This window comes from Pinus tabuliformis, chromosome 9 (assembly GCF_031772625.1).
Source record: "Pinus tabuliformis cultivar Carrire ecotype Pingquan chromosome 9, CPIR1, whole genome shotgun sequence".
Lineage (NCBI taxonomy): Eukaryota > Viridiplantae > Streptophyta > Pinopsida > Pinales > Pinaceae > Pinus > Pinus tabuliformis.
This window is the reverse complement of record NC_142307.1, coordinates 1,505,039,425-1,505,183,603: the sequence shown is the minus strand read 5'-3', so window position 1 is coordinate 1,505,183,603 and position 144,179 is coordinate 1,505,039,425. Positions and strand designations below refer to the sequence as shown.

The following is a 144,179-nucleotide window of genomic DNA, read 5'->3' as shown; positions in this document are numbered from 1 at the left end:
TTACTCATTTTAAATGTTAATGAGTAGTGCATACAAACATTCCATGTACCTCGATATATGTGAAAAATACATTGAAACTAGTATGTTTGAAAAATGGGGAATGTTATCTCTAAAAATATCATAAATAATGAAATAAATTTACATAAATTAAATACTAGTTTTATTACAAGAAAATTTTTGAATTAAAAGCTACATCAAAGAAAATGACAATAAAATCAATGTGCATAAGGCAAATAAAGTAGAAGTATATTTTTAGAAAAAATAAATTATTTTATCATTAAGAAATAACAAACGACAAACCAAACTATTGTAATGGAAAACCATTAAAAACACTATTCTAATTGAAAATCATAACGAAAGGGAAATAAAGGAGATATAAGAAAATAAACACAACACTATTTTTAGCAATAAACTTCAAAGAAAACTTTGTATTACTTCGAAATTTGAATTTACAAAAGTAATGGTGATTCAATCTTCTAGAGGAGACTTCATGTTCTATTTGAAAAAAAAATAATCCTATTTAATTTTTACTAATCCCTTGATTGGAAATTTGTCCCAAATTATCCTAAAATCATGCATCCAATTTTGTGAGATTACTCTAGTCTTCCATAAATGACGCAGGTAGAGAATCCCTTAAAAACCTAGACAATCTTGAAGTTTGTCTCGAATAATGATTGACAGAAATCAATGTTGTTTTCTTAATTGATTTATTTTACTTGACACTTGGATATCATATTAATCTTCATATATATATATATATATAACATATACAATAATAAAATTTATAAATCACACTAAGAGCAAGAATATGCCACATTTCAACTTAAATTAAATGGATTATATATAATTGGGAAACCATAAGTCATATTGGTCATAAAAAAAATTATTATTTCTTAAAGGTTATGACCATTTTTTCTTAAAAATTATGACCAATAATGTACTTAATGTAGATATAGAATGGAGCATAAAATTAGACAATTTGGAGACCCATCATGAATTTTGTACATTCGTCTACAAAAAAATAATTTTTGCAAAACTGATGTTGACCAAGCTCAATCCTTTTGTAATCTTAGCCTTCGGTTTTGATTATTTGCAGACGTTGGAGTTCAGACACACTAGAAGGAAAAAGCACATTGGTGAGGGGTGAAAAATTTCACCATAAGCTCATTAGTGACGGTCAAAAGAGCCTTCATCACCAAAAACTGAGCCAAAAGTATAGGTGTTGTAGTGACATTCAAAGTCCGTCACCAATAATGATTTATAATGACGGATAGTGACCGTCACCATTTCATATGAGAAATGGCGATGAACCATAACCTTCGTCACCAAAAGGTGGCATCACCAAAAGTATATGTGTTGTAGTGAAATTCAAAGTTCATCACCAATAATGATTTATAATGACAGATAGTGACCATCACCATTTCATGAGCAATGGTGATGGACCATAGCCTCCGTCACCAAAAACTGAACATCACCAAAGGCGGCGTCCCCAAAAGTATAGTTGTTATGTTGACATTCAAGGTCCATCACAAATATTGATTATAATGACGAATAGTGACCATCACCATTTCATATAAACACCAACAATTTATTGTGATGGATCTTTCATGGTCGTCACTATTGGTGCATATATATGGTGACGTTCATTGATCATCACCAAAAGCTGAATTACCAGAAGTATAGGTGTTGTGGTGACATTCAAGGTCCATCACGAATAATGACTATAATGACAGACATCGATTGTTACCATTTCATATCAAGAACATCAATTTATGGTTATAGACCTTTGAGGGTTGTCACTATTGATGCATATATATGGTGGCGTTCGTTGACTGTCACCATTTCATATTTTTGTGAGGGTAGAAAAATGTCACCGAAGCTCATTGTTGATGGTCAAAATAGCCTCTATCACCAAAATTTGACGGTCGCCATTGCATATGGATGTTAGGGCACGATGGAATCGAACCACCAACCTCCTGCTTGTAAAGCAGGTGCTCTTCCATTAGCTAGCACCCTTTAAAGAATTAGACTTAAAGTCTCGGAAATATTTTACTAAACAAGCAAAGCAACATCGAATGTGCAAGTCCCTACCTAATGGTTATAGAAGTTATGAAAAGTGGGTGGAGGGAAAAATAATTATGTATAAGAGAATCAATATGTTCAGCTGAATACTCAATTAGAAGTGAAACTCTGAAGACATTTATAATCTATAAATGACCTATAACTAGCAAATGCACCAAATATTGCAAAGGAAATGTCATAAGTCGATAGCATATGGAAGAAGAATATTGATGAAGACCGATGCAATATGTTGTAAGTTTAGTGAAAGAAAATTCTCAATGTTGTTGTTTGGTGTTTAGATATCTGAATGATATCTAAACTTCTGTGCAAATGTAGCATGGATCTCCCGAAACCATGAATGACATATGTTAAAAAAATATATATATATATATATATATATATATATATATATATATATATATCCCCTTTACATAAACCAACATGCAAATTGGAATTTCACAAGTCCGCACTCAAAACATGACAACAACCAACAAATAAAAGAAATTAACTTGGACAGAAAGCAATAGCTTCACCTTCATTCTTGATTTTACTCTGTTTATTTGAATTTGACTTCTGAAATTCTCTATCTGACAAGGAATCAAAATCATCACTAGTATTAAATTCATCCAACGCGGACTTTGGAGATCCCACTGACATCTGCGTTTTTGTTGCCATGCCTAAAAACCATGGAGATCCATGTCGATAGTAGAATAAGATGTGTCTTTGCTACTCAAGGACCCATTCCTTATTAACCATTGTTACCTAATAGAAACCAAAGAGACAACACAATATCAGTGTACATGAAATCCCCTACTGAAATATAATCATAACGTAGCTAAGAAGTATAAAAGATGTTCTTAATTAATAAACTTTGTATTTGGAAATTTTGTTTCCTTATATTTAAAAAAGACTATGTTGTACAACACTTCTGCTTATTTATCCATGCAATTATATCATAGCATATGTCACATGGTAGCAATCTACAATACCTAAAGTAAAAAGACAAATTTGCTCAAATATATTTAGAAAAGAGCTTTGAAAACTATAAGTTTGTCATCAAAGTTTTAATTAGTTTAACAACAAACTAGTTGGAGTTTGAAAACCAAAACCATTCATAGGAAACGAACAGGACAATGGCCAAAGTCGCTTTCATACAAATAAAGCTAGAGTCACTATTGTCATTGCAGATAATTGAAATTTGGGCAGTGGTCTAACAGTTAGAGCTTATTTGCAAGGAAGAATCGTCAATACCATCATTTTTTTTCCATGGTCTATTGTGTCTCTATATCCAGATCAGATAGCTTGTTATTCTCAAGTTCTACCTTTCAAGTGTTGATTTCTGTCTCACCCTTTAAAACTCAATTCTACCACTCCATTTGATTTTGTTTTGTCAAGAGAATTGGTGGGACCTTCCCATCGTCTGTTTTACATCAATCAATAACCATCCATCAATGATATAAATAATAACATATACACAACAAAGGCCAAAGATGCACTTGTTGTATACCTATGTTCTAGGAATCATCTAACCTTACTGGTGCAAAGAGCTCACCCTGAGAAAATAGCATCCACATGGAATTTACAAAACCAATCAAAATATGAACATCCTTTTAATTAATAAAATCTCTGACTTAAAATAAAAGAGGCCTAGAATTGAATGTTATATCAACCATGTCAAATAACTAACATCAGGTGAGAAATATAGGCCATGCATATTGGATTCATGAAATAATTGATGTGATAATGCTCAGAATCAAACAAATGACTGACAGCTAGGAAACACAAATATATGACTTACAACTAATACATGAGGTTTCCTTTTCAACCCTGTCATTAAATAACTCTTCTTTATGTCACAGACCATTAAACTTTTTCTGATACCAGGTGGAAGTGGTATTGTAACATTAACCTCTGATAGAGTCTATGTCCACCACTAGTTCTCAATATCCGCTCCATTACCAACATTTGGGGCTAGATAAGATACATGAAAAACCCTTCAACATGAAAATGAAATCTACATCCTTGTCAAAAAATTGGAGGAAAAAAAAATCCACAAATTGAAACAAACTGTAGGATAACTCATTCCTACAACATGATTATCTTGTCATGAACAATAAAAAAGGAAATCAAGAGAAATATAATTTTTTCCACATTTTTACAATCATTTCCCTTTGCATATTCTATGAGGAATTGATGAAAAAAGTCAGCTAAATCTTGTCAACATCAAGATTATAGTAAAACATAAAGGAACTACTCCAACACATATAATCCTAAACATAAGTATCTATACATATAAGTGTTTATTGAGGACATTGCATTTTTTGAAAATATGGAATTCAAATCTTTGAAATAACACAATTTATCGTACCACTACCTTACGAAGTCCATTCACTCGAGTATTTACGAAGTCCATTCAAGAATTTCTTCGAAGTTCAAAGTCCAAACAATAAACATGTAGCCTAAAAAAACTCAAATTTGAAAAAGAGATAACCCAAAGATGTAGAGTATATATCTCATATTTATATATCCTAATTTCCAGACATTGAAATGACACTTTTTAGCATACTATTGTGAATTCAACCCAAAATGCTAGAAAAAAATATTGATGGTTATTTTTGTTAAAAATGGAAACTAGGTCCAAATTCCACTTTTAATAGCTCCTTTGGGGAATATAATTGTGGCATTTAATTCCTCCTTTTGAGAGGACCAAAATTGATTTAAAGATAGTCAAATTTGGACAAGTAGAAGTGGAATTTTGAATTCATGTTTCTCTCATGTAAATTATTTAGGTCAGCCTCAACTATATGTCAGCTTAAGAAGATCAAAATTCATGTCCCCTCAACTCCACAAAATTTTATATACATAGGATAATTCTCTCTCATTTGGGACACATCAATCAAAAGAAAAAGATATCTTTGTGGCAATGAAGATTAAGGAGGATAAGTTCTGGTTATTGTTGGGACTGTTTTGGTTAGGGGTTTTTTCATAACAGGTATGAATTTATAAGCACTGCTTCACTATCATTAAGGAAAATCTTATATATGGGTTGTGACTTGTTTCGTATGGTACTTCTTCCTGTAGTTTGGCCGCATCTAGAAGATATTCTCACAGCTTGACCGCAGGCCTTGAATCACTTGCCCAGGAAGCTGAAATACAATAGAAATTCATTGACCTTATATGATAGTATTCATGTGCTTGTTGAGGATGACATGGGAACTTAAAAATAGGCTAGGACTACTACAAAAATAGAGCCCTTTTAAGAAGAAAAGGGTTGCACTATTTACAGAATTCAAGGGTTGCAGCAGCATGCTTCAGAAGCCCTAATCTAGAACCACAAAGATAATATCAATGGGGACCTTAATGTAGTCATAAGCCAACTCCTTAAGCCAGTGAAAGGGAGCATCATGTGGAATAAGGAAGGTCGCAATAGAAAGGAGGATTTTTGGATTAGTCAACATAGAAAGTAGTGGATTGTTGTTACCCTAACCAGACCGATCTTGTACAACAATATGATTTGTCCTCTATGAACAAACTTCCTACATTACATGATTGAATGGGTCTAAGAGAAGTGATGCCTAATATTCATATTGGCAAGTTATTTTATATCATTTTACTCTCTCTCTTTCTCTACTAAACATTTGATGATAATAATAAGAAGGTTTGATCAAGGGTTTTCACCATCTTGGGGGTTTTCCCCAGCTTGAGCCATATTCTCATGTCTTTCTGTCTTGGCTTGTCTTCTCCATCTATCATTTATGTTATTCCATCAATTACGGTTATATAATGTCTAATGTGATTGGTAAATGGATTAATGGGCATATGGTTGAATGAATTATCTAACCTAAGCAAAGAACATGTTAACTGAAAATTAACATGGTATTAGAACTCGGGTGAGGACAAGCTCAAGCTTAAAGAGATTGCAATCACTAAATAATTTCATTGATGCCTCTAGCTCTCTGTGGTAAATCAAGTCATATTTCAAATCTGGGTTATTTCTTAAGGCCTTCTTCAAGCCCTAATCAGTAAACATGGGCACCAATCCTAGATATATTCAACTATCACGAGAAGAAGTTGGAAGACAACAAGGTATATTCTGTACTTTATAACAGTCCTACTCATCAAGCTTAAGAATGTATCATCATCATAAGCTTATTGAAATATAGTTTCCATGGTCCCTGGAGGTAAGGTCAATCCTCTACAAATATTTGTTTGAAATACTATTCTCATCTCTAAAGGACTAATCAAATGTAGGATATATCTATCTAAGATATATCGAATACCTTAGATAACAAGTATAGGCTTGCATTCATTCTATCATTACTTTTGAAGCTGATATTCTTTCCTAAGAAGTTACAGTCCTAGACACCGACCAAGAGTACCAAATCCTAGACAAAATCATATTTTAGAAGGGTCACAGAATCTAAAATTCCTCCATCAAATTTTGAGCATGATCACCATGATCATTGATTAGTATCAAGTGTTCAGAACATATTCTCCCTATTAGTGCCTCTGGTGTTGGAAGGATATTTCACTTTGAAGATAGAACTTTTTTGGGATAGGGTCAAGTCACTATGATTCCTTGCTTGAAGGATCGAATCATCTAACTTGTTGCAGGAATAAGGCCAAGGGACTGTGTAAGGGAAAAATTAAATAAGGATCATATCGATCTCAATAGACATATTATGGTTATGTTGGAGGTATCTCTGAAACAAGGATATCGATAATCTGAGAACAGAAAGGATCGATTAGTCAACACTGGGAACTCGATGGTCATTTTACACAATATCTCAGCCTCCTTGAAGGTCATTGTTGCAATGAAATTATAGTATATTCATGTTGGTGAAAGCTACAGTGACTATGCAGACTTGGTTATTATTATTTGGAAGGCTCATATTTGAACCCTGTGGCATATTGAACTTGCTCGCTGACTGAAGCATGATAACCTTGTCATTAACATAACTCTGTGGCCTCCTTGAGAGAGAACTGATTCATTATACCATCCTACAACTCGAAATTTGATTGGATATTAAATTTATATATATGTGAGCATGAAATTTTAAGTAAGTCATCTTTGTCAAGATTCTTACAAAGGTCAACTGTAGCAGCAAGACTAAGATGATCTGATGGAAAACAATAACACAAATGAGACTAAATGAACACAGTGCACATAAAAATGGTTTTAAACTTTTATTGTTGAATATCTTACAATTGTGATAATTATCATCAACACATGTATCTATTTTCCTTTGATAAAACTACAGTTTGATAACTTAAAAGCAATACAGTTGAAACACAAACAAAAAATTTACTACATGTAGAATTTCTTGCCAAGAGTCTCGTCAGATTTGTAGTCATGTGTTTGTGCTTTATTGTTGTGACACTCACTATTTCCAAACTAAGGAAAACATGGAAAAATATAAAAATAACTTGGTGAAGTTGAAGGCTCTATTTTCCTTATTAACATCTTCTTTGACAAGGATATTGGCCATCTATAAGTATTTGGGCACTCAGCACTGGATGTTAATCAGATGAATGCACAAGATTATATTCAAGATACTTCCTTATATCCCTTAGCTACTCAGATGACAAAGCTCTCTAGGTAGTTCCAGATGATCATAACCTCTCATGTGTTGAGAGAACATAATAGCACAACATATACTCTCTCAAAGGAAGGACTGCGGTTGTAGGAAAACTAAGTTCTGGAGAAGGAATTCATTGATGGTCATTTACCTTATTTAAGAGAAAATCATAATAGGTTCCACAACATGGATACCTTCCTTTAGAGCATTCATATCAAACTACAGTTGTTTAACATTTTTAATTTGCAGTAAGTAGAGAAAGGTAATTTTATTGATGTCCAACAAATAACAAAAAAAAATCCAATGAGACTAGAATGTACCATCAGCAATTACCAATATGTAGGGGTGTCCTGGGCTACCCTCAAAGAATAAAGAGAAACTTTTTTAGGTTTTTTAGAGTGCACTTGTGCCAAATTTTTAATTCTAAACTTGGTTTCTCTTTACAGACAACTTCCACACAAATCTCCTTGAGATCCCACTTTTATCAATAAATGATACCCACATTTAGTGCAAAAACCACTAGTGGAGTTTTAAGGCATCCTAGCCATTAGGGAAGTTGATTATTAGGATTACTTGTGACATCCTATGTATTTTTCAAATGCCAATACACCATATATAATTCTTACGTATTCTAGAAACTCCAATAAAAAATCAATATTACTAGGAGTGATCAAATATATCTTCAACCATATACATAGTGAAGACATACTTGTTTAATAGTGATGAGATGATATAACATAATATGCTTTGGTACAAGTATTTGTTGGTACAAGTGTCTATATGCTGGAAGAAATAGGCCTATAATGCTGTAGTTGAAAACACCACTGGAAAATGTGCCTAGACTAGTTATATTATGCTTCAATCGATTGGGAATGGGAGATCTATTGCATAATTGCCCTTAAACAATAAATTTGTTCCATGATTATCCCTAAGGTTGCAATGAAACCCTGAAATCACATGTGACATGGTACAAAAATCCCCTAAAGTAATTAGAAACAGTTGTGGCCAAGGTCAATCTCTAAGTTATCTCTGCACAGAACAATTTTTTTGAATAATTGAATAATTTTGTTTAACAATAGTAATATATCCTCTGTACCAAATGCATTAGTTTTCCCTAATGACTTTCTTATTGAAAGGTATTCTGGGGCTTTCTGCTCCAATCCAAAGTATCCCACGATGGCTTCAAAATGTTCATGCAGTAAAAAGTTTGTTGCTTTGACATCACAATGAATTATTTTGGGGTCACATTGATCATGCACATATAAATAATAAAAGTCCCCTTGCTACTCCAAGTGTGATCTATTTGGGAGTATACCTATCGAGATCTACTTTCCCCACCAATATGATCACTTAGATGATAGGTCACTCTTGTAATTCATCTCTACTCTGTTAAGAAAAATCACATAATTCCAAAATAGAATGAAAGAAACACAATCTTATTATCCTTGCTTCATAAATATCAGAATGTTATTGTACCTCCTTCTACGTTTGTTTAGTATTTCCATCATCAAGTGACCTTAGATGCTACCTTAATACCTCTAGCAATAAGCATTAGTAGAGGGTAGAAATGCTCTCGCATGAATCAAAGTTCCCTGAATGCATATGAAAAGTCTTAGCTGATTTCCCCTTTGCTTCTATATTTAATGCATTTATGAGTGCAATGCCTTTGCTCACTGCTCTCTAGCTATAAAGTGAGGCTATTTTGTTTGTTATCTTGGGAATGCCAAGACAAATGTCAGTAGTGGGAATACACAATTTGCTCAAATTTCAATAGACTCCTTTTCCAACTTAATATTAAATTGAAAGTAATTTCTTCAAAGATGAACAAAGATGAGACATCATCATTGCTCTATGGGATATCAATTTGAATTCTCGTGGTTAGATACCATTGTTGTTTATAACAGAAGCTTTATAAAATATTCCCAGGATTAACAAATATATATATATATATATATATATATATATATATATATATATATATATATATATATATATATATGCAACTTGAAGAATTGAGGAAATCCCTCACATACTCTTATACTCCTCACGTAGTTTAGCGTGCATTGTCATATACAAGTTATATATGGTGTGTACTACAAATATGTATGCTAGAGCATAATTCCATCATTTCAATGATTACAATGTATGGTAGAGGTGTCAATTGGATGTATATAGAATCTAGATTAGGAACTGCAACATGATTTTAAGGAATGGCTGACTGCAATATGAAATAGCGATGTAGCAATCATATGTCAAACGAGCTCTCCTTGGAAGGATTTAGCAGGAGATGGTGTAAGGCTTGAGTCTTGACATAGCATTACTTATCAGTTGTGATGGCACGACTATGCATATTTGGAATGTAGGAGGCTCTTGCATGTTGGTGTCTCCTTCCTATACAGATCATCTTCTAGCTAAGTTTGAATATAGCGACTGTTGGGTAGTTGTAGTTGTTTGTTTTCTCACAAGATTTAGGGCAAAGCTAAAAATGACATATTTTTTTATCATGATTTTGTTGGTGTTAATCTTATGATGCTTATTGAATTGCACCTGTAGAATAGGTAATATTATGTTAAAAGTTTAGGTGGCACCTTGGCCATCTTTAGAATTTTCTTGTTTAAATGATATTAATTTAATAATTTGTGCAAAATCTGGGAAGGAGAATCACGGTTCCTTCACTAAATGTATATGTAAGATGCATTCTACTCACATCCAATTATATTCTTCTAAGAAATAACTTGTAGGTTATTTAAGGATAATTTAAGAGGTATTGTCCAAATCATGTAGGTTAATTGTGTGTGCAAGGGTTGTAAAATTTAAATATACCTGGCTCTAGTGTGCAATGCTCTATTTAAACTTTCCTAAAGGCAGAGAGCATCATGTACCTCATGTGGAGTGCTCTGTTTACTTTGTCCTAAAAGAAGATAACATTGACTAGAAGTAGAGAGGTATACTCATCTGGATAATTGAAAAAAGCTATTTTGTTCACTGTCATGTCCTGAGGCTCCACTTCTCAACATACCACAAACACTTGAAATAGTGTTGGTGGAAAGGCATGACACCATGGAAAAGGTTGTACCACACCTGTCAATGAACTTGTATGAGCTTGAAGCTTCTATAATTCCTGTAAACTGTTTTTATTGATGTTATTTCTTAACCTTCCCTTTCTTCTTAGAACACTAAGAAGCATAGTGGCCATCCATACTCGAATCTTCTACAATTCTTGAAAAATATTTTACAGTTATTTTTTCTTACCCTTCCCCTACTTCTCAAGATACCGAGAAGCATATTGGCCATGCTTATTGCACTTGATATGGCTCAAATTATTCTTCTGCTAGTTAGAAGAGATTGAATCTTCCTTCTTCTTCTAACCCTTCACAAATCCTATTTTATTTGCTCCTTTCCTCACCCTCCCAATGAGGGATAGCTCTGGTACATCCTCATCATTGGCTAAAACCATCTCCAATCTCATTTCCTCCTTGATAAATGCATCCCACAAACTTTCGATTTGAGGGTAGCTTCTCACAAGCACATACAAACTGTACAAAATGGTGCCAAGATGGACCAAAGCCATTCAAACTCATCCAAATTAGTCCATTCTCTTCCACCTTGTGATCAAGTGTAGCTCATTGATCTCTCAACTCTTGATCTTTTTTAGATAGATAGCTATTTTAGTAGTGTTGCTCATGCAAGTAATTGACGATTTCTTCATTAAGAGCATTCTCCTAGATGAGATCAAATCTTGATCTTTATCAGATAGATAAATATTGTAGTAGTGTTTCTCATGCAAGTAATGGACAATTTATTCATTAAGATTATTCTCCTAGACATGTTCTCACTCCAATACAATGTAATCAAGTTAATATGCATTTCCCTATCAATCTTTTTCTCTACAATGAAAGGGGTTAGATGATTCTTCACCAAATAAAAAAATGTTCATTCCAGTTTGACCAATTTTTAATCATGCTCAGACAACTCGTTGGTATTTGTTGAAAGTAAAAACCCCTTCTCCACGAGGTACCACAATTCAACCTTTTCCAAGAGATGTTGCATCCTTAACTATAATAGAGTTGGAAGTTCTCTCCAGCATGTGACAATCCTAAAGACCCTAGCTACTTGTGACATTTTGGGCAAATTATTGACGATAATACCTTCTTCAAAATCATAGTTATGAACAAGTCATGACCATGGGTAGTATGGTGCCATTTGTATCTCTCTGTTGATCTACCGATGGGTTGATTCAATAGCCCAAACAGGCTGAGTGAGTTTCCCAAGCAATCAAGTCCTAGAGCTGCCTGTGGAGGATTCATTCTGAAAACAAGATGCAGCCCAAAATTCAATGACAATTGGACACTTGGATATTTAGACCATGCTTAAGCATGACTGATAATGACAAACATTAATTTGGCAGCAATATTCATGTGTATAGAAAACACATATATGTCATCAGTAATCCAAGATACCTCTGCCTAGATATGATCTAGTAATTTGAAATAGAAGTAAGACAGAGATGTGCCCTGGTCCCTTCTTCTAAAGAATATTTTAAATCATTCCAACGCCAAGCATTCCTCTAAATATATATATATATATATATATATATATACATATACTATTACAGATCTCAAGCAGAAACACACTTTAAGACATTATCTTTGTGGTCTGAGTTTACAAGGCTTTATGAATGTGGCTGACTGAGGAAACTGGTATGAAAGAATTTAGGGAATGAATGGCATTCAACTCTTCACCTGAAAGAAGCTACATGTTACAGATCCTATCAACTTTTATTATGTTATTCAACAAACCTTGTGTCGAGGTCATTTCAATCATTCTTCCAAAGACAACAAGCAACAAGATTGATTTATCATTATTAGTGATGATAACATATTTTGATGGTTTTTAAAGAGATATATTGTGAGTGAATTGATCTGAAAGAAGTTATAAATGCATCACTTATAGAGATATAAACCATTGAATTGGGTGCCAGAGTATGGGACGATTTGATTATATATAGACTTAGATTGAACTTAACGCAGCGATTGGATTGACATTGGATCACATCAATCACAACTACAAGAGTAAAGGCTGCTTGCACCCATTCCAGGAGTGTATGTTGCACTACTTCAATCAAAGTTATATCACATCCACTAAAACGAAGGAGATCGCATCAATTTAGGCGAGCGTTGTTTGGCTTTCCATGAAACAGACCTAAGGTTGCAATGAGTATACTCCATATCCTCAAGTGAAGCAACTCACAACTATGTCCACAGATGATTGTATCCATTTCTAATAAAAGTTACTTGCAACAATTTCCAACAATATTTTCTCTCGCACGTTAAAGCTAAAGAAATATCAGTCCTCCAGTGAAAATGGGAAGCCCTAGTGAGAGGTTTGAATACCTATTGAAATTTTGTGTGGAAACATATTTGCTGGCACATCAATATTGGCATCATCATTTATACACACAGTCAGCATAAGAGGAAGTATTGAAATGACCCTCATCCAGTTGAAGGTAGTTGTGACATTTTGGGAAAATTATTGACAATAATACCTTGTTCACAATCAAAGTTGTGAATAAGTCATGACCATGGCTAGTACGGTGCCATTTGTATCTCTCTGTTGATCTACCAAGGGGTTGATTCAATAGCTTGAACAGGCTGAGTTAGTTTCCCAAGGAATCAAGTCCTAGAGCCGCATGTGGAGGATTCATTACAAAACCAAAGATGTAGCCAAAAATTCAATGACAATTAGGCACTTCGATATTTAGATCATGCTTAAGCATGACTGATCATGAAAAAATTTAATTTGGCAGCACTATTCATGTGTATATCCAACACATATATGTCATAAGTAATCCAAGATACCTCTACCTAGATATGATCCAGTACTTTGAAATAGAAGCATGACAGAGATGTGCCCTGGTCCCTTCTTCTAAAGAATATTTTAAATCATGTCAATGTCAAGAATTCCTTTGAGTCCTTGAGTCATTTGCATTAAAGGAATGAAATTTGAAAACTTCAATAAATCTCTTCATTCTCACCTAAAGTTTGATCTTTCTACAGTGGCATGTTTAGTGCTTTGATATTCTACCTTGAATGACTAGTTATATCTACAGCCATGTGTTGCTTTCACCCAACCTATTTAAGTTGAAGAAGAAAAAAGGAATAAGAATTAAGATCTTATCATTTTCACAGTAGTCGTGTTGTCCATCAGTCTCTCTATACAATATCTTTGTTGTCATAGAACAACAAGCTTCAAGGTTTCATCACTATTACCCCTCAGTTGTTGCTCAGATCTGCCACTATACATCTTGTGAAAAATTCCCAATGATAAATACTCATGTGAACCTATTCAATATATACGTGCAGTGAGGAACCTCAGAAGATCATTCAGCACATCATTAGCTAGCATGATATTATCATTATCTTAAATGAATGGTTTGTTGGCTAGAGGCTCCACTAAGAGTGTGCAGGAGGAGTGGAAAGGCATCAATTATGGTCATGGTGGTAGCATATGCTGTAGTGAATTGTAGCAATAATTACAGGAGCAATAATGATATATGGAAGCATCCATTTATATATACGTCTAGTAGCTAGAGTAATGAAATTTTATGCGCACCTTATGATTGACACCATTAGATACCCTTGGATATTTATGCATGGCACTTTGGAGAAATTTCTTGTAATGACCCTTACAAGCATGAAATTAGAGGTGAATTGTAGAAAATGCATACCAGATCATATGCCTCAACAAGCACAATGAGAAAAGGAAATTGTGAGGATCCCAATTAGGTCATTGGGCTCTTTAATGTGTTGAGCCTAAAGAATGTCTGATGAATATGAATGCCTGAATAAGGAAGATCCATCCTCATCACGGAAGGGATAACTTAATGCATTGGTCACAATCATCTAGTAAAGGACGATAATGCAAATTTTTTAGGGACAATGTCATGGTGCTCTATGAAAAGTCTTTCACATAAGAAGCTCATGAAACAAGGCTTCAGAGGGAGCCATAAAATCCCTGACAGTATGACCAAATGATTTGATGTTTGTTGATAAAGGAAGTCTTGGAACATGATTATGATTGATGATGGCTCCGTGATAATCCTAATTTTGAACATCTGCTAGTGGAAATAATGAATGTGATCAGAAAGTGGCACACAAAGAACTACTTTTCTCACTATTATTTGGTCTCTTTATGTTGTTGAAGTCATCTAAAGATAAGTTGATGTGACATTATGCTCAATGCCTCATTTAATACTCAAATTTAAAAGTTGGCATTGTGTTCACTATTGGAATCCTGCATGTGAATACATTGTGCCATCTCCAATGATATCTATGCTCTAAAAGCAATTCATATTCTCACATAATACCTTATTCTTCAGATTTATTAGCACTGTTAATGAAGGTATGATTGTCTGCAAAGGCTAGTGATTTTGTATATGTCTAGACTAAAATTTTTTTGGGTAGCATTTCTGCACTCAATACAACTTAAATATTTCCTTTAATGAAACAATGTGATGACTCTTTGAACGCTATGATATCACGATGGCATGTTACATTTGGTTATAAGTTTATCCTGAGGGTCTAACTTTGGTAAAATTGTAGAATTAATGATCTATTTCCTGATCTGAATTATTCATATTTAATACAGGACTATAAATACAGATGTTCTGGGCATAACACAATCATAACTAAGAAAACATTGTATTGTCTAATGTGTAAAGTGTGAATTTGTGCCAGCACTTTGAATATTTGATTCATATGACAGCTTTAGATCTATGCTTGGCTAGAAATTTGTGGACAATAGTTTAACATAAGCTTGGATCACTTGTGAACATTAACTTGAATGACATCTGGATGATATATACATTAACTATGGTATTTTCATGACATCTCTGAGAATTACAAATGCCTAAGTTCATGATCTTAATAATGCACTAGCTATTACATTTTCACCTTATTTTATAACACTCTGGTGTTGTTTAAGACGCTGACAATTTGAGTTTGGTTTTGTACACTTTACACTTGATACACAAATGGGATAAAACCATGGTAATTGGCACTCAAACATCTTAATAATAAATGTTCTAATACTGCTATATTTTGGCTTTCATTGATGCATAAGAAATATCTCTAGAATGCTCTAAACGGTATTGCCATCTTTGTTGTAATACTATTGAGCATTGTGTTTTCTAAGCACTGCTAGAACATTTATATTTCCTCCATAGTATCGAACTCATGGTCAGATTGGTTGCTCACTATTTCTTCTATTACACTTCTGCTCTGTGACAGAATTTCTGCGCCTAGTAACACTGTTTAACATACTTTGATGCTTGAACTAAATCATCATTATAAGGATTGTGGAATGGTCTAGCTTATCTCTAAATTCTGCCATCATAAATTTCATTCAGCATTAAGTTCGTTTGTGGTGATGATGAAGGGATGACCTATGGCTTTTCATGCACTGATTAAACATATAACCTACCTTGTTTTGTCATGAGTTGATGTTTCTTCATGGCGTAATTGAATATATTATTGTGGGAATTATTAAGAGATCACAATTTACAAATTCATGGAGATATGATTGATGAACTGGTTCAAATTGTTCATACATATATACTGATCCTTATACAAGGCCTCGATCTAGATGAGGCTAACTATCTATCGAGATATTATCCATCCACAAATAATAAAGTAAAATAGCTCAATTTTTCCAAGGAAAAGAATGCAAATGCAACATTCCAACACGCAATTGTAATCTTGATTGGTCAAGATGGAGAGACAGTAATACAATAGTGGAAAAATGGAGCGATTTGGAATTGGACACCTTTCAGGATATTTAACTCAAAGGTTGAGGACACAACAATCTTATTGAGTCATATAGCATAGATGTAATATGGGAAATACAATGATTGTGTAGAGCGTGGGAAATACCTTCTTGTTTATGAATATCTCAACAATGGAACTCTCCATGATATGTTACAATTTGCAAATGATAGTGGTAAGAGATTGACCTAGAACTCTTGTGTGAGGGTTACACTAGCCATTGTTTAGGCTGTAATTTTCCTCCATATATATCCTAAGAACATAACAATAGAAAGAATCTCACAAAATTTATTGTACAAAAAAAAGGAGGTGTTCTAGGAGCTATAAGATTCTACACCATGTGTAATACTCAATTATGGAAGTGTCAGTCTTAGCATTACTCTTAAAATTAGGGTATTGTTGGCCCAAATGTGAAGTTTCGGGCAAGCATTTAAAATACTATTAGAGGCTGCAACATATAAGCTTAGTTTGGATCAATAGAGGAAGTGTAGAGGATGGTTATATGCCTCCAAAGAAGTGATCTGCATCCACTATAACATTCATGTCAAATAAGCCAAATAACCTGACTTTCCTCTTGGCAAATTTTGAAGCTATAGGAGTTAGAATTAATCTAATTGCTACCTTTGATGTGTTCATGTTTGACCCTTGGTTTAATATTCCATGAAAGAAAAAGAAATGAATTGAATGCACAGAGTTTAGGGTCTGCCACATCTTCATATGTTAATTCTTATTATTGTGATATACAATAGCCATTTATATGTCTAGTGTAAGATTTCTCTAGAGATTTTTATCCAACAAAAACATCTCTGTGGCAAAAGGTGTACTGTAAAAGGTTTCTCTGTAAAAAAATAACAACCAAAAGGGACCTTACTATGCACACATATGAAGACTTAAGAAGATTGCTATCTATGAGTGCTGATGTGGAGGTATAGGAAAAAATTACATAGGCAGCGAACCTTTTTGTTCAACCAATCAAGATCTAAAAAGGAAAATGTGTAATTATATATACATGTGTGATAGTATTTGGAGAAATGCCAACCTAACCCAAAAATTTGTTGACATTTTGTTGGAGCTGACCTATAATTGTTCGTGAAGTTAATAAACAGGTAAAATAGGAATGACCTTTCAATACAAAATATGAATTGATAGGAACAGGACGAAATTGTGAAAGTGTAAAAATTGGTATGGTTTAAAGGGACCAATCCCTTTGAAAAGTCTTAAATGTGGAAATGAAGGTTGAGCCTCATTCTAGAACCCCTTGGGGCATCCATCTTAGGAATTGGTGTAGGATGCAACACTTCAGAATAATTTTGGTAGCAGTCATGTCAACACTTGTATGGTGACATGGGGTTGGAGTTGGCCTGTCAAAGCCATACTTCCTATGAGTAGGATGCATGATGTTCAATAACTTGATCACTTGCGATCAAGTCCAATTAGGTTTTGGGCCAGGATATGGAATACATACTCATTCTTCTTCCATAAAGCCACCCTAAAATGTCAAGGTCATTTCATCTAATAAATTTATATATTATAGTCAAAACAATGTGTATCATTAAGATCTATTAAAACTCCATTTAGTCCAGCTTCGAGCTAGCTAGATCTCAACTTCATGCAGAAAACTCCAGCTGATTGGTAAGATACCAGTAATACAAAAAAATGGAATTTAAATAAAGGAATAACACATTTATCCTAGGTCCCAAAATGCTTTGAGTCTAATATGTCTGGAACTATAAAAGAGAAGAGGGTCAAACTGCTACTTGTATTGACATCAAATACCTAGAACAAATTACAAGTAGAAATGAGAATGAAGCCCTGTGATCAAACCTACTTATCCATATCTAAAGACTAATTAAATAGATGTACCATCCTTTTAAGTAATGTCCTGTCACCACTCAAATTCTCACTACATTGAAAATTCTAAAGATGCCATAATCATATGATCCTGGACGCAACTACTAGGCAAGCCACCTGCTTTGACCTTATAAGCCTCACCTAGAAGTTTCCTCTATGCTCTAACATTTGTGGTTTAGACTTCTAAACATGTTGAGAGTTTGAGCAATAACAAAGCCCCACTCTTCACCAACAATAGGCACGCATGCTCACTCTAACTAAACCTTGAACATAAATCTTAAGCAAGACATAATAATATATGTTTAGGTGGATAACACTATATGCAAGGCACACTTAATTGTAACTAGATAGATAAGATTAAGTTTGAAATAAACTACATGTATCCACCTTGACAAGTGTACTATCTTGGGCATGAGAATTCCTTTACCATAAATAATTTCCAACCAACTATAACCCTTCAAGTATGATGCCATGTAATGCTGATTTGATTTCTAACTTATTGTACATTTAGATTTTGCACCAATAAATGTAAATTCCAAGTTTCTCATGAGAAATTTTGTTCCCACAAGGAGGTTGGACTTGGTAAAATTGAAAATTGTTAAAATTGGCAACTAGGGCCAAACTCCATGTGGGTCATCTTATTTATGGCAGCCAATATTTTTCATTGATTCCTCTCATTGCGAGGTGTAGGATTGATCTAAAGATCATCTGATTCCGATAAGTATTCATGGAGATATGAATTTATTTGTCTTATGGGACAATTCGTCAAGGTCAGTCGGCAACTAAACTGCGCCTACTTGTGCTCCACATTTTAGTATAAATACAAGTGCCTTGCAAGTCATTTGTGCACACAAATCCCTTAGGATCTCTTCTTCTCCACTTTTTTTTGGTTTTAGTTGAAAGAAGAATCTCTAAGGGAAAAACGTAGGTCTAGAAGGAGACCCTATAAGCAGCAAAAGGAGGATGCCCTAGTCGCTGTCATAATGAAGCCTCGCCACACGTCTTGTGAAGGTTTGGCCACAGTTCAAAGGGAGATCTAGCATGGTGAAGGAGGCCTAATAGCTAATCCTAAATGCAGTCCCATCATACCTTATATGCCCTAATCTATACGTTGTTTTGGAAGGGTTTGAGACAACCCTTAAACGTAGCAAAAGGGATACCCTAACTATAGTAATGAGGCTCCCATACACTGCCCTAACTTGGCTGTCTAAAGGATGCATAAAAACAGTTATGGAGATGCCTTAAATACGCAGCCATGGAAATGAAGGCAGGAACCCTTGCCGTAGGACTAAGGGAGAGGAGATTCCCTAAGCTTAGTTGCTACGTTGTCTAATGGAGATGCCACGCAAACATTGCCCTAGAAGAGTGCTCTACAAAAGGTATACCCTCATTTTCATGGAAGGAATGATCTCACACTTAAATGCTGAGATAAAGAAGCCATGCCTTCAGCTATCCTTAACATTGTTCTAAGTAAGGATGTTCTAACTGTTGTTTTGATTGAAACACAATCATGAATTATAGATTCAATCATTATCTTAACGAAACACTATTGATGTCACTCTAACGTTGTCATAAAGGAGAAGAAATTGGCATTGTTATGTGCTAGGCCATAGGCCATAGCACTATAGCTAGCCATCTTGGTCTTATGATGAATGTTGTAACATTATAGGCATCATAGTATATGACGGTAGGATTCATAGTGCACATAGTAGCATCGATGGGTACAAGATACATAGTGTAACATAGTGCACACAGTAGCAACGATGGGTACAAGATGCATAGTGCACACAGTAGCAGTGATGGGTATAGGATGCATAGTGCACACAGTAGTAGCGATGGATACAAGATGTATGGTGCAACATGGTGTATCTCAGTGATGTTGGACATAGTGATCGTGCATCATGGTGTAGCTCAGTGATGTTGGACATAGTGATGGTGCATCATGGAATAGCTCAGTGATGTTGAACATAGTGATGGTGCAACATGGTGTAGCTTAGTGATGCTAGACATGGTATGATGGTGCAACACAATGATGGAGTCACCTTGGAGAATCAGTTGAAGCAACATGTCTTCAAATGAGTCCAGCTACCTCATGTATCATCTTCTTAGAGATGATCTCTGCTCTTATTTAGATAAGTGAAAGTGTTAATTTTTGTTGAGGCAACTAAGACTTTTATTATTGAGGCTACTAACCAAAATGCCTATTGGCAAGCCCACTCTTAGGTGTTTTTATTCACTCTTGATGTGCTTCTATTTCATATATTAATGTTATTTCTCCTTACCATAAAACATTCTCTATTTTACTACTACAATCCTTTTTGTGTTCTATTTATTTTATGTATTTTATGTTGACTATCTTAAACTAATGACATCTACAATCATCAAATATTGTACTCTAACCCTGATTCATAATGAAAATCATAGAAACAAAGACATGAATTAAAAGTTAGCTGACATGGACATCATTAGGAAACCCTAACCACCATCGGCACATTATATTTATGGAAAAAAGGGCATCAGAGAAGATGGGTCTAGGTGGAGTTCAAACATTCAAGTTCAGGTGAAGGAAGGGGTCCAATCTAGCTCAACACCCTAAATTCAAGACTCTGAAAACTCATTGGAAGAAAGGACCATTGTTAGACTAGCGAATCTCCTCTTGGGTTTAATTATTCATGTGAACAGAAAATATTGATTTGTGAGCTGCTAAGAATGAAAACTAGAGTATTTTTCACCCCAAGAAAATTTGTGTCCAATTTTAAAACATCTATTTCTAATTTATCGTGTGAATTTATTATTAATTGTTTCATTCACTGCGTAGGGTTTGTATATTGTAACTGTTAGATGCTTGTTGTAGCAGAGTATTTTGCATAAAACAGAGGGGTAGAAGCAATTTAACTATTTTTCTTAATTATTTTAAGTTGTTGCTCATTCTATTCTTTATTTATTTTAATTTCTCCCAAAAACCTCTATTGAATCCAGCAAGGGTGAGCTTTGAAAGCAAAGCCATATTGCAACAATTTAGGAGTGATTTAGTCACTGTATTTTTCAAAAGTCTCATTTTTCTCGAGAATTCCAAATCAAACCCAAAGACGTGAAAAAAAAACCTTTAAAAAAACCAATTGACCATAAATAAATGAAATACATGCCAGGAAAACAAAATAGTTAATGAAATGTATGTGTTTTTATCATGGAAACACGGGTATTTTGAGCATGCCCTCATTTGCAAAGCATATAGAGGTGTGGACAAAAGAAGTATCCAAACTTTTATTATAATATTTAACCTTAGATGTATAAATCTTATTAATAGGTAGCAGATTGAATACCTAAATTTCAGAATGATAACTCTCGAGAAAAAATTATCTATCCACCTCTGCACAATGATGTTTCACATATTGAGAAAATGGGCTAACGTGCAGATTTCCTTCAAATTAAAACTCTAGGAATGCATACGATTCATCAAACAGTTGATCATGTAAGGAAGGAAGTACTGAATTTATGAAATGAGTGGTCATAGAGTAGTTTGTAAAGGAAAAAGATCTGATGTAGTATCGATTCCCAAAAACCATCAGATCAGGTTCCCTTAATCTCAGCAAACTACCCTGACAAAACAGATAAACAAGGGCACAAAGGGATGTTTCTCCCCAAAATTGGCCAATTGCAAAGGAGGGTCATCAACGAAAACAAACAAAAAAAAACACTAAGATCAGTAGGTCACTACTTAGTTTATTTCAGGGCATATAGCATTCATTTGGTTCTCCCTAAATAGTAAAGATCAAAATCTTGATTTAATATGACATTAGTTAAGATTCATTTTCAAATAGTAGCAAAGAGAAATCATTGCAATTTCATATACCCTAAAAACTCGAATTACATTTTCATTGTGGAGGATTTAGAGAAAGTGTGTACATACTTGATCGAACTTTAAGGTAAAAAGAGCGATGTCTAAGGACAGGCCAAAAGTAAAAGCAATGGAGGAACCAGATCCATGGAAGAAGAAAGAATACCCCATAGAAGAAATTGTGAACCCTCTTCACACAATCATCCAGCTGGGTGACTCTGAGGGTGCCATCAATAGTCGGCCACTATCTCATGACCATGTAATGACTCTACTATTGGCATTATGATACATTTATGACACAGGTGTTGTCCATGATGGCAACTCTATCAGATGAAAGATCACAGTAAAGTAGGTAAACAACAGAGAATGAAGAAAGAAAGGTATACGTAGGTTCGCCATTGACCAAGCTGCGTATACACACAGGTTCACTGTATAGAAAGTCACGTATACGAAAAGGTATATGCAGGTTCACAATATAACAAGTCACATATACATGCAGGTTCACTATATACAAAGGTGCGTATAACGTACACACACACTTTCACTGAACGAAAGGCACGTACATGTTGGAAAACTAAGTTTTGGTCCATGGTATTTGGACCATGGTATTTTGGTATTGGTCCACGATATTTGGTCTGAGGTATTGAGCCCCGGTATTGGGTCCAAGGTATCGGTCCTAGGTTTTTTTGGACCATGGTATTGAGAGAGGCATAAACCTATATAAGGAGAAGAAGATCATTAGGCCAAATGGAAAGTGTGTAAGTGATGAATACCCGAGGAAGTGTGAGATCTAGTATGCAGGTTATGGGTATGTGATGCTTTGTTAAGGATGCACCTATGTAGCGAATGAAGCTTGATGGACCGGGATCATGAAGACTGAAATGCATTATCATTATATGGTATGATCATGAATAGCTCAGATCTGAATATTGACGCATGTCTTATCCTTTATATCTGATGATCTAGGTATATTTGAAGTAGAAAATTGCAGCAAGGGTATAAGTAATTATTTTTAGATCTGTACGCTAGTTCCCTTTGGTGAAAGGGTGTATACACACTGGTTTGACATAGCCAAGTAGCATATACATTATGAGATTTGATATTTGAGTCTGTTGTTGGTTCTAATGGTTGTTGCAGGGTTCTGGGTTCTGCTCTGTCTTCTGGTAACTATGTTTTGATGACAGGGTTTTAGTGAATCAGTAGTTGGGTGATTCAGACGTTGATGATGCAGACATAGTTGATGGTCGTATTGCAGTGGTGATTGATTTTGTATTGATGGATCTAGTCTGAAAATTTATGAAACATGGTCCCTGGAAGAAAAGATAACGTTGTAGCCTTCTATAGGTTGGTGCCTACGTACTAGTAAATATATCGGCTAGTACAAGAGCTAGGGGGTTTTAGCTCCCTTCCAGTAGAAGCTGGAGAATGAGAGAAGGTTGTAGCCTTCTGCAGGTGGGTGCCTGCATATTAGTATGATTCTGCACTATTACAAGATTATAAATAGGGTTTTTCTTATCTTAAAGAAAACAGAAGCAGGTGGTTTTTGTCCCGCATTGGGTTTCCACCTTATATCATGGTGTTCAAGTGTCTGTCTTATGCATGATGAGATGTTCTATTTTCGCTGCACCTAGTTATTATTTATATGGTTAATGAAGTTTTGATGCACTAATTAAAGATCAACATATGATGAATTAACTGAATCATAAGTTTGCTGAATATACGCTAGTTGCATTAAACATAGTTGCATGTACACGCGGGTTCCCTTAACTGAAGTAGCGTATATGAATCTAATTATGGAAACGAAAAAGCTATTGATTTTCTAATACTGATTCACCGACCCCTCTTAGTATTATTTCCAACAATTGGTATTAGAGCAAGTCCTTCAGAAGAAGCTTGATCGCTTGAAGGAAGATCCATCATCATGAGTAATCAAGAAAGAGAGGGATCCATCAGGCCACCAATCTTCGATGGGAGAAATTTTGATTACTGGAAGATAAGAACCACAACCTATCTACATGTTGGGACTCAGAATTGACCTATTTTTGACATTATCTTTTTGCCGTATTATTATCCTTTTGCAGTGATAGGTTGAAAGCTTTTATTTTATAATGACATAATGACCTCAAGGTACGAAGTAACCTCCCGCATATCTATGTTTAATTGTTCATTGCATATTTGTGAATATCTTTATATTTATCCTTGGAAACGCTGACTAAACTGTCAAGTAATTGCCTTAAGCTTGCAGGAATTATAATGTATAGTTGCTGTAACACCAAAAACAGCAACTACGCAGTTGCTGCAACACCAGAAGCAGCAACTCCGTAGTTGCTACAGTCAGCAACAACAATCACCTATAGCAAGCGATTTTGTAACAACCGCAAATAACAGATGGCAACTATTTAAAGAACGCTGACGTGGCATAATCAAGCAGAGGTCTAAAGCAAGAAGAACACAGTCAGCATGGCCTAAATCAGGAATAGCATGGGGAAATGGCAAAGGAATATGAAGATCCCGAGAAGACGGTCGAAGTCAGTTACCAGCTGTGTAACAGCGAGAACTCAAGAAAGAACATATTATCATATTGTTGTAACAGCGTTCTGAATTGCTTATTTTTGATAAGATGGGTTAACTGAATGGGCTGTAATACTTTATTATAATAGATGTCCCCTCTATAAAGAGGAGACATCTACATGAAAAGGGGATTAGTCAGTGTCTATGGTCAGTTTGTAAGAAGAGATCTTGAGAACATCAGCAAGTCTGAACTTTATTGTATTCAAATCTTTTTGGTAGATGAATATAAAACTGTTTTGAGAACTTAATCCAGTCTTCGTTTTCCTGGGGAATCTTGTGAGAGGGACTGGGCCCACCTTCGTCACAAGATTCACCCATTTTCTTTCTTGTCAAGTGTGTAAGTGTGCAATAGTTTCTTTCTAGTACTCTGTTTTGCTAGTACTCTGTTTCATTAATCACTTGAGTTTGTTTCTCACCGGTGAATGAGAGTGCAGTGTGCATTAGTAATCTGATTACAGGGGCAGGTGCTGAACGTCCCCACCTGGAGGATAGGGTCCTGATCCTCTCCCAACGTAGCATCCATCATTTCGCTTTCCAGATTTGTAGTTTTAATTAATTGCTTTTATTTTAACAAGTACTGTAATGACATAGCGTAAGAATCACGTATACTACAGCTTTTCAATGCTTTTAGATTTTGAGTACATATAGTACGCAGTAGCCTTTGGAATAAAAAGACTTTCCCTGGTTGACAATTAATGTGGTACTTGAATGTTTAATTCATAAACAATTCAAGTAGCCAACACTACAATCACCTGGAATAGATATTTAGGAAATCGTGGAAGGAGGATATACATTTCCATCAGCAATTCCTACAGATACATCAGGTAGAAATCAATATGGAATTAATGCCAAAGTTGTTACTATCTTATTGGCAAGTTTGTCAAAATCAGAGTTTGTCAAGGTCATGCAGCTCAAATCAGCGAAAGAAATATGGGACAAAATCATTCTAAGCTACGAAGGAGACACTCAGGTAAAACATGCTAAGCTTCAAACTCTCAGAATTCAATATCAAAGTCTTAAGATGCAGAGTGATGAAAGCATAGCTAATTACTTCCTACGTATAGATGAGATTGTCAATTGTATGAAGAATCTGGCTGAAGAAATTAAGGAAGTTGTCTTAGTTGAGAAAGTTTTGAGATCCTTGTATGATAAATTTGAACCCAAAGTGTCTCCCATAGAAGAAAACCAGGAACTGCAGAATATCACTATGACGCAGCTTCACGGAATCTTAACTTCTTTTGAAATGAGAAAAGGAGGACCATTAGATATGAGAGAAGCCACATTTAAAGTATCAACAAAGGGAAAAGAAAAACTCAATGATTCAAGATACATTTCAGAAAAAGAATATCAGGTAAATTATTTCAAGAAGCTTCAACAGGGATCTGGAAGGTTGAAAGGTAAGCTACCTTTCAAATGTTTTTCTTGTGGTAGAGTTGGCCATTACGCTGCTAGATGCCCTCATAACAAAGGAACGATGTCTGAAGAAGGTAATAGAAGTTATTATACTCATGATAATAGTGATGATGAAGATAATCAAGAAATTAAACTTCTCATGGCATATGAAAATAATGACGTAGAAAAGAAGAAGTTACCAGATTAAAAGTTCAGTTGGAGACAGTAACCAAAGTAAGGGAGAAACTGCAGGATGTAGTAAAAGTTCAGAGTATAACAATCCAGAGACTTGAATCTAAGATCCTCTCTCTAAAAGAAGATCTTGGAGAATCAAAGTAGAATGAAGAAGCTCTTGAAGAACAAGAACATGAAGTGCTCGAATTAAGGCAACAAGTGGAAAAAGGAAGAAAAGCTTAAGAAAACATAAAGAAGCAATATCTGGAAAAGGAAGAACAACATCAGGTTGAGGTAAATATCTTAAAAGGTAAATTAGAAGAAAATGATAAACTGTTATGATTTCAAGACAGTGCTAAGATTTTGGATGATATTATTAGTAGTGAAAGATCCCCTGCAATCAAAACTAGTCTTGGTTTTTATAAAACTGTTGAAGGCGAATCTAGCTCACAGGGCGAGGCAAGGAACTCTAATGCAAAACCCGAAATTCTCAACAAGGAGATAAGAGGTCAACCCCAGCCACAACCAAGGAAAGAAATTCTTCAAAGAAAATCTTTTTCTCCTAACTGTGGAAGTGATAGATGGTTATTTCCTCCGATGAATAATGTTGAATGTTATGAATGTCATAATCTTGGACATGTTGCAGCCACATGTAGAAGTAGAATGGCTCAAGACCATCACACAGAAAGATCATCACGTTCTAGGTACTTTAAGGGATATTGTTTTGCTTGCAATATGTTTGGTCGCAAAGCTATTGATTGCAATAAAAGGAATATGAAACATGTAAGAAGTTATGCATGTAATAAGTTTGGACATAAAGTAAAGGAATGCAAGAGAAAAATTTGGACACCAAAGCAAAAGGAGCATACATCATCTCAATCCCAGGTATTAAAGAAGACAGAATTAGTGTCAGAAAGATGTGGCATAACTCAGTTAGTAGACATAACAGACCTATGGGAAGCTCAAAGCATAAACCTTCAATATTCCAATTTGCATACACAGCTATTATGAAGATAAGTCACATATATACATGATTTAAAGGTTGTAGAGTCGCGTATATGGAGCTTTGAAGAAAATGCAACAGAACAAATTTAGGAAAAGAAGTCTAATATGGTTCGGTCATGGTATATGTTGGTTGGCACAGGTTCAGGGGGAGCATATGCTTTGAATAATGCATTTTTGGAATTATTGTTAGAATTCTTTGGTGATGATTCCTATGTGGCTAAATAATACATCTTGCTACTTATTGTTGGTTGGCCAAGAGAAAGGTATTGCAGGTTATAGGTCTGGATGTTGGTGACATATGCTTATGGTGCAGATCATATATGGTGTACGATAGTTGTTGATGACAATCATGGTCTTGTTTAGATTGTTGTTCTTTGTTATAAAAGTCATGATTATCATTTGGTGTAAAGGTCTTGCAAAGACCTAATTTGTACCCCACTATGCATTGGAAGGATGACGTAATAATTTCTATTTTCAGTCATGTATAAACAATTGGTATACCCCCACTTGGTTGGGTGGATGAGTCAAAGTGGTGTATCCCCACTTAGTTGGGACATTAATGTATGTATGATTCATTGGTGATAGGAAGGTCATACTCACTTAGTTGAGTTGTAGAGTCATGTTATTCTTTTGAAAGATATTTTTGCAAACTCAGCATGTGCTCAGGAGGAGCATGGATGAATTGATACATATTAGCATGTACAAAGGCGGAGCTCAATCAGAGATTTCAGCATGTACTCATGGGGAGTATGGACATTAGAATGTATGTCAAGGGAGAGAATATCTTGGTCCACACTTTGCCCTTGATGTCAAAGGGGGAGAGTGACTTGGTCTAGTTATTGCCATCAAGTCCAAAGGAGGAGATTGTTGGCATTATGATACAGGTATGACACAAGTATTGTCCTTGATGGAAACTCTCTCAGATGAAAGATCGCAATATAGTAGGTAAACAATAAAGAATGAAGAAAGAAAGGTATATGCAGGTTCACCATTGACCAAGCTGCGTATACACACAGGTTCACTATATACAAAGTCGCATATATGAAAAGGTATACGTAGGTTCACTATATACCAAGTCACATATACACGCAAGTTCAATATATACAAAGGCGCATATAACGTACACACGTACTTTCACAGATGGAAAGGCACGTACATGTTGGAAAACTATTTTTTGCTCTGTGGTATTTGGACCATGGTATTTTGGTATTGGTCCATGGTATTTGGTCTGAGGTATTGATCACAGGTATTGGGTCCAAGGTATCGGTCCTACATGGTTTTGGACCATGGTATTGAGAGAGGCCTAAACCTATATAAGGAGAAGAAGATCATTAGGCCAAAGGGCAAGTGTGCAAGTGATGAATACATGATGAAGTGTGAGATCTAGTATGCAGGTTATGTGTATGTGATGCTTTGTTAAGGATGCACCTATGTGGCGAATGAAGGTTGATGGACCGGGATCATGAAGACTAAAATGTATTATCATTATATGGTATGATCATGAATAGTTCAGATCTGAATACTGATGTATGTCTTATACTTTATATCTGATGATCTATGTATATCTGAAGTAGAAAATTTTAGCGAAGGCATAAGTAATTATTTTCAAATATGTACGCTGGTTTCCTTTGGTGAAAGGGCGTATACACGCTGGTTCGAAACAGCCAAGTAGCGTATATATTATGAGATTTGATATTTGAGGTTGTTTTTGGTTCTAGTGGTGGTTGCAGGGTCTTGGGTTCTGCTCTATGTTATGGTGACTGTGTTTTGATGACAAGGTTTCAGTGATTCAGTAGTTGGGTGATTCAGAGATTGATGATGAAGTTATATTTGATGGTCATTTGCAGTGGTGATTGATTTTGTATTGAAGGATCCAGTCTAAAAATTTATGAAACGTGGTCCCTGGAAGAAAAGAGAAGGTCGTAGCCTTCTGTAGGTCGGTGCCTATGTACTAGTAAATATATTGGCTAGTACAAGAGCTAGGGGGTTGTAGCTCCCTTCCAGTAGAAGCTAGAGAATGAGAGAAGGTTGTAGCCTTCTGTAGGTGGGTGCCTATGTATTGTTATGAGTCTGTGCCAGTACAAGATTGTAAACAATTTTTTTCTTATCTTAAAGAAAACAGTAGCAGGTGATTTTTGTCCCGCATTGGGTTTCCACCTTATATCATGGTGTTCATGTGTGTGTCTTAGGTGTGATGATTTGTTTTGTTTTTACTGCACCTGGTTACTGTCTATATGGTTAATGAAGTTCTGATGCACTGATAAAAGATCAACATATGATGAATTAATTGAATCATAAGTTTGTTGAATATACGCTAGTTGCATTAAACACAGTTGCGTGTACATGTGGGTTCCCTTAACTGAAGTAGCGTATATGAATCTAATTATGGTAATGAAAAAGCTATTGATTTTCTAATACTGATTCACCCCCCCCCCCCTCTTAGTATTATTTCCAACATCTACTTGCCAAGTGATTCATCATACATGTAATTTATTTTTCTTGCCATTCGATGTTCGGGTGTTAAGCTTGTGTAGACAAGCAGCTTAATATAATGAAGTTCGTTCAATGAACTTGCACAACCAATATCTTTGAGATAAAAACCCCGACATGAAAGCGCCATGATAAAACCAAAAATGGAGTGGATTAAGCTTGGGCAGATGAAGATCATAATATAATGAAGCTTGTTCAACGAACTTGCATAACTGATATCATTGAGATCAAAATCTCGACATGAAATCATGTCGATAAAACTGAAAATGGAGTGGTTTACAGACTAAGTTTTATGGATAAAATTATTGATTTCTTTCTAGTGGGAATCATATCGCAGGACATGATGATGAAAAACAATGAATACTCTATGGAATCAGGTGGCATGACTTTTGACCAAGAGAGGTAAGGGTATACTAAGATACAATGCGTAGTACTTACTGAAATCACAATGTACATATTCAAGCCATCTATATCAAACATTTATGTGAATAAGATTATGAAACATTATGGAGCCACTCACTTTATAATTTATAGCCAAAGAATTTAAGAGTTACAATAGAGTTTTTAAGTGATCAAAATAAAAATAATACATATTAGAGATATTATATACACATGGATTATAGATATCAAGCTAAATGTGGTTGCTAAAGCAACATTTTCCTATGCCTAGTGTCTTAGATGGCCAAGGCAAGGTGTCGTTAAATTAGTTATACATCCATCTATATACCTCAGTTGGAAAATGAGTAATGTCACAAGAATCATAGGGGTTGAGATGTCAATCAAAATTTAAAACTATCCTCTAAAAACTCATATTGAAAGTGGGGTATCAAGTCCTATGACATCCAAGCTGCAATTTGCAATGGGAAATCCTCAAAAGTCTCTTTGAAGAAATAATGTCCGATTGAGGTGTTCAAGAAGATGTATGACGCCCCACCAATTTGATGGTTGAAGAAGTTTTAATATGGGTTTGTCAATTTTGGCCCTAAGTAGGCAAGGCAACATGGAAGGAGGTGACCCCCTTAGAAGAGTTCAAAAGGGAAGGCCACATAAGGTCTTATATAAAGATCTAAATCCAAGGACCTCCATCATAGAAAGAGTTAGACATGTATTGAAAGAAAGTACACAACGACCCATATAAATCTTGATGATAAAAAAATAGAACATCCCTTGAATCCCATAATTAATGGAGCATCTACAAATGAGGTGATCCTCTAACTCAATCTCGTGTATATGGCAAAGCTAGAAGATGTTATTGGCAAGAGGATTGTCATGATGATTAGTTTCAACTAGATGCTAATGTAAACCCACTTTAAACCCACCAAGGGGATCTGAAGAGAAACATCTAGTTTTCTTTTGTGTATGAGTTAAACAATAAGTCCCCCTCTCATTTGCATGAAGTGTTCCTAGTACAAATCTGTCTTAGAGTCAAGGCCATGAAAAGATAAAATCCAAGTACACTTAATTTTTTGTCTATAAATAACCTCTTTAAAAACTTGACCCAAACATATAATTATGTCATTTACATTGGAGGTGTATGTCACTTGAGTTGTGTTACAAGTTTAATCGCTCCCCCAAAAAATGTGCCAGTCTCCCTTGTGATGATGCATCAACACTAACGGAGAATAATCTCATTATGTAAAAGGAATTTAAACATGATGTAACTTTAATAGTGCCCTACTCACCCCTGGCTCACCACTCATGGAAAATGTGAGCATATTTCAAGCATTGATGTCGATGATATCATTTAATTTTCTCTTATGTGTAGTATTCTACATTGACACGATTGTGAATTTTAGCAAACAAAATATTTGTATCAAGGGTTAACTCCTTGTGCATTAGGGCTGAAGAGGTCATGTCATTATGAGTGATCTATTCATTGCCAACTCCTCATGTGGGAGAACACTACAAGCTCCATGTCAACATGAAGTGTAGATATTGTCAGCAATTATGATTGAGGTTTTGCAGATTATCCAGTTGTTCTACATTAGGTATACATGGTAATAAGGGCATTACACACAAACACACGCCCTTGAGACCTGTACCTAGTTCTCTAAAAATCAAATGGTCCAAATATTCTTAGTTAGAGCTGAAGGAGTTTCCTAAGAGGTTAGTTTGTTGGTTTGAGGCATTGTCTTTGGGCTTGGATACTAAGTGGTTAAGGGCTTCAGAGGTTAAGAGTTAAGAGCCAATGGCTTGGGGACCACGGGATTGGGGTCGAAGGGCTTAAGAGTTAGGGGATTTAGGTGTTTGGGTTTAAGGGGTTAGGTTTTAAGGTATTTAGGGGTTAGGGGTTAAGGTTTAAGGGTCATGGGTTAAGAGAATAAGGGGTTATTGCTTAGGGGTTCATGGCTTCTAAGTTAGCAATTAATGGCTTAAGGTTTAATGGGCTAAGGGGTTGATGGGTTATGAGTTATGAGCGTAGTGGTTAATGGATTATGGCTTGGGGTTTCAGGGGATAGGGAGTTTTGTGGTTATGGGTTAATGTCTTATGGGTTCTGATAATGGGGCCCCTAATCCCCTTATCACTGCTATCAAGGGTTCCCCTTTCAATTTCTCTCGTTGCCTTCCCTCTAGGCCCCCTAATCCCATTATCACCACTATCGAGGGTTCCCCTTTCAATTTCTCTTGTTGCCTTCCCTCTAGGCCGCCTATCCCCTGTGACACTAGTTCCTAAGCCCCTTTATCATTCACTAATGCTAGGATTATAGATATTAATAAACCATGCTTGGAAATCCCACTTCTTCCCATCTATGCTACTCTTGTGTCCCCTAGTCCTGTTCAATACACCACAAAATACTCCTCCCACCTTTTTAGTCATATCATTCAACTCATCTGAACGTTATGAACCAAAAATTTGGCCCCAATGGCCCTACAACTACACCCTTGGGCCACCGTGACTAACAACTTAAATGTAGTAGGGCTAATGAGTTGTGATAAGGGGGGCCATAATACCCTTATCACAACTATTGGGGGTTTCCCTATCAACTACAGTTACTTCATAAAGAAGGGAAATGGAGAGAAACAGACAAGTGCTAAGGCATTCTAAGGTGTGTCAAGTGCCAGGGTGTGGCGCCAATGCATGCTAGGGAGTGTTAGGGCCAAGTGTCAGGGAAACAGAAGGCAGAACTAGTTTCAAATGCATGGAAACAAATGAATATGAGTGCGTAACAGGGAGTGTCAATGATGTCCATGTTTGCTAAGGAGGGAGTGACAAGGCATGCTAGAAAGTGCTAAGGCATGTTAGAGTCTTAGGGAAACATGCCATGATGTGCCAAGTGTCAAGGTGTGTCAATGCTTGATAAGGAGTGTTAGTGAATGCTAGGGAAACACAAGGGAGCAATAGGTCAAAATGCATGGAAATGAATGAATAAGAGTGTGTGATAAGAAGTGTTAGTGAGTTTCAGGTGTGCTAAGGAGGGAGTGAGAAGGTTATATGCTAGGTAGTGCTAAGGCATGCTAGAGTGCTAGGTCATGTCAAGGAGTGCCAAAGAATGCCAAGAAATGCAAGGGGTGTTAACACGTGCCACATGGTGCCAAGTGATTTTTAGACGTGTAAGGTGTTATTCCATGCCAATATGTAAACTATGTTGCTTAGTTGTCTTATGGCCATGCTTTGACGTGAGCCTTGACTTCCTAAATGGTAACTTGTTAAGTGGGATAAGTTGAAATTGGAAATGAGTAGCCTAATATGAGTTATAATCAGTTCTTAGGTGAACAAGGCATATTATAGTTGGAGTAGTCGTAACTTGGCCAAGATGTTGTAGTCGAGGGAGGACTTGGTTGGGTTCCCAAGTCCCAAAGAACATAAGGGTAGTTGTGAGTGCATGATGGCTAAGGAGTGTTAGGGCATGCCAAGGAATGAAAATGCATGCTAATTCATGCCAGACAGTGTCAATGCATACTAAGGAGTGCTAGGGAGTGCTAGGGCTATTGAGAAATCTAGGGCACAATAATTAGGTGATTTCTCTTCTTGTGCTAATTTGTTATGAATGCCTTTTACTTCTTAAGATGAGGATCTTCTCTTTGGTTAGATTATTATAGTTATTCTTCATCAAACAACTACCAATGCATAAACAATGACGAGACCAAAGACAAAGAGAATAGGTGATCAACCAGGGCCAAAACTCTCCAACATGAGAGGAAAACTCAAACGAATTCTTCTTCTTGTAGAGACTTCAATTGACGAATACCAAGACCATGACCTAGACCCTTGACTCAATGACCTCTCCAAGAACGAGTAGTAAGCCTCCTTGATTCAATTTCCTTATTTTTCCTTAAGTGAATGATGATCAAGCTTCTTCCTTCAATAACTCGAATATCCTTCAAATTTCAGTTCCCTAGATCAGATCTACAGTTTTTGGCCCTCTTACAGAAACCCTAGCATGTGTGGTTGACCAACCTTTTGAACCTTGATCTTCTTCTCTTGGATGGTATGACCTCTTATTATAATTTGACTTATAACCTTGCTTATCTTCTTCCTTGATTCGACTTCTTGGACAATAGCAAGACCTCCAACATTTTCCATAGTAGATAGTTCTTCCTTCCTTCGGACGTGTGGAGGTATTAGCCCTAAATCAAACCCATAAACAACACCAAAATCTTCACTCTTTATTTCTTTCTCTTCTCTAGTTATCTTCAAACTTCTTATTGCAGACTTACTTAACTGGATTTTCTTGTCCACAAATTGAGGCCAATTTTCCTTATAGATAGTGTTTCATCCATCAAAATAAGTCGACTTGTGATATAGGTAAGATAACTAGACATTCTGGAAGCATCCTTAGGCTGACATGAAGAAGAGTTTGTGACAAGGTCTTGAAGGGCTAACAAAATTTATTTTACAATGGATTACATGCCCAAAATGGGTCTTCAATATTTGACATTGACTTTATGAATTGTATGGCTTGATGACCAAACCTAATAGCTCAGAATGGGAGCTTTAACTAAAAATAAAATTCCTTGATCATGAAACCCATGATTCGAGCATTACAAAAATAATTTTATTTTCTTCTTTACATCAATTACATAAAATCACAATTACACATGTCGTTATGAAGACCAAACCTAGTTACACTTTTCGACGAGGGAATCACAAGGGGGAACTAAGTCAAAATGCATGGAAATAAATGAATAAGAGTGTGTGCCAAGGAGTGTCAGCAAATTCTAGGTGTCCCAAGGATGAAGTGTGCAAGGAGAAGTTCATAATAGGACTTGCAGGAAAAAAATCCTTTGGTTGCGATAAGGGGCTAGAAAAAGCATTTTCAAACAAAGGGAGACTTTGGGTTGGGCACAACATTGTTTTTCCAATGCCTTGGTTGGCTTCCCAAGCTGCAAAAAAGGTAAGCTTGTCTATGAGGGCATGACAACTACGGAGTGCCAAGGTGTGCTAGGGAATGTTGGGAAGTACTAACACATGCTAGATAGTTCCAAGGCATGTTATTCTTACCAAGACATGCCAAGTGCTAAGGCCTACTAAGATCTGCCAAGTGCTAGGTTGTGGGGTGAATACATGCTAGGGAATGTTAGGGCTAGGTGTCAAGGAAGCACAAGGGAGCACTAGTTTAAAATTGATGGAAATGAAGTGTTAATGAGTTCCAGGTGTGCCAAGGAGGGAGTGACAAGATATTCTAGATAGTTCCAAGGCATGCTAGAGTGTTAAGGAAGCATAACAAGGTGTGCCAAGTGGCAAGGTGTGTCAATGTGTGCTAAGTGTTGGGGAGTGCCAAGGAAACACAAGGGAACACTACGCCAAAATGCATGGAAATGAATGAAAAAGAGTGTGTTACAAGGAGTGTTGGAAAGTTCCAGGTGTGTTATGGAGGGATTCACATGGTATGCCAGGTAGCACTAATTTAATAAACTCAACTCATCAAAATTTTCCCTCTAAGGGTCACGACCCCTCTTCTTGTACGTAGATTTGTCATAGTCTTAAGGGCATACCTTATGGAATGAAAATGTGAGGAAACCACCCTAACTAGGGCATTAGACTTATATTCTAATTGCTTTAGAACAAAGCATATCCACCCATAGCAAAAATAACAACTCTTTCCTCCATAAGAGACTCTACCTAGCTCATGTGGATCAATAGATTCTTGGCATTTTTTTTACTGAATCTTAGCCTAAACTTCAGATATCTATAACTCTCAAACTATGGTTACCTCAGTCAATATTACACCCGCAACTACTTATGTTCTATCCCTCAATTCCAGTGTAGGCCCTCCTCCATTTTTGTTGGTCTTTATCATAAACCTTGCAACCTACTGACCACCATAACATAGGGTCTCAACCCTCCCTGCTATTTTAGAATTTGATGCAGCCTTCACACAAAAACACCTCTTAAATCACATGCCCAAATTCTCATGAGTCGACTTTCTTGAGCTCAATATAGCATAAGAGAACCAACAATATGACATCCTTCTTCCTAGCTCTAACCCATTAAGGTACGTGACATTCTTGTGAACCCTCAGATGATGATCTTGCTCTTTGTGGATTATCATGGCCTCCCTTTAATAACCCTTACTAAACCCTCTAACTCGGCCTACTTTAGGACTACATCTCTCCTGGATTCCTTGATCAAATGAGCTCCTTCTCACTTGATGTTCCAACATTCATACTAATGCCTCCTTAAATATATTTTCCTATCTAGGCATCTCAGGAACCCTCTAGAACTTACAATTTTTATCCACATAGACCTTATGAAATATTAATTTTCCCTTTTAATTTTATTTTAGATTTTAAATCCTATCTTGGGTCCAAAATGATCCAGATTTAAAGAGGAATGCAACAAATTACAGAGATAAACATAAACACAGAGATGCAGCATAAATAATACCTCAATTCATCAATGTAAAATACTAAAATATGCTTACAAAAAACAATAGAAAGAAACCAGCTAGGGCAATGGTAGCTTATCTCTGAGAAGAGATGTCGCGGCTACCTACCTCTGAACTATGTTACAATGAGGCTCGAAGGCCTATTTATTTTTGAGAAACAATCGAAAACCCTAAACATCCAAAAACCTAACCCTAGAAGATGAAACGCGAAATTGTGGGCCCCGTTTGGGTAAATTGGTACATCAACTTCCCGGGGTCGTAGCTTTGGCATACAATCTCCATTTGACGCGTACAATATCTCGTTAGAAAGATCTATCCAAGAACTACAACTTTGGGAAGAGAAACATCGGTCCATAGACCCATGTTGCTCCAAGTTTTCCCAAAAAATGTCATTGAGGGCCTCAAAATGGCTCGGGAAGTTCAGGACGCGAAAAACTGCTAAAAATAGTAAACTATGCTACAATTAAGGAAACTGAAAAGCTGAAAGAAAAAATTGTGGGGGTACAAGTGGACTTGGTGGGTGGCCACCAATATCCAACTCGATCATTCCTCCCCCATTAGGAAGCAATGGTCCCCATTGCTTTGAGTTCGTCTAGGAGATGAGGAAACTTCTGCTGAACTTGGTCCCTCATGAGCCACTTGCCCTGGTGAAGCAGTTGGCCTGCATTGACAACTCGATACAGTTGGATATTCTACTGGTGAGTGTGCTTGACCTGCGTGTCCATGATCTGGTTAGTTGCAGCTTGTTCCATGCAATCTGGATTTAACTTTGTGGGTGTGAGTTGTTTTGCAATGTCGGATGTGTCTAGTAATGGTGGAAAGTATGGCCGAAGGCTGTCCACATTGAACACTAGGTGCAGACAAAGGAATGGGGGAATGTTGAGCTCAAATGCATTGTCTCCCACAGCCTTGGTAATGGTGTAAGAACCATATCCGAGTGGTATCAGTTTCCGATAGGCTCCGGTAAGGCGTTCCTTTTCCAAATGCAACCAGACTTTGTCGCCAAATTCAAACATGTGTGGCATTCGGTGTTGATCATGTTGCTACTTGTACATGGCATTTGATTTCTCCAGAATGTCATGGAACTGCTGGCGAATATGTTGGATGTGCACTTGAAGTTGTTTACCTTATCTATTTCGGACTAAAGATGAGGTGAATCTGCTTGAGTAGCTGCAAATGGCATGGCCACATCAATGGGACATAGTGGTTGGAATCCCAAGCCCACTTGAAAACGGTTGTGGCCAGTCGAGCTGTGTAGAGCCCAATTTTAGCTGTGCTAAACATAGGGGAGGCTCTCGTCCCATGTGCGTGGATGCTTTGAGTTGTACATGCACATAATGCGTACAATCATCCTGTTGACAACCTCTGTCTGGCCATCCGTTTGAGGATGGAAGGCTGTGGACTTAGTGAGTTTGGTGTCTAGCATTGAAAAGAGACTTGACCAAAATGTATTGAGGAACCTATTATCCCGATCTAAGATGATAGACTATGGGGTCCCAAAGTGTACCCACACTCGTTCAAAGAAGAGTTTAGTAGTGGCTTCTGCTATGATATTCTTCTTGCAGGCCGCAATAATGGCCATTTCTGAGAACCTGTCGACTACCATAAAAGCACAGTCATTTCCATGCTTAGTGGAAGGAAGGCCTGACATGTAATCCATGGAGATGGATTCCCAAGGTCGACTAGGGGTAGGCAGCGGGGTATAGAGGCCTTTCTTCTTGACGACCGATTTGGCAATGGCACAGGCACTACATGATCTGATGTACTTTCCGACATCTTGTCGAAGATTGAGGCAATAGAAATACTTTTGCAATACTGCCACCATTTTCTCGACGCTGGAATGCCCAGTAGCTTGATTATAGTGTGCTTCCCAAATTATCTTGGCACGCTTGCTTGAAGGAACGCAAACCTGACCTAGGTGGCATAACAGGGCATCCTGGAGGTGAAAATATGGAACATGCCGACCCTCCAAGAGTGTCTGGTATGTGTGGCCGAATTCTTGGTCGCTTTTGTAGAGAAGTGGCCAATCAAAAGTATCGTGCCCACAAGAGTTGACCACAGTGGTTAGTGTGATGATCGGTGGTCAACTGAGACAATCTGCAACATTATTGGTGTTTCCTTTCTTATACTTGATATTCAAATGGAACTGTTGCAGGTATGTGGACCACTTCTGATGGTGATCATTCTGCAATTTCCCTTGGGTCTGTATGAACTTGAGGGTGGGTGGTCTATGTAGATGACCATTTCCTTCCACAAAATGTAATGTTTCCATTGTCGGTAGGCCTGCAAAATGGAATACATCTCTTTGTCATAAGTGGGATACATATTGACTGTGTCTGAAAGTGTCTCACTGTGATATGCCATTGGATGCCCGTGTTGAGTAAGTACTGCCCCATTAGCATAGTCAGAGGCATCTGTCTTGACCTCAAATGTTTGTTGAAATTCTAGCAATGTGAGCACTGGTGCCGAGCGGAGGCGATCTTTCAACTCTGTGAATGCCTTATATTGAGATTCATACCAAAATAATTTTGCTTTCGCTCCTCCCTTGGTGACTTGACTCAAGGTCCAAGTGATATGAGAAAATCCCAACACGAACTTGTAGTAGAAGTTAGCAAGACCTAGAAATCTGCAGAGCTCTGTTAGAGTGGTTGGAGAGGGCCAATCCTGAATGACTTGGATCTTGGCTGGATCTACATACACCCCCTGTTCATCAATAATGTACCCTAGATACTGAACCTGGGTCATGCCAAAAGTGCATTTGTCCAAATTGGCACATAACTTGTGTTGTCGTAACATTTGGAGAACCGGTCGGATGTGGTGGAGGTGCTCTTGCCAGTTCTAGCTGAAGATCATGATGTCATCCAAGTATACCACTACAAATTAGTTGGTGAATGGCCACAAGATGTCATCCATTAGCCTCATGAAGGGTGCAGGAACATTCGCCAATCCAAAAGGCATAACCAACCATTCAAAAAGGCCCTCCTTGGCTTTGAAGGCAGTCTTCCACACATCGGAGAGTTTGATTGGTACCTGCTGATATCCTGACTTCAAATCGATCTTGCTGAAATATTTTACCCCCTTAAGTTGGTCCAGGAGTTCATCAATCCGTGGGATCAGGTACCTATTATGGACAATGATCTTGTTCAGTGTCCGATAGTCAATACAGAGTCTCCAAGTCCCATCCTTCGTTTGTACCAACACAATTGAGCTCCCACAGGGTGATGAACCCAGATGGATGTGACCTTTCCGCAGCAACTCATGAATCTGCCTCTTGATTTCATCATTCTCCAGAATGGAGCACCGATAGATTGGTCCATTGGATAGTGGATCACCTAGGGTCAGATCAATGCAGTGCTTGACTTGATAGTGCAGAAGAACACCTACGAGGGAGGTGAAGATGTCCTCGTACTCCTCCATGACCTTGTCCATCTATAGTTGTCGTGTGGAACGGCCCTGCCTGGAGGTCATGGCCACCATATTCTTCTTTCCTTGAGGGCGTATCATCAGGAAAACAAATTCCCCGTTTTTGGAAATGAGCTTACTACATTGTTTTGCAGTAACTAAAGAGATGGCGGTAGGCGGTGCTACCTCTGGTATACTGTACAACTTATTTTCCAAAGTAATAATAACAGCACGGGGCCTTGATTCATACACAACATGTCGCTTCCACAAGTATGGTTGTCCTAATAATACATCACAAACTTCAAGGGGAGAAATGTCACACAATACCTCATTTGTGAAGGGCTTGATGTTGTATGGAAGGCGACATTACTGGCACACGCGAAGATCACATCCTTTGTGAAGCCACCCGATGGTGTACAGTTGTGGATGTGCTGTGGTCGGTAAGCCCAGCTGCTTCATGGCCTCTACTGAAATGAGGTTCTTTTGGCTCCCACTGTTGACAATGAACTGTAGCAGGGATCCCTTTACCCACATCTAGGAGTGGAAGATACACTCCTCCTCCTTTGGATCTTTGGGTTCCTCCTTCTGGATCTTCGTGGTGGCAATGGTGGCATTGGGCTCTGCATTAACAATTTGCTTCCCTTTATCATTCGCCTTGTCGGGTTCTGACTCAGAGTAAGAACATGCATCTAATTCTAAAACCTTTAGCTCAGCCACTAGTGACTGCTTAGCTTGACACTCACATGTGTTGTGAGTGGAGCTCTTATGGAACTCACACCATTTTCCCGTGTCCTTTTTCAGCTTCGCGACGCTGTTCTTTTCTTGCAGCTTTAGCAGGCTGTCTTGGGCCAGCCCACCTTAGCTTTGTCGTTTGTTCTGCGGTTTCGGGGCACCTTTCTCTTGCTTCAGATTCACAGATCCAAAGTCTCGCTTCTTCTGTTTAAACTTTTGCTTGACCTTGACGGCATATCGGTATACCGTGCCTAGTGAGGAGATGTTTAGGAATTCTATTTCTTCCTGGATGTACTTGTGTAGGCAGCCACGGTATTTGAGTATCAAATGCTGCTCTTAATCCTTGATACCCAACTTTTTGTGAAGGCTATGGAAAATATTGCTAAACTCTAGCACGTCTTGGTCCCTTCCTTTCCACAGCGTGGTCCACTTTATGTATTGATCCTCATAGCTTCCTATAGGGTAGTACTGCTCCTTGATGGCATTCCAGAATGAATTCTAGGTGGGTGCAGCTGAAAATAGTGAGCCGATACTTTCATCCTTCTGCTCGTAGTAGGTTTCCCAGCAGTCCTTTGCGTGGGATGCTACTTTGAGAAGAGCGAAAACAATCTTTTCCTGACTCGAAAATTCATGAACAGAGAAATAACCCTCTAGTATATTTAACCATTTATCTACGACATCTACATCTATCTAACCCTCAAATATGGGGATTTCAAAATTAACTTGTACCTGAAATGGTGTTGTGTTTCCAGAGTAGCTGCTGGAGGCCGATGCGTCACCTCTAGGTAGCTGCTGAAGGATCTGGGCAAAGTTGTCCATCATCGCATTCCTTTGTCGCTCGAGGGCTTCTTCGAGCAAGATTTTGATAGGATCTTCTGCCCCCTCATCTTTCTTCTCATCCACCATGGGAGGCTATCAGGATTTGCGAGGCTGGTATTGCAAAGGTTCGACTAGTTCAAGCCATAACTCCTTATATCCCAACCTCATTGGGGACATGCAGAGATAAATAGACAAAAAGCAGACTGCTCTGATACCACTGATCTGGATTTAAATAGGAATTCAATGAATTATAGAGATAACCATAAACACAAAGATGTAGTGGAAATAATACCTCAATTCATTAATGTAAAATACTAAAATATGCTTACAAACAATAATAGAAATAAACCAGCTAAGGTGATGGTTGCTTATCTCTGGGAAGAGATGTGGCAGCTACTTGCCTCTGAACTGTGTTACAATGAGGCTCGAAGGCCTATTTATTGTTGAGAAAAAACGGAAAACCCTAAACATCCAAAAAACTAACCCTAGAAGATGAAATGCCAAATTGTGGGCCCCGTTTCGGTAAATTGGTACATCAACTTCCCAGGGTCATAACTTTGGTATACGATCTCCGTTTGACACTTACAATATCTTGTTAGAAAGATCTATCCGAGAAATACAACTTTGGGAAGAGAAAAATAGATCCATAGACCCATGTTGCTCACAGGTTTTCCAAAAAACATCGTCTAGGGCCTTAAAATGGCTCCGGGAGTTCAGGACCCGAAAAACTGCTAAAAATAGTAAATTGTGCTACAATTAAGGAAACTGAAAGGCTGAAAGAAACAATGGTGGGGTTCCAAGTGGACTTGGTGGTTGGCCACCAATATCCACCTGGATCACAAAACCCCTTCACTTGGGCTCTTTTCCCACAAAGCCTTTTGTGACCGAACTCACACAAACCCAACTCACTAGGCTTGTGGAATACCACCCTAGATTCAAAATTCAACAACATAGTCTAGTTGTAGTGATCGTAATTTGTTCAAGCTCTTGTAGTCAAGTGAGGACTTCGTTGGGTTCCCAAGTTGAAAAGTAAGTAAGGTTAGTTGTGAGGGCATGATAGCTAGGGAGGGTCAAGGCATGACAAGGACTGAAAAGGTGTGCTAACACATGTCGGACAATATCAATACATGTTGAGGAGTGTTAGGGAGTTTCAAGGCATCCCAATGGAGAACTAAGTCAAAATGCATGGAAATGAAGATAAGTGTGTGTGCCAGGGAGTGCTAGTGAATTCAAGTGTGCCAAGGATGAAGTGTGTTAGGAGAAGTTCATAATAGGATTTTCAAGAGGTAAGCCTACGGTTGCAATAAGGGGCTTTACAGAGCAGTTTTAGACAAAGGGAGACTTTGTTCTAGGCACAACACTGTTTTTCCTTTAGCTATTATTTTTATATGATATGTTGCACATTTTGGCCAAATGCTCATGTTTTAAACTATTTTAGACAATTTCATATTGTACATTGTTGTTTATAATTTTTGGGGCACTCGACATGTGTCAGATTATATCATGTGTGCATTGTGCATCTTATGGTTATTGAAAACTCTTAGTTAATGCTCTATTATTTATATGAACTAGATATACATGTGAAATATTGTCTGTGTAGGCTATGTTGGTTAGTTACTTTATGGCCATGGCTAGATGTGATCCTTGTCTTGGTAAGTTCTTAAGTGGGACACGTTGAGCTTGGACATGAGTGGCCTAAGACGAGTTATAGAAAGTTCTTAGGTGGACAAGGCACAATTTACTTGTAATAGGTGAAATTGGTCAAGTTATTGTGGTTGAAGCAGGTCAATGTCACATGAACTGCGGTAGTTAAGGACTTGATTGGGTTCCCAAGTCGTGAAAAAATGTAAGGCTAGTTCTGTGGGTGTGAGTACTAAGGCGTGCTAAGGAATGCTAACATGTGCTATATAGTTCGAAGGCATGTCAAATATGCTAAGATGTGCCAAGTGCTAAGGCAAGCCAAGATGTTCAAGGGTGTCAAAATACATGCCAGGGATTGTCAAGGCAACAAAAAGGAGAAACAAGTTAAACTACAAGGAAATGAACACATAAGAGCATTAATAAGTCATAAATTTACCTTTTCCAAGAGGTTCATGATAGGCACACCAACACTAGGTACCAATATGTGCCAAGTGCCAAGTGTTAGTGCATTATAAGTGCTAAATACTCCTCTGTTACTTCTCATCTACTTTCCAATAGTTGATATCAAATAACTTTAATATTAAACCGTGCCAAAGCATAACAAGGCATCAGAATGAAAAATAAACATGATAAGACTTGCCAAGCACCAATGTGTGTTAGAGAGTGATACACATGTTATGAAGTGGAAGGGCATGTCGAAGAGTGCTAAGGTATCCTAGAGAGTGCTAATCCATGCTAAAGAGTGTTAGGGAGTACAAGGGAAACACAACGGAGCGCTAGGTCAAAATACATTGAAGTGAATGAATATGAGGGTGTTCTGGGGAGTGTCAATGAGTGTTAGCTGGCATGCCAAGGAGGGAGTGACAAGGTGTGCTAAGTGATGGTAAGGCATGCTACGGAATACCAGGGCATGTTAAGAAGTTCCAGAGTGTGCTAGGGAGTTCTAGTGTGTGTTAAGATGTGCCAAAGAGTGCCAAGGCATGCCAAGACATGACAAATGCTCCATAAACCCACTTCCACAAGCCCTGTTGGTGGATGCCCCATAAAAAATAAAAAATAAAAAAATAAATTATGACCATAGCTCCATGAGTCGAAAATGTCTTCTACGTTGTTCCTCCTTCATTAGCCATATCTCCATACAATGTGCAAATATCTTTAAATAGGCATCTCTAGTATTTGGTTTTGTTTGTTCAAAGATATTCTCATTCTTGCTTCTCCATATGTCCCAAAAAATATAGAAAGGAAAGGAACGATATGTCTTAAAATATTCAAACCATTGAGTGAGTCATCTCTAAATGGTAACCATCTTCTAGATTACATGTATTTTAAGTGTATGAATAACCCCACTCCATACCGAGATTGCAAAAGGACATGTTAGAAATAGATGTTCCACGTCTTCTAAAACTTCTTTGCATAAAGAGCATCATCCAAGATCCTGAAAGCCCCTTTTATGGATATTATCCCAAGTTAAAATATTATTGTGGACCACCAACCACATAAAACATTTTAATTTTAGAGATATATCTCATCTGCACGTGTTATGAAACAAAAAAGCATTATCACTCAAGCCACCTCCATGAGAAATATGTTTATAAATCTCCTTAACCGAGATCTGTTCATTATACATAACACCTTCCCATTTTAGCTTTTCTTTCTTCTCAGTGAGTTTTAAACTTGTTAGACTTAATTGTGTTGTGACTTGTGCCCATTACACAAATAGATGTTGTGGAAATCCAAGTTCAAATACATTAATCCAATAACTTGTAACGGAAGAAGATCCTCAATTACAAGAGATTTAGTTCATATAGAAAAGCCTTTTCTTATGTAAATGCTCAAGGATGTGAATAGAAAGAGTATGTATTCCCTCCACTCCTTTGATATCATCTAGTCCTATTTCTATCCTATTCCCCCTTCCAACCTCCCATCTCAGATTTCATAGTAGCCAATATTTGTTTCTCATCATGCTTCTCCATATATAAGATGCCACTTTCTTCTTTGGAGCCGCCTCTTTAATCCATTCCTTAAGCTGTCTATTTTTTAGATATTTCTCTTTAATAACCTATTACCAAAAACCTTTGCCCTAGAAAGTTTTCCATAATTTATTGAGTACAATTAAAGCCTTACTAAAACATTATGTGTCCTTTATACCCCATCCTCAATCCTTCTCATGTCTCACAAGAACCTATAAATAGACCAAAATTATCTTATTTGTGGATTTAGGCCTAGCCCAAAGGCACCTAGCTATAATAGCATCAATTCTTTTGGTTTAAGGATATTGAGCGGGGAAGATACTGAGATTGGAGCCCTATAATTGCTATGAAATAACCTCCTCCCTATTTTTCATGAAATGCTTTGAAGATGTCAATTGATTAGGGTTTTGTCAGAGAGTCCAGGAAGTAGGTTACCATGAGAATCTCATAGCTATATTTTCCCTCACCTTGAAGGAAGACACGATCACCATTGTAGGGATTGATTTCATGTTTTCAAAGGATGCCATCTCTCTATACCTAGAAGAGTACACACCCTACTTGAAATCACAATACAAAGGAGCTCACTCACATGTTTTCCCATTCAGATACTTGTTCGAGATATATGCACCATTGATGAAGGTTGTCATGAAGTTCTTCACATGTGAGGATAGATTTTCTCGGCTATATCAATACCACATAATACTACTCATGCACTTTACAACTACCAAGTCTCTAAATTTGTCCAACTACTTATATAGGAGCCTAACCAAAATCTCTGAAAGGGTGCAATTGAAAGGAAAAGTGCATTATCCTAGCCTCTTTCACCATATCCTGATAAAGGTTATAGTACTCTATTAGTTGAAAGAGCATAACATACATGGGACACCTTCATTGAGGCAGCCTTGAAAATACATATAACTAGTTCACCAAGCCAACACCAAACCATGTTAGTATGACCCATGGAGGTGGGGTCATCAAGAAAACATGATGAGCCTAAATTTCCCAAAACCCACATGAGCCTAGCTATCTAGCCTAAAATCCTTTACATTCCAGTCATCTCTTAGTTGTGATTTCATAGAGAGAGCCCTCTCTCATTTGGTAGGGCTAGCTACCAAGCTAAAAGCTTTGTCTGTGGTTACCTCCGTCGATCTCCTCATCAGCCTGGGACATTGTGGAGGATAACAGAGGACATGATAACTAGGGAGTGCTAAGGTGTTCTAGTGAATGTAAGGTTCCCAAGTCATGGAAAAATTTAATGCTAGTTGTGAGGTCATGAATGCCAAGGTGTGTTGGGGAATGCTAGGGCATGCTAACATGTACCAGATAGTACGAAGATGTGTCAAACAAGCTAAGATGTGCGAAGTGCTAAGGCATGCCAAGATGTACAATGGTGTGACAATGCATGCTAGGGGCTATCAAGGCAACAAAATGGAGGAACAAGTTAAACTACAAGGAAATGAGCACATAATAGGGTTAATAACTTATCAATTTACCTTTTACATGAGGGGCATGCTAGGCACACCAACACTAGGTGCCAATAGGTGCCAAGTGTCAAGTGTCAATGTATTTTAGGTGCTAAATCTTCCTCCGTTTCTTCTCATATAGTTTCCAATAATTGATCTCAAATAACTTTAATATTAAACCATGCCTAAGCATACCAAGTCATCTCAACGCATGCCAAACATGCTAAGACTTGCCAAGTTCCAACACGTCCCAAGTGCCAATGTGCATCAGGGAGTGCGATGCATGCTATGAAGTGGAAAAACATATCGAAGAGTGCTAAGGTGTGCTAGAAAGTGACAATGCATGCTTATGAGTGTTAAGGAGTACTAGGACAACAGAAGGGAGCACTAGGTCAAAATGCATGGAAGTGAATGAATATGAGGGTCTGTCAGGGAGTGTGAATGAGTGCTAGTTGTCATGCCAAGGAGGGAATGACAAGGTATGCTAAGCATGGGTAAGGCATGATAGGGAATATCATTGAATGTCAAGAAGTGCTAGAGTGTGCTAACATGTGGCAAATAGTGCCAAGGCATGCCAGGTGCTAAGACATGCTAGGATGTGCAGACTGCCAGAGTATACCAATATGCGTCAAGGAGTTTCAAGGCAAAAAAAGGAATAAGAAAGCTAAAATTAAAGGAAATGAACACATAAGAGGGTTAATAAGTCGAGACTTTATCTTTTTCAAAAGGGGCATGCTATGGACACTAATAATATGTTCCAATACATGCAAAGTGCCAATGTGTGCCAAGTGTTAATGTTTGTTAATGCAATATAATTCCAAGGTGGTCCAGGGCATGTTAGGGACTACAGGGCATGCCGACACATGATGGGGGAGTGCTATGCTATGCAAGGGCATGCCAACATGTGCTTGGCCATCCTACTCATGGCAAGATGTTGTAGGTACAAATATGTTCCAGGTACAAAGATATTCCAGGTACAAAGATGTTCCAAGACATGCTAGTTGCCAAGGAATATTAGTTATTGTTTCAAAGCATGTTAACATGTCTTATGAGTGTTGAGGAGAGCTAGGTCTCTCTCATTAATTATTGACAGAGCTTGATTATGTATTAGATAATATAATTCCTACACACACTAGTTCCAATTTATTTAAAGGAAATTTGCTAGATAATAAACCTAATAGAGATGAATCATGTGTTGACTCATAGGAAAACTATATTCTTATGAATTGAGGGAAATGATACACACTAATTACTTCTTAAAAAATTTACTGACTATTATAACAACTATGACCTTGGACACATAATGAAAAAGACTCCACAACAATGGTCTTAAATCGTTATCTTTTGACAAAAAATATAGCAATAGGTACATAGCGTCATCAAAAACTCATTGGAATGATCAATGATGACGAAAACATTTTGACCGTCACCAAAAGTAACCAAAAAGAGCATTAGTGAAGGTCCATAAAAGATCGTCACTAGAAGTGTTACCAAAGAGAGAATTAATGATGGGCCTTTAACGACCCTCACCAAAAGTGTCACCAAAGAGAGAATTAGTGACGGGCCTTTAACGACCATCACCAAAAGTGTCATTGAAAATGGCTTTGGTGACAAATCTTAAAGGACCATCACTATATTCACTTACAACAATGATTTTTTAAACACCGTCACCATATGCGATATTGGTGACAGACCTTAAAGGTTCGTCACAGACATGAAGCCTCATCAAAAACTCATTGGAATGATCAATGATGACAAACATTTATTGAGCGTCACCAAAAGTAACCAAAAAGATCATTGGTGATGGTCAATAAAAGATCGTCACTGGAAGTTTCACCAAAGGGAGACTTAGTGATGGGCCTCTAATGAGTGTCACCAAAGACAGAATTAGTGACAGGCCTTTAACGACCCTCACCAAAAGTGTCATTGAAAATGGATTTGGTGACAAACCTTAAAGGACCATCACTATATACACTTACAACAACACTTTTTTAAAGATCGTCACCATATGCGACATTGGTGACGGACCTTAAAAGTCCATCACAGACCCTCACCAATGAACTCTTTTCTTGTAGTGTTAGAATAATTATAGTATTTACAATCCATTTTCACTATTTTATTGTGTCCTTCAATAGTGATGTGCAATTGAATTATTTGAGAAAATATCTTCTAATTCAATCTCGATGAAATTTACGTTGGAAATAGGTAAGGATATTATTTGTATCTTGTAAAAAATTTAACATCTCGTTAGATGGAAAGAGTGAGGAGCAATCAAAAAATTTGAAAGACTTAATTCTAAAACATATGAAATACTTAGTTTTCTTGGGTTTTGTAGAGTGTTCCTATTCGTGACTTTAGTAAAATTATTTAAAACAATTATGATGAATAAATTAATTCAAAATTGTATACAATATAGGGAAGGATTTCCTAAACGTGTCAAATCTTGATTCCAATGAAAGAGTTAGAATCAATAAGAATACTAGAGAACTCTATTTTTTCTACTTTTCTTACAATTCTTTTGTTGTGGTTTATAATAAAAATTTTAGAACCACTTTAACTAAATAATTTTTCATTAAAGTTTTATGGAGGATAGATAAATATGTTATATAACTTCTGCAAAAAATTCAAATTCTTATTCAAAATATTCAATGAGTACTGATCAAAAGATGAGACCATTGTCATTAAAGAAAAAATTCAAAGAATGTGAACAATTGGAGCATTGAATTTTTCTTCTATATTAAGAAAAACTTTAACCAAATATTCTTGATGTGAAAATTTCATTAACAAAAAGGTCTTTGTCTAGCTTTATTATCAATCACCATGTGGATTAAACATATTGGTTGATTGGAAACTTGAACCTAGATTTAAGGGTTGATGACTATGGAAGATGACATGCAAATATGATCTATACATAACTAACTTAAATTAGGATTATTGCAACATTCTTTTCTTTTCTTGCAATTTGCATTTGTTTTTTTGCATGTTACGAATTGTTCATGCATGTTAGCTATAGCACATGTTTCTATAGTTTTACATTTCTAGTGATTTCTTTTCTTGTGGGAGACCCTTGTTGATTCTTCATGTGGAGCTCTTTGAGCCACACTAGCTTTTGTTATGACATTCCATCCTCTGCTATTGAATTTTTCAAGTTGATTCTTTTGTTTTATATGCAAGTACATATTGCTTGCTAGTATTCGTTTTAAATGTCGTAAACCCCCCTTGAGACTTGAAAGTCAATTTCATGTGTGGTGAGAGAGGAATGGTTTTTTTTGGTATCATTGACGTCTCATCCTACTGTTTTATTTTTATACTTACAATCAAGGCTCATCTATAAATATATAACACTCTATAGAAACCCTAGAAAAAATATTTTATTTTTGTTGTATGTGAATGGTATAATAATGATACCTTATTCAAAATTGAGAGGTCTAGAGATGGATATATCTATGACCTATAGTATTTCAGTTTTCCTACAAGTTCTTATAAAAATACATGAATTCTACACAGAACCCTATAGGTGGATACTTCGATCCATATTAAAATGGTTATGGATACCTCTCATAATATTTTTATTGATTTGTTCAAAATATAAAGATAAATTAGCGATATCGTGTTAATGGGCTCTTAAGTTGTCCCATGGTCCATACTCATAACATGGAAACCAATGGGGGCCAACATATTATGTACTAATATCATTCAAACCTACTTTAGCTGATTAGCAAGATATGAGTAACTGAAGTATTGAAATATCTTCACATGTTTCTCAACAAATTACCAAGCAAGATAAGTATTTGAAAGAATGGATAGGATTGATACCAACATTTAGAAAAACTAACAACATACATGCATCGATGGGATAATATTTAAAAGGTGAAGAGAGGCACGCTAGTACACTCTTTCTATTTAAAGATAGTAATCACACCACCTTTCAAGATCACAATTCATGGCATTAGTTTCTAAAATTTAATGTGAACCAATTTTATAGCTCTTCTAAATTTTTATAGTTTTGATGAAATGGAATGCTATTTCTCTCTCCATTTATTATCAATGAACAATTGAAGCTCAAATTAGGGATATTATATTTGGATTTAAAATATTAGCAATGGTGGAAACCTTACAAGAAATTTTATCGAGGTTACATTGATTCCAATCAGTATGTCAAGTCAACTTATGTCATTTTAAATGTTACACTCACTATCTAGGATGACTAAAATTTTTATGTCAAGTGATGCGGGTTCATAAATGGAGCACAACGTTCAATGAATATTAGACAAGAGCTTGCCAATGTGATGGGATGGTAACATGTTGATGTTGGGAGAGATTTTAAATGTTTTGTAGATATTTGCATTAGGATGTGATTTTTGTTTTTATAGTAAGTTGGAGGAAATATTTCATAATGTAAATGTAATTTCAGTTTCCCGTATTTTGTGAGAAGTGGAAATGAACCATAACTTCTGCCTCTTGGTTACCCATGTCAGTTTGTTTTATAAAGAAATGATTTTTTGAGAAGAAGATCAGAGTGTGCAGGAGAGGAGAAACACAATGGAAGAAGAGAGGAAGAGTTCCAGCATTAGGAGAAGAGGCAAAGCATGAGAGCTATGGTTTGCACAGGACCACTTTGTATATTCTATATAGTTTAATGTATGTCTAAATTTGATTAATGAGTAGTTTGGTTATATGCCTTTCTACATGATTATTTCTCTCTTTGTATAATGTTAACTTGATTTGTTGAGGGCTGCACTTGTTGAGTCAATTTGTAGTAATAATTTGAATGTGTCAAGAGTGTGGTGATTGTATGCTTCAGGAACAATTTGATTTCTTATTCAAGTAAAAATTGGGGCCAAATATATTTACCTGTTTGTATGGGTCAGAGGTTGTATGACGAAGAATTGTTTCCATCATTGTATTCTTATGGGTTGTGTGTAATTTTGGGTTGAATCTTGTGTATTTCTTACCTTTGAAAGTCTATTTTTGTTCCATAGAGTTATATTAAGAATTTTCACTTTGAAGCCTCAACCATTGTGTTGAGTCCCTTTGAGCCTTGACTCTTGTTCTGTGAGCTAAATGTTGAGAAAGAAATTTTTTATGCATTCTGGATATTAGTGGGTGTCTTGCTTTTGTGCTGTGAAACCCATCAGCAAAACAAAGCACCATTGTTCAGATTCAATCACTCCCTATTAATTAGAATACAATGTGTTTGTTTGGTTATGTATTCCCTTGAGGTTACAAATAATGGGCTTGAGAATGGAGAAAACCTACAAGTGGATTATAGTTGTGCCATAATTTTTTGTTGAGTTATTGTAGTTGTATAATTTCTCCATACAAAGAAAACTTGAGCACCCTGTTGTGTGAACGATGCCAAACCCTTTTTTTGTGACTAATTTTGATGGAAAAATATGTTCGCTTTGTAGTCCCAGTGAAAAGGGGCTTAATAATTCGATGGTTGAGATAAGAAATAAGTTAAGGTCATGCAGATTTGATTGGGAAGCTGACTAGAAAGAGGATAACTCATTTTGGATTCTTGGAATACGAAAAGATAGAGTTTTGAGGTGATATGAAAATATTTGTAGCGCCTACAAGAAATAGCTTTGTTGGCTACCTGTGCATTGTCGAAAGCCTGTTTTGGCTAGCATCTTGTGCCATATGATGGTTTGAAGCATATGGAGTTTCATGGTGTTTGAATAAGGATTTCAAGATGGGAGAAATCCCACTCATGGCATTAGGAAATGGAAATATCCATTCTTATTTAGACTGCATATTTTAATTAATTTGTTGAAATTATATAATGTGTTTTTAAATACATAGTTGTTAGTGCTTGTGTTGGAGTATCCTAGGTTATGGGTAGCCAGGGAAAATCAGTCTGTCCCCAACAAGTGGTATCGAAGCTCAACTATGTTTTGGAGAATGTTAGAGCCATGAAAATATTTCATATTTACAACTCTAGGATAAAGATACATGAAACTCTTTGAGGAAGCATAGTTTACAACATATTGAGGTAAATATTGGTTGAATTGAGGTTCACTGATTGGGAGGTGGTGTACAGACATAGTGGATAGTGTTTACCTTGAGGTAGAATGGATTTCTCTTTGGCCATGTGTTGGGCATGGATAAACTTGGTCCAAGTTTTGGGTAAAAGACCTCATCAAAGAAGGAGTGGACCGCGTGAAGCTGGCAGAGATATATTCATCACACAAATTTTTAGGGATTTGGTGATGGGAGAAAGCCCTTATTTTGTAACAGGTATTGGGTAATATTCCTTGTTTTATGGATGCATGGTATGTGGACCATGGGTTTTTTATAGATGAATTGTATAAAAGGATATGTAATACTTTGTAAAGGATAATCTAATCTCAATAATAGAAGCATAAGTGAATCTATGTTTTCCCATTTGTAGTTTGTAGCTTTGGAGAAGGCTCTGCAGCTAAGTGTGTAGAGTCCTTGAAGAGTCTGCTACTAAGGGCGCAGATCACCTATGTCTGGGTGTGTAGGTTAGAGAAGTGAATGTAATTGAATATCTGTGTAATAAGGTAGAAGTTTTGGCGAAGTTTTGTATCTCTGTATAGGTTATTTGTCTACTATTATGTATCTGATTATGCATGCTTTTCACTGAATTATTGTGAAGAACTGTAAGATATACTATTATTTGTAGAGTTTATGTGTTTCCGTTAAATTAATCATATGCATGAAGTTCTTATGAATGCTAGGTTATAATATTGATATACAGTAGAAATAAATACACGATGCCACATCATAGATATCCCTTTGGTTACAGAAACCTAGTTTTGCAACCTCCCATAACTGCTTCGAGTGTGACTACAACCTGCTTGCTGGTCGTTGCTGAAAGGGCCAGTAGTTGAGAGTTTTTCTAGTGCGTAGCACACTCTGAACCTTGGTCAAGCCTCATCAAACTAACAAATTCTTCTGTATGGCAGCATGGGGTGAAATTTCGTCAGAAGAATGGGTGCATGGGTTCATCCATACCCTAGAAACAATCCTGCGGAACTAGTATTTGGAAACTAAACTTTCACATGGCACTACTAGCTCGGAAGACATGGTGGATGGATTTGTCATAACATTCAGATTTGAAGGCGATTGTCTAGATATAGGTGCAGCTCTGAAAATAGTTAAGAAAAATACTTTTGAAAACAAATTTCCAGTTATCTAGCAACTTGATCAGGCTATGAAGATTTGAAATGTGATAGAATGTTATAATCTCACCACAGAAGAAGACAAATATCCTCACAACATTGGTAAGAAAGAGTCAAAAGATCACTGCAAAGTAAATGGACCTGCGATAGAGATGCCTGATATAATGAATCCATTGAATACTTTGAAGGTGAATATTGTTTCAGAAGATGAACTGAAGTATGTGACCATACAGTATTATTGGGACGAAGATACTATTAGCAAGATAACAGATTTGTTGCATGAGTACCAAGATATTTTCCCCACTAAATCTTCAGACATGAAAGGCATCATAAGGGATTTGGGAGTTATGAGTATTCCTTTGAAGCCTAATGTGAATCCTATTAAGTAGAGGCCTTATAGAACGAACCCAAATTATAAGGAAAAGCTAAAAGAAGAATTGGACAAGATGTTAACGACTGTGATAATTAAACCTATTGAAAAGTGTGAATGGGTAAGTCCCATGGTAGTTCAAGAGAAGAAGGTGAAAGGGGAAATTACAATCTGTGTGGACTTGAGGAAGTTGAATGATGCATGCATGCATGACCCTTTCCCTAGACCATTTACAAATGAAGTGCTGGATAATGTAGGAGGACAAGAGGCTTACTCTTTAATACATGGCTTCTCAAGGTATCATCAGATAAGAATTGCACCAGAAGACAAACATAAGACAATGTTTGCCACAAAATGGGGCTACTATAAGTATACAGTGATGCCTTTTGCGTTCAAGAATGCACCTGCTATTTTTTCTAGAGTTATAATTGCAGCTTTCAAGGAATATATACACAAATTTTGGCAAGTTTACTTCAACGATTGGACATTATTTGGTCTATTAAAGAAGCATGTGGTGAACTTAAGATTGATGCTCGATACATGTAGGCAGTATTAGATATCATTAAACCTAAAGAAGTGCATTTTTTTGTGCCATTTGGAATAATGTTGGGACATGTGGTTTCTAAACAAGGATTGATGGTAGATCCGGTGAAGATCACAGTCATTGTGAACCTGCCAATACCAAAAATAGTAAGACAGCTACATACTACACTAGGACAAACTGTTTACTGCAAGAATTTTATAAAAGGATATGCGCAGAGAACTACGCCAATGGAGAAGTTGTTGAAGAAGGATGTGACCTTCTAGTGGGATGAGGAATGTAAAAAGAGCTTGGACGTGTTGAAAGAAAAGATGGTAACTCCGTCGATTCTAGCTTTCCCTGACTGGAAGAAAGAATTTCATGTGCGTGTTGATGCATCTTTCATAGCTTTGGGAGTAGTACTACTGTAGTCGGGAGTAGGGATATTGATCATCCCATAGAATTTGCAAGTAAAAAGTTTTATAAGGAAAAAAAGAATTACAACATGACAAAAAGGGAGGGGTTATCCATGGTGTATGCACTACGGAAGTTCATATAGTACTTGTTATGAACACATTCTAAAATGTTCAAAGATCATTCCATGCTGAAGTACTTTGTGAATAAGCTTATTTTAGGAGGGAAGATTTGTCAATGGTTGTTCTTATTCCAAGAATTTGACTTCAAAGTTATAGTGAATATTGGTAGATTGAATGGTGGACCTGATCACCTATCCAGGATAGAGACATGAGAAGAACCTAGAAACATTGAATATAATTTGCCCGATGCACAAATCTTTGCAATTAAAGTCAAAGATGATCACTTCAGGGATATTATTTAGTTTTTGTCCATAAGAATGGAGCCCGCGGAGTACACTACAAAGAAAAATAAGGAATTGGTGGTTCAAGCAATTGATTTTTTGTTGATTGTGGGACACTTGTATAAAATGGGACCGGATGAAGTATTCTACAGATACATCCTTGAACATGAAACGAAAAACATTGTGATGAAAGTTCTTGGAGGAGTTGTAAGTTGGAATTATGCAAGAAATGTCACTACGCATAATATTTTGAGATCTGAGTTATGGTGGCCTACAATGCATAAGGAAGCAAAAGACTTTTTTCAAGCATGTCATGTATCTCAAAGCATAGCAAAGCAATCTAGAAGAGATGAAATGGCACTGTTACCACAAGTGACTTTGCAGGTTTTTGATAAATGGCAATTGGCTTAGCTGGACCTATCAGTCACCTAGGGAAAGAACTGGTTAAAGATACATCATTGTCGCGACTAATTATTTGACAAGGTGGGCCGAGGCAAAATCGGTAAATGATTGCAGTGTAAAAACTGTTACGAAGTTAATTTTCGAGTATATATTGTCTACATTTGGCTGTCCAAAGATCTTGATGAGTGACTAAGGGACATATTTTTTAAATAAGACGATTGAAGCACTTACTGACTAATTGCAAGTTTATAATTAGAAGAGCACTCCCTATCATCCTCAAGCAAATGGGATAGTGGAATATTTCAATAAGATTATGGGGAATGCATTGACCAAGGTGTAAAACATCAACAAAGATGACTGGGACTTGAGGATTCCAGTGGTGTTGTGGGTTTAAAAAAGGGCATGCACAAAATTCACGAGGGAACACCTTTCAGTTTGGTATATTGAAAAGAAGTAGTTATTCCAATGGAATACATTATGCCAAGTTTAAGAATTGCAGTTGTTACATATATCGAATACCTCAATATGATGAATGAAATAATGTCCTAGATACTAGCTTTAGAGAAAGATAGATTTGTAGAAGGATTCCATCAGTAGGTGCAAAAAGCAAGGGAGAAGGCTTGGTATGACAAGAACATCAAGAAGAAGATATTTCGCGAAGGGGACCTTAAATTATTATATGACAGTAAGTTGGGGAAGTTCCTGACAAAATTCAAAATGCATTGGTTGGTGCCATATATCGTCAAGAGCATTTTAGATGGTGGTGATGTTCAGCTCGCGAAGTTGAATGGTCAAATGATTTCAAGATGAGTGGATGGTAGTAGATTGAATGCTAGTAGATTGTATGATTCATGATTTCACGATTGTTAATTTTTTCTATAAGTTGGTAGAGTAGATTAAACTCTATTGTTTTAGTAAATTACAATTAGTAGTTTGAATCTACAAGGAATTTCTACATGGTATCAGAGTTGAAATCACACTAGAAGAAAATAATATGAGTTTATCTTTGCCAGTGAAATCAAATTTGAAAATTCATTCTTCAGAGCCAGCAGGATATCATTCAATGGATTAGGATGCTAGTATGCCCTTGAGGGTAGCTCAAATTATATTGCTTGGAAGGACATGAAAGACGTATTTTTAGAAGAAAACAGGTTGAAGGAATTCATAGACAATGATAGTCCTAAGCCTCCAACAACCGATGCCCAAGATCTTGTGAACTGGAAGAAATGCATGTCAAAGGTGAGGAGGATCTTACTAGAAGGATTTCAAGATCATATTGTCTTGAATCTACATGGTAATGATGCACCATATACAATTTGGAAAGCCTTCATAGACTCATTTCAGAACAACAGTGACCACAGGAAGTTGCAACTGAAGGACAAGATTTGAAAGATCAAGATGGAGAAGGGTGACACAATACCAAAGTACTTGAGCAAGTTCACCCAATGTCAAGATGAGCTTGGGAGAATTGGTATTATAGTTTCTAAATATGATTTGGTTAGCGTAGCACTTCTAGGCCTTTCCAGTAGCTGGCACAACTAACAAGGTTCAGTAAATGGAAGGGAGAATCTACCAAAGTGGGAGCAGTTGTGGTCTGGTATGGTGTAAGAAGAGATAAGACGGAACACCAAATATGGAACCTCATCCAAGAGTGATGGTGATGATAAATTTTCCTTGGTTGGAAAATAAAAGAAAGGGAAAGCGAAAAAATCCCAATCCAAAGGAGATTATAGTTAGGTAGGAAAGAACAAGGACTTGTCGAATATTAAATGTTTTCGCTATCATGAATTGGGACACTATGCGATGAAGTTTCCACTCAATAAGGATGATAGATAGCCCTCATGAGGAGCAATAGGTGAATCTCTACCTTCACAATTTGAGTTGAATTTATCGCTCATTGTAGGTACAGTTACATCAGTGATGGGTAGTGTGTGGTATCTGGACAATGGAGCCTCATTCCATATGATCGACAACAAATAATTTTTCAATGACTTGGAGGAGAAAGACCTCCAAATATTAGTACTGTTACGTTTCAGAGGGAGTTTGATGGAAGGTATAGCACAACCAATATCGATATTGTTACTTTTTATAGGGATTATGGTTCTCCTCTCATATTAAAAGATGTCATGTATGTTCCGGGACTTAAGAAGAATTTAGTTTCAATTGCTATGTTGGAACAACATGGCTACAATGTGATATTTAGAAAAGGAAAGGCTTTCATTTGTCACATAGCCACAGGAAAAGTGGAGTAGATCAAGGTTCGGGTGAAGAAATTTTACAAATTGGATGTAGAAGATTGCACTGCTTTGAGCATGAAAGTAGAGAAGGTTCAGAGCCAAGACATTAGTGAATTATGGCATATAATATTGGGCCATTTTCACCATGGATATTTGAAGATCATGCAACATATTTCTACAGGACTTCCCAAGGGTGCACTAGAGGAGCGAGATACATGAAAATGGTGTACACTGGGGAAGTACACCAAAGCCACCTTTCATAATAAGGATAGTCGAGCACAAGCGATCCTTGAAAGAGTTCACCCAGATGTGTGTGGACTGTTATTGATAGCTTCCATGAACAAGCACATGTATTATGTGATATTTTTAGATTATTTATCACGTAAGTGCTGAATATTATTCATGCAAAAGAAATACTAGACATTCTCAAAATGTTGTGAATTTAAAGCACTTTTTGAGAAAGACAGAGGCAAGAAAGTGAAGGCTCTCAGGAGTGATAATGATGGTGAATATGTGTTGAATGAGTTCAAGAACTTTTATTCATCATAAGTAATTCGACAAGAGTTAATATCACCCCATAAGCCACATCAAAATGGGGTTGCTGAAATAAAGAACAAAAGTATTGTGGGATATGTGGTGGTGTTGCATGATCAAGGCCTACCATTGCACTTGTGGGAGAAGGCATGTAAAACAATTGTATATCTGCAGAACAATAGTCCTCATCAGATTCTCAAGATGAGTACACCAGAAGAATCTTTTTAAGGGAAGAAACTAGATGTGTTACACTTTAGGATCTTTGGTTCATCGGTTTAGTGTCATGTTACCAAGGATGCAAGGGAAAATCTAAAGTTGATAGCTGAGTTGGGAATATTTGTGGGGTAAACTGATACACCCCACAACTATCGACTATACCTTCCATATCATAGGATGATAGTTGTTCATAGAGAGGTGAAGTTCGATGAAGAGAAGGCCATGAGATGTCCCCTTGAGAGGGATCTTCAATTACATGCAAATAAGGAGCTTTTAGCTCTAAGGGAAGAACCTCAGGATGATGTGGAGGAGCCACAAGTAGAGTGTTTGAAGGAAAACTAGTGTCTTTTCGATCTACTAGTCTGACTAGGATTGGCAGCTATCATAGAAACAAACAATCAAAGAAATTTACGATTTCCTTTATGTATGATAGATAAGAGAGGAACAAAGAGACCAACCTGGATCTTCCGCTTGACTCCTTGCTTGATTCCTCTCTCACTTGATAGAGCTTGCACCTCTTCTCCTACTTATCCCACTCAATGAATACCTGTAGAGACAAAGTAACAAAACACCATCAAAGCATCTCGATCTATTATATCATAAACAATGTAGAATCATAAGTACATTGATCATACAATGGCATTCATAAACAACAACATTCACAAACACACGATTATATGGAGGAAGACTCAAAGAACTTTATTAATAGTAGAAGGGAGAATTACAACACAGCTGTCTGATCCAACATCATCTTCCCAGCATCAAAGCCCTCTTTACCTCATGAAAAGCAAGATCACCCAACAATACAATGCTCTTTCTCAAAGATAAACTATCAGCACTACCTTACAAATTACAAAATTCTAGCCTATAGATCTCTTAGATGAGGGATCCATTTATAGATGTCTGCAAGGGTGTGAGTCATCTCTGGGTTTTTTATTAGTGTCATTCCACTTGTTTTTCTTGGTTTCACTTGGAGATTTCTTGGATATCTTACTCATCCTGGGCGAATTCAGAGAGGCAAGTGTCATAGTAGAAGTTTCTGGAAGATTCCATGAGCATCCACTTAGAAAACTGTCTCGAACATTTGTCCATGCTTGCCCATCACACCCTACAAAAGGCCTGTTTAGTATGCATCACACCTGGATAGTGTAGAAGTTAGTATGCATCACACCTTGACAGTGGGGCAGTCAGTATGGTCCAGTTTTGGCCAGGTTTGAGTGGTTTTTTAGGTGGAACTTTTGGGGAATGATGTAATTAGTTGAACATGATCCTTTAGGGTATTAAAAAACACATTTAAGGGTTAAAGAGCCCTTGGTTTAGTGACATATAAGATTGCTGTTGCAGTGCCAAAATATGTCTATAACAGTTGCCCCCTAAAGCATGAAGTCGTAAATATTTTGATGTCGGGTGAAATTCTTTATCATGAGGATCTGAGGTATTCAAACTGGAAGGTGACCTGTATAAGATACAATACAATACATCATCATCATATTATTTTCATAATCCAGTTGAGTTGGGCATTCCCATGCTCAACTTTATGAATTCATTTTCATGTACATAGGACAGACAATCGTCTGCTGTTGCAGACTGTCGATTCTTCACATGAAGAGTCATCTTCCCTGGCTTAGATGACTATCTGTGCAGCTTCTGTGTACATTTGATGTCTTTATGTTCCTGAATATATCGTAGGCCAGATGGATGAAACTAGATCCGGGGTCTTCAAAACTCATCCAATCTCCGCCTGATGTACAAGTCGATCCATGTGAAAAGATGTTCTGAAGTCGAAGATGGAAAGACATTGCCGGATTACCAACAATAATGTAAGCTATTAATAGGTGCGAGAGGAATCACCAATAATGATAGTGATCCTCAAGGTGCTACAATACAATTCATGTGGTGTGAATATATGAGCTGATGTCGAACACCACACAAAATATTTCGGTCGAAGGCCGTTGATGTAAACCTATCGCCGGAAGTGAGAAACTTGCCATTGAGGCATGCAAGCTTCAAAGTACTGAAAGGGTTGTTTCTAAGTCAACTTCTTGGATAATGAACTGATGTCGACAAGAAGTGACCCATCATAGGAGGGCGTTAATGTATCCCACATCTATGACACGAAACAGAGCAAATGATTTTCTGGAGGTGAAAACGATCTGATGATACAAGGTTCAGGAATGGTAGTCATGAAAAATAGGGGGTGAAGATATTGCAGTGGATGAAGCATTGGCTGGATGGTGAATTCTCTAAATGACTTCTCTTGAACATATCGGTGACACTGAGATGGATTAGTAACATTAACCCGAAAAGATGGATGGTACGGAAGACCAATGGTGATATAACCGGTGAATGGAATAAGCCAACCCGACTCAATCATGGTGATGGAGCAAAAGTGTCATGTTGAAGAGCGACCTGCTACCATAAAATTCTTCAAGTTTTCTTCCCTTTCTCCCCAGTCATTGTTGACCAGTACCTCTTTATTTTTTTCAAGCTTGAGGAGGATAACATATGCGTGTTCTATAATTTTCCCTTCGAGTGAACCTGTCACTATGTTTTAGTGAGCCTAGTGACAGTGAAACTTGTTCTTGTCTGAGTGGAAAAGTTTGTCGCTATTGTTATAACGAGTTTAACGACAAAAACAACTCGGTCCTTTTCATATTTAGAGAGTTTGAAAAGGGACGAAAAGAAACCTCCATTAGTTCGTTTTTGTAACATAATCCCTTAAGTTAGAAAAAGATTAAAATAATACAAAAGGGATGACTTTTCGATCACTCTAGCAAGCCGAAAAAGACAAGCGCTTGAACCTTTTCATGAGATAATCCCTCAGGTCTAAAAAGCTTAAAACAAATAGGAGGGATGGTGCTTCCAATCACTTTAGTGAGCTGGAGAGGCCAATTTCTCGACAATCCTTTCATATTTAAAGAGTCTGAAAAGGGTTTAATGTGGACTCATTTTTTGAGGAACGAGTGGTATCCGGGGTATCAACTGGTTCTGGGTAATCTCGGAACTTCTCAAAACATGGTGATGTAAAGAGGGTGGCTAACCAGACCACTCGTCGTAGTTGTTCCTCAAAATGGTAAACAATCAAGTGGAAGTGTAATTATCGGCCAAAAGAATGGAGGTGATGGCAGGAACACAACAAAGGCTCAAAAGGCTTATGTAGTGGCAATCACAAAGGTTATTTACCGAAGGTGGGTTCATTTTTTAATGAGCTTGAACTTTGGGGGAACATATGCTCATTGGTAGGTTTACTTTTTAATGAGCTTGAACCATACGTTAACATTGCTCATTGGTAGGTTTATTTTTTAACAAGATTGAACCATACGATAACATTGCTCATTGGTAGGTTTATTTTTTAATGAGCTTGAACCATACGATAACATTGCTCATTTGAGTGCGGGTTCATTTTTTAGCGACGAGCTTGAACCTTGCAGAAAGTATGCTCGGTAGCCTTTTCATGTAGGCTAGCAATGACCAAACTACAAAGCTAGAAAAACTATTAAAGCTAAAGAACTACTGAGGTTAGGTAGGATGGTTTCATCAACTTGTTTAGACAAAACCCTTCCTTTGCTTCACCCACAAAATAGACGAAGGTGAATGGTGTGTCAGACCAATCACCTGACCTTAGGAGTTAAAAAACTAAAAATCTAAAAATCTAAAAAGCTAAAAAATGAAATTGGTCCTTTTTCGCTTGCATAAAAAGGTTTGCATGTGCCCAACATAATGAAAAAAAAAATCGGTAACCATATGGAAACTTACTTAAGTAGGATGATTTTCTGTCAATACTTAGACAAAACACTTCCTGCACTTTGTCCACCAAATAGACAAAGGTGAAAGGTCACCTAGACTGATCACATAACCTACAGGGAAACTTATCTCTATAGCTGGGTTCGTCCGCCAAATAGAAAAGGCTGCATGGCCCCTAAGCTTCGTTACGTTCACTGTCTACTCACGGTAATTAAGTGGCTGCAATGAAGGTTGAAGCGTCATATTTGACTCAAAGAGACCATTTAGGGATGATGCTTGGTTTAGCACTGTGTTTGAACCAGGAAATGAAAGTTGGTCAATAACCTGGACAATTTTACCTTCATGTGGGAAGCACATCACTCGAAAGAGTGTGGAAACAATAGCTTCCATGCTATAAACATAGTCACGTCCAAGGAGTACATTGTAATATAATGGTACTTGGACCACCATCATGTTCAAGTGAACGATTTTCCTTCTCAAAGTTATCGACAACTTAGGAAGGATCGCTAACGGTCGACTGGTTCATTTTTTAAAGCCTGATAAATTTTGTTTACCAGGCATAAGCGATGGTGAACCAAGCGCTTTCCAAGAACTTGAGGAAAGGATACTCATTGAAGCCCCTTCATCTATGATAGTGCTAGACATGTTCATTTTGTAAACTTGTGCTATGATTCAGAATGGTACATTATAAGGAAGGTGATATCTTGCTAGTCGATTCCAATCAAAGGAAGCGATTAGACTGCTTGGAGGGGGTACCACATAAATGGGTGAAATAACCCCTTGAGTAGCGAGAACTGGGGGATTCTCTTCCTGTTGTGAAGGAACAGGTAGATTGCAACCAAGTTCATCGGGCTCCGAATTGACAAAAAGAATTTGAACAGTATCGTTCTCACTCTCTTTGGGAATGATATCATCTGAAGGTGGATCTTCTGAAGTCAAGACTGTGTCGATTGTCATCTGGACTTGTTGACATTGGTCCAGTGTGGACTCAAAAGATTTACTTTCAACGATAAGCTTTTCGACCAATGGTTGAGTTAAGTCAGTCATATTTTCAACTAGTAAAGGATTAGGGGAAAGTTTCTTGTATCCAGGTGGAAGTCGCTGTGGTGATGTAGGATGGTTATGCAAGACTCTTTTGGCCTCATCCAGAAAAGGACAATGGGGAAGATGATGATCCCATTCACATAATCCACATGGAGTTCTGACCTTTCCTTTCTGCCCAGGAATTTCATTTTCACTAGTTGATGGTGTGCTGTCAACATGATCACCAGAGGTTGAAGACACTGGACGGTGCAAACAGGGAGACCATTCTCTCAACATCTGCGGAATGCAAGGACAATCTTTATGAAAATGGTTTTCTCCACAAATTAGACAAGGATATTTTGGAGATTTAGTGTGTGGATTTTCACTGATGATTCATGGTTGCCCCCTTGTTTAACTGCCTTCTTCTTTTTCTTCTCCTTTCCTCTCTTCTTCTTCTCAGGCACTTAGTTACTAGCATCGCTATTTTCACCAAGTGAAGATGAAGAAGGCGAGGGAGAAACAAATGAAGAGGAAGGTGAAGGGTCAACTTCAGTATCAACTAGACGTTGATTCGATTGCTGAGGAATCACGTTATTTTGAACCACAGAGGTTGAGAAAAGCCAGACTGGCAGGCCAATAGTCAAACCTGGCAAAGGAAATGTGGCCATATGAGGTGCACCAATATCTCCCCAAGATGTAAAAGGGCTAGGAATCCCCTCAAGAGGGATTCCATGATTGGTAGACTCCATTAACTCTACCTAAGATCAAAAAAGGAATAGGGATGTTATTCTGAATTTAATAAATTTTAATGACGCTTTGACACAACTTTGCTTTTTCAATTTTTGAGAGTCGAGAAAAAGCTAAAGATGACTCTAGTCCCCTTTGATTTTTAATGAGCCTGAAGTGACAAGTTCTCAGATGGACCTTTTCTTTTAAGGAGTCGAAAAGGAATGAAAGTGACTACTCTGGAGATCTAGACAGAGGGATTACCAAACCAATCACAAAACTAAAAAATACACATTGGTGATCAATTAAAGAGAAATTACCAAGGACTTATGTACGACAGTCAATCTTCCTAAATGTTGTGTTCAGTGCATTGCGATCGATAGGGCGGCAGACACAGCTTCCTATGGATAAATGATATAAGCCTATTGTGGTCTCCCAATATATACTCGACGGTATGAGGAGCACAAGTTCGTGCTAACACTTGTCGTATCAAGGAGGAGGAATCACCCAACCTACGATGAAAATGATAGTTACTAGGTTTCATGACACTGGAACACGTCTCTAGCCTAAACATCTAGATGTGTTGCATTAGGTTCCGAAGAGTTGTTAAGTTCATTGAAATTTATTTTAGAGTTGATCTTGCTTAGAAGTTTTCCTTTCAAGGTTCACCACGTGATGTATATGTAAAATTCCTAAATATACAACTTAAAATGATAAACAATCGTTGTTTATTTTTAGAAATGAAAATCCTAGCTACTAAGGAAAGAAGATTATGATCCTTTCAAACAGAGAGAAAAGAGCACACACTAAATGCACTTTTCCTAAATCATTTTTCGCACAGAGTCTAAATGCAAATGCAAATGCATGTATTTGTTTTTCGTTCCCTTTAATATGAAGAATGGAGAAAAAGGAAAACTAAGTATAGACCTGAAATATTTTCTTCAAAGGGACATTTCAACAATTTCTTTTCAAAATGAAAGGAAGACTAAACGAAACTTTTCAATTTCGAATAGAAAACTGCTTTCGACACTTCAAATACTAACAATTCAAATCAAGTACAATGACAAAAGTAAAATCGAATATCTAGAGGAGGAAGACTATACAACACTCTTCTTTTTTACTCAAAATGACAGTTACGACATTTTTTTGCATCAAAACGATAGTTCGATTAAGCTACTTTTGACTAAGGATTGCAAATGATGGACAAATATATAAAAACATTCACTAATCCTAATCAATGGAGGCTGAATTATGCAAAGGAAGGAGGCTTCAGCAATGAGATACTGATCATAAGCAGCAAAACAATTGAAGAGAGCTGAAAACAAGAAGAAAAACCCAAATTTGAAGGCGAGAAATAAGATTACTCAGTCATCACACCTGTGCTTCACATAAACAGGTATGCATGTCACCTGCTACACACGAGAGGTATGATGCATATTGGCTTCCATTGATAGATAGTGCGATGGGCCAGGGAATGAAACTAAGGTGGGTTTTCACTCAATTTTGCACCTGAGTTCAGTGATTTAAGCTGAGCTATCATGAGCAGTAAAGAACAAAGTATAGGGGTCTGATCTTGGGAGGTTATTGAGCTACCAACAGGGCATCTAGGATGCTTGTAAGTTAGATGTTCAAATCATAAACTAAACCAGAGATTGACTAAAGCAACATTCATCTACTTCGCAGTTGTAGAGCAAAAGCTGTTTGAAGGCGATCTGGCTAACTTTAGGCTCCGTCTATAGTTTATAAAACAAACAATCAACAACAAACAAACAAACTATTTGATCCCCAACGGAGTCGCCATTTTGTTTCTGGGAAAACCATTGTCTTTTCGATCTGCTAGTCTGACTAGGATTGGTAGCTATCCTAGAAACAAACAATCAAAGCAATTTGCGATTTCCTTTATGTATGATAGATAAGAGAGGAACAAAGAGACCAACCTGGATCTTCCGCTTGACTCCTTGCTTGATTCCTCTCTCCCTTGATAGAGCTTGCACCTCTTCTCCTACTTATCCCACTCAATGAATACCTGTAGAGACAAAGTAACAAAACACCATCAAAGCATCTTGATCTATTATATCATAAACAATGCAGAATCAAAAGTACATTGATCATACAATGGCATTCATAAACAACAACATTCACAAATACACGATTATATGGAGGAAAACTCAAAGAACTTTATTAATAGTAGAAGGGAGAATTATAACCCTGCTGTCTGATCTAGCATCATCCTCCTAGCATCAAAGCCCTCTTCACCTTATGAAAAGCAAGATCACCCAACAATACAATGCTCTTTCTCAAAGATAAACTATTATCACTTCCTTACAAATTACAAAATTCCAGCCTCTAGATCTCTCAGATGAGGGATCCATTTATAGATGTCTACATGGGTGTGATTCATATCTAGGTTTTTTATTAGTGTCATTCCACTTGTTGTTCTTGGTTCCAATTGGATATTTCTTGCATCTCTTACTCATCCCTGGGCGAATTTAGAGAGGCAAGTTTCATAGGAGAAGTTTCTAGAAGATTCCATGAGCATCCACTTATCAAACTGTCTCGGACATTTGTCCATCCTCACCCATCACACCCTACAAAAGGCCTCTTCAGTATGCATCACAACTGGCTAGTGTAGAAGTGAGTATGCATCACATCTTGACACTGGGGCAGTCAGTATGGTCCAATTTTGGCCAGTTTTGAGTTGTTTCTTAGGTGGAACTTCTGGGGAATGGTGTAATCAGTTGACCATGATCCTTTAGGGTATGAAACAACACTTTTAGGGGTTAAAGAGCCCTTGGTTTATCGACATATAAGATTTGGTTTGCAGTGCCCAAATATGTCTATAACAAGAGGAGCAGAGAGTGGAATTAACCACTCATTCAAAGACATCGAGAGATGGAAGGAAGCAAACAAGAGAAGCTGACATATTATTGTATGATTCTAGAGAGAATGTGGGAACACCCATATCATAGTGTAGGCAGAGGAGGTCACAAGATCAGCACACTGGCTACATGGCTCTGATAAGAGAGGGTGTAGAGAAGAAGCCATCCTCATTCGAGGAAGAAGTGAAAAAAATAGTGTGGGTTGAAGACATGGTAGAGGAGTATTACTCCATTATGAGGAACACTGATTGGGAAGCTATCCCAAGTCCAGAGGGAAATTCAATGGTAGGTTCCAGGTGGATCTATAAGGTGAAAAAAGCATTTGATGGGAGTGTTGAGAAACGCAAGGCCAGATTTGTGGCCAAGCGGTGCTCTCAGGTTGAGGGAATTGATTACAAGGACGCCTTTTCATTAGTAGCAAGGTACTCTTCAATCAAATGTATTTTAGCACTTTTAGTACATATAACATATATTTCCTTAGAATTGGAATTTTTTATTACAAGGAGATAACTAGAATTGAGTTACTTGGTTACTATGAAATTCTAAATCCATTATTTAATTACAAATTTAATGAAATATGTGTTATATGTCATGGAAGATACATTAGATGGATGTCAAGATAACCTTCCTCAATGGAGTGATTAAGGAAGAGGTGTACATTGAGTACGCGAAAGGATTTGAGACCTTCAACAGAGAGTCGCATGTGTGTAGACTCAAGTGACCGTTGTACGGATTGAAACAAGCACCCCATGCTTGGTACACCAGAATCAACAGTTATTTCACCAACTTCGGCTTCGCCAAATGTAAAGCAGATGTGAGCCTTTACCATATTGTGGGTGAAGGTAAATTATTTATTATAGTATATTTGTCGATGATTTAATTATAACAAGTGATGAGAAGTTATTTAAATCTTGCAAAGAGGATCTTACGAGAGAATTTGAGATGAAGGACCCGTGGCTCATAAATTATTTCCTTGGTTTGGAAGTATGGCAAGGAGATGAGGAATTGTTTGTCTTGTAGGGAAAGTATGCCAATGAGGTACTGAAAAGTTCCACATGGAGATCGACAAACCCATGGAGACTCCTCTAATAGGAAATTGGAGGACGTAGGACGCTACTTCAAGTGAAGTAATGGAGGCTACTATTTACAGGAATCTTGTGGGTTCACTTATGTATTTGGTGAACACATGATAGGACATGTGTTTTGCTGTTAACGAGCTCAGTGAAGCAATGGTTAAGCCAACCAAACTCTATTTGAAGGCAGTTAAACATGTGTTGAGATACCTCAGAGGCACCACTTAGTTTGATCTTTGGTATAGATGGAAAGAGGGAGTGAAGGTTCAAGGATTCAAAGATGCATATTGGGCAGGGAGTCCATTAGATAAGAATAGCACCTTAGGGGGGATATTCAGTATTGGGTGAACAATATTTTCTTGGTATAGCAGGAAGCATAGATCTGTTGAACTCAATTCAATAGAAACAGATTACATGGCTACTAGTTAAGCAACTGCTTAGGCTATCTAGGTGAGGAAGATCCTTGTTGGGTTATTTGGTTAGCAGATGGATCCTATAGTGATTTACTATTAGTTGTATCAATTTCTATGAGAATATAGTTTTTCATGATCGGTCCAAGGATATCGACATTCGTTATCACCATCTATGAGATTGTGTGTAGAGGAGAATGATGTTGTTGGAATACATTCCTACAGAGGAACATGTTGCAAACACGTTGACTAAATCACTGTGAAGAGGTAAATTCAATTTCAATAGAGGTAGGATTGGGGTATGTGATAATCCCTTTCTTAGTGAGAGAGAGTGTTGAAAATGCAACTAGAAAATCTTGATTTAATTTTCCCTTGAGTTAAATAAGAAGAAAAATTGGAATTCCACATCACAAGAAAACGTGTACGAGTTAACTAAATGAATTTGACTTAGGTGGTTCAGCCAATTCGAGTTGAGGGTCTAACTTGAGTCATGTAGAGTGGATCCTACTTTATAGGAGTCCTGATTGAGTTTGCTTTTAGTTGTAATTAATTAATTCAGTTTAATTGAGTTAAAGTCAGTTAAACTAGTTCCAACTGTTGGAGGAACTAGTAGGAGGTCTAGGAGTGGTGTGCAGCTTGAGTGTTCAATCAATTAACTAATAATTCAACCATAAATAACTCATGCATGCGTGATCTGAGAGTTACCGAGTTGAGATTGGAGTCCAAGCACGGTGTACTATCAATTTTATAATCATCGAAATTCTACGGGTGGTGCATGCATTTAGAGGAAGGCTTGTGATGGGTTGCACAATTGCAATTGGGGAATTTCCCTAATTAACAGGGCTTAATTCCAAAGGAAACAACGCAAGGAATTAATGACTTGGGTAAGCTTAAAATTGGCTAAGTATTGGCCAAAGGTTGTCTGGGAATCTGTGAGGAAAATAGAGGTAGTGTAGAGGTTGCTTAGGCTTGAGCAAAACAATGTAATATTCTAATATTTTCCGAGTAAACATAATTACCGATCAAACGAGAAAATAACCTAGTACCTGTTTTTTTGAAGTAGCAAAAATTCACTTGATTTTGAAAAATGGTGATTCAGAATACACCTTTTTTTCTGGAGCATATTTTTGCCACTTCAATTTTTTATGTATCAAGTATGAACAATTCTTTTAAATGCTAGTCATTTTCATGCTAATTTTGAAAAGTGTTGATGAAACACCAACACAATTTTCTAGAGGGTTTATTTTTGTTTATGTATCAAGTGTGAACATTTTTTTTATAATGATTTTCATCTTGATTTTGAAAAGCGTTGATGAGCATCAACCCTTTTTGTTTAAAGCGCTTAGTTTTTACACGTTAAATTTTTTAATGAATTAAAGGTGGATAATTTTTTTAAATGTTGGTGGCTATCATGTGAGTAATGAAACATAAAATTAAAAATAAAAAACATGGCAAAAAAATAAATAAATAAATAAGAACAAAAAAAAAAAAAAAAAAAAAAAAAAAAAAAACAAAAGGCTTATAAAAACGTAAAAAAAAACCAAAATTAACATGTAAAAATAAAAAAATTGAATAAAAAATTAACAAAAAGACAAAAAATAAATTAAATAATATCGAAAAATAAATTAAATCAAAAAATGTAAAAACATTTTTTTATGTTAAAAAACAAATAAAAAATAAAAACCTCAATAGGAAAAAAAACTTTAAAAAATTACATTTATATATATATATATATATATATATATATATATATATATATATATATCTATTAAATAATTTAAATAAAAAATATAATAAAATAAAAATTTAAGAATTATTATTTTTAATTAAAATTATAAAAATAAAGGAATAACATAAAAGAAAATTATCTGTCTGCTTTAACTAGCTCAAAGAAGAAAATTAATATAGCGAAGATTAGAATGAACTCTCATGAGCTCCATAGCAAAATAGGTCGTTAGAAAGTTCCTAAAAGACCATGGAAGATCCATAGCGAAACAGGTCATTGGGCAGTTCCTCAAACACCATGAATGGAAAGGATCTACCATCTTTGTTAGAATAGGAACATCGAGGATGAAAACCACTTCCTCTTCGAGTGCCCCGCATAAAACCACATTAGATCTCAGCTTCATAATCTTTGTCGCAATACTGACCTTCCTAGCCTTTTACGATGTCAAAATTATAGTGAACTCGGGAGGCTTCTAGACAAGTTTTTTGAGCATAGGAATGTTGGCATTATGATTCAAATGTTGTCCTTGATGGCAACTCACTCAGAGGTTGGTATAGGTGATGGCAACTTAATCAGAGGATAGATCTTAGTACAGCAGGCCAAGAAAGTTCATACACACAGGTTCATTAAGCCCAAGTCGCGTATACACGCTGGTTCACTACATACCAAGTCGTGTGTACGTAGGTTCGCTATATACCAAGTAGGGTATACACGCAGTTTCATGAACGGAAAAGAGCGTACATGTCGGAAAGCTTACTTTTGGTCCGTGGTAGTTAGTCCTTGGAATTTGTGCCTATGGTTTTGGACCATGAAGTCTCGACAAACATGTTGATCCCTAGTATTGAGTTGATGGTATTGGGTTACTATGGTTTTGGACCGTGGTATTGTGAAGGGCTTAAAGCTATATAAGGAGAAAGATCATTAGGCCAAAGGGTGAGTGTGTGAGTGATGAAGATCTGAGGAAGTGTGAGATCCAAATGCTGGTTATGGGTTGGTGATCTGAACCAAGGTTTCACTCATGTGGAGGATGATGGAACAAGATCTCAAGGCTTGGAATGATTATCTTCATATGGTTTGACTGTGGATAGACTAGATCTACTGACGCATGTTTATTGTTATGATCTGGGTATGTTTTGATGTCTGATATAGCTACGGAGTTTTAAGCTTGAATTTGTAGATCTGTACGCAGGTTGGTTTTGGTAAAAGGGCGTATACACCCAGGTTGGGTTCATCCAAGTAGCGTATACAATGTGAACTATGATATTTGAAGATGGAATTGGATCTGGTTGTTGTTATGAAGTTGTTGAGAGGGTCTCAGTGATTCAGTATTGGGTGTTTCAGTGATTGATGATGCAGGTTGTACTACAATGGTGATTGTCTTATGGATCCAGTATGAAAATGTATGAAACATGGTCCTGGGAAGATCGTAGGCCGGCACCTACGTACTGGTAAACATATCAGCTAGTACAAGAGCCAGGAAGAACCTATCATCTTATTCTCCTGCTCTGGAAATGGATTTTTTAACACAGCAGGAGTGGGAGAACCTTTGACTATTTTCACAACCTCGGCTCGATGAGGGCAATCTCTTGTAAAATGATCCTCTTCACAAATAAGACAAGGATATCGAGGTTTGCGCTTTTCGTCATTGGTTTCCGACTTTTCTGTTTTCTCCTTCGGAGCCTTGTCTGCTTTAGCCTTCTTCTTTCCTTTCTTCTTTCCACCGTTTTTTGATTTGGCCGTAGATGACTCTACGGTGTGAATATCGTCGGAAATTTCAGGAGAAGACTCTCCTGTCGGGGAATCGGGCAAAGTGATTATAGGAGTAGTAGAAGTCTTGGAGGATTTCTTCTTGCTCTTTGTATTCACGATGCCAATCATACCATCAACGGCATGAGATCCCGAAGGAGCAGCAGCGATTTTATTCGATTTTGGAAGATCTGGAATCTTCTCGTGTAACGTACCCGACTGAGTATAAACTAAGTCAAGGTACTGTGCCTGAGCAATGACTTGCTCCTCAGTAACTACTCTGGCCTTAGCTACATCTTCAGTAATCTTCGGTAATAATGATTTATCAAACCATTCAGCTAAGATTTGGTCCGAAATAAAAACTTTCACTAGCCTTATTCGACGTCTCCACTCATGAATGTGATCAGAAATATACGTGGACGTCGATTGTTTTAGTGAAGTTAATAACTTCATGCCGTTATCGTATCTGACCGGCAACTGAAAGTGAGTTAAGAACGAGGTAGCTAACTGGCTGAAATTGTAAAAAGAGGCCCGTGGTAACTCAATGTACCACTTGGCCGTGAGACCAATGAGTGTACGCTGGAAAAGACGTAAGCAGATCGAATCATCCGAGATAGAATTTGAAGCACACCAGAGATGGTAAGTCATCACATGATTGGACGGATCCTCTCCAGACTTACCTTCGAACTTGGGTATATCACTGTGCAACTTATTTGGCATTGGCGGCCAGAACAGAAGATATTGAATTCGATCGTTCGTTAGGCGTGTCAAGTCTGGTGAATCCAAAGTTGCGATAAACGGTAACTGCCGGTTAGGATCTCTAAAACTCTGGGTCACAAGACCAGTCCCAGGAGGAGGATATCCAGGATAACTAGGAACATGAGTCGCATTAGGGATACTATATCCTCCTGGAAAACCAGGATTAACCGGACCGTACTGGGTTGTTGAGGTTGTTGATAAGTGTACCCAGGATACGGTTGATACTGGTAAACTGGCTGTTGGACAGCTTGCCCATGTTGGTACTGCCCCTGGTACGGTTGATGAACAAATTGAGGTTGAGTAGTGACAATCGTACTTATACCAGGCTGACCTGTAGGCATTTGGACCGTACTTTGAATCGTAGATCCAGACAACGGTAAAGATGTCTAAGGAGTGGTTGCAGAGACAGTAGAAACCGGAGCTGTCGATACTCCAGAAGTAAGTGTGGCAGACGTAGCGGTAGTTGCAGCAGCCGTTTGAAATGGATTACTAGGTGCAATTGGTGGCTGAGTAACTACCGAAGTTACAGAAGTTTGAACATTTGACTGGACAGGTTGCGGTTGCTGGGGTGGACCAGAAACTACGGGTTGTCCAACTTGAGGTACCAACTGTATACTTGGCTGCAACACCTGTTGACCCTGTGATGGATCCCACACTAACATTCCGGGGTATTGACCCGTAACAGGTTGAGGATAATGAGATCCATAACCGGATTGAGGATAGGATTGATAATTGAAAGGTGCAGTTCCCATACCTTGAACATATGACTGACCTTGAGGTGGTTGATAACCTTGACTCGAGTATTGACCTTGAGGTTGATAACCTTGAGGTAAATACGGATACTGGGGTTGACCTTGACCTTGAGGTTGATACCCTTGAGGTTGATACCCTTGGGGTTGATACCCTTGAGGTAAATACTGAGGTTGACCCTGGGGTACATATTGAGGCTGGGGTTGACCTTGAGGCATGTATTGCACCATAGGTACATACTGACCTTGAGGTTGCCCCCCAGACACGATTTGTGTACCTTGAGGTTGCCCCCTAGGCGTTAATTGAGGTTGCCCCCCAGGTGGTAATTGGCCACCTTGAGGTTGGGAAACAGGAACTGAACTTGACATCATGTAAATGTCTCCTACACCCAATGGTATATTACCATTGTTTCTAGTTAATAACCCATGATCAATGGGTTGAGGAGATGCCCCCGCAAAGGTACCAGAAAGTGATTGATACCCGGTGGGAACAGAAGGACCGCCATGTAAGAAAGATTCAGGAGTTTGAGTAAACACGGACGACTGACCAGACATATTTACAGGAGTATAAACACCTCTAGGTGGAAAGGGAGTACGAGGTGTAGAAAAACCTACCCCTGAGCTGTCTAAATAATTGGTTAACGAAAGGTACCAAGTAGTACTTGTAGGAGGACCGTAAAAGATAGATTCACGCTTCCTGAGCTCAATAGTAAGTTGATCTTCAAGGTTAGAGATGCCTATTTCTTCCTCTGGAGCAAGTTCTTCGATAGCAATCACACCAGTAGGAAGATTTTCGGTGATAACTCGTTCTACTCTTGGTGAATCTGGAACACTAGAAGTCGGAGTAACAGGTTCAGATATTTCAGGTTCTTCGCCTGTATCACTAGCAGACGAAAAACTACCAACAAGCTCAGAAACTGTAACAACTTCGGGATTATAACCTGTCTCTAGACCTTGGTAATCTGAATGGACTACCAAGGAAGATTCTCCTTCTTCAGGTGAACCTACTCTACTGCCACTAGGAGGAGTTACAAGGACCTTCAAACCTTCTAGATTACTGGGGTCGTCTCGAGGAGGTTCACCCCTAAGTCTACGGGATCTTCTCAAAAATTCGGCCACAGAAACAACTTCAGGGGACTGGCCCCGAAGTCTACGGGACTGTCTCGATAATTCCGCCACAGCTAAAAACTTTTAACTACTACACACGAAAACAAAGTAAAATCTCAAATCAAACCACCTAAAGTCTCTAAAAAACCAAAACAAAATTGAATCACACGCCTAAAGAATCTAGGGCGTCAAACCAAGCACAGACAATAGCCTTCCAGACCAAAAACGCTAGTTGGAGATGAAACCCAACATCGCCGAATTCAGTACAGAAGTGGTGGGTGGAACAGTTACCCCAACAACCTGCTTAATGAATAGACCGGCACAAGTTCCTCCGCTTTAACCGTCTTGAGTGAAGTGAACCCCTCGGAAAATCCAAGTGAGTCTCGCCGACGTCTGCTCCAGGTACAGTGGGATCTTCCCTCCACCGTCACCTCGGTAGAATCCTAAAGATAATGGTCACTAAGGTTACCAACCGCAACAATGCACCTGGGGGAATAGTCTACACTCTAACAGCACGCAAGGGCAGAGTATCAAGCTCAATCCCCTTGCCAGTTCCTTGACAATAATCCAAGGTTTACCGACAAGTGACCCCTAGCTCCTCGACAATGGTTAATCCGAGGTTTACCGTTTGTAGTACGTGCATGTCTCGCGTCGTTCCCAACGAGGGGGGATTGATCCCCTCACTGGTTCGGACACGAGCTCGTGCTTCTCCTTTAAGAGGAGCTTTCCCAGAGTACAAATGAGACAATTGGATTTATTCTATCACAAGATAAGCTACTTGTTTGGTTTTGTTGTCTTGGAGAGTTAATTACTCTCCTACTCCAAGACACTAGCCTGATCTAAATTGGTGTTTCAGAGCCCTAGTAAATAAAAGTTACTACGTTGATTTTACTTTAAGCGTTAATTTTATGGTTTTTCTTAAAGCCAAAAGGTAGCGGAAGTGAAACCAATGGTGTGTAGACTCGACTCAAACCACTACAAAGATGCACCTAAGATGATTTATGCTACTTTTCTCTTTCAATGAAATTCCTAACTAAGAGAGTTGAGAGATGAAAATTTTATAGAAAACAACTTTCTTAGTAAAGACAATCAAAGAAACAATTCTCTTTATCTTTCCAAGCATACAAACACGACCACTCCTTACGTGCACGAAAAACTCTTTTTCTTTCAAAACTCTTCAAATCTACATGAAACAAACTTTTCAAAGGAGATGTTTTTGTATTTTCTCTTATTTAATAAAGCATATAAATCTATTTTAACGAAAATCAATCTCAAAAGTTATAAAATCTATGAAAACTTGACTCACAAGAAAATCAAAAAGAAATTTACTCTAAGCAAACCTAACGAGGCAAAAGCCTACAAGGATGATTCTAGGTTGTTTTACTTGACCACAATCAAGTCAAGGACCAGCTAATGCAGAATCAAAAGACCAGTCAAAACAAAACTCAAATCTTTTTGTTCTTTTTGTAAAATGGAATTCAATACTCAATCAACAAGCACTTCAAAATTTGCCAAAGAGATAACTCAAAGGTAAGTTACTCTCACAGGTAGACTTTATGACAGGTCCGACTTCTAAGAAGGCTGACAAAACCAGAGAGATCTAAGGCTTGACAACTTCTACCGCCAAAGTCACTACAAGACCTACTAAAAAATCAAACCCTAGGGCTTAAACTTCTATGAAATCCACTAAAACACTCAATGCTATCGAAACAAGTTCAGATGAAGATCTTTGACAAGAGACTAATGGATCTGGGCAGTAAAACCTAAGAAAAAGCAAAATCTAAGAGGAAAAATGTAAAAAATGGAAATTTCTTAATTTTTAGCAAGGTACGCAGGCAACCCGTTAAGACAGGTGTGGGCCCGCTCTGTACACACAGCAACAGTGCGTACAATTATGCATTGTGCAATACTCAGAGGGTGCGTACTACTGAAAAAACCAAGAAAAGCTAAATTCAATCTGACCCTAAGCTAACCCACCCAAATACAAAGTCACAGAGCCAAAAACCAGAAAATAAATGACTTTTCTCATATCAAAGTTGCATACAAAAGAAAAGACTTTCACATCAATGGAGTCCCCAGTGGAGTCGCCATTTTTTTAGGCGGAAAGAGTCGATAGTGCGGACACAACCAACCTCCCTAGGAGCCTAAGACTTTCTAGTGACAAACAAGACAAATAAGAGCAATCCTTCTCTAAACATGCATTTACTATATAAGAAATCAAGTGTTTAGATCCTACCTGTAGTCCAACGTTGTTGTAGCAGTCCAGCCTCGCTGATCCGGATGAGCTCCTCCTTCACTTTGAAACCTGCATCCACCAACAATCAAACGATTAAATAGCACTTGATAATCTCATAGAATAAAACATATTTAACACATAGACCAAGGAGTACATGAAACAACTCATAAATAACAAGTTATTGAGAAGAATGGACTCATTTGCATTAATAGGAAACAAAAGGAACAATTACAACCTGAGCCTTGGTGTTGTGCAAGTCCCTCCCAGGGTCCCTCAAGAGTTCTCCTTTACTTTGACAAAGCTCACCCACTTCCAAATAGAACAAGCAAAGATGGCAATCTCTCCTCACAAGCTTCTAAATGGGAGTCCTAATTCGAGCAGCATCTACCCTTAGAAATGTTTAGCTTCCAACCTCTCCTCCTTCTGGCCCAATGCCTGTATTTATAGTGGTCTCGAGGAAGTTATTCAGGTCCACCATCAATGGGATAATCCCCTCTTTGGATGGGATAGCTCTCTTATTGATGGGATAAGTTCCTCTTTGGTAGGGGTACATGAACCATCTGGAGGCGCTCAATACACGTCGAACAACCTTCTAGAATGCTCTAGAAATGACCACAAGTAACTTTTTAAAGATGAAACTTGCGCATTTTGACCTTTACAGGGGTACGCACCTGCCCCTTTACATACAGAGCGTACAAGTACGCAGCTTTTGTGAACATTGGGTGCGTACCCGCAGGTAAGGTTGAGAAAACCTCCGTACCCAGAGATAAATACATTTATAAAGACTTTCTCTCTTTTTGGAGTTTGACATGGAGAGTAGAGGCATAAGACTTGCCTAAGAGGATAGCATGACTGTTGATAGAGCCATACTAACTGTAAATAGCCATGGTGACATTTTTTAGTGTAACACTCCCTTCCAGGAGCAGCTCGAAAACGAGTAAAAGTTGTAGCATTCTATAGGGTTGGCACCTACGTACTAGTAAATGGATCGGCTAGTACAAGAGCTATGAGGGTTGTAGCCCTCTGCAGGTTGTAGCCTGCGTGCTGGTAAAGGACTGCACCAGTACATTGTAAAAGAAGTTTCTTAGTAAAGGAAGATAGAAACAAATTGCAGCAGGTGGTTTTCACCCACATTGGGTTTCCACCTTATATCATGGTGTTCATGTGTGCGCCTTATGTGTGATGATCTGTTCTGTTATACTGCACCTGTTTACTGTTAATATGGTTAATAATGTTCTGATGCATTTACTGAAGATAAGCTAACTGAATCATAAGATTACTGCATGTACGCTAGTTTCCCTTAACAAAGTCGCGTATATACGCTGATATCCTTAACTGAAGCTGCGTGTATGAATCTGAGTATGAAATTGAAAAAGTTTTATCTGATCTCATAATACTGATTCACCCCCCTCTCAGTATTATTTCCAACAAGGAATACAATCTTAAATCAAACTAAATAATTTGTTTCTTTAGGTCTCATAGACCAAAATTTGGTCTCAATGGACGTTAACCATCATCATCATCATCATCATTATTAAGTTAATATTTATTTTTAGGATAAAACATTCTATATTTAATTTATCCTTATTAATTTTTTAATCATTATTATTATTCATAATATATTATACCAATATAAAATAGTTTAGTCTAAATAACCCACAAATTAGTCCTGGAAATAATTGAAACTCTTTCAAGATTATACATACATAGATATATATATATATAATTTAAAATAAAATATAAAAAAAAAAATCAAAACATATTAAAAAAATACAAAATAAAATAGAAAAGAGAATAAAAATCAAAACAAATTAAAAAGAAATTTAAATTAAAATTAAAAGAATTCAAATTTGAAAAAAAAGGGGAAACAATAAAAAAAACAATTAAACAAAATATATATATAAAAATTTAAAATGAAAATTTAAAAAGAAAATATTAAAAAAAATAAAAAAATCAAAACAATAAAAAAATCAAATTGTAAAAATTATAAAAAAAAATAATAAAAAATGAAACAATTAAAAAAAACATTAAAAAAACAATTAAAAAAAATATAAAAATTAAAAGACAAAATTGAAAAAAAAAAAAAGGGTTCAAAACAATTAAAAAAAATTATTGAATTGTAAAAATTATAAAACACAATTAAAAAAAACTAAAAAAAAATAAAAAATTCAAAACATATTAAAAGAAAATCAAAATAAATTAAAAATAAATAAATAAAATTTAAAAAAATTGAATGTAAAAATTAATGATTTTCATCTTGATTTTGAAAAGGGTTGATGAGCATCAACCTTTTTTGTTTAAAGGGCGTAGTTTTTACAGGTTAAATTTTCTAATGAATTAAAGGTGGATATTTTTTTTAAAATGTTGGTGATTTTCATGTTAGTAATAAAACATCAAAGAAAAATAAAAAACATGGGCAAAAAAAAATTCAAATACAATAAAATATAAAAAAAAAAAACAAAAAGCCTATAAAAATAAAAAAAATAAAAAAACCAAAATTAACAAGTAAAAATAAAAAAATTGAATAAGAAATTAACAAAAAAACAAAAAATAAATAAAATAAATATCAAAAAATAAATTAAAAAATGAAATTTAAAATATATATATATACATATAGATATAGATATAGATATACATATATATATATATATATTTATAATTTAATGAAAAATAAATTAAAATTAAAAAAAAAAGTAAAAACATTTTTTCTAAGTTAAAAAACAAAAAAAAAAAAAACCTCCTTAGAAAAAAAAGCTTTAAAAAAATACCAAAAATAAAATAAAAATAAAAAAATAAAGAATATTTAAATTAAATAATTTAAATAAACAAAATAAAAAATGCAAAATATAATAAAATAAAAATTTAATAATTATTATTTTTAATTAAATTTATAAAAATAAAGAAATAACATTAAAATATATATATATAAACAAAATTTAAACTAAAATATAAAAAAAAAAAATTCAAAACAATTAAAAAAATTATTAAAATTAAAATAAAATGAAAAATTTTAAAACTTATTAAAAAAAAATTAAATTAAAAAAATAAGAAAAAAAATCAAAACATTTTTAAGAAAAAAAATCAACATAAAATAGAAAAAAATTAAAAATCAAAACAGATTTAAAAAAAAAAATAGTTTAAATTATAATTAAAAGAATTTAAATATGAAAAAGGGGAAAAAATTAAAAAAACAATTAAAAAAAAACAATTAATGAAAATATATATATAAAAATTAAGAAACAACACAAACAAAAAGAAAAAAAAATTCAAAACAATAAAAAAATAATTGTAAAAATTGAGAAAAAAAATAAAAAAATAAAACTATTAAAAAAATCATTAAAAAAAAATTAAAAAAAAAACAAAATTTAAAAGATGAAAATGAAAAAAAAAATAAAAAACTTCAAAACAATAAAAAAAAATATTGAATTGTAAAAATTATAAAACAAAATTATAAAAAAATTTATAAAAATTAAAAAACAAAATAACAAAAAAAAATTCAAAACATATTAAAACAAAATCAAAATAAATTAAAAAAAAAATTAAAAAATTTGATTTTAAAAATTTAAAAAATAATAATAAAAAAAAAACATTTAACCATATATATATGTGTGTATATATGTTAAAAAACAATTAAAAAAAAAAAAAAACCAACCCCACCCGCTCCTCTTCCTCCCACTCACCCCGCTGCCCCCCCCCCCCAACGTCCCTCACCTCCCTCCACTCCCCACCATCACCCAGCCCCACTCCCCCTCCCTCCCGTGCCCCTCCCATCTCTCACCCACACCCCCCCCTCCGGCCTCTCCTCCCTCTCCGTCCCTATTTCACCGACCCTCTCCCCCCACCCCTCCCTCACCCTTCTCGCCTCTGAAAACTTTAAATTTCCAATGACTTTGCATTAATGTTAGTGATCCCTAAATCCCGCTCTGTCCCTCTCCCTAACCCGCCTCCCCTACCCAACTGGGCCCCCAACCATATGAACCACATATAAACCAATATAATACTCAGAGAAATGCAAGGATAAATAACCTCATATTGATGATGCATAATCTAAACCCGGGATGGGACTCCCATGTTTCACCTGAACATAGAATGACTGATTCAAATTTCATACCTTTTCTTTGCAATGATGTGATAGGATAATAAATCTATGAGAAGTTCCGGATGAACCTCCTGTAATAACAGAGAAACCCCATGAAATATCTCACCTCATCTACGTTTCTAGGAGCTACCCACTCCATGATGAGCCTTTTCTTTTCTAGATCTACTACAGTGCCCTCCTTAGAGACAAGATGTCCCAAGTAATGTACCTCACGCTTGTTGAGCTTAGCATATAATTGATGCTCTCTCAATAATCTCAACACTGTTTCTAAATGATTCCCATGCTCTTCCTCATTTTTTAGAATATATGAATATGTCATCAATGAACACAATAAGAAACTTATCCAAGTATGGTTGCAACACATTATTCATCAAACACATAAAAGTAGCTGGAGAATTATTCAAATCAAATGGAACTACAACAAACTAATAATGCCCATAACTGCTCCAGAAAAATATCTTTTCAATGTCCTCCTATTTGATGTGTACCTGATGGTATCCAGATCTCAAGTCGATCTTAGAGAACATTGTTGCTCCCTTCAAGTGATCGAACATGTTATCAATCCTCGGTAATGGGTACATGTTCTTGATGGTCACTTTTTTCAACTGCCTATAGTCAATGCATAATAAATGACTACCATCTTTCTTCTTTACAAACAATACCGGTGTGCTCCAAAGTGATACACTTGATCTAATGTATCCTTTTGCCAACAGTTCCTTCAACTGAAACTTCAACTCTACCAACTCAGGGTTGCCCATCCCATCAGTTTCTTTTGATGATGGAGTTGCCCCTAGAACTAACTCAATAGAAAATTCTACTTCTCCGTGAGGTGGAAACTCTGAAATGTCCTCAGGAAACACATCCTAGAATTGTTGTAGAACTAGGTAGCTGCTCAAAACATTTGTATCCTCCGCTTCCTTACCTTTCTCACTAGAAATATGCAGGGAAAATAACGCACACCCTTTCCTACAACTATGCTTTTCCTACGTCGTTGTCACCATCCTAACTGATGTGGATTTCTTCTTCCCTTGTAAGACTCTCGGTTCCCCATTGTCATCTACACACTCAATGGCTTTGTGATAACAATCCACCATGGACCTATGAAGGTACAACCGATCCATGCCCAAAGACATACTGTATGATCCCAATGGTAATACATTCAAATGTGCTGGAGTAGGCATACCATTCAAATAAAATGCACAAGCTCTTACCCAATGATGAACTAGCTTCATTATACCTGTAGCCAACTACATTAACCAAAATTTTGCATGCAATTCCTTACTCAAACCACACTTATCCGCCAAGTCAGGAATAACATAACTATAATTAGATCTAGGGTCAATCAAAATAGAAATAACTTGATCACAAACCTTACTGTCCATCTGAATGATAGATGTCTGATGGTCTGCATGTTTTTTATCCAATGTCCCATAAATACGAGGAATTCTTTGACCAACATCCCCAGCAGTTTGTGCTTCCCGCACACTATATATCTAGGGCCTACCACCCTGATTCTGTGGACAATATTCCTTAAGCTACTCCTTTCTGCATGCCCAACGATCCAACTGACTAGTACCCTCACCTTTATGTTGCTATTGTTGTGACCCATGTCCCTGTCAAGCTACATTGAACCTATTTTGTGGTGCCACGTTTTCTTTCTCTTCTACATTTTGAGGCCTTGCTCTCTTAGGTTTCCATTTAGATTCACCTTTTTCTTTCCCTTTCCAACCTTGCTGAGATTGATTCTTATGCCTTTACTATTCATAAAAATGCTTCAATTTCCTCATGACCTCCTCAAGTGACCAAGGCTCATCATACTCAATCCAATCTGTAAATTCTAATGGAAATCCACTGAAAAATCATTGAAATTTAGTCTTCTCATATTTAAGATATGGTACATACCTCAATAGCTCCAGTAACTTAGTCGTGTACTCTTCATTTTCCATTGACCCCATATTTAGTTCATAGAATTATTTGACCTTATTATCGTAGTACCTTTTTGACAAGTACTTATTCTTGGAAAGCCTCTTGAGCTCCTCCCAACTCAAGTCATCGATCTTGATGTCTCTAACCCAGTACACATATTCCCACCAGATGTCTTCTTCACCTCTCAGGCTGAAGATAGCTACTCTGGCCTTCATATTATCTGTGTAATTATGCAACTCCAAGCACTTCTTCATCCCATGTATCGAAGCCTCTGCATCTTCCAACTTCTTCAAACCTCCATCGAAATTAGGTGGCTTTTCTTTCTTAAAATCATTTGGAAAGTATACCCTATAACTCCTCATGTGAGGATGATAACGATGACGATCATGATGCCTATGAGAACAAAAACTATAATAATACATGTATCCATCACCTCTCTTATCCAAAGTATCCAACAACTACCATCTCTAATAGTGTCATCTATATCTGACCTATAACCACCATGAGACCTACTTCCATATGCCCCATTAATTTTCTCCTCCTGTACATGTCTGATCCGAAGTGGCCCTTCTGACTAGAAATTCTGACAAACTTTAAAGAAGTATAGAATTAACCTCAGCTTGTTTCTCTTGTGCATGTATGATCCTTTCATTGTGTGCATTACAACTCCTTATTTCTTCCTTCAAGCTTCTCAATGTGCGTGCCAAATCATAATTATTCCCCACACCACACTACTCATCTGATTCATAGGGAGATTCTTTGTAGTCTACCATATTTCTAGTCATTTTGATCTTTCTCCTACAAGGCACAATATGTTAGTTAATCCAAATTACAATGAACCAACGTATATTAGCAAAGCTTCGGGGAGGATATCTCATCTGCAATATCATCAAATCAACATGATACATGTATAAAAATAATCATAACAATATATAGACATGATACATAACCATATAACCATGTAACCATCAGTGTAACTAGAGTCTAGTCATCAATGCATGACCATATCAACTACACATACCATGACATCATGGATGAAAACAACAACCATAATGATGTACATTGATAACATGCAAGCATAACAACATGTAACCAATCATATACTCATGACGACATACTTCATAACAACAACATCCTCTTCAACATGGCAGCATCGCTACAATGATGACTTACACCATGCATATGTAACAGGCACATAGACCACACGAATGACCAATCACATGTGAAAACGACATGAATGCATGACCAACACACCACCCATCCAATTTGAGGGGTGGACCATGCTCTCTTACCACTTTGTAATGCCCTCCTCCAACATCTACCCAAGTAACCGTCCAACTGGGGTAAATATGTTATGTAAGGCTACTATTATTAGATTCAACCTCCTATTTGAAATTAAGGAAGTGTAATTAATGGAAACATGACATACGAACATTCCACATCAGCTATAACACTCCTAGGAACCATTCCAATAATTCAGATAGCTAGCACTTGGGTCCCACTAATATTTTTGACCACTTGACCTCTCAATGGTCTCATGCTATAGGTATTCTAGTGTCCCAGAGGCTCTAGACTCTCTCACGACAAGGCATGCCAATGTCTAGGGACTATTTTTCTCATTGTTATTCCAACGTCCTCGAGATTTGAACCACTTTATAAGGCACAAAGCCCAGGTCACTACCTAAAATTGAATGACACCTTCATATCAGTAAGATAGACATGAAAAAATGATGGAAAAGTAAATACTTGAACAAGCCCTTAACTTGACCCCTACTAGCCATGACAGACATTTCATCAAACATATCACAATTATGTAGTCTGCAAGTGTAAACAACAGATTTAAGCACAGGGATCTCATACGTATCTGAGGATATCTAAGAACCATTATTCCCCCATATCATTTGTTTCATTATCATCTATAAGGTCATAGATACATTGTCCATTCTTTTAGAACTAAAAACATGATGAGAGCCATACATAGCCACTGTAAAAAAAAACATACATAACCAACATGATAGAAACATAAATACCAATGAAATCGAAACCATATAATCCACATATAAACCAATATAATACTCATAGAAATAGAAGGAGAAATAACCTCATATTGATAATGCAAAATCCAAACTTGGGATAGGAATACCACGTTCCACTTGACCATAGAATGACTAAGCCAAATCTCTCTTCGGCCATTCACAGCCTTTCCATATTCCAAGCATGAATGTGGGACTCAAACCAAAAGAACCAACCAGAGCATCCCAAGGCTAAAACACCTCACCCCCATCAATAGAAACCAAGCTTTACCGTAATCCATCCCGAATCACTAGGCCAATGTAATGGACATGTAATAATAGGCTTTACCATGATCTCCACCAAATCACTAGGACAAACAAGAATTGATGCCACCAGATTTCTACAGCTACACCATGAGTAATTTTCATGTCTCCTAGTCTCTCAGGCTTTACTGCAATCCACCCCAGATCACTAGGTCCTAAAATGATACCCACTCTGTAGTCTTTACCGCATATCACAACCCGATATTACTAGGACCAATTAAAGAGAAATCCACCTCTCAGATTTACAGTATATCTTGCCATTCACCAACAAGGATTCTTAGGCCCACTGAGGTAACACAATCCTAACTTTACCAAAACCCATAGTATGGCTTAGGGGTCACAACTCATGAGGCTTGTGGATTTACCGTGATCCATTGTCTGGTTCAAGGACCACTAGTCCATGTGTTCTATCATTCGGAGATCCACCTCCCTCGGCTTCGAATCCATCTGGCAATCCAACTCAACCAAAACATGATAACCCCATCATGCCATAGTTATCCAGAAATGACAAGGCTAGACTAAAAATATTGTCACACCTGGCAAAACCCATGCCATAACAACAAAAAAACCACATGAAATACCATGAATGCCAAATCTAGCAAGGAAAATACACATACAAATCGATACCTACAAAGAATACTAGTGTAGTTGCTTGATCCTACTCTTCCTTGCTTGATCCTTTCTTCCTCTTGCCTTCTTTTCCTTTCTTTATCCACTGCCAATGTCCTCCAAGAAAACTCTAAGTGTCCAAGAGTGTGAGAGAGAGTGACAGAATAATGAGAGAGCTTCAAAACTGAATTGACAAAAGGGTACAAACTGATCCTTAGAGGCATTTTTATAAATTATGCATCTATTTTCTTCATTTTCCATTATTTTCCTTCATTTTATTCCTCACATGCAACCTGTGACCTTTCACCTTCCTTTTTTCCTAATTTCCATTATTTTCGTAAATAAATGTGCCAAAAATGCCATTTTGCCTTTCCAAAGCCTTATCCATTGCATTTGCCAATTTCCTTAGCCATAACAAACCAAATTACCACCCACACTAGGATGTCTTGCCCAACGTTCAGCTTGGAATAAATGCCCCATCAACTGTGGCTATTATTTTGCCTTTATTAACTTTTATCACATGGAATTTTCACCAGAGTTGTTACAATAGATATAACATGTGTTCCCTAAAATATTACATCATGACCATGGTACATCAATTGAACTACATTAATGAGGTTATGCTTTAGATGTGGAATATAATAAACATTACGTATGTATTTATGTTGATTTTGTTTAGTAAGAATAGGGAAAATACCTTTCCCTTAAGCTTTAATACAACAACGATCTCCAAGAGTGATTTCTGATGTCACGGAAGCATCAATATAAGAAAGTAGATTCTTTTTACCTTTGAAATGATTGTTGTAGCCATTGTCCAACAACCAAAGTTCCTTGTTGTGAGTGTCTTCAGAAAGATGGCATGAAAGAAACATGGTCTCAGGGGATTCTCCTTCATTGTTGGAGAGATGGACATTGCATCTTCGTTGATCTCACTATTTCTTCTGCATTCATGTTCATTATGCCCAAATTTCTTCCATTAATAGCATCTAACATTATATTTTCTCCATGTTTTGCTTCTCTAAGTTTAGTTTTGTGGAGGTCTTCATTGGTTGGCAGCACAATGATGTTCTAATTTTCCTTTGCCTCAACCTCTGTCTCGCTTTTTTCTGCCTCTATATCCTCTACCTCTGCCTCTACCAAAAGAGAGTTGCGCTTTGAAATCCTGTTCCATGGAATCTTCTGCCAAATTGAGTCATGTTTCGTGTGCAAGAAGTGATCCAATCAACTGTTCAACTGAGAAATTTGTAAAATCTTTGGACTCCAAAATGGTTGTTACAGTCATGTCATATTTCCTGGGTAGGCTTTGAAGGAATTTTTCAACAATATTTTGATCTGTAAAGGTTTCACGAATCAGTTTGATGTGATTGACTATTACCATGACTCTAGTCATGAACTGGTCCACATTCTTTGTGTCAATGACCTTCAGGGTTTCAAACTGAGCTCTCAATTTTTGCAATTTAATGCTCTTCAATGTATCATTTCCATGATACATAACTTTCAAGATTTCCCAATCTTCTTTTGTTGTGGATGCACGAGTTATCCTGTCAAGATAGAGTCATCGACTGAGTTTTGTATCCAACATTTGGCTTTGTGCTCTTTCTTTCTTAGGTTGGCTCTACACAGTCGTTCTGAAGTGTACCCAACACTCTTGGGCTTGCAGAAATGTCTTCATTTTAAAAAACCAAAACTTGTGATTTTTTCCAAACAAAATCAAAGCCCAGAGCAATGAGATAAAGAAAAATTCCAAAACTAAAAAATATCTCCTTAAAAACAACCCAACCCTTTCCTTTTTTAAATCAAACAATACTTTAAAAAAAAATCCTTTTTATTTTGTAACAAATTTAAATAAAACTCTTTAACAATGACACCACATTATATAAGTTCTTTTTTTAATTTTGAATTACTCATTTGAAGAAGGGGGGAAATTCAAATAGGATTTTCAAATTTTATAATGTACCTTTTAAATTGTAAATTGAATAAAATGAGATATCACGTGCACTTTTGACTGGGCTCGGCTTGTGCTCCTCAAGCTTCGACAAACGAATCTTTTCAAATCGGATCTTCAAAGGTTATCAGGTACTTTATAGATTGTAAATTTAATAAAATGAGATCTCACGTGCACCTTTGACTTGGTTCAAATTGTGAGCTGATCTCCTTGAGCTTGGACAAATGAAACCTCTGCTCAGTGGAGGAATAACATGAGGCTTTAAACTGTGTGGAAGCTCCTTTGAATTGGTTTGACTGTCGAAAAAAATGAACCTATGAAAAATTGTGGAGCCTTCTGCCGTGAGTTTGCCATGACCTTTTCTAACCCGGACATCGCACTTCGCAATTCTGATGGGCAGTGTTGCATTGCAAAAAAGGGAAACACACTTGGTCACTGTGGAGGGTCGGGTTTCACCCAACTAGCTTTTTTAAGAAGGATTTTGGTGTAAATCACATGTATAAAACATTTGTCGACGCGTTTTGAACCAGCTAGTGTGGATCATCATCGGGACAACTTGAAGAGTCAGATCATGGCTGCATATTAAATAGGGAGAACAGTTCTTCCCAATGCCTAGGTGTGACCATCAACCTCTATATAAAAACGGCTAGATTTGTAATATTATATTAAAATATTCTTATAATGTTAATCATGGGTTAATAAGTCAAAAGTTAATAACTAATAGTAATAATAAATAATATAATATTATCATCATTGTAAATAATTTTCTTCTTAATAATTAATTTAATAATTCATATATTTTAATATATTATATATTGGTATTTTATTCTATCTTATTTTATTTATATATTTCAATTTAGTTATTATATTAATTAATTTAATTCTTTTTAATTTATTTATTCATTTAATATCCAATAGGGATAAGATATACTCAATCTAGGTAAATAAGTCTAGAAATCTTAATTCCTATTCATATTATAAGTACTAGGTTATACAGGTAAGACACGTAAAGGGGGTGTTTTATAATAATATTGATTTAATATAACAAATAATCGAATGGAATTAATAAATTATTATTGAATATTAGTTAAAAAAATTTGGAATTATTAAGGTAAGGGTAAAAGCTTAATATCAAAATTATTAGTAAATTCATCTAATGGATCTAGGGATGTTGGTACAAGCCACGATTGATAATATTAAGATATTAATGTTATGGTACTAGTAATAAAAATATTAGAATGAGAGACAAATTCTAAATTCAAGAAGGTCAAGAACAAGACAATTAATAAAATAAATTAACCACAAGAGAAACCCTAGGAAGATAGAAAAGTCATGGCTCAAAGGAGAAGGATCCAGGATAATACGGGGAAATACGGGGAAACCTAGAAAGCTATAAAAGGTCAAAAAAGGGAAGGAGGTGGAAGGGGAAGGCATGACTATGAAGAAAGGGCAACGATCCAGCAACTACTGATCTTCCAGTCGTCATCTCTATTGAGATTGTTTGGCCCTCTTTCAATTTCAATAGCTTCCCTGAATTTACGATGATGGAACTGTGAAACCTTGGCAATAACCTTGGCCTCTTCAATACACACATGATGCTTGGTATTTTCCGCATGCTCTGCTAATGCTGAAGAATTGGTTCTCTGAACTAGCTTTTTCGAAACAATGGAAGCTTATTTTATTTCTCAATTTTTTTTCGCGTAGTTTAACGAGGTGGAGGAGTTTCCTGGAAAGATATGGAAATTCCTGTCATATTTAGAGAAAATCTGGTGAGGATTTTTGTAAATCCAAGTTATAGTTGTTAAACTTCAAAATTTTATGTGTCTTAGACATTTTGATGGTGCTGAATCAATTTCCACCATCAAAAACACGATTCAAGCACTACCTCTATAAAAGAATTTGAAATTTTTTTGCTCGGATTCTAGCCACATTTGGCCGTCCATGGAATTCCTCTGCCTCATCAGATGACTCCAAATTTTTTGGTCTCTATTGCTCTTTCTGGAGTCTCATGTGAACTGAAGGTCTGATACTATGATTAAAAATGAAAACTAAAAACTAAAGCTTTAATGTATTGATGTTTGTATTTTCCTTCATACTATTTTCCTGTTTAAACTTCGATTATGAAGACCCTTCGCAAAACCGTTTATCTGGGAATGGGCCGTCAATCACTTCACTACTTGTTATTTTCAGGACTATATAGAATAGTACCAGATTCAAGCATTTTAGTTTTTAATCTAAAATTAATATATAACATTCAAAATATATTATGAATAAATAAAAATTTATGTAGGTCTTAATGAAATATTTTAACATTTAGAGTTAATTAATATTGATTTATATTTAATAATATAATAATAATAATAAATTAGCCCCAAAGGATAGTTTAATTGGTCCAATTTAAGTACCTTTCCAATTGGGAGGTCATGGGGTCAAATGTCTTCGATTCCCTTGGGGATAGCCCCGACCAGAAAAGTCGGAGGGTAGATCCCTTCGGGTGGATCTGCTTAGATTATTACTGGTGGATGCTGAGATTATTACTACCGGTGGAGGTAGCGGCCACTCAATGAAACCCATTTGAAAAATAATAATAAGAAGACAAACATTTTAATGTAAACATTCTCTTACATAAATAAAACGTGAGTGACTGTATCGAGTAGAACATTTTAATGTTAATCATCAACTTGGCTTTAAAAACTATTTGGATATTATATAAAAACTTGTTAAAATCAAAGTTTAAGCTATGTAGCCTACATAATCCAAGTGCTCAAGGGTATTTTCAAGGTGTTGAATCTATTTAGGTGTTAAAAAAAGTTGCTTAAGAATATATATATATATCTATATATATATATATATATATATATATATATATATATATATATATATATATATATATATATATATATATATATATATATATATATATATATATATATATATATATATATATATATATATATATATATATATATATATATATATATATATATATATATATATATATATATATATATATATATATATATATATATATATATATATATATATAGTTATGGATATAGATATAGAGCTTGAGTGGGCCTAATGGTTAAGAGCATGTGTTTCAGATGATGCACTATATGTGCTGACAATAAATAAGTTATGTTGCTTGTTGCGTATAGTCTAGATAGTGAGTACTTCAAATTAACACTTCATTCTACAAACTTTAATTCATTCATCACATAATTAATGAAAAGCCACACAATGCTCAAACACTATAAATTGAATATTTTAAATCAGGTAACGAGTTCCTCAATTTATAGGCTCACAAAATAACAAGATGGAGTTAACTCCATTTTGTGCAACTATTAATCTTAACCAACTCAATTCATTGCATTTAATTATTAAACAAGGCAATCAAAACCAGTGTCTGTAAACTGAATATTTTAAATCAGGTAACGACTTCCTCCATTTATAGGCTCTTGAAATAACAAGATGGACATAACTACATTTCCTGCAACTATTAATCTTAACCAACTCAATTCAATGCATTTAATTATTAAACAAGGCAATAAATACCAGTGTCTATAAAATGATTATTTTAAATCAGGTAATGAGTTCCTCCATTTATAGGCTCATGAAATAACAAGATGGACTTAACTCCATTTCCTGCAATGATTAATCTTAACCAACTCAATTCAATGCATATAATTATTAATCAAGGAAATCAAAACTAGTGTAGGAAATAGTTGATAAGAGTCTTCATTAGTGGCGCATGTAGGTGAATGGTGAGATCTCAAATCTTATCCTTCCTGTGCTTCAAACAATCAATCATTAAATTTGTAACTCATATACAATTTAAACTAAGAAATTATCACTCATAAAGAAAACTAGAAACACTAAACTATTTAATAACTTAAAAAAAAAAAAATAACTTACCTTCATGTCTTCATTGGGCCCTTGCCAAGCTAGTAAAGTAATCTTAGAAACTTATAGAGCTAAGAAGGAAATTAAAACACTGATCTTAACAATTGTTCCTCATATTTTTAATAAAAAAAAAGGATTACAACTTAACATTTCATCAGCATTAAAAATCTCAGAGCGTTGGAGCAATGTTTCTAATTCTTTGATTCTTCAACCTAATCTCTCTCTAAAGACTAAAATATTAAAATACTAGGAGATAAAAATATTATCTTAATTATTCGAAAAACCTTTATTTGATAAAAAAAAAGGGGAGTTACAATCAAATTTACAGGAGATAATCATCAAATTTGTATAGTTAAACTGAATTTACATTTGTCACTTCGTCCTCATGACATGAAGTGAATGAGGAGGAAGTGAATCTCGAATCACTAAGTAAGGGAGATGTCTTCAACAACTTTCTTGGTTCCATCGTAGACTATTTGTTGATGAACTAAGTTTGGAGATGATGTTTGGAACTAGAATCACACAGTAGAACACTAGTACTGAAACAGAATAAATGAACAGTCAGTACAGGAATCGAACAGAGGAACTCTGGTACCAGAACAAAACAATATAAAATGGGTACCACAGTTAAATGGTACAAAAATTGGTACCAAAATTCAACAATGGAGCAACTGGTACTAGAATCGAACAGTGGAACGACTAGTACCAGAATAGAACAATATGATGAGCGCAATAGCCAAGAGCTCAAGCCACTGGTCAAGTGTCGACTGGGTGCACGCGTGTGGTGAGCGTAATCGCTGAGAACACGACTATTGGCAGAGTATTGGATGGGTGGATAGGTATTTGATGAAGACTTGAGTGCCCTATTGTTGAAGAAGCTAGCCAATAAGAACAAGGTACCAAATCATTGAACTACTTGAGTACTAGAATGCTGAGCTGCCTGAGCGCCAGAATGTTGAACGAGTATTGGATGACTAGGAGTGGAAATCCAAAGATCTATGTGATCTAATAAGAGAAATTAGAGAGTAAAAATTCAAATAATGTTATTTTTACTACAAGGAAACATAGAAATTACATTTTGAAATATAGATTACCTCATATAGACATCATAAGGCTAAAATGGCATATACCTCAAGAAAATATGAGAATAGTAGATATAGTTGAGGCAAAGTAGGTCAAAAATGGAGGTTAATTAGTGAACTATAAGTATCAAAAGGGAGACCCAACATTCCCCCATGCTCAAGCTGTTGCTTGCCTTCATGCAAAAAAAGGATTGAATCAATCTTCAAAATTTCCAAAGATGAAGCCTTCCTTGTTTGGGTATCAATTACTTGGCTCCAAGAACTTCACATAGGAGGCCTCTTCCTTAAGTTCCCTCCTAATGACCCTGGTAAAATGGACAAGATGAAGAACCTTCTTGTTATGTGGAATTTTGCATCTATGGTTAAACACAATTTCCCTATGTGGGTAGCTACACCTAGAGCAACAGATTTAAAGCACTTAACCTTTTTCTATAGAAGACAAATAAGACTAGGGAACTACTTCTTATCTTTCGCTTACCCTCTGTCTCCTTTTTATCGATCCTGTCGCTCCTTCTCGAACTTAATCCGCTTGACAAGTACCTACAATCATAAATAGAGGACAAAAACCAATCAAATCAAGAGATCCATCTACTATAAGCAAATGGAATCATAATCATTTACACATATAATCATCATACATAAATACGAGAATATCGGAAAATGTGTAAACAACTTTATTATGTAGAAGGAAGAATTGCAACCATGAAGTTTGATCGATTGTCACTCTTCTAGCTTGGGTTCCAACCAAAATCACATAAAAAGCACAATACTCTGGCAGCATAACAATACTTTCTTACAATCTCAAACCTCACACCAACAATATCTCCTTACAAATTTGCACAGTCCAGCCCCTGATCACTTAGATGAGTGCTTAATTTATAGGAAAATGGAGGAGGTTGGTCATAAATGAGGGTATTAAATGGCCTTCCAAACTTAGAGTTAGTTTCCATTGAGGAAGGGATGAGAGGATAGGAGGTTACTTAACCCATTACCTATCCAATTTCGAGCTCATAGGAGATGATAAGTGTGGGAGTCTTCTTGATGGCTCTAGAAGATATGAATATTCCCAGAACCGTATGATGATTTTGCTTAATCTCGCCCAGCATAGGTCAAAGTGGGCCTAAGTGCTCTGGAAAGCACCTTGACATTGGCCTACCTACACTGAAGCACACTTACCCCTAACAAAGGTTGCAATGGTCCCTCAAGTAGGAATTTCTGGAGGGCTTCGGGCCAAGAAACTCTCAGGGAAGGAGCCATTTAAAGTGATGAATTGTCTAGGGCATGTAGCAACTGAATTAGAGTTTGATGAGCCCTAATAGTACTGATCTGAGTGATGGCATGGATGTGCCCAAATGGATTTGTAACAACTACCCCCTAAATCATGAAGTCAAAAATGATAATGTCAAGAGACATGTTTTACGATGTGATGAGGAGGTTCCAAAGCGAATGGTGACCGAAATCGATTACAATACATAATATCATGATATTTTGATTTTTTCTCATGAATTGCTAAGGGAAGGCATACCCATGATCAACATATAAACTTTCATTATAGGTACATAGATTTTTGTCTACAGATATAGACTCATGATAGGATGACCATCAATGTAAATCGATTGTACGGATGATTTGGTACTTTCCTGAAATCGCAGCCCAGATGGATGAAACTAGATCTAGGGTTTTATATCTCATTCAATCATTCGCTCAAGTACGAGTCTAACAATGATAATATGTGATCTAAAGTCAAACATGAGAAGACACCGTCTGATTACCATCCAATGATGTAAATTGTTAACAAATGCGAGAGAAATCACCGATAATGATAATGATTCTCAAGGTACTACAGTACATTCTACATGGTGTGAATGGATGTTTTGATGTCAAACACCATACAAAGTCTTTCGGTTGAAGGCTAGTGATTTCAACCTACCACCGGAAGCGAGAATCCTACCATTGATGTATGCAAGCTTCAAGGTACTGGAAGGGTGTTTCTAAGTCAACTTCCTTGATAATGTGATGATGTCAACAAGAAGTGACTTGTCGCAGGAGTGCCTTGATGTATCCCACATCAATGAAATTAAACGAGTTTAATGATTTTTGGAGACGAAATGTGGCTGATGACACAAGGTCCAGGAATGGAGGTCATGGAAATGAAGATTTATGAGTATTGCAAAGGATGAATTTTTAACTCAGTGACTTCTCTTGAACATATCAGCGACACTGAATGAATTGGCAGCATCGACGCAAAACCAAAGTAATGGATGGTATGATAGACCATAGTAAGATGACCATAAAGTAGATAACCCAACCCATGTAGTCACAGTGATGAAGTGAAAGTGTCATGTTCAAGAGCGACCTGCTGCCATAAAGCGATTTACACCTTTTCCCATTTTCCCCAGTCATTGCTGACCAATACCTCTTTATTTTTTATCAAGGTTGAGGAGGATAACATATGCTTATTGTATAGTTCCACCGTTTGGGTGAATCCATTGCTATGTGATGTTTTAATGAGTCTAGCGAAAGTGAAACTCGGTCTTGTCATGATGGACAAGTTTGTCACTATTTGATGTTTTAACGAGTTTAACGACAATGATAAATCGGTCCTTTTCATGTTTAGAGAGTTTGAAAAGGGACAAAAATAAAACTCCACAAGTTCTTTTTTCGTAGATTTGTCTCTCAATACTGAAAAGGTGAAAAATAATAAAAGAGAGAACCTATTGACCATGTTCGATCAACATATTCCTTTTTCGTAAATAATCTATCTCAGTTTTGAAAATGGTTAAAATTATACTGAGTAGATGTCATTTCCAATCCGTTTACGAGCTGAAAAGGATAAGAGCTCGGCAATCTTTTCATGAGTCAAGAGTCTAAAAAGAGCTTAAAGAGGACTCTACAAAGAAGAATGAGTGTTGTCTAGGAGAGCAACTGGTTTCGGTGATGCCGGAACTTCTCAAAACATGTTGATCTATGTGAAGAGGTTGGTTAATAAGACCACTGATTGCAACTGTTCATCCAAAAGGGTAAAACAACCAAATGAAAGAGTATGATCGACCAAGTAGATAGTGACGATGGAAGGAGAAAAACCAAGGCCCATCTGATGGAAGAGGCTGATATAATGGCAATCACGAGGGTTAAAATGGAAATGGGTTCATTTTTACACAAGCTTGAACCATAGGTAACTATGCTTGGATTCAGTTTGATGATTACAGAAGCTTGAAAAGAAAAAATATGCTTGGGTTTAGTTTCATGTCTACACAAGCTTGAAATGAAAAACTATGCTTGGATTCAACTTCATGTTTATGTAAGCTGGGTTCATTTTTACACAATCTTGAACCATGAAAAAATTATGCTTGAGATTGGTTTACATACCCCCAGCATGATGACTCGATTCTAAGTGCATGCCCCCCAAGCTTCATTACATTCACCTAAGTAGACTACTTGTGGCTATCAGGTAGATGGAATGAAGGTTCATTTATGAGATCAAGTGAAAGACCCAACTGGGATTTTGCGAGATCTAATCAAAGACTCAAATTGGAACTTTGCTCTAGGGGACCTTGTTTCATTTTTTAATGAGCTTGACACAAGACAAGGAACCCTGCTCAGATTCCTTGTTTCATTTTTAACGAGATTGACACAGGACAAGGAACTATTCTCTGGAACATGTTTCATTTTTTAATGAGTTTGATATAGTAAAAGAACTATGTTCATATTCCTTGTTTCATTTTTCAACGAGCTTGACACAAGACAAGGAACTATGCTCATATTCCTTGTTTCATTTTTTAATGAGCTTTACATAAGACAAGAAACTATGCTCATATTCCTTGATCACGACCCATAAGAGGTCATGACTTCCAAGAGGTTCTCATCAGAGTAGCAAGGAATCCATTAGAGATATCTGGTTCCAATGTCGCCAGTACATGATGCACAACATCATGAATTGATCGTCAGTTGATGTAGGCATGGAACGAGTTGCAACAAAATTGACCCATGGAGGGGAAGATACCATTGAGACAAAAGGACCATTTAGGGAATATGGTTGACTGGAAGCCATATTTGGACCGGGAAATGAAATTTGGTCAATGGTGACAATTCTGCCTTCATGCGAGAAACACATCACTCGAAAGAGTGTTGAAACAATAACTCCCATGTCATAAACATAGTCACACCCAAGAAGTAAATAATAATCTAAAGGGCCTGGGACTTCCATCACATTGAGACAAACAAATTTTCCTCCCAAAGTAATAGGCAGCTGAGGAAGGATCCCTAGTGGTTGAATGGTTCCTATGTTAAAATCCAACAGATCTAAGTAACAGGCACAAGAGGCGGAGAACCAGGCGCTTGCCAAGCAGTGGAGGAAAGGATACTCATAGATGCACCTTCACCTAAAATAGTGCCAGATACAATCATATTATAAACATGTACTATGATCTGCAAAGGCACATAAGAAGGAAGACGACATCCTGCGAGTCGATTCTAATCAAAGGAAGTGAACAGACTACACGGAGGGGTACTGTTAGAATGGGAGAATTACCCCCTTGAGTTTCGGGAACAGGGGGATTTTCCTCTTGTCTTGATGGAACAAGAGGGTTTCCTCCAAGCTCATTGGAATATGAAGAAATGAAAAGAACCTCAGTGGTATCATAATCACTCTCTAGGGGAAAGGTACGATTAACTGAAGGTGAAATCGGGTCAAATGTTTACTTGACTTGTGATTCGTTAGGTATAGACTCATGGGATTCACATTCAGAGATAGTGGGTTTGACCGAGGGTTGATTTGGGTCAGTAACTTCATAAACTAGTGAATGATTAAGGGAGTCTCCTATAACCATATGGAAGTCGTTGCGGTGAAGCAGGATGGTTATCCAACACTTTTTGCGCTTCATCCAGATAGGGACAAAGGTGAATGGGGTGATTTCCTTCGCATAACCTACAGGGAAACTTAACTTTACCCTTCTTTCCATGAACTTTACTACCACTAGTTGATGGTGTGTCACCAGCATGACCTCCAGAAGTTGATCAAACATGATGATGTTAATGAGAAGACCATTTGTCTAAGATCTGAGGAATACTAGAACAATTTCAAAAAATATGGTCTCCCGTACAAAGTTTGCACGGATATCAAACTTTGTGAGGCTTATCAAATGGTTTCTCATCAGAAGTTGCATTCGAAGCAATGGTTGCTTGGTTTCCCCATGCTGAATTTTCTTTTTCTTCTTCTTCTTCCCTTTCTTCTTCTTCTTAGCCACCTGGTTACTACTGTTAATACTTTCACCAAGTGAAGAGGAAGAAGCGGAGGAAGAAACAATAGATGAAGAAGGCAAAGGGTCAACTTTAGGATCAACTGGATGTTGATTTTGTCCATTTGAAGGAATATTCAGTTGTGGGGCAAAGGAGGTTGACAACATCCATACTGGCAAGTCGATGGTAAGTCTCAGAAGTGACAATGTAGCCATATAAGGAGCACCAATATTTCCCAAAGGAGGAAAAGGACTAGGATTCCCATCAAAAGGAATTCCTTGATCGGTGGACTCTAGAGTTGTTGCAATATGTCTCAACCTAAGATCAACTAAGGAGAGACATGGAGGATGTTATCCATGGTCAAATAATTTTATTTTAATCAAAATAACATAACAAAACAAAAGAGGGATAATCTAGGCAAAAGGATTACCAAGTAACTATGAACTGCAATATACTGCCTTAGTAAACCAAGGACTTAACATACGTGTAAGAAATCTACCTGAATGTTGTGTTTGGTGTATCACAATTTAAAAGGCAGCCGACTCGGTTACCTAAGAGGGGGCAACAACCTAATGTAGTCCTCCCATATATATTCGAATGTACATGGAGGCCCAGTCCATGTTAGCGTAATATAATGTGAAACCGCACAGTGAGAGAATTCCTTTATACTTTACATATTGTAACATTGCCCTATATACTCGAAGGTACGTGGAAGAGATACGATATAATTACATACGTGGAATGAGGTATCACACTTGGAATGTATCGCAGACATGTTAGCTACAACTACTATGTTTAACGACACTGGAACACGTCTCTAGCCTAAACCTCTAAATGTTATGCATTAAGTTACAATGCTCCACTAGGTTAATTGAGATAACTTTTAAGTTGATCTTCTTAATAATTTTCCTTTCAAGGTTCACCATGTGATGTATGTTTGCAATTCCTAGAATGCAACTAACTTGAGAAACAATCTTTCATTCAATTTTAACAATGAAAACCTTAGCTATTAGGGATAAAGAAACCAGATTCTTTTAATCAAAGAACAAAGAACACATCTAATGCAATTGCCATAAACTATTCCTGTGAGCTCACACAAACTATTTCAATGCATAATGCAAGTTTTTATTTTCAATTTCCTTAATGTTGAAATGAACAAAAGGAAACTAATGCACATACAATCAATCGATCTTTTTGAATGAATGAAGACTTTATGATAGTTCTGTTTCGAAAGAAATGAACAGTTTTACGACACTTTATTTTGAACAAATATTAATCGACTATAAACTAACTTTGACAATGTATTGATAGTGATAAAGAAATCATTTAAGAAACACTAAACAATCAAGGCCAAAGTAGGGCTAGCAAAGGAAACATAAATTGTTTTCAGAGATGCAAGCATTATTGCTCTTTCAGCAAGCAGAAACAGAAGGAAATTTGGGAAAAATCAAGTCAAAGGAGGGATTTTTTGACCTAGGGAGGATCAACGCAACCTTGAATCTGAGACAGTGCACTTCAGAGCATTGTCCTCAAGCCAGGGGTACCCTACAGTTCTCTATCTCTTGACCAGACCCGCGTTGGTGCTAGAGAGGCCATCCCAAGGGCTTGCAATCACAATTTTTACCAAAAAACACTTCAAAAAGGGTTGAAACAAGATCAATGGAAGCAAGTAAAGTATACTACGGTGTACTAGGATGAAGATAGACTACCCGGAATGATGATGATTCCCTAGTGGACTTGCCAATTTTGTTATGTGGAATTCTATATCTACGGATAAACATAATTTTCCTAGGTGGGTAGCTACACCTAGAACAACAAATTTAAAGCGCTTAACCATTTTCTATAGAAGATAAATGAGACAAGGGACCTACTTGTTATCTTTCGCTTTCCCTTTGTCTCCTTTGTATGGCTGTCGTTACTCCTTCTTGAACTTAATCTGCTCGACAAGTACCTACAATCATAAACAAAGGACAAAAATCAATCAATGAAAATTATCTATCTACTATAAGCAAATGGAATCAAAAGCATTTACACATATAATCATCATACATAAAGACAAGAATATGGGAAAATGTGTAAACAACTTTATTAAGTAGAAGGAAGAATTACAACCATGAAGTCTGATCCATTGTTACTCTTCCATCTTGGGTTCCAACCAACATCACATCAAAAGCACAACACTCTAGTATCATAACAATACTTGCTTACAATCTCAAACCTCACACTAATAGTATCTCCTTACAAATTCTCAAAGTCCAACCCCTGATCACTTAGATGAATTCTCAATTTATAGGAAAATAGAGGAGGTTTGGTCATAAATGAGGGTATTGAATGGCCTTCCAAACTTAGATTTAGTTTCCATGGAGGAAGGGATGAGAGGATAAGAGGTTACTTAACTCATTCCCTATCCAATTTCAAGCTCATAGGAGAAGATAAGTGTGGGAATATTATAGATGGTTACAGAAGATAAGAATATTCCCATAACCGTATGATGATTTCGCTCAATCTCGCCGACCGTAGGTCAAAGTCATCCTAACTTCTCTAGAAGGCATCCTTAGATGTGCCTACCTACACTGAAGTGCACTTACCCTTGACCAAGGCTATGCTAGTCCCTCAAGCAGGCATTTCTGGAGGGCTTCAGGCTAGGAAAATATTAGAGAAGGAGGCATTCAAAGTGATGACTTGTCTAGGGCATGTAGAAACTGAATTAGGGTTTGATGAGCCCTAATAGTACTGATCTAGATGATGGGAGTGATCTGCCCAAAAGGATATGTAACACTTCTTCAACTTAGTGGAGGCCTCATCACACTACTATTGAAACTCTTAGCTATTCTTCTTAAGCTACTTATTTCCTTGTTTTTCTTTTGAATTTTTTCAATCTTGGTCATCATCTGTTGCTTAGCTAAAGAAATATCTAGTTAAGGTGTTTTCTGTTTGACCAATCTCCTCTTAGGCTCTACTTCTGTTCTCAATTCTTGCAAATATTATGTGACAAGCTCATATGTTTCATTGAGTGTCTCCTCTTGTACATGTTCTCCTTCAGGAGAGGTAGTGATGTCAATCAAATGTGCTAGAATAGGAGTAATGGGAGTAGTTATTACCAATTTTTCCATACTTCTAGTGGTTCAGTGCAGTGTTGTGGATGGATCATTATCCTAAAAAAACCTTCTCTTCTTTCCTTTTGATGATCGTAGGGTCCCTGTGGCGTCCTTTTCATGTGCATGTATATTCTTCCTTTTAGAAATTTGAGCCTTGTCACTTCCTTCACTAATTTTAGGCTTCTTTTCTTTCTTAGCATTTGGTGCAGGAGCTTCTTCTTGGGGTAATTCGACAACTGCCTCTGAAATAGTACCTGTGAATTCTTCTTTTTCACTGCTAGCTAACTTTTTCTTCTTCTTCTCACTGGTTGAAATTTTGTTCAGAGTGGATGAATAGATAGAAGCCCTCTTACTCTTTGAAGACTTGATTGTTGATGCAGGAATTTCTTTCTTGCCTTCAACTTCAAACTTATCTAACTTGTTTATAGAGCTCGATGGAGTGGGGCAATCAATCGCCTCCTTGGGCTATAATGTTTTCTTATGCTTCTTACTACTTTCTTATCTTTTGTTAAGGTCCTTAGTGCTCTCTTTTAGTATGCCTTCCTCCATGTGTTGGGAACCTTCGGAATGAGAAAATGTTGTGTTAGAAATGTCTTCCAGTCACTTCCCTATTTCCTGATTTCATGGACAACTAACAGTTTGATTAACCCATCGTTTAAAATATTGGTTTCAATATTTTTAGAAGATGACTTAGTTCCTCTTGCCATCTTATTTAGGATTATCCATAGAAAGTATGGAAAATTCATTTCAGGACCTCCCTTGAAATGCAACAAAAGTCCCAAATGATAATGGAAGGTAACAAACTAATTTCCCTCAGTAGTCACAAACCTCTGTAGACCATTGAAAATTAATTTGTACTCCTCTTTAACCCAACTTATCTTAATTACTTTAGTCTAGTCTAGGTTCTACTGTTATGGAGTCAAGAATTTGTGACAAGGCTCCTTGTTGATGGCTGCAACTTTAAAATACTTCTCTCTTATGGCTAGTAAACCCATGGCCTCTGTTATGGTGGTCTCGATAAATTTAAATGGTGGCCTCAGTAACTTTAAACTGTAGACCTCCAAATTGAACGTTCTCACCATCAAAATTCTGACTAAAAGTGAGAGAGACACCTTCATGATACACTTTAAATTTTCTAAGGAATGAAGTCCACTTGGCCCCCTTGAAATTCTCATTACAAAACTGATACTCCTCGGCATCTCTGTAAGAACGAAATTCTATTTCATGCCTATCCACCCCCATGCTAGATATGATAATGAGTCTCGAACTTGAGAGGGGTTTTGTACAGGAAATGGTAAACGAGTAGTGGAAATTCTTAATAGAGGGTTCCAAAAGTAATTTTACGGAGTACCAGATGTAATTGGAACACACATTACTGGAAATGGTTGACACACAATTTTAAAAATGGGGATATAAGGGTACTAAAAAATTGGTCACACAGCATACTGAAGGCAAATCAAGAAAGGAAATAATTCTCATCTAGATGGAAAAGCCATCGAGAGGGGAATTTATAATTCAAATGGAAATGATAACGACTACAATGTTTACCTAATTGATAAGTGAGTGGTGTGTATGAAAATGACACATTGAAAGCAGAGATCGTTCAGAACTTATTTCCATGTCTGACATCCTATTTACGAGAATTAGTGTTAGAAATTATACGTAGGATGTCACTGGTCAGGTACATAGGCATGACACAGTTCAAATTAGAGTACCCTTAGTCCTTATTGCAAGAATTCATCTTTACAACTATGAAATAGTTGGATCATCATCACTTAAATGACCCATGGAGGTGGAATAACAGATAATCATACAGTATACTTGCTTAGATTAGGATCAATATTTAGTTAATCATACCCATAGCCATCCCACTCAATCACAGGAAAGGGTTTTCCTTTATAATGAAGTTAAGTGGTTTAGGATTAGGATAGGGCTAGCAATTAAACGTAATAAAAATGAGTATAATAATATGTCATCACACAATTAATATGAATCCTTAATAGAAAAATGTTAAAATACTGATCTCATGCCTCCATTACCAGATTATACGTAAAACATTTCCTTTAATACCGGATGAACACAGAGAACTTCTTCACTGGTGTATGAACACAGAGAGCTTCTTTAGTACTGGATGAGCACAAAGAGCTTCATCAGTACTGGATGAACAAAAATGTCTTCTTCAGTATCGTCTGAACACAAATGTCTTTTTTAGTACAGGATGAACACATCTGTCTTAGTAAAATCTCCAAATTGAGATTTTGCAGGATTCCTCTTGAAACTTAACATATTTTAAAGGTCCAACTAGATTAGATAATGATAATTGTTGATGTTCTATATGAATTCATTTATTGGAACAAACGAGAAAATGAACAATACACACTAGTGCAAGAATAACATGACTGGAAAAATTCTCTTTTGATAGTGGTTTCTGATTAAATTTAAATACATGTCCATCAATGACAAAAGAGGTCTTCTCTTCGATCCATCTGCTTGACAGTTTTCCCTTGAAGTTTTTAAACCTCCTGCCATATTACAAATCCTAGTCACCAGGTTGAAAAAAATTATCTTTAAGGAACTTATCATGCCATTTGGTTCCGTCATCTTGAACAAGCATTGTTCTTTGAAGTGTGTCTTGTCTCATTTCATCTAATTCATTCAACTCCATCAATCTTTGTTTGTGTGCCTCACCCAGATCCATTCCTAGCTGCATGGCTATTCTGAAGGTTTTAATTTGTAACTCTATAGAAGGGAGTACATGTTTTCCATAAACCAACTCGTAAGGTGAGTGTCTCGTTTTGTGTCTCCGGGTTGTCCTATAGGCCGACAAAGCTTCAGGTAACCTATCGGATCAATCTTTGTGATGCAGTTGTAATATATTCGTGAGAATGGCTTCAATAAATTTATTAATGGACTCCACCTAGCCAATTTCCTGTGGATGATAAGGGTTGGATTTTCGGTGTTTGATTTGGTATTCCTCAGTAATGGTTTTGACCAATTTAGAGGTAAATTGGGTGCCCTGATTAGTTACTATTTCTCTCGGTACACCAAATTGAGTAGATATTCCCTCAAATAAGAAATCAACAACTGATTTCTCATTAGCATAAGATAATTCTTTCGATTCTACCCACTTGGTTACATAATCCGTACATACCAAACTAAACTTTTTCTTTTTAGAAATAGGAGAATTTTCACCAACAAAATCTAATGCACATTTTTCAAAGAGTTGAATAACTACATGTGCTTGAAGAGGCATTGCATTTGATGGGGTTGGTTTTCCCATCCTTTGGCAATCATCATAGCTAGCCACATACTTCTTTGCATCTTTAAAAATAGTGGGCCAATAATATCCAGACTATAATACTTTCTATGTGATCTTTTTGTCAGTGAAATTTCCACCACATGGCTCATTATGGAAATCTTTTAGGATGTCCTCCATTTCATCATCTCATACACATATTATAATTACAATATATAGACCAATAAGGTACAAACAATCATCTTGCCACATATAATTAGCACTTAGTTGAATGATTCTTTGTCTTTCTCTTGAGGATAAATTCTATGGAATTTTTCCTGTAATCAAGTAGTTGCATACATATGGATACTAAGGAGTATAAGAGGAAATAGAAAATAAAATTTTATCAGGAAAATCATTAGCAACTGGTACACTATCACATATATGAAGAAGTCTAGATGATAAGTCAGCAACAAGATTATCTCGTCCTGGCCTATTAACAATAGTAATATTAAATTCCTGCAGTAGTAGCAACCATCTTGTATCTTGGGCATCAGGGATAGATTTATTAATTAAAAATCTAATAGTTGAATCATCGTTATGTAGAAACACTTCATACTCGATTATATAATGTCTAAACATATTGATGGCATGAACTACTGATAATAATTCCTTTTCTGTGACTGTATAGTTATGCTCGGTAGGGGAGATATTTCTGTTGACAAAGTAAACGGAATAGGGGATTTGATTTTCCCTTTGGCCCAGAATAGCCCCAAAATTTATGTCTAAGGCATCAATACAAATGTGAAAAGGGAGGCTCCAATTTGGTCCTCTTAGAACCAGAGTAGTTCACAGTTTTTGTTTATGAGTTTTAAAGGAAATTTGACATTGAGAATTGCACTAAACATTTGCATCTTTAGTTATAAGTTTAAAGATAGGAGTGACTATTGAGGTAAATTTTTGAATAAATATTCTATAGTATCCGACATGCCCTAGAAACATTCTAACTTCTCTTTGAGTGCTAGGAGTTTTGATTTGAGCAATTATTTCAATTTTAGCAGGATCCACTCTTATCCCAGTTTTATAAAAATGATGACCTAGCACAATACCCTCAGTGATCATCATTCTATATTTTTCATTGCTAAAGGAAAGGTTAGTCTCTTGACATCTGATTAAGACTCTCTCCACGTTGTCCAAATCTTGTTGAAAATGTTTATCATATACTGTGAAGTCATGTATATAGACTTCGACACATTCTTGGGTTATATCTGAGAAAATAACAAGGACAACCATTTGAAACGTGATAGGGGCATTACATAACTCAAAAGGAAGAACACTATAGGCATAAGTACCCCATGGAAAAGTAAAGGTGGTCTTTTCTTGATCTTTAGGTGCAATTTAGATTTGGTTATAGGAACTAAATCCATCCAGGAAGGAAAAATATTTCTTGCCAGTCAAGGTATCCAATACCTTATCAATGAAAGGCAATGGGAAATACTCTCTAAAGGTGGCCTTATTCAGTTCCCTAAAATCCACATAAATCCTCCATTTACCATTTTTCTTGGGTACGATGACTAGTGGTGACACCCATTTGCTATGAGAAATAGCGTAAATGAAGTTAGCATTTAAGAGTTTTTGAATCTCTTCTTTTACAACATCTTTTACGGTTGGGTTCATTCTCCTCTGATGGTGCCTTACTGGTCTAATTTCATTGTTTGTATAGATATGGTCCATGTAGGTATCTCAGTGAATTCATTTCATGTCAGAGTAGTCCCATGAATAATCACTAGATTTCCTCCTAATCATTTTGACCTGTTGTTCTTATTGTTCTAACCCTAGACTAGAATTAATGTATAGAGAATTCTGAGGATAAATTTAAACATCATGGATAGATGACTCCTTTATTTCATATGTTGTTGTTATTGCAAGCAAGTAGAGGTAGAAGAATGACATGTTTCCTAAAATTCAAAAACTGGAAATATGCTCATATTCTTGGAAGGATTGCAGGAAATCGAAACATCTCATTGTGGCTAAGAAGAAGTTCAAAACTTCATATTCAGTCTATTCTTGAAGACCTTTAGACTTTTCAATTGTTAACAATGTTTTAGCACATTCCTCCTCTCCATATGGGCTTTCTAACCACAAAGTAACTTCTGTAGTAGTTTGGGTAGGAGGAAATAAAACAATCTTTTGACTTTGACACCCATTAGAAATTATCATCTCTCGAGACCTGCATCTAATGAAGGCATCAACCGTAGCAAGCCAAGGTCGACCCAGTACTACTGGATGTACAGGTTGGGAGGATTTTTGATGGATCACAAACAAATCTATAGGATATTCCCAAGAATCTAGTACAATTATTACGTCATCTAGCATTCATGTAGGTTTAAGAATAGATTTTTCTGCTAATTCCAACAAGGTTTGAGTGGGCCTCAAGCCGTCTAGCTACAATGTTTGTGTGATATCCATAGTCATGACATTTATTGCTGCACCTATATCAACAAGGGTGTTTTTTAAATATGTACAATTGATATGTATGGTCACTATGAGGTTCCCAGGATCAGTGTATTTACAAGGCATCCCTAACATGGTTTTCGATAATTGGCCAACTAGATTGATAACAGGGGGTTCCTTCCTCTTTCTTCCTTCCTTTTCAATGCCAAGGTCCGTTACAATCTCGACATAAATGGGAATATATTTGATGTCATGTAACAAGGGTATCCTCACACAGACATTTAGTAGTTCGACCTCTAAGTCATATTCTGATGGGACCTCAGGATTTTTAACAAGCAACCTTTCTGGGTAAGTTGGCTGAGTAATTTATTGAGATGGTTTAGGTTGTGTAGTAAAATTTATTACTACTTTAGTAGGGTTTTCTTCCTCACCAAGAGAAAAATATTCCTCTTCATTTTCAAGAGGTGAATTTGTTGGTTGTTCTTCTTGAATAATGACAGCAAGTCCTATATTATTTAATATCTTCCCCAATATTAACCTCATCTCATTGATTGGAGCTGAAGTGATGGTATAATTAGGGAAGGTCTGTAGCTCCACATTTTGCACAGGTTGATCTAGATTATTATTAGGGTTTGGAATAGGTTGTGAATGGAATTGGGTAGGTCGAGGAGGATTTGGATATAGTGCTACCTGTTGTTGACTCATATTCATGGGTAGAGAAAATTGTTGTGGGTCTATGTTGATAGGCAACTATTGCGAATTTAGATTCATGGGTAGTTGTTGTTCTTAGAACAAAGGTAAGAGCGGTGGGATAAACCCTGGAAATAACTGGGAAATATTTGAAGGATATTGTGTGTAGTTTGGATAAGATGGTGGTTGGTAAAGTTGTGGAGCTATGTGTCCATACATAGTTCCCCTCTAGCCTTGTTGCAAAGAATTTCCTTGTAATGATTGGGGTCCCCATTGAGAGTTAGGCATATAAGGGGCCCATTGTTGTTGAGTGAACTGCATGTAAGGATCTTGTGACATGCAGGGGTTTTGTTGCCTCTATGGTCTCCTAAAGGGATAGGATGAATATCATGGTTCTATCCCCCCTTTGTATATAGCTTGCAGTCCTCCTAATGAAGGAAATTATTTGCTTTAGTTCTTATCGGCGCAAATTCTACAAATCTCTAGGGTATTAAGGGGACATTATTTTTCAGGATGTTTCTTGCTACAATGAGGAAAAAAGGTAGCTAAAGCAACATTTTTATTTTCTTTCTTCCTTTTTCCATTAAGGGAATCTAGATGGTTACTAATGGTACGAAGGATATCACTTTTAAACTTATCCAATAGATTCCCCAATTTTATTCTAGTTACCCCACTTGTGGTTGGTTGGACAACTCTATTTCTAAGTTCTCTAGGACGTTTTCCAACTTTGGCTTGACTGTGGGAGTACTTTTTACAATATTCAACAATCTCGAAAAATAATTTTTGATAAACATCACCTGAAATCATAAGGTCAAGTACTTCTATGCAGTCATCGAGTACTCCTTTTAGAAAAATGGTCTTAACTATGGCTAGGTAAAGAAAAACTTGTTTGTATTTTTGGCAGTTGGTAAAGAACCTTTCTAAATAGTCTTCTAGGCTTTCATCTTCATCTTACTGCACTCTAAAGATATCATTCCAGACATCCCTAGGTCTATAATAGTCCTCGTATTTTTGCAGAAAGGTTGATTGCATATCATCCCAAGATGTAATATTATGTTCCCCTAGACTCATGGACCATCTTAATGTAGTTTTTTTTATGGTGGCTAGGAAAAGTTTCAGTTTTTTAGAATTATATGTATAATTATAAATTCTACACAATATATAAAATTCAAATAAAAATGAATCCAGATCTTTGGATGTCATACCATCGAAATGAGGTAATGCTAACAAGGGAATGTTCCTCATATTGACATTCCTAGTAATGTTAAGGATTGGAAATCCAAATGTTTCTAGTTCAATGTTTTTCGAGTTGTCGAATCTTCCTCCTTCTCTTTCCATTATTCCTTCCCACACTTTAATATTTGTGGCAGTTGGAGATATATCACTTGCAGAAGATGATGGTTTAGTCACTGGATTATCTGTAATGTTCTAAGGTATTGTCCCCACTGCAGTCTGAACTTCCTCTACCACTTCTTGATTTCTGTTGATGTCTCCTCTCCTACTATCACCAAACTTTCCTCCTTTAGTGTTTTCCTTGCATAATGATTAACAAAATTAGTCAGGGTTACAATTTTAGAATCGTATATATTTTCTGTGGTTTTAGATGAAATGATTCTACCATTCCTATCTCTAATTCTTTTCATAAAAACAAAATCATCAAACTCTAACTACATACCAAAAGAGAGGACAAATTAACTTTGGAGCGACCTGACCAAAGTGGATGCGTAGGTTCTTACCTCTTGTCTTACGATAGTATCTCCACCCTTAGGTCATCCTCAATATTACTCACAATCCATCCACAAATCTATCATCGTTTACAGTGCCCCGACAACGTAGCCAAAAATAATGGGGCAATTATATATATATATGTGTGTGTGTGTGTGTGTGTGTGTATGTATTTATAAGTTCTTTACTCAATACTTAATTATCAACAAGGGAATTGTAATTAGTAGAGATGATGCACTATATGTGCCGACAATAGATAAGTTGTGCTTTCTGTTGCGTATACTATAGAAGGTGAGTACTTCAAATGAACACTTCATTCTACAAACTTTAATTCATTCCATCGCACAATTAATGAAAAGCCACACAATTCTCAAACACTGTAAATTGAATATTTTAAATCAGGTAATGAGTTCCTCCATTTATAGGCTCATGAACTAACAAGATGGACTTAACTTTGTTTCCTGTAAGTATTAATTTGAAACAAATCAATTCAATGCATTCGATTATTAAACAAGGAAATCAAAACTAGTACAGGAAATAGTTGATAATAATCTTCACTATTGGTGCATGTAGGCGAGTGGTGAGATCTCAAGTATTATCCTTCTTGTTCTTCAAAGAATCAATCATTAAGTTTGAAACTCAAATACAATTTAAACTAAGAAACTATCACTCATAAAGAAAAACTAGAAACACTAAACTATTTAATAACTTAAAAAAAAAAAAAAAACTTGCCTTTATGGCTTCAGTGGGCCCTTTTTGAGCTACCATGGTAGGCTTGAAAACTTACAGAGCTAATAAGTAAGTTAACGCACTGATCTTAACAACTGCTACTCATATTATTAATCAAAAAGAAGGATTACAACTTAATAGTTCATTAACATTACAAATCGCAGAGTATTAGTGCTATGTTTCTAATTCTTTGATTCTCTAACCTAATCTCTCTCTGAACACTAAAATATTTAAAGAATAAGAGATTAAAATATTAACATAATCATACGACGACCCTTTTTTTATAAAGAATACGGTTGTTACAATCAAATTTACAAGAGATAATCATCAAATCTGTATAGTTAAATTGAATCTACATTTGTAACTTCGTCCTCATGACACGAAGTGTATGAGGAGGAAGTCAATCTCAACTGAATAAGTAAGGGAGATGCCTTCAACAACTTTCTTGCTTCCATCATAGATTATTTGATGAGGTATGAAGTCTGGTACCAGAATCAGATTGTAGAACATTGGTACTAAAATAGAACAAAGGAATAGCTAGTATTGGAATCGAATTAAGGAACGCTGGTACTAGAACAAAACAATATAACATGGTTACCAGAGTTAAACGGTAGAAGAGATGGTACCAAAATCGAACAGTGGAACAACTTGTACCAGAATAGAACAATATGATGAGCGCAATAGCCAAGAGATTGGTCCACTGGTCAAGTGCCAGATGGGTGCACACATGTGGAGATCACGGTCATTGAGAACATGACTATTGGCCGAGTACTGGATGGGTGCACATAAATTTATGAAACCCTGACTGCCAAATTGTTGAAGAGGCTGGACAAATAAGAACGTAGGTACCAGATCATTGAGCTACTCGAGTATTGTAATGATGAACTACCCAAGTGTTGGAATGTTGAATGTGTACTAGATGAATTGGAGTGGAGATCCAAAGATCTATGGGAACCAATCAGAGAAATTAGAGAGTAAAAGATCACATAATGTTATTTTTACTACAAGAAAACATAGAAATTGAATTTTGAAATATATATTACCTCATATAGACATCATAAGGATAAAAGGGCATATACTTGAAGAAAATAGCTGAATAGTAGATTAGGGCATTATAAGTATCAAAAGGGACACCCGAAGTGGATGTTAATAGTAATGATAGTATACGTATAAGTTGCAGTTGTGATAGTTATATATATATATATATATATATATATATATATATATATATATAAAAATCTCCGAAGATGCATACCTTGTTTCATTTTTGTTTTCATTCTAAAGTTAACATGTCAAGAGAGTTGGTCCTTCTTGGATCTTTCTAAATCCATGGCTATAATGAATTATACTAGTTTATTATTTTGAAAATATAATTTGTCAACTAGATAATAACACGTTCTTTATTTTCCCAAATATATTTCTTTATAAAAGGGAAAATTTATATCTAGAAAATAACATATTCTTAAAAATAATTTTGCAATACTAATTTCTAAAACATTTATCCATATATTTTGGTTTAAGGGATCTTTCTTATAAATATTAATATAGGTATTCTCCTACATTCACATTTCCCTACTATTTAGGAGTCTTATTTAGAGCATTTATATTTTTAACAAGTAGTCAATTTATATTGGGTAATCAATTTATAAAATATCATTTTAAAACATGTCTATTTTTAATGGGTGTTCTATCTATAATAGGTCCATTTTTAGCAAATCAAGTCATTAATGCATGAGTTGCACACCAGTTTAGTTCTATGTACATGAATTATCACTTATGCATGGCTAACTCCATTTATTGCTAGCTTTAATTATGACTAGTTAAGTCGTAAGGCATTTCTTTCTTAAAACAACTCCCTTAGCTTCCACGGTGTACTGGTTTGTTGTGTAGGATCGAATTTTAGAAAATTAAATACTCCTCTGTTATTGGATTGAAATGGTTATAGAAAAATTCCTCAGTTGGAGAAAATGATTAACGATTAAAGCATCCTTTGCCATCGAATTGAAATGGTTATAGAGACCATCCCCAGTTGGAGAGAATGTTTAGCGAGAGATATGCATCACACAAGAACCCGCGTGAGCCATACTGACAATGATAAATCATTATTCCCGGTTTGACATGATAGGCATTGAACCTGAACACTGAAGGGATCTTACGAAAGTGCGATGAGTCACAGAGCTGCTCCATCCCTATTCAATTGGTAGCTTCACCATTTTCCTCTTCCTCGATTCTTCGTTGGTCTTCCTCTTTTTTGGTTTCTCTTTTTTCTTTTATTTCTAACCAAATAGAATAATATGTATTCATTTATTTATGTGGTTATGATTGTAAGAATTATTCTTGATGCGCCAATATAGGTAGGTGTGTTCCAATAACCAGCATGGGTTATTTCCCATGTTGACCTCTCCCTTTTACCGATGTTTAAAGGATCAAATATGTACGGAAGGTGATACGGGTAGCCCCTCATTATAACTAAAAGGGTGGAACCTATCTCTAAGGCATACACCTATCTTTTCCATTCATCTATACAAATGATGATATACATTAACACCTTGTAAAAAAATTCCCTCTTTTCGAATATTTGACATTTCAAAACTATACAGGGCTAAGCAATGTGAAAATTTGTGTGGCCAATCTCTAATGTATGGATTTCAATGGAGTTGAGTGTGAAAGCTCAATGAGAGATAACTACCCAAAGCTGGTAAATGTCATAGTGCATAATTGTCTTTGGATGTCAATGTTTGAGCTCAAGTCTTTATTAATTAAATCAAATAAAGTAGTTAAGTGATTGATAATTTTTACGCAAAAATAATAAATATAATAATAATTAAATCAATAAATATTAAAATTAAGTAATTAATTTATATCTCATCAATTAATTAGTTAATTAATCAAATTAATAAATCATTGAAAAATAAAAAATAATAATAAAATAAAATAATAAAATATATAGTATTTAATCAACTCGTTTAATAAAAAAATATAGAATAAAATTAAAAATTAAAAATTAAAAAATTAAAATAAAATAAAGTAAATAAAATAAATAAATAAATAATAATTGATAATAATAAATAAATAAAACAAATAAATAATTAAATAATTAATTTTAACAAATTAATAAATTATGTAAATCATTATTCAAAATAATTAATTTTATATATAAATAAATTAGTAAACATAATAATTAAACCCTAAACCGTAACCTTCAGAAAGGTGTTTATGTCATTCTTTGCTCATGCGGTAAGGAATACATAGGTGAAACAGGTAGGCCTCTTAATGCTAGAATTAAAGAACACAGTGCTAACTTAAGAAGAGAAACAATTTCTAAATCAGCCCTAGCAGAACATGTTCACTGTTCCTCTCATTACATCTGCATGGAAGAAGCCAAACTTGTTAGAAAACAAGAACACTATCTTAAAAGGAAAATTAAAGAAGCCATTGAAATAGAAAAAAGGAAAAACAACTTTAACCGGCATGATGGACTAAAACTAAGTAACACTTGGAAACTTTTACTTGAAATCTTAAAAAAACAATAATCAACTCTTACCCCTTATATTAACCTATTCGAATGAGGTACAAGAGGAATTACTACAACTCAGCTTGTGAGTTGTCCTATACAACTACAAGTGTGGAAATCAGTGAATACATATGGAAATTAGTGAATGTAAATCATCAATTATTTCTAATAGAACTCACCATGGGAAAGACAAAATAGTTTCCAAAATATTCTCATTTCAGTAAACGTTTGAAACAATTGTGATCTATGTTAATGGAAAATGCTTATGGGTATGGATACTCAATCCGGCCCTATCAAAACATTGACAAAGATTACTGAAGCATGAAATAGGTAGTTGTCTGTAGGCGGTAGGCTCACTTTTCTAAAATATTCTCTAGAGGCATTTCGTGTTTATTTTTTCTCTATGTCCTATATCCTTGTTGGAATGTTGGAAGAGAAGATTTTTTATTATTATTTTCATGGAAATGAAGGAGAGAAAAATATGGAATTGCTCGTCAATTGGGAGAAATAACCAAGATCAACGTTGTTGGTGGGTGGGGTTTAAAAATATACATCAGTTTGGCAAATCATTAACTACTAAGATCTTTGGCATAATGTTATATTGCAAAAATATCTTGACCCACTGACTTTTGATTGAATTTGGATCCCAAACACTTATTAAATATATTGCTTCGATTATCTGGAAAGCCCTAGTCCTATCCTTCCCTCTTGGGAAAATGCTTGCATGGAGAATGTGGGATGAAGAGATGGTAATATTAGGGATAGATCCTTGGATGGGATGTGTGGGGAAACATCATCTCTTGTAGCACATGTTAAATAAATTGAATGAACAAGGAATACTAGTACTAGCTGAATGTTGCAAATCCAACTTTTACTGATATTTGCCCAATGGCAAGAACAATTGGTGGATTCTTAGTCTTTAGGATTGGAAGGTTTAGATGCAGACCCATAAGGATTACACTCAAAGGTTGGATGAAAGTTCTATCAAATTGAAGGTGGAGGGTGATACCTTAGTATGCTCCAACAATCCTACCATATCACTGTTGATAGCTAGCTTGCGGTACAAGGATATCTTTGATGATGAAGCAATAGTAGTAACTTGGTGGTGGGGAAGATTTGGAAAGTTAAATCTTCAACGAAATCCAAGATTTTTATGTGTTTGACCCTAACAAATAGTTTTTTGACCTAAGAGGTTATACAAAATAGGGCAAGGTAGGGTCCTAGAATTTTCACTCTATACAAATGTGAAGGGGAAAGAATATACCATGTGTTGGTTCATTTGTATTTTCTCTCAGGAGTTATGTGGTGCTATTACTCCTTACAATCTTTTGGTTTTTTCTTTTTCTTTTCAGATGTCTAGTGCTTCGATTTCATCAAAATTTTGGATATTGATATGCATGTGGGGGTAAATTGAAGAATTTGGATCCTTTCCTTCTTTTGGACAAATTTACAATTAAATTGAACCTAATTCACTTGGCAAGCAGAGCATGAGATTCGAACTCTTTCCCTTCTCATGTAAGGAAATCGTTTGAGCTTGCTTGGGCTACAATTGGGTTATGATAAACACGATCAATATTGATCAGACTGGAACATAAGTTTTCAATTTTGAGTTGAATGTTTGTCATTTTGTTAATGTGGTTTGTCAAGGGAACTGTTTGTTTAATGCTAAATTTAATTTGGCTTGCAATTTCTCCTCTTGCTAGCTTTCCGAACCATCCTCACAGAGGTACAATCTTTTTCCTTTTTAAAAACTCAATAACACTTTGATTTTTCCATTGTGTGTGTGGTATCTGTTATGGAAGCCTAGGTACTTTTCTTTTTCTTTTACGAAAAACTAATTGTATTTTCCTTCCTTTTGTTATTAAGGTTTTGAGACTATCCCATACATGCTCAAGGAAAACCCATCCTAGAGAAGCTTCATCTTCCAATACTTGGGCCTTTCATGGATTCATCTATTTATTTACCAGACGTGGCTATATTTTCTTCTATATATTTTAGAAGAGGAAATGGTTGCCTTCTGCGTTGAGAAGATGGGGTAAGCACAAATACATTTTGTTGGTCACTGGATTATTTCATTAATCATGCTTACTATCATGCTCTGCTTAAATTTCTTAATGGGAAGGGAATTTATAGCATCACAGTTGACTAAAAGTGGTTTATGTGGGACCTTGAGCCGGTTAGTTGTTTATTTTAGAGCCAATTTCGTTAAATAACTTACAGGACATGGCTTGTCTGCATGGAGCTTTTACACATCAAGATTTTGCAGGAGATAAGGGTACCGTCAAAGCTAGTGATCTGCAAGTTGGATAATTTTCATTCTCTTGTGGTTTTGATGAACTTTCTTTTAAGGTCAACAATTATTGATCTAAGCGTTGAGTATTAGAACTAGATCATTGGAATTTGTGATAACGTTCTAAGTAAAAGTTTATTATGGTTTTTAGTGCATGAAAACTGGAAGAGGTATAGTCCACTGTGAAATTCCAGCAAGAAAAGGGGTCCATATTTTCTCCCAACTTTTGGTAAATATTTCATCAAAAGACAAAATGTATGTATGTTTGTTTCTAATAAGATAATTTATTTAAGATTCTGTATTTCTATTACCGACTTACAAGACCTTGGTTTTTTGTATATGATTGAACTTACATATAAAGAATTGGAAGGTAAAGACATACCAAAGGTTGAGAAATATGGTGTTAGAGCAGTTGTTATAATTGGAGAAGCTTTGGGCATTAAGTCCCTTGCATACACCCAAACTGCAGCAATGTTCTTGGATTTCACAATGAAGCCAGGAGTTGCTCTTCATCAACTTGTTCGAGAGTGTTTGAATGCATTTGTCTATGTTTGAGAAGGTGAGGCAATTTTTGGAGATCTTAGTTCATCAGCTATTGGCGCTCACCAAACTATTCAATAAAGCTATGGCAATGGATTGAGTGTTTGGAATAAGTCAAATATTCCCTTGTAGATTCTTCCTAATTGCGGGGAAGCCACTGAATGAACTAGTCATTCAATATGGTCCCCTTTTTATGAATAATAAACAAGAAATAATTCAGGATCTTGAAGATTATCAATGTTCTAGAAATGGATTTGAGAGAGCTGTTGGATGACGTCATGGCACTGTTGGATGTCATCGAATAGACAACATATTGAATTCAAAACTATGATACCAAAATTAATTTTGCTGACATGCCTTCGAGATCATAATAGATAATGCTTTAGAAGTACATTCACAAAGTTGCTTCCCTATATTTTTTTGTCTGAGTTCATTGAGTTATGTTCTATTACTCCTTCCCTACAGTGCCAACATAGTGGAAACTTTAGAAATGTCCCTTTCAAAGGTAAACCTTGGATTCTGGAATGAATCTATTCAACCCTTCAAACACTATGACCAACTACGTTGGAATGAATTTGCTTAACCACTCAAAATCCATAGCCACCAACTTTGGCCTTGATAGCAACCTTAGCATATATAAAGAAAGCAGTTATAATTGGTAATCAAGACAACTATGCTTTCCTTGAAACCCTCATCAAAGATTTATGTAATGGAACAACTTTTAAGGCATTATTTACTACAACAATAAATCAATCCAAGGTATATTTTGCAACTACTTGATCTTGCATAGCTCTAGTATATTTAAGTTTTTAGAGTAAATCTGATATGTCACAAATGAGTTTCTAAAGGATACAAATATCTACATATTTCTCAATTAGATTCCATTATTAATCTTCTCTTTTCTTATTATCTAGCAAGAGAATACACAATACATATTATTGATTTTCCACACCTTGATTGGCATGAGGCACACATATGCCAATTTAAAGGTCAACTAGATAGGCAATACTAAGTTCAACTAAACTATAACATGGTCAAGAAAAATAAAATAAATTTGCATAGACTTGTCAAGTGCTTCAACTAAAAAGAGTTTGATTTATTTTAGAAGTGTCCTATCTATTCATCCGTCGTAGATCCATATTCAAATTAAATAATACATTTTGACAAATGCCTAGGATGAGGTATTTGGTTCTGAATAAAAATAAATAATTTGATCCAATATGATAGGATAGTTGACACACAAGGTTACATCGGAGATAATATTCTTACAGTAAAAGAATATATGGACTGAAAGAACCCTGTTACTAATTTAATTTAGTGCAGAAACCAAGAGGTCTATATGAGACAAATGGTTTCTAAAGCCTTGACCTACAAACATGAAATTTTTAGTACTCAAATTTATTCCATATGTCTATGAAATCCAAGCTCCTCTTGAACACGAACTTGAAGAAAGAATTAATCACTGAGATACCTGAATAGAGAGTCGTAAAGAAAAATTCTCAATTATGATATGTCAAGGTTATCAGAACATTAGCAATGCCGGAAATAGTATAAGTAATATTAATGATGCTGGGAAGTTTTTGGAGTGCTTGGAAATGATAATATCTTAGTTGATTAAGATAGGAATAAATTCTTGTTGAAGATTTAGTATGTTATTTTGATGTTGGAGGCTACTTTTGAGAAATACATTGGGCATAAATTACTTTTTAAGAAGTAAAATTAAATTGGGCATTGAAAATTAATAGCATAATGGTTTCTATTGAAAGAGGAAAAAATAATGATCAAGCTAGAGAATAGGGCAAGGAAATTACTTTCTATGAACACTAATTTCAACAAACAAATATAGAATAGGACCATGCAATATAAGAACACAGTAAAAATTCATGATTCAAGTATGATTTTTTGTTTTTAATTAAGATTTACTCTCTGATTTGTTCTAAAATATTAATTTCTTTTAAATGTACAGGCTCACTTGGCTCCAAATAGCCAGTTTGATTTGAGAAATATATCAAGAGATCTTTGGCTGATTCTCTTTGGCTGATGACTTGAGCAAGGTGGTTGGAATCGGATTAGTAACATTTTCTATGTGGACAACAACTTTGGTCTCAAAAAGAATGATGTATGCAATATTTCCCTTGGTCTGACCTTGCTTTGTCATCATCTGCCTTTTTTTAAAACCTATTCTTGAATTATAACTGATACACACCCTTGATGCATTATCTGCTATCCTCTTTTGTGGTATTTTTCTATAGTATTTATGATTCTTAATGTGGATGGTAAATCTTTAATACTCTACCCTTCTTCCAAAGTCATCATTCTACATATCCATTGTTGTTTAAACTAACATTCTCCTTCTGATTTGATGTATTCCTCTGAGCATGGTGGTATAAATAAGAAGGACATGGAGACTATTTCGAGACATGTATTGGAGATGCTTTACAATTGATTGATGTTTCACTTTGTAATTGATTGAAATATTCCATATGAAGAATAAATTGATTTTTGAGGTCAAGATACATTTTCCTATATCTTTGCATCTTTGTTGTGTTCTAGAGATACAAGATACCAATTATAATGTAGTACTATGTTGTGTGAAAATCTATCACTCAGGGGATAGAATCTCCCAATAGGTAATTCTTTGGGGGAATATTAGATAAGAGAAAGGAGAGGAAAACCTTAGGATGAGCATATTTTGAAAAATAGAACAAGTGCTCAAAGGTTTCATTTTTGCTACATGGTGGGCATTTAAGGTGTATAATTAGTAGGTGTTCAAATTCAAGTTATTCTTCTTGAATTCAGACCTTACTCCGTTTCCTTTGCAATATCTGGTGCAATTGATAGTTAACTCATAGTAAGAGGCTAATTATTCTTAGTTTTACATGTAAATAAATGATAAACTACCACATAATGTGTAATTTCTCTCTCCTATAGGGTATAATAAATATGTACTAAGGACTTTAATTCCTTATTGACATAGCGTTATTCTCCAACTAAGCAATAGCGATTCATTTTTATTTAGGTCTACAGTGCCTCCCGTAACTGCAGTGGATCTATGTCGTCTAAAACGAGCAAGCAGTATTCACTCTCTTCAAGTGACGGGATGTAATAATTGCGCTCCCAGACTTCATGGTATCCAGAGATGATGTTTAAGAGATTTGCATTTTGCTGAGAAATCCTGGCTCCCTCTGCTTGCGTTCTTTATTTCTGTTTAATTGTAATTATTATTTTTTTATTTTTTAAGTTCAGTAAATTCTTTATTTGTTTTTTGTTTCTTAAGTTTATCAAATTCTTTTTTAGAAGTGATGTAACGAGCTTGCAGCAAGAAGCCAGAAACAATTTTATGTGTCTCTAAAAGCTGCATTTTCATTTTTTATTTTTCTCCCTGTTTTTACCTTTTAAACTTTCCTTTTACTTTTGGTGAGTTTTACCCCAACACTCGATGGTAAGCCAGCTATTTGATAAAACACGCATCTCAAGGAAAACGTAACATCATCTATGTTATTCTCTCTATATATGAATGAATATTAAGATATCAAAGTTGTGTTTTTATGAGGATTCGATATTAGCCTGGATTAAAGTAGATATTATACAGAGAAACATATGTTGAAAACGGAAACGTAGCTGTTCTACTGTTTCTTGATGTCGTTCAAAGCCATAGGAGGACCACGATTCATACTCTCGATGATTCCGATGGTGGGATGTGGGATCATCGAGAGTATCCAGACATGATCGACGACACTTCGCTTGGAAGGTAAGCCATGCTTCAATTAGCTGGACATCTTGTTAATGCAACACAATGTACTGCTAGATAATGTGTTCAATCCTACCTTCATTTACACAATCGAAGCAACAAATAAGTAAAACTAGCATTTTCATATATTTAAAACTATGGAAGAAATTCTGGCTAAATAAGTTCTGCGACAGAAACTCAGATCGAATCACAATGTTCACAATCTGGAGCTTTAGCTGGCAGCGACCCAAATAAAGACAACAACAAAGTTCAGAGTTCGAAGCATAATCATATTTTTCCATCAGTGAGGAGATTAGTCTCAACGGAAGAGGGTAGACAAGGAAATATCACTAGTTTTGCCTTATTGACATAGTGTTATTCTCAAACTAAGCAATAGCGAAACATTTTTATTTATGTCTACAGTGGCTCCCATAACTGCAGTGGATCTATGTCGTCTAAAACGAGCGAGCAGTATTCACTCTCTTCAAGTGACGGGATGTAATAATTGCGCTCCCAGACTTCATGGTATCCAGAGATGATGTTTAAGAGATCTGCATTTTCCTGAGAAATCCTTGCTCCCTCTGCTTGCTAGGAAGCCAATTGTGATTGCAGCTCTGAAACTTTATTCTGGAAATCATTGATTACTCCTGCGCAGCCAAAGACAGGATCGCGACCTCTCTCGCTCGCGTCGTACAGCATGCTTCTTACACCATCATTTCTCTTGTCAGCCAGAAGATCCTGTAACACCCTGAAAACTTAATAAATTTAAATTTAAAAACTTAATAAAGCAGTAAGGCATAAAGTGCAGAAATCCATTATCGATATAGTGTGTATTATGTCAATAACTTAAATATCAACATATCTATTCACTTTTTCTAAATGTTGTAACCAACCACAATTATAGAAATATTCTTAAATGTGTACCAATATTTATAGGCACACTCCCTATACAAAAAGGGTAAATGCAAAAATAAAGATAGAAGAAACTCACGATGACCATATTCAACAAGAACTAAAGAAGAATATAGATATGGGGATTTGTTAAATACTTCAATGGGAAAGGACAAATATAACATGGAGGAAATGTCAAATAATAAACCAAACCAATCATGAGAAAGGAATATAATCTGCCACACATCCGTTGCTGAGTATCAGAACAGCTCTAATGAACTCAATGTTGATGAAACTCAAATTTCCTTTATAGTAAAAAGCAATAATCTACAGAAAGGTATTTTGGTTCCTCCATCTTCTCAAGTTAGTTCTAATACATTCAATTATCTAGACAAAAGCTTGAAAAAAACTTCAATGAGCAGTGCTCTTTATATGTTTCTCCCAATACAAAATTATCATTCCCTGTTCAACAAAGGCACTGAAACGATCCCTAAGCCTATGAATGCATTGGACCATTGATAAGTACAATTCTTAACATTAGAGAAGTAACAGAGGTCACCTATTCATAGCCAACCATCCGAATACAGAGTTGAACTAGTCGCTTCCGGATTGCTGAAATAACCTGCAATAAAGTAAAAATGATTTTTTAAATCTTTAAATCTGAACTTAAAAGATCTGTTTATTTAAGGCAACGATACATTTTCGCGATCCTCATCTGCCAGAAGTTTCCTTTTCCAACAGATGTAATTTTCTAAGGGTTAAACGAAGAAGTCAAGTTCAAGGGCTTGCTTCACCACAACTAATTGAGAACCTCTAGAGAATTGGATTGGAATTCTTTCCACTTGCATAACTCTATTCCACCATCTTTAAATTTTGTTTGTTGGTATAAAACTTCGATGAAATACTTCCTCTAGAGCAGGTTTTGAACTATGCATTGTATTTTAGGTTGTGTCTTGTTCAATATCTTTATTATGAACAAAAGAAAGTTATAGAAAGAGAACATACCTTTCATGACATATGGACCACGAAGCCACAGTTCTCCTTTCTGGTTTGGGGGTAGAGGAGCTCCTGAAATAGGATCAACTATCTTTGCTTCAGTATTTGGAGACAACAAGCCAGTCGTTCCATAGTGTCTACTTTCTTCTTGACTGTGTGTGGATGCCCCCATTCCCATTGTTTCTGTTAGCCCATAGCACTGCACAATATCATGCAACCTTACTTGAGAAAAAGCATAGCCTAGGTGTAAGCTAACCGAGATAGTCGTAAGGTCATGGCTCTAATAACTTTGTAGCAAGCAAAAAAATGGCAGAAACTGTCTTAGTTGTTGATGATTAGTCAAAGATATTCAATGCTCAGTGCAAGCCCCTGTACTTGTTAGATGCTTGTGTGTAAGCATGGCTAGGCATATACACGCTGGCTAAGAAGACCCCATAGGTGTGATGTTGCTAATATCTGCGATCCACCATCTCGGATATACTTCAAATTACCTCTAAATGCTTTCTATGTTTGGTACATGTGCCCCTGGGCTCTAGAGTATCATATGGGTGGGAAAAAGTTATCAGTCAAACCTCTGTGCAGGCCAAGAAAAGGCTTATCCTACCCATACAGTCATCTGCTCAGTAGGCTTCAAGTTTGTGACTAGCTATTTTTTAATCCCAGATGCCTAGTCACCCAAGCTATAGCAATTTGGTCCCAAAGACAAACACCACTATTGTGCACAGATTTAGCGAGACTACACAACCTGGTTTGTTAAGAGCAAGGAAATCTGCCTAACATCGAAGCTGGAATATAGTCTAATGAACTCTACTTTTCCTTGAGGTGAGTGATTCTTGAATGCAGATTCTTGTTTCTAAAAACTTGAAAAAATTCCGTGAATTTTAATCTTGACTTTGTTATAGCTAGCTAGAGGGAAAGGTTATTGCTTATTAGTTCAATTCCAAAATACTTTTCTCTGATCCATAGCTAGGGAAAAATACATTTAAAAAATAGATTCCAAATCTGGCTGGTAAAAGCTCTGTTGTATGGGTACTGAAAGGTCAATCCTGTGTTTAAAGGTAAAGATAGAAGGCACGTGTTAGCCCTCATTTTCCCTTACAGGAAGACCACTGCACTAGGCTAAAAATGAATGAGGCACACTTAACCTACCTAATAAAGAGGGATAGTAACTTTTTATACCCTCCTGAGTGGTTGGAGAGAGTGATTATCTAGTGAGTGTCCATATCTTGAAATTATGTAAAAGAAAGCAAAGTTAGTGTTCTAGTATTTGTATTTCTATAGTAAGTAGACGAGCATGGCAGAAAAGAAGAAAACAACTTTACTTGTCTTATTGTGACTCCAGGGAACCAAGAAATAAACTCCTCTCTAGACTCTTTGCTCAGAGGAGCTCCACCACATATAATAGTGTGCAGGAACTCAAATCATATTTCTTTGCAATATCGACTTTGTTCATAGCCAACAGGATGGGAGGCACAAGAGGCAAATAGGTGATTCTATATTTGTGAATCAACCGAAGCATCTCCACGAGATCAAACTTAGACATCACAACAATGGTGGATCCGGAACCAAGCAACACACAAGCAAAAGCTGCAAGCCCATATATATAAAACACATCAAATTCAACTAAAATATTAGTACAAGGATTTTTAAAAACTATGGATAGTGGAAACAACTTATATACGAATAACAACGAATCCAATATGTTTCAAAATGTTTTATAAAGTATTATTTCAATCCTTCACAGTCCCAAACTCCACATAAACCCTTAACTATTTGACCATATTTAAAATTCAATATGTTTTAAAATGTTTTATAAAGTATTCTTTCAATCCTTCGCAGTTCCAAACTCCACATAAACCCTTAATTATTTGACCATATTTAAAATTCAACTACTAAGCGAAATATAAATCCACATATCACAGTTCCAAACTCCAAAGAAACCCTTAACTAGTTAACTGTATTTAGAATTCAAATACTAAGTGAAATAGAAATCCATATCATCACAGGGGTCATGACTAACAATTACGGGTCAAAATTTGGCTTCTAAAGCTTGACTTAGACTCTTATACCCCGTTGTCCTAAGCATGCATTCAAAACTATTTGACAATATTTAAAATTCAATATGTTTCAAAATGTTTTATAAAGTATTCTTTCAATCCTTCACAGTTCCAAACTCCACATAGACCCTTAACTATTTGACCATATTTAGAATTCAACTACTAAGCGAAATAGAAATCCATATCACAGTTCCAAACTCCAAAGAAACCCTTAACTAGTTGTCCGTATTTAGAATTCAAATACTAAGTGAAATAGAAATCCATATCATCACAGGGCTCATGACTAACAATTACAATTCAAAATTTGGCTTCTAAAGCTTCACTTAGACTCTTATACCCCGTTGTCCTAAGCATGCATTCAAAATAGGGCAGATTCGTGAGAAATAGTAAGTGTAACTCTGTCGCAAGAAATGTTGTAAAAATAAGGCCTAGATTCTTCATGAGTCGAATGGATGCCAGTTTCTGCGCTTATTCGAGCACTTATTTGAACTATCACCGGGGCTCTTCCTTAATATTGTGAAAAAAAACTTCAATGAGCAGTGCTCTTTATATGTTTCTCCCAATACAAAATTATCGTTCCCTGTTCAACAAAGGCAGTGAAACGATCCCTAAGCCTGCGGTGACTAGATCTTACCTCGTGTTTGTAATGGCAGGATCGCATTACGAAGGACTCTTCCCAGGACAAACCATAGATTTTTGCCACTCGTCCAATAGTTTGAACTGGCTAAGATCTGTAATTTTAAGATTTGAAGATATTTTATAGTTTCCACATAAATAAATTTATAAAACCCATTAAACATCATACTATGGATTTTCTATATAATTTCAACGAATTCCATTCATCTGTTTATGATATCATGGCAGGTAAAATTTGAAATTCCAAAGTAGTTTTAGTTCATAGAAAAACATATCTTAACGCAGTTATACATTAAGCTATAGCACATTCCAAATGCTCTTATGAAATGCCTCCATGTATTATTTTCAGTTCATTCGGTGTTTGAATATTTTGTGTACATACATCCTTGTTCCAAAAGAATTGAAGTCTTCAAATCAAATACAAGGAAAAATCTTTGATATTACATCCCCCATTGCATGCAAAAAAAATTACAATTTCTTAGACTAATACCTATAAAAATTAAGAATAAATTCGTTGGTTAAGATAGTCTAACAGTGATAATGTGTGCTCTTGTTGCACATCCTGGCCCCTGTGCATAAACATAAGAACATGTCTGTGGATTCTTATAGTAACAACATCAGAAAGAGTGATTTGAATACAGGAAAATACAAACAACTGAAACCCTTTAACATGAAGAAAGGATGCAGTTGCAGAGTCACTATAGCCTAGTTGGCCCAGAGGATGGATGCCCTCTAAGTTTATCTTTTCATTCTCAATCTAGAAATTAAAGACCAATGTGCAACGATTTCAAATGAGATGGGTGATTTTCTACATAAATAAATTTATAAAACCCATTAAACATCATACTATGGATTTTCAATATAATTTCAACGAATACCATTCATCTGTGTATGATATCAGGGTAGGTAAAATTTAGAATTCCAAAGTAGTTTTAGTTCATTGAAAAACATATCTTAACGCAGTTATACATTAAGCTATAGCACATTCCAAATGCTGTTATGAAATGCCTCCATGTATTATTTTCAATTCATTCGGTGTTTGAATATTTTGTGTACATACATCCTTGTTCCAAAAGAATTGAAGTCTTCAAATCAAACACAAGGAAAAATCTTTGGTATTACAACCCCCATTGCACGCAAAAAAAATTACAATTTCTTAGACTGATACCTATAAAAATTAAGAATAAATTCATTGGTTAAGATAGTGTAACAGTGATAATGTGTGCTCTTGTTGCACATCCTGGCCCCTGTGCATAAACATAAGAACATGCCTATGGATTCTTATAGTAACAACATTAGAAGCAGTGATTTGAATACAGGAAAATACAAACAGCTGAAACCCTTTAACATGAAGAAAGGATGTAGTTGCAGAGTCACGATAGCCTAGTTGGCCCAGAGGATGGATGCCCTCCAAGTTGATCTTTTCATTCTCAATCTAGAAATTAAAGATCAATGTGCAACGACTCAAATGAGATGGGTGAGTTTCTACATAAATAAATTTATAAAACCTAATAAACATAATACTATGGATTTTCAATATAATTTCAACGAATGCCATTCATGTATGATATCGAGGCAGGTAAAATTTGAAATTCCAAAGTAGTTTTAGTTCATAGAAAAATATATCTTAACGCAGTTATACATTAAACTATAGCGCATTCCAAATGCTCTTATGAAATGCCTCCATGTATTATTTTCAGTTCATTCGGTGTTTGAATATTTTGTGTACATACATCCTTGTTCCAAAAGAATTGAAGTCTTCAAATCAAATACAAGGAAAAATCTTTGATATTACATCTTCCATTGCACACAGAAAAAAAAAACAATTTCTTAGACTGATACCTATAAAAATTAAGAATAAATTCGTTGGTTAAGATAGTCTAACAGTGATAATGTGTGCTCTTGTTGCACATCCCAGCCCCTGTGCATAAACATAAGAACATGCTTGTGGATTCTTATAGTAACAACATGAGAAGCAGTGATTTGAATACAGGAAAATACAAACAGCTGAAACCCTTTAACATGAAGAAAGGGTGCAGTTGCAGAGTACATGTAAAAGAAAGCAAGTTAGTGTTCTAGTATTTGTATTTTTATAGTAAGTATACCAGCATGGCAGAAAAGAAGAAAACAACTTTACTTGTCTTATTGTGACTCCAGGGAACCAAGAAATAAACTCCTCTCTAGACTCTTTGCTCAAGGGAGCTCCACCACATATAACAGTGTGCAAAGAACTCAAATCATATTTCTTTGCAATATCGACTTTGTTCATAGCCAACAGGATGGGAGGCACAAGAGGCAAATAGGTGATTTTGTACTTCTGAATCAACCGAAGCATCTCCATGAGATCAAACTTAGACAGCACAACAATGGTGGATCCGGAACCAAGCAACGCACAAGCAAAAGTCGTAAGCCCATATATATGAAACATGGGCACCATACCCAGGAACGAATCAGTAAGCCATAGTTCTCCTTTCTGGTTTGGGGGCAAAGGAGCTCCTGAAACAGGATCAACTATCTTTGCTTAAGTGTTTGTGGACAACAAGCCAGCCGTTCACCGAAGCACCTCCACGAGATCAAACCTAGACAGCACAACAATGGTGGATCCGGAACCAAGCAACACATAAGCAAAAGCCGCAAGCGCATATATAAGAAACAAGGGCACCATACCCAGGAACGAATTAGTCTGATTCTGGGTACTATTCTCAGGAGTGAATCCCAAGCACTTTAGCACAATGCAAACCATAGCAATCAGATTTCTGTGGGTGCAAATGACCCCTTTGCTCATTCCAGTAGTCGTGCAGGAATAGAGCAGTGTGGCAGTATCGTCTTGCCAGATTTTAACAACAGGGGCATGGGCAGTATTCGAAGTATGTAGTACGTCTGGTTGGAGCTGCAATATCCATTTTCGATTCAAAATTTGGCTTCTAAAGCTTGACTTAGACTATTATACCCCGTTGTCCTAAGCATGCATTCAAAACAGGGCAGATTCGTGAGAAAGAGTAAGTTTAACTCTGTCGCAAGAAATGTTGTAAAAATAAGGCCTAGATTCTTCATGAGTCGAATGGATGCCAGTTTTTGTGCTTATTCGAGCACTTATTTGAACTATCACCGGCGCTGTTCCTTAATATTGTGAAAAAAACTTCAATGAGCAGTGATCTTTATATGTTTCTCCAAATACAAAATTATCATTCCCTGTTCAACAAACGTAGTGAAATGATCCCTAAGCCTGTGGTGACTAGATCTTACATCGTGTTTGCAACGGCAGGATCGCATTAGGAAGGACTCTTCCCATGACAAACCATAGATTTTTTCCACTCCTCCAATTGTTTGCACTAGCTAAGATCTGTAATTTTAAGATTTCAAGATATTTTATAGTTTCTACATAAATAAATCTATAAAACCCATTAAACATCATACTATGGATTTTCAATATAATTTCAATGAATGCCATTCATCTATGTATGATATCACGACAAGTAAAATTTGAAATTCCAAAGTAGTTTTAGTTGATAGAAAAACATATCTTAACGCAGTTATACATTAAACTATAGCACATTCCAAATGCTCTTATGAAATGCCTATATGTATTATTTTCATTTCATTCGGTGTTTGAATATTTTGTGTACATACATCCTTGTTCCAAAAGAATTGAAGTCTTCAAATCAAATACAAGGAAAAATGTTTGATAATACATCCTCCATTGTACGCAAAAAAAAATTACAATTTCTTAGATTGATACCTATAAAAATTAAGAATAAATTTGTTGGTTAAGATAGTCTAACAGTGATAATGTGTGCTCTTGTTGCACATCCTCGCCCCTGTGGATAAACATAAGAACATGCCTATGGATTCTTATAGTAACAACATCAGAAGCAGTGATTTGAATACAGGAAATTACAAACCGCTGAAACCCTTTAAAATGAAGAAAGGATGAAGTTGCAGAGTCACGAAAGCCTAGCTGGCCCAGAGGATGGATGCCCTCCAAGTTGATCTTTTCATTCTCAATCTAGAAATTAAAGATCAATGTGCAACGATTTCAAATGAGATGGTTGAGTTTCTACATAAATAAAAATATAAAACCCATTAAACATCATACTATGGATTTTCAATATAATTTCAACGAATTCCATTCATCTGTGTATGATATTAGGGCAGAGCAAATTTGAAATTCCAAAGTAGTTTTAGTTCATAGAAAAACATATCTTAACACAGTTATACATTAAGCTATAGCACATTCCAAATGCTCTTATGAAATGCCTCCATGTATTATTTTCAGTTCATTCGGTGTTTGAATATTTTGTGTACATAGATCCTTGTTCCAAAAGAATTGAAGTCTTCAAATAAAATACAAGGAAAAATATTTGATATTACATCCCCCATTGCACGCAAAAAAAATTACAATTTCTTAGACTGATACCTATAAAAATTAAGAATAAATTCGTTGGTTAAGATAGTGTAACAGTGATAATGTGTGCTCTTGTTGCACATCCCGGCCCCTGTGCATAAACATAAGAATATGCTTGTGGATTCTTATAGTAACAACATCAGGAGTGGCGATTTGAATAGAGGAAAATACAAACAGCTGAAACCCTCTAACATGAAGAAAGCATGCAGTTGCAGAGTCACGATAGCCTAGTTGGCCCATAGGATGGAGGCCCTCCATGTTGATCTTTTCATTCTCAATCTAGAAATTAAATATGAGTGTGCAACGATTCCAAATGAGATGGGTGAGTTTCTAAATAAATAAATTTATAAAACCGATTAAACATCATACTATGGATTTTCAATATAATTTCAATGAATGCCATTCATCTGTGTATGATATCAGGGCAGGTAAAATTTGAAATTCCAAAGTAGTTTTAGTTCATAGAAAAACATATCTTAACGCAGTTATACATTAAACTATAGCACATTCCAAATGCTCTTATGAAATGCCTCCATGTATTATTTTCAGTACATTCAATGTTTGGATATTTTGTGTACATCATCCTTGTTCCAAAAGAATTGAAGTTTTGAAATCAAATAAAAGGAAAAATCTTTGATATTACATCCTCCATTGCACGCAAAAAAAATTACAATTTCTTCGACTGATACCTATAAAAATTAAGAATAAATTCATTGGTTGAGATAGTATAATAGTGATAATGTGTGCTCTAGTTGCACATCCTGGCCCCTGCGCATAAACATAAGAAGATGCATGTGGATTCTTATAGTAACAACATCAGAAGCAGTGATTTGAATACAGGAAAATACAAACAGCTGAAACCCTTTAACATGAGGAAAGGATGCAGTTGCAGAGTCACGATAGCCTAGTTGGCCCAGAGGATGGAGTTCCTCCAAGCTGACCTCTTCATTCTCAATCTAGAAATTAAAGATCAATGTGCAACGATTCCAAATGAGATGGGTGAGTTTCTACATAAATAAATTTATAAAACCCATTAAACATCATACTATTGATTTTCAATATAATTTCAACGAATGCCATTCATCTGTGTATGATATCAGGGCAGGTAAAATTTGAAATTCCAAAGTAGTTTTAGTTCATAGAAAAACTTATCTTAACACAGTTATACATTAAGCTATAGCACATTCCAAATGCTGTTATGAAATGCCTCTATGTATTATTTTCAGTTCATTCGGTGTTTGAATATTTTGTGTTCATACATCCTTTTTCCAAAAGAATTGAAGTCTTCAAATCAAATACAAGGAAAAATCTTTGATATTACATCCTCCATTGCACGCAAAAAAAATTACAATTTCTTAGACTCATACCTATAAAAATTAAGAATAAATTCGTTTGTTAAGATAGTGTAACCGTGATAATGTGTGCTCTTGTTGCACATCCTGGCCCCTGTGCATAAACATAAGAACATTCATGTGGATTCTTATAGTAACAACATCAGAAGCAGTGATTTGAATACAAGAAAATACAAACAGCTGAAACCCTTTAACATGAAGAAAGGATGCAGTTGCAGAGTCACGATAGCCTAGTTGGCCCAGAGGATGGATGCCCTCCAAGTTGATCTTTTCATTCTCAATCTAGAAATTAAAGATCAATGTGCAATGACTCAAATGAGATGGGTGAGCTTCTACATAAATAAATTTACAAAACCCATTAAACATCGTACTATGGATTTTCAATATAACTTCAACGAATTCCATTCTTCTGTGTATGATATCAGGGTAGGTAAAATTTAAAATTCCAAAGTAGTTTTAGTTCATAGAAAAACATATCTTAACGCAGTTATACATTAAACGGTAGAACATTTCAAATGCTCTTATGAAATGCCTATATGTATAATTTTCATTTCATTTGGTGTTCGAATATTTTGTGTACATACATCCTTGTTCCAAAAGAATTGAAGTCTTCAAATCAAATACAAGGAAAAATCTTTGATATTACATCCTCCATTGTACACAAAAAAAATTACAATTTCTGAGATTGATACCTATAAAAATTAAGATAAATTCGTTGGTTAAGATAGTCTAACAGTGATAATGTGTGCTCTTGTTGCACATCCTGGCCCCTGTGGATAAACATAAGAACATGCCTGTGGATTCTTATAGTAACAACCTCAGAAGCATTGATTTGAATACAGGAAATTACAAATAGCTGAAACCCTTTAACATGAAGAAAGGATGCAGTTGCAGAGTCACGATAGCCTAGTTGGCCCAGAGGATGGATGCCCTCTAAGTCGATCTTTTCATTCTTCAAGAAGTTTAATTATATGTTTATATGTTTAATTGGATTAAAAGATTAATAAAAGCTTATGTATTATTTTTTAAGAAAATTGATATGTGGACATTGTGATTAATATGGAGTTGATAAGTGATATTAAAAAAAAATGTATATTTATTATAAATAGAATATTTTAATTACCATTTTGAGAAAATGTTTGTCATTTTTAATAGGCTTATTAAAAAGAATATGATAACACAAACACTTATTTTTGATAAAAATAAAGTTAGTATTTTTTAAAGAATTTAAATAATGAATAAACTATCTCATGTCAAACCATTAATATATTTGTGTTATAGCTAAGAATTTGAAATCCCATTAGAAGTCCAAGAGACTTTTGAGTATGAATCCCATAATTTTTTTCTCTATCTACACCTATTCCCTCAAGATGTGTACATTCCATTTGTAAGAGGTTTCTCCCCATGTGGCTTTTCTTCTGTATCTTCGCACTTGGGGATTTTAATATTTCTTTTCTCAAACAATGTACTGCTTGTCCAATGGACTATTTCAATTCACTAGGTGAGATAACAATAGATTGTTCTAAGAAGCATCACAACACATACTTCTCCCTCCTCCCTAATTTGTGCTTACATTTCATGAACAATCATCTATCTCTTCATTTCCATCGGCTATGACATTTAGAGAATGAGCATGCTCATAGATCCTATAAGGGTTGAAGGGACTTTTTGTTTGTAGATTGTTGAAGGATGGACATCCTTACTGATTTATAAGTAAGAAAGGATGGATCAAATGAAGCTTTGTACATGTAGATGTATGCCCAAACAAGTTTAGCTTCATTAATTCTCCACTTAATGATTATGTGTCCTAGCACCTGCATTTGTTGAATAATAAAGCATACCAATAATCTCACTAGATATCGATAAGAATCTCCAAATATCCTTTTATTTGGTTCCCTCCCAATACATATTTTGAATAAAAATAAGCCCTATTTTCAATACATATCCTCTATTTTTAACAAATACCACTTTTCATACTCTGAAATATCTATCATTCCTCCTTACCATACATCCCCACCCAAACACTCATATATGTTGACTTTATTTTTCAGAATTCAAAGACCCCATTATGAATGGAAGTTTTATGGTATTGCTCAACGATGTGAACGTCGTATGTTTAGCTTATGCTTGATATGTATTTATTGTACACCTATATATTTAAATATAGTTAATTTCCCAAAGGGTTGCAATGGTAATTGAAGTTGTATTTCATAGTTTACTAAGTTTCAAAGTTAGTTGCATTATTATTTACTTTCTACAAACATATTAAAAATTGCATTTTTCTTTTACTTTCTACCAACATATTAAAAATTGGAGTAATGAGGATATTTGAAGAAAGAAAAGGAATATTCATTTTATATTTTATGTAAATGTGTTAATTTGAAATTTCACAGTAAACCAAGATGCCTCGAAATATCGACATGTAACCATGATTTCAGTTCCTTATGTGACTCTAGATCCATCTACCTTAGTCTGGTAACAAAGCATGCTATTTATCGAATGTCTTTAATTAAAATGTTTGTGGAAGTATCAATTGTTTGTTGCATAATCTAATTTTTTAACACCTTTTACCTTGATATAGATTATTTTTGAGGCGGATTTCATAGCATCAAAAAGATAGGTTAACTATTGTAGGGATGATATGTAGATTTGGAGCTTTCCAATAAACTCGATATTTGCAGAGTCAATTTCTTTGTTTAGGAATTGCTTTGACAATGAAGGAACAATTGAGGTTCTATAATTGTAGATCTATGTCTCAAAAACTTTATGTTTACGAAGTCTCTATTTAGTGATCATGTGTCATAACACATTTATTTGTTGGATATTGAATAATACCACTAGTCTCGCTAGATATTGATATGAATCTGGCTAAATTCTTTCTTATAGCACCCTCCAAATACATATTTCCAATAAAAATAATCCCTGATTTTATACCACAAAATTCCTATAATTTATCCCTACTCCACATCCCCACCCATGTTCCTACAATATATTGACTTTATTTTGCACAATTTAGAAACTGTTTTTATTAATAAATATGGTACGATATTGCTCAATAATGTGAAATACCTATGTTTAACTAAATTCCAAATTAATCCATCACTTTTATCTCACTTTTCTACAAACATATAAAAAATATTGAATGATGGGGTTATTTAATTAAAAAGAAGAAGAAGGGGGTTACTCATTTTAAAGTTTGTGTAAATGTGGGTTGATTTGAATCTCCCCTCTTTTTCATGTCTAATAAGCCAAGATTCCTCTAAATATCGACATGTAATGATGATTTTAGTTCCATGTGTGGCTCTAAAGTGAATTTGTTTAACTAAAATGTTCGCGGAGGTTGTCATGGTATTCCATGATCTATCTTTTTTGACGCATGAAAACCAGATATGGCTCAGTTTTTGAGGTGGACTTCATTTTACCAAATAAAAATAGGGTAGCTAATGTAGGGATCACACGTAAATTTGGAGCTTTTCAGCTATATGTTAAACTAGATATTTGTAAAGTCAATTTTGTTGTTTAGAAATCGCTTTGACAATGAGATTATATTGAATTTAAAATCACGTATGAGAGAATATTTCGATCATGTCTCTTCTTAAATTGGAGATATTGAGCTCCCGTTGATAAGTCTTTGTTGCTTATTAAATGTAAGTTCATTAGATTTTCAATCCGTAACACCGTTAACTTTTATATATTTTTCCTTTACGTTTTTGTATATGTTCATGAATGGAATGGGTGCATTTTTGGTAGACATGTTTATATCATATTTTTTTGGCCTTTATCTTTGTAAGTATTCTGTAAAGAATTCCATTTTCTCACTTTCTATTTAATATGGGGAAGTAATTTAAGTGATTGATACAGCTAGAATTTCTAGTTTTGAAATTCTATCACCAAAAAAGTAATAATTAAATTAGAGCTACAATAAAAGTCTACCTCATGAATTATCTAGATCAAATAGTTGTATTTAAAGTGAGAGTCAAGAGTGTGTTTGGTTTATGGTCTTCTTCAAACAATTATTTAGTAGAAAAATCATAAGTTTTGCTATAGGTTAGTTTACAATCATTTTCAAGTCAACATTTGTGAGCACATCTATTTAGCAGAAGACATCAACTTCAATATAAATGATGAAATCATCCAACAACCATTGAACCTTAGAGTGAAGTTCCATTATTTGTTGTCATCTTAAAACCACCATAAATTTGTCTGATAATTGATAAAAGATATTGCCATAACAATGCACATGGAACGAAGAAAAAAAAATCTAATGTCGATACAAGAGTGTAATTTAATGTAAAAGTATAGTTTGACATTGAGATCTAATGAAATCAATTAAAAAATAAAGACATGAAAAGAAGTTTTTCACATAAGTAACTAGCACAACCACATTAATGAATGTGGTTGATATACACTCATAGGCGTTAATGATATACTTTTAATATTAATATTAATCGATATGTAATAATAATAATAATAATCGTTATATTAAAAATCCAATAATTATTGTAACAATTTTAATGAAAAATTATAATAATAATTATTATATTATAATAATATAACCATAATATTAATATTATCAAAAATATAATAAATCCAAAGGTTTATTGATATTATTAACCAAAACGATTATTAATATTATAAACCGAAGGCATTATAAACTTCGAGGAATAATATTAAGACCAAGAGATTAAAATAAAACTAAGGTATTTATATTAAACCATCAGATTAATATTATAAATTATATTCATAATATTATACCCTAGAAATATGAATGTGTAGATTAATAAACCCAAGAGATTGATATTATAAAGCCATGGGATTAATAGTAAAAGCCTGAGACATTATAAGAATAATATTAAACCCAAGATATTAATATTATAAAACAGAGGGATATAAATCCGTAATACATTATAATATGATCAACCATCGCAGACCATGGTTGGCCATGGTTCATCATGCTGAATCATGATTGACCATAATTGACCATGGTTTACCATGATTGACGATGGCTGACCATGGTTGATTTTCATACTGATATAATCTTTGTCTCAAACCTAAGGGATTTATACTATAAACCCACGGGACATAAACCCTAAGATAAATATTATAAATCCTAAAATTAACATTAAACCCTAATTATTGACCATGATTGACCATAGTTTATTTTCATATTGAGCCAATATTTGTCACAATGTGACGTTTGACCATGGTTGATGATGATTGACCATTGATGGCCATGGTAGACCATGATTGATTTTCATATTGAGAAAATCTTTGTCACTATGTGGCATTGGACCATGATTGACTATAATTGACCTTCATATTGAGATAGTATTTCTCACAAAACCAAGAAATTAATATCATTAAACAAAAGGATATAAACCCTAAGATAAATATTATAAAAGCTAAAATAAATATTAAACCCTAACATTAATATTATAAACCTTAGGATTAATGTTATAAATGGAAGGGATTAATAAACCCAAGGGATTGATATTGTAAACCCAAGGAATTAATATTAAAAACCAAAGGGATTAAACCCTAAGAATAATCTTATAAACTCAAAGTACTAATAAACCTAAGGAACTAATAAACTCTAGGATTAATATTATAAACCTTATGAATAATATTATACCCTAGGATTATGAGCCTTTTGATTAATATTATAAACACTAAGATTAATATTATAAGACCAAAAGATTAATAAACCCTAAGAATAATACTATAAACTATATGAATAATAATATATAACTTAAGAATATAAATCCTTCGATTCAATGTATAAATTGACATAGAGATCCAACGAAATAAATTAAAAAAAAAAAGAATTTGAAAGGAATGTTTTGTCACTACTACATGTAGGGGGGGTTTTAAGACAATATTTAAGACAATATTTGAGTCAATTGTCTTAACTTAAGACAAAAAGAAACTTGTATATTGTCTTAAATATTGTCTTTAAGTGGGTGTCTCAAAATATAATGTCTCAAAAATTTGTCTCTATAAAGACAATATAGAACACATTATTATTGTCTCTATAAAGACAAGAATTATTGTCTATTAAGAGACAATTTGATTGGTCTCTCTAGAGACAATTTCATTTTTGTCTTTCTAGAGACAATAGCTCAGATTAAAAACATATTGTCTGTATAAAGACTATATGTCCATAATTCAAACTATTGTCTCTCTAGAGACAATATAAAAAATTATTTAAAAATAAATAAATAAATTCATTTTGAATGTTCTTTCAAAGTAGTTTCACATTCAAACTTCACAAATAGTGATTTTAATTACCTTAAATCAATGTTGTTTATGGATACCAACAGAATAAAAAATAGATAAATCCATTATTTTCAACGCTAACAACAAAGTAATTTTAAATCTAAATGAGAAAACAATTTTGGAAAGTAACATTGAAAATAATAAGGCAACACACTTATATTTTCTGAAAATGCATTCACATCATTTGAACATGCAGGATCCTCAGTTGGAACTTCATTTTAAGACATAGTATGAGTCAAAAAATAAATGTTCTATATTTCTCCATCCTACAAGAGGGTTTACTCTCTAACATAGAAATTCAAAGCTTCAATCACATTAAATGGTGGAAATTAAATTCATATCCAGTGGTTAAACCACAATTTCAATACCCTTGTATAATTGGAATTGGATTCCTTGATAAAAAAGAATTGTAATAATGTATATGAATTTGAATTTACAATTGATTGGAAATTCTGTCTTCATCAAGGTTTTACAAAAGATGAAAAATTGACATAGGTCCTGGGAACATCATATAGGCCAATTCTCAATCTATTAGTGACCTACATAATTATCTTCTCCACTATTGGCTTTCACAATTCGAGTTAGCTCCTTCTCCTGTTGCAGCCCAAGAATTGCAACAATTGCTATCCAAATTGGTGGTGATATAGTTCCCGAGGAAGCATCATATCCAATGAATCTAATTCGGGTAATGAACTATTATGGTCAACTTCATAACAAGCTAAAGTTGCATAAAAGTCTCTATCACTAGATGTTTTCTTGGCACTTAATCATTTCTTGGAGGTACACCAAACCACCCATCCTTCTTCCTGTTAAGAATAAAATAATAAATTCTTGTAAGGCAAGTTTCTCAACCATTTCCAAGAGAGCTACTTACTGAAATAAATAAAATAAATGTAGTGCGTACCTGAAATAGAAATGTGTGCACTCTTAGTATTTCTTCATTATCACTTGCCTTGCCTTACATGATTCCCGGGAGCACCTGCCAATGCAATAGTAGAGTCATTTTATTTTTTTAATAATAAAAACCCCTACCATCTTTATAATAATTAATAATTGAAAGAAAAATAAGATTCTGCAAACTTATTAAACTCTCAATATAAAAAAGAATAAAAAACGAAACCAATATACTCCTTAATATAAGCATAAATTTTAATGATGATACCATCTCTATTTTTGGTTGGTAGCACTGTTTGTTCCCAATCAAAGCCCAAAAATGTCATGAATACTAGTGAAAATAATAGGTAAGTTTCAAACCCTTTTAAAATAAAAGTACATCACCTATTTTTCTCTGCATTGGGATGGGAATTATTTGAAAACTCTTATTAGAAAAGTGAACAGAGTCTCTGACTAAAACTTGCAGAATCTCAATCAACATTAATACTCAATAATCATATGGGATTTTCCCTAAATGAGGCTTTTATAATTATATATTTATTAATTTAAATTTAACTAGCATTTGCACCAGATGCTGCAAAGGAAACGTCGTAAGTCGGTAGCGCATATGGGAGAAGAACATAAATGAAAAAAATGTGATATCTTAGGTGATCTAACTATAGCCAAATTTGAATGAAAAAAAAATCTAAATGTTAAATTTAATACAATCAAACAATCTACTCAAACCAAAGGCATGCACAACTTCCTTAAAATAGAATAAGTTTATCATTATATTTCAGGTTAAAGATACAATGCTAAAGTTAGATCAGGTAGTTCTGTTTTATTTTTCGCATCTTTCTGAATTCATTTTTTATCAGTTAGATAGAGTGCATATCCATATATCTAAGAAATATATATATTTTTATCAACCCTATGTGTCACTTATAAAAGAGAGTGAGAGTATCACTGCCCTTCCATGCTTAGCTAAGGATGGAGTTCGTCTCTCAGCACAATATAATAAGAGGTATAGAACATGTTGTATAGTGTAAAAATTTATTTCCACATAAAACATGCATTTTTGCATTTTAAGTGTCAACTTGTTGAAAAAAAAATATAAATTGAAATGTAAACCAACGCATATGGGTTATTAATATTACCTTTGTTTAGCAAGAGGGGATTCAATTCATTACTAAATTTATGCCCAAGTTTTACTACTTCAAATCGGAGTCAGAAGTTTGGATTTAAGATGCTACCTTAGCTTTGATAAGCGTTCCATCTCCCAGTTTTACTATAGTTAAAGAAGAATCTATAGACTGTTGAATGGAAACAACTTTAGCATTGAATTTGATCGTTCCTAGAACCAATTCTTTTGCAAGGGTATCCAGAAGCATACTGCTTTGCACGCATCGAACTTCATGATTTCCACTAATAGACAGAAAATGTACTTAGTATTACAAAGCATGCGAAAAAAAGATGACCAAAATAGTTAATGGGATAGAAAGTACATCATGTCATAGAGGCAATGAGGGAGTGCTGAAGCCATCTCCTAGACGCAGAAATGACAAGGAACAAAAATAAAGAATACAAACTGGTATAACGTAGACAAAGAAGCAGCAGGTGAAGCATTAAATCTGAAATAGAGAAGCACAAGCATTAATCTGAAAGAACCAACCAGACTAAAAAGTGAGGGATTTGAGACGAGAAGCATTGGATAACAAAATGGGAAAATGAAGAAAACATCCAATGTAAGTGAGATTGTTTTTTTAAATAGAAGTTTGAGGTACCCTCTAGATGTGAAATAAAAGACTACCTGATATCAATCTGGATAGCCATATTTTTGTTGGGTTGTGTTATATTCTTTCCACGACTAACCGACGTAGTTAAATAGGGTGTTAGAGGGGGGCGGTAGCCCCAGTTTGTTGTGCCGATTGCGTAGTGGGGGGGCGGCAGCCCCCCTGTTCGGGGGGTTTGAGGGGGGCGGGTAGCCCCCCTCTATGGGGTCCGGGGCAGCGCCCCGGGAAATTTTTTTTGGACCCTATATTAGGTTGGGCGAACCTACCTATGGTTTTGTGCATGATTTTCGCACATGGTATTGGACGCGATGGTTTTTCGGTCCATGGTATTGGATGCTTCGGCATGTATAAATATGTATTGTAACATTGAAAGGAACATAATGAAAAATCAAGCTGGTAGTCCCGGTTTTGGGATCCAGGGAAAAAATCTCTGTGCATATGTGTTTTATGGGTTATGCTCTCGCATTGTTTATTTTCTTTGTTTAAGAATTCGTATGCAGGTAATTTCTGTATAGGTTTAAAACCTACATTTGGTATCAGAGTTGTTTTGGCTTCAAGGGGACGCCTTTGTTGCTGAGGGGTTTCGCTCGGGCCTGTGGTAGACCCTGTTCAGTGGGAGATCTGCGAGATCGATTCTGGTGGTGAAAGAAGATGGCGAGCAGTGGAAAGATCGAGATTGAGAAGTTCAATGGTCAGAATTTTGAGTTGTGGAAACTCAAGATGGAGGATCTGTTGGTGGATAAAGATCAGTGGATCGCGGTAGATCTGGGTACTAAACCATCGGGAGTGACCGATGAAGAATGGAAGAAGTTGGATCGGAAGGCAAAGAGCACAATACGATTGTGTGTCTCAGATTCAGTATTGTTGAATGTATCATGGGAAGCTACGGCGAAGGCTTTGTGGGTCATGTTAGGGACTTTGTACCAATCTAAGTCTCTGGTGAATAAATTGTTCCTGTGGAAAAAGCTGTATAACCTAAGGATGAAAGATGGAGACTCGGTGACCAAGCATCTGAATGCGTTTAATACTGTGGTAAGTCAGTTATTATCTGTTGATATTAAAATTTCAGATGAAGATAAGTGCATCAGTCTATTGTGTTCTCTACCAGATTCGTGGGATAGTCTGGTTATTGCAATAGGTAGCAATGCAACTGCTTTGCAGTTTGATGAAATAGTCTCAGCCTTGCTGACGGAGGAGATGAGACAGAAGAATATGGACAACCAGAATGGTGATGCCTTGTCTGTACGAGGACGGTCCCAGAACAGAAACAAAAATAAGTCATCGAGTGGGAGATCTAAATCTAGAGGGAGATCTAAATCTCCAGGAAAACCTACAAAGGTGGTGTGCTGGAAATGCGGAAAGGAAGGACACTTCAGAAGGGATTGTAAATCTAAAGCTCCTGATAAAGGAAAGGGATTTGATGATGCTCCTTCTACATAGGCAAAAACCACCTCAGATGAAGGTGGGGATGTGTACTTGGCTTCTTCAAGTAGACATGTAGATCATGAGGCATGGTTGATTGACTCAGGTGCATCCTTTCACTTCACTCCCCATAGAGAGTGGTTCTGCGAGTATGAGATATACGATGGTGGTGATGTCTTCTTAGGAGATGATAGGAAGGCTAGAATCATTGGTCGGGGAAAAGTAAAGTTGAAGTTGCAAGGTGGAAGGGTTAGAACACTTCTGGGTGTTCTACATATTCCTGCATTGGCCAGAAATCTGATTTCTGTAAGCAAGTTGGATGATGCAAGTGTAAAGACGGTGTTCGAGAAAGATACCTGCAAGATGGTTCGAGGAGCACTGATATTGATGCGGGGAGTTCGGACTGGAACTCTGTACAAACTGCAAGGTAGCACTGTTGTTGATGGGTGCAATAGTTCTATGGTTCCTGAAAACGGAGTAGAAAATATAGTGGTCTCTGGAGATAAGACCATGTTATGGCATCAAAGGCTTGGACATATTGGAGAGAAGGGCCTTCGAATACTTCATAGTAAAGGTATGGTAGAAGGTATGAATGATAGCTCTCTGGATTTTGATTTCTGTGAAAATTGTGTGTATGGGAAGCAGAATCGAGTGAGTTTCCCCTCTGGTGGTAAGAGGACGAAACATATATTAGAGTTTGTGCATAGTGATGTGTTTGGACCTGTGAAGCTTCCATCACTGGGTAAGTCTGTGTACTATGTATCATTCATAGATGACTTCTCAAGGAATACATGGATATATTTCCTTAAGAAGAAATCTGAAGTCTTTGACAGGTTTAAAGAATTTAAGGCTCTGGTGGAAAATCAGACAGAGAAGAAGATAAAGGTGCTGAGGACAGATAATGGTGGATAATTTTGTAGCAAGGAATTTGAAGAATTTTGTAAGAAGTGTGGTATAGCACGGCAGAAGACTACTCCATATACACCTCAGCAAAATGGAGTCGCAGAAAGAATGAACAAGACGTTGATGGAAAGGGCAAGAAGCATGCTCAGTGGTGTCGGGTTAGGACAGGAATTCTGGGCAGAGGCGGTGGATACTGCATGTTACCTGATCAACAGATCACCTTCATCAGCGTTGGAGGATAAGACTCCACAAGAAGTATGGACTGGTAAGAAACCCTCTCTTTCACATCTGAGGGTATTTGGATGTGTTGCATATGTACATGTTCCAAAGGAGAAACGAACCAAGTTGGATAGTAAATCTGAAAAGTGCATCTTTATTGGGTATAAGGATGGTTTAAAGGGTTATAAGCTTTGGAACCCAGTCACACGGAAGGTTGTGTACAACCGAGATGTGGTTTTCAGAGAGGTAAAAGATGTTATTCAACATGAAGTCCAACCAAAGGAACCTGAGAAGATAAAGTTTGAGCCAAAGGAGGAAGAATCAGACTCTGCAGTAGAGGAGGAATCAGAAGATGAAGAGCCACTAACTCCGGCTGTGAGAAGATCAGGTCGAGAAAGAAGGCAGCCAGAAACGTATAGTCCATCTGCTTTCAGTTCAAATTTTGCTTTGTCTGTTACTGATGATGATCCCAGAACTGTGAAGGAAGCAGTGGATTCAGAGGATGGAAAACTCTAGAAAGAGGCCATGGTTGATGAAATGGCATCTTTGCACAAAAATGAGGCTTGGGATCTGGTAGAGTTGCCGGCTGGAAGGAAACCCATTGGCAGCAAATGGGTGTTCAAGAAGAAGACTAATGCAGAAGGAAAGGTGAAGAAATAGAAAGCTTGGTTGGTAGCAAAAGGTTATTCCCAGGTGCCAGGAATTGATTTTGGTGATATTTTTTCTCCTGTTGCCAAGGTAGCTTCTATTAGATTACTTTTATCTGTTGCTGCTGCTTTTGATTTTGAGGTAGAACAGATGGATGTGAAGACAACATTTCTTCACGGGGATTTGGAAGAGGAAATCTACATGAAGCAACCTGAAGGCTTTGTGGTGAAGGGTAAGAAAGAACTGGTATGCAAGTTAAAGAAGTCTCTGTATGGGTTAAAACAATCACCAAGGATGTGGTATCAGAAATTTGATACATTTATACGGGGACTTGGCTTCACCAGAAGTAAAGCAGATCATTGTGTGTATTTTAAATTAATTGGTGACCGTGTTATTTATCTGGTGCTGTATGTGGATGATATGTTGCTGGTTGGAAATGACAAAGAAATTATCCAGGATTTGAAGACCCAATTGTCCTCCAAATTTGACATGAAAGATCTTGGTGCTGCAAACTATATTTTGGGCATGGAAATTAAAAGAGATCGGGCAAAGAGGAAGCTCTGGTTAAACCAGACGAAGTATGTCGAGACAATACTGCAGAGGTTTAATATGCAGGATAGTAAACCGGTGAAGGTTCCTATTCCTGTAGGTGTGAGGTTATCTGCTGAACAGTGTCCCAAGACACAAGAAGAGGAAGAGGACATGTCCCGTGTTCCATATGCAAGTGCAGTCGGTAGCCTGATGTATGCAATGGTCTGTACTAGACCAGACATTGCACATGCAGTGGGAGTATTGAGCATGTTTATGTCAAAACCTAGGAAGGAGCACTGGACAACAGTGAAGCGGGTTTTCAGGTATTTGCGTGGCACTAGTGATTATGGTTTGTGCTACCAAGGAAGACCAGGATTGGACAGAGTGTTGGATATTCATGGTTTTGTTGATGCAGACTGGGCTGGAGATCTGGATCAGAGAAGATCTACAAGTGGGTATGTGTTTAACCTATTTGGAGGTGCAGTCAGTTGGATGAGTAAGAAACAATCTGTAGTGGCACTATCAATTACAGAGGCAGAATACATGGCAGCCACTCATGCAAGCAAGGAAGCAGTTTGGTTGCAGAGATTGTGTTCAAGTATGGGGTTAGTACAGGGAGCTATAAGAATAGACTGTGACAGCCAAAGCGCAATTTTCTTGGCAAAGAACCCTGCTTATCATTCAAAGACAAAGCACATTGATGTTCAGTATCACTTTGTGAGGGATATGATAGAAGACAAAAAGGTGTTGCTGGTAAAGGTGGACACTTTGAAGAATACTGTAGATGCATTGACAAAATCTGTGAGCTCTGAGAAGTTCTCTTGGTGTAGAGAAACAATGGGTGTTTCAGGGCTGGAAAAATGACTAAGCTCTCCTGTGGCCCCTTGTGGAAAGAAAACAACAAGTGGGAGATTGTTGGTTTGTGTTATATTCTTTCCACGACTAAGCTACGTAGTTAAATGGGGGGTTAGA

The 144,179-nt window shown here is 35.9% G+C and overlaps 1 protein-coding gene and 1 pseudogene across 1 annotated transcript; one reads left to right on the top strand and one right to left on the bottom strand.

The window, feature by feature from the left end:
• Positions 1-67,385: 67,385 nt before the first annotated feature.
• Positions 67,386-116,749, top strand: LOC149154313 (pirin-like protein; annotated as a pseudogene).
• Positions 116,750-120,793: 4,044 nt separating this feature from the next.
• On the bottom strand, positions 120,794-127,222 carry LOC149154312 (beta-phenylalanine coenzyme A ligase-like). Its single transcript, XM_089444110.1, has 4 exons — positions 126,923-127,222; positions 122,102-122,291; positions 121,682-121,718; positions 120,794-120,953 (listed from the first exon to the last, which is right to left on the bottom strand). Exons 1-4 carry the CDS (start codon positions 127,220-127,222, stop codon positions 120,794-120,796), a joined length of 687 nt encoding a protein of 228 aa, XP_089300236.1.
• Positions 127,223-144,179: the final 16,957 nt, after the last annotated feature.

What these genes read in the sequence shown, in the direction of transcription:
- LOC149154312 (XM_089444110.1), bottom strand. Translation starts at nt 127,222, where the DNA reads ATGGTGCCCATGTTTCATATATATGGGCTTACGACTTTTGCTTGTGCG. An exon ending in TGGTCCATATGTCATGAAAG is followed by an intron (nt 121,719 to 122,101) that starts GTATGTTCTCTT and finishes ACTTTATTGCAG; the next exon opens with GTTATTTCAGCAATCCGGAA. An exon ending in GAAGCGACTAGTTCAACTCT is followed by an intron (nt 120,954 to 121,681) that starts GTATTCGGATGG and finishes TTAAGTTTTCAG; the next exon opens with GGTGTTACAGGATCTTCTGG.